Raw genomic sequence first — 144,179 nt, 5'->3', positions numbered from 1 at the left:
CTCCTTAGACAGGAGCACTATGCAGGAAACATTTTCGGATTCTTTTCTTCTATGAATTGTGCAGGGTAGGACAATTACTGGGACTATAACAAATAGAACACAAAGCAATATCATAGGAAGGTGCCATTGAAATATTATTTTACAAATTTTCTCCTTGTTGCCCCATCACAAAGCTTTGAAACTCCAAAAATAGCTCATTATCCCTTTTATGATGAAATTGTTCTTTGTCGATTTTGCAGATGTAATTATTCGAAATGGGATTTTTAAAACATGAATGACCTAACCTTATTGTGATCTTGAACTAGATCATATAGAACACCAAAAGCCTTAGAGATGGAGGAGAGATCAGGAATGACACTGAAAATATATGGAAGATGAGATCTGAGGCATGGATACAGACATCACCTCTTCATTGTTAAAATAGAACTTTGACCCCAGTTAAGGTATTCTCCCAATAACCAATTATTTTTAAATTTTTTTTTCAATGTTTATTTATTTTTGGGACAGAGAGAGACAGAGCATGAATGGGGGAGGGGCAGAGAGAGAGGGAGACACAGAATCGGAAACAGGCTCCAGGCTCTGAGCCATCAGCCCAGAGCCTGACGCGGGGCTCAAACTCACGGACCGCGAGATCGTGACCTGGCTGAAGTCGGACGCTTAACCGACTGCGCCACCCAGGCGCCCCATCCAATTATTAATATAAATAGCAAGTAGAACCAAAATTCTTTCTCTACAGGACAGAGATATGCAAAAAAAAAAAAAAAAAAAGACAAAAAAAATTAGTGTTCAGATTCCTAATAAAACACACTTATCTATCTTTTTAAATAATTTTTAATGTTTATTTATTTATTTTGAGAGAGAGAGATGTAGAGCATGAGCAGGTAAAGGGAAGAGAAAGAGGGAGACAGAGGATCCTAAGCAGGCTCCTTGCTGACAGCAGAGAGCCCAATGTGGGGCTTGAACTCACGAACTGTGAGATCATGACCTGAGCTGAAATTAGACACTTAATGAACTGAGCCACCCAGGTGCCCCAATATTATCTATCTAAAACAAGTATTTAGAAAGTTCAGTTTTAGCCAGTCATGTATTTTTTTTAATTTAAATAAAGAAAATCTGTCCATTCCTTGAAACCTATGTGACCTTGTGTGTTGGGGAGCTAAACAATCTTGGGTGGGACTAATGAAAGTCCCAAATGCAAAAGCAGAACACACGAAGGTAAGTCCCACAACCTGCAGATATGTTTCTTTCGTGCTGCTCAAAATCACTCAGGGCCATACCTTCATCAAGTCAAACTGTCCACAGAAATGACACACTCATTTAGAGAGAGATTTCTCTGACTTGTGACCGAAGAGTTGGTTGATGTCAGCACTGAGAGCATCCATCCTGAGCAGGAATATTTGCATCATCCTGACATATGGAAACAGAGAATCCCTGGGTGGCTTGGGTGGCTGGTATCTCCAAGACTGGTTTCGTCTCCTGAAAGAACAGTTACTTTATTCTCTTTGTGGTCCTGTGAACTTCTTCTAGCCTGATTTGGTTAACCTGACTTTTCACTTAATCAGAGTCCAATCCTTGAAACTCAGTTTCTCAAACATATGCAAACCTGACACACACTTGGTGACATATTTTATTATGGTCTCATGTAAATTCTTCTCTTCTTGCTACTTCTTGTTCCCTGTAGCTAAGACTAGTGTTTTCATGACAATATAATTCCCTCCGTCCGGCAAGTCTCCACAGTGCAATCCCCACGGCCAACGCCAGAAAAACCAACCCTGGGATGAATTAGGACACCTGAATCTTGCCTCCAGTTCATTCTCTGAGTGTCAAGGGTCTTTGAATAAGCCCTTAATTGCCTTACATCTTCATCTGTTACTAAAAAAGAAAATCATAATATTGTGAGAATCAAGCTCTCCAGAAATAATTGAGATAGGAGGATATAAGGCAATTGATAATATATCTTTTCTTGTCTGGAAATGTAATATATTAATATTACCACCACCTGCTAGTCACTATCAATACCTAACAAAAGACTCCATACTTGTGAGCTTCTTTCCTAAGTGTCTCTCTCTATGTCAGGACTAAGCTTTGGGATGGAGAAGCCTATTGTACAATTATACCCAAGGCTCATGTTCCTGCAAAGCACAGCTACTTTACCGCATTTGCTACAATACTTGAGAAGATTTCACCAGCCATGTTTCATGTCCCTGATCCAAGTTCCTAACAAGTCACTTCATTTCTGTCTCTGTCTCTGTCTCTGTCTCTGTCTCTGTCTCTGTCCCTGCTAAGGCCACACTCCCACAGGCTGCAGAAGCCTCTCAGATGGTAATCAGTGCTGACAAACGAGATGTGTCTGCTTTCCTCTAGGTTGAAGCTGCTCAAGAGCTCTCCCTCCAGCTAGGGATGGACCATAGTGAAGAGACATCCCAAATTCCTTGGGCCCCAGTACTCCTCAGTCTCCAGGGACCAGTTGCCATTGTGAGGGACACTACTGGGAGGACGTTGACAAGGGCTCAGCAACAGCTCACACACACAGACCTAATGAGCTTTGGCAGCAGCTGCATTGGCAGGGGAGGCTGACCCAACCCCCCAGGAGCTTCCTGCATGACAATGCTAATGGCTGCCACCACTCCCAATGCACAGGCCAGGACCTCCCTGCTGCCCTTCTCCCTGTGGAAGGCTGTCCTCCATCCCTCTGCCTCTCACATCTTCGTTACAGCCTTAGGCCAGAGAAGCCAGCTTGCTGAGCTTGGATGATGTGCTCCTGGAGCCCAAACCAGACCTTAGCCTTCAAGGCCCCAATCTAGGAAGCCGTGACTGGAGCTGCATGTAAATCTGGTGGAAGCACCAATTTTGCTCTTTTGGTTCCAGATGCCCCTACATCTCCTTCTGGAGACAGGGGAGATGTGCTTCACTCCCCTGGTGTACGTGCAGAGTCCAGCGGGCTTCTGTGAGCATTGCCAGTGTGATGGACATTCTAGTACATCCTCGTGGTATTATCTAAGCTCCAAAATTAACAGCCTCACATAAACAGATTTAAAGATCTAAATTTATAGGGGCTCCTGGGTGGCTCAGTAGGTTAAGCATCAGACTTCAGCTCAGGTCATGATCTCACGGTTTGTGAGTTGGAGCCTCGCATCAGGGTCTGTGCTGAAGATCAGAGCCTGGAGCCTGTTTCAGATTCTGTATCTCCGTCTCTCTCTGTCCCCTGCCCCTGTTCATGCTCTGTTTCTCTCTCTCTCAAAAATAAATAATCATTAAAAAAAAAACTAAATGTAGAAAAGTTGATGAAGGAAGTATTAGCAACAGAATGGAAAAGAATTAAGATCATCCAAGATCCTTAACACAAAAAGGTGAACTTTCTACCTTTCTTCAAACTTTTGTTTTAGTTTAATATTGTGCTTATAGAGATTGTGGACTTATATGCTGTTGAATGAAATAATACAAAAGTGACTCTTGTGCCCTTTCTTGAGGTTTCCCCAATGGTAACACCTTACAAAGCTATAGTGCAATATCATAAGATAACATGGTTTTTAATAGGCTATAATTACATAAAGAAATTATCATATGATATACTGTGATACTGTGATATTACAATATCACAAGATACTGGCATTGATATAGTCAAGATACCTAATGTTCTATCACCACAAGAATCCATCATCTTGTCCTTTCATAGCCACGCCCACTTCTATGCAGCCCCTACCCTCTCCTGGCCCTCTGGTAATCACTACCTGTTCTCCATAATTTTGGCGATTGAAGAGTTAGATGTTAATAGAATCGAACAGAATATTGCTTCTGGGACTGGGGCTTTTTCACTCAGTGTAATTCTCTAGAGATTCATGCAGGTTCTTGTATATATCAACAGTTCAATCCCTTTTATTGTTGATGACTATTCTATGGTATGTACATACTACCTTTTGCTTAACCATTCACAGGTTGAAAGACATCCAGATTGTTTCTGGTCTGGAACTATTATCAACAAGGCTGTTATAAACACTCATGTTTAGGTTTTCGGATGAGTGTAGTGTTCATTTGAATAGGAAAAATCCCCAGGAGTACAATGGCAGGGTTCCATGCTAGTTGTAAATTTAGGTGTTTGGGCTTTTTGTTTTATTTTGTTTTTTATGAAACTACCAATCCATTTTCCAAAGTGTCTGCATCATTTTACATTCCTATCATCAACGTATGGATGTCCAATTTGTCCTCATCCTCATCAACATTTGGTATTATCATGAGGAGGAGCCAAGATGGGGGAACAGCATGGAAGTTATTTGTGTGTCTTGCATCCATGAAATACAGCCAGACCAACACTAAACCATCCTACACACCTAGAAGACTGGAGGATTAACACAACAATCTGCACAATGTGAACCACAGAATTCAGCAGGTACGTGGCATGGAGAGGTGAACTTGGGGAGCGAGAAGGTGCAGGAAGGGAGGTGCTTTTGTGAGCAGAGAGAGGATGGACCCTGGGGCGGGGGTTGGGGGGATAATACAGGAAAAGCACCCCTCCCAAAAAGCAGCTGGAGAGAAAGTGGAAAATTGGAAACAGCCACAGGGACTAAACTAAAAAGGGAGAAAGGAGAAAGGAGAGGGTTTAAATTCCATTAAGACTGTAAACAAGGGGAGTGCAAAGGCTGCAACTCCGCAGCTCCATACCTGGTGGTGCTCTGGTGGGAAGGGCGAATCTTTGTCCGGGAGGTTCTCAGGCCACACGGGGGAAAAGCGGTTCCACTGCTGGAAGGACACTTGGTAGAGACTGTTGAAGCCACCCGGTCCCAGCAGACCCCAGAAAATGGCCACATTCGCTGGTGCTGGATCAAGGTCATTAAGGGTGAAGCCTGGTGCCAGAGGTGTGTTGTGATTTTCCATAATCCCTGAAAAGCTGCTGCTACACTATCTTGCGAACTTTTTCTGGAGTGGGCTGGCACCTGGTCACAGTCTCAGGGCACTGGCAGCAACAGGGTCCAGTGGGCGTTCCTGGGTGCAGCCAACATTCAGCCATTGCTCACTCGGCCATTGCTCGTGAGACCCTCCCACAGAGGGGTGGAACGGGTCAAAGCCGCAGTCCTTCGGAAGTTAGGGGCCGGGGAAAACAGCAGCATCTGAGACAAAAATCAGGAGAGAGGTGCTGCCTGGGGCCTGGTCACAGAGAGTGGAAAAGCAGGGAGTGGATGAGAGCTGAAGACAGAGGACCAGTGCGCGATTGCTGATCAGGGAGAACAGACTGGGTAGCTGGGTGGCACCATTTTCACCGCTCCCGCACATGCCCATATGCACCTATAAGTGCCACAACACTTCACCCCAGTAGGCTAGCAGTGCCATCTGGTGGAGAGCGGAGCCATTACACTGAGCCCCGCCCAACTGGGTCAACTTCACTCTTCAAGAATACAAGTCTTACCGCCGGCTTAGTTTATGGACTAAAAAGCACTACATAGACTGACTTCTAGGGGAAAGTGAAATAATTTCAGTCATATTTCAATCTGTTAGCAAGTCCATCTATTCATTTTCTTACTTTTTTTTCTTTTTTACACTTCTTTTCTTTTTCTTGAATACAGAAAGAAAGAATTTCATTTTTATTTTCAATTTTTGTTAAAAACATTTTTCTTTAATCTTTTTTACTATATTTTTTACTTTTGTGTAAATTTTTTCAAATTCTATTTTACTCCCATCATTTTATTTTAGTCTACTTCAGTGTATTCACCTTTTCAAATCTTCAAACGATTTCCTTTTTTTCCTTTTTCTTTTTTTCTCTTTTTCATTTAGTTTCTTTTTCTTGAATGCAGAAAGAGGAAAAATTCATTTTTACTTTCAATTTCCTTTAAAAATATTTTTCTTTGATTTTTTTTCTACTATATTCTTTACTTGTGTGTATATTTTTTCAAATTCTATTTTACTCCCATCATCTCATTTTAGTCTACTTCAGTGTATTCATTTTATCAAATTCTCAAAAGATTTCCTTTTCTTTCTCCCCTTCCCCTTTTTTTCTCTAATCTCAAACCACTTTCAACACCCAGACCAAAACACACCTAGGATCTAGCATCATTTATTCGACTTGTGTGTGTGTGTGTTTAATTTTTTAATTTTAATATTTTTTTAATTTTAATTTTTTAATTTTAATTTTTCTACCTCATTAATTCCTTTTCTCCCTTCCAAATGACAAAACTAAGGAATTCACCCCCAAAAGAAAGAGCACGAAGAAACAACAGCCAGTGACTTAACCAACACAATACAAGTAAGATGTCTGAACCAGAATTTAGAATCACGATAATAAGAATACTAGCTGAAGTTGAAAATAGATTAGAATCCTTTTCTGCAGAGATAAAAGAAGTAAAAAATAGGCTGAATGAAATTAAAAATGCTATAACTGAGCGGCAATCATGGATGGATGCAGCGGCGGCAAGAATGGATGCAGCAGAACAGAGAATCAGTGATATAGAGGACAAACTTATAGAGAATAATGAAGCAGTAAAAAAAGGGGGGAGATTAAGGCAAAAGAGCACAATTTAAGAATTAGAGAAATCAGTGACTCATTAAAAAGGAACAACATCAAAATCATAAGGGTCCCAGAAGAGGAAGAGAGAGAAATAGGGGTAGAAGGGTTATGTGAGCAAATCATAGCAGAAAACTTTCCTAACCTGGAGAAAGACAGAGACATCAAAATCCAGGAAGCACAGAGGACCCCCATTAGATTCAACAAAAACCAACCATCAACAAGGCATATCATAGTCAAATTCACAAAACACTCAGGCAAGGAGAGAATCATGAAAACAGAAAGGGAAAAAAGTCTCTAACCTATAAGGGAAGACAGATCAGGTTTGCAGCAGACCCATCCACAGAAACTTGGCAGGCCAGAAAGGAGTGGCAGGATATATTCAGTGTGCTGAATCAGAAAAATAAGTAGCCAAGAATTCTTTATCCAGGAAGACTGCCATTGAAAATAGAAGGAGAGATTAAAAGTTTCCCAGACAAACAAAAATAAAAGGAGTTTGTGACCACTAAACCAGCCCTGCAAGAAAAATTTTAAGGGGGACTCTCTGAGGGGAGAAAAGATGAATATATACATATAAATATATATATATATATATATATATATATATATATATATGTATACACACACACACACACACACATATATATATATATATATATATATATATATATATATATACCAAAAGCAACAAAGATTAGAAAGGACCAGAGAACACCAGAACCTCCAACTCTACAAGCATCATAATGGCAAAAAATTCACATCTTTCAGGATTCACTCTAAACGTCAGTGGATTCAACGCTCCAATCAAAAGACATAGGGTAGGGGCACCTGGGTGGCTCAGTCGGTTGAGCATCCAACTTCGGCTCAGGTCATGATCTCCCAGTTCATGGGTTCAAGCCCCGCATCAGGCTCTGTGCTGACCACTTTCTGAGAGCTGGAGCCTGCTTCAGATTCTGTGTCTCCTCCTCTCTCTGCCCCTCCCCCACTCATGCTTTGTCTCACTCTGTTTCTCAAAACTAAATAAACGTAAAAAAAAAGACATAGGGTAACAGAATGGATAAGAAAGCAAGATCCATCTATATACTGTTTACAAGAGACCCACTTTAGACCTAAAGACACCTTCAGATTGAAAATAAGGGGATGGAGAACCATCTATCATGCTAGTGGTCAACAAAAGCAAGCTGGAGTGGCCATACTTATATCAGACAATCTAGACTTTAAAATAAAGACTGTACCAAGAGATGCAGAAGGGCGTTATATTATAATCAAGGGGTCTGTCCACCAAGAAGACCTAACAACTGTAAACATTTAGGCGCCAAATGTAAGAGCACCCAAATATATAAATCAATTAATCACAAACATAAAGAAACTCATCGATAGTAATACCATAATAGTAGGAGGCTTCAACACCCCACTCACAGCAATGGACAGATCATCTAATCAAAAAGTCAACAAGGAAGCAATACCTTTGAATGACACACTGGACCAGATGGACTTAACAGATATATTCAGAACATTTCATTCTAAAGCAGCAGAATATACATTCTTCTCCAGTGCACATGAAATGTTCTCCAGAATAGACCATATACTGGGACACAAGTCAGCCCTAAGTAAGTACAAAAAGATCAAGATCATTCCGTGCATATTTTCAGACCACAATGCTATGAAACTCGAAATCAACCACAAGAAAAAATTTGGAAAGGTAACAATTACTTGGAGATGGAAGAACATCCTACTAAAGGATGAATGGGTCAACCAAGCAGTTAAAGAGGAAATTTAAAAGTATATGGAAGTCAATGAAAATGATAACACCACAACCCAAAACCTCTGGGATGCAGCAAAGGCGGTCATAAGAGGAAAGTATATAGCAATCCAGGCCTTCCTAAAGAAGGAAGAAAGATCTCAGATACACAACCTAACCTTACACCTTATGGAGCTAGAAAAAGCACAGCAAATAAAACCCAAAACCAAGAGAAGACAGGAAATAATAAAGAGCAGAGCAGAAATTAATGCTATCGAAACCAAGAAAAACAGTAGAACAGATCAATGAAACCAGAAGCTGGTTCTTTGAAAGAATTAACACAATGGATAAACCACTAGCCAGTTTGCTCAAAAAGAAAAAGGAAAGGACCCAAATAAATAAAATCAAGAATGAAAGAGGAGAGATCACAACCAACATAGCAGAAATAAAAACAATAATAAGAGAATATTATGAGCAATTATATGCCAACAAAATGGGCAATCTGGAAGAAATGGACAACTTCTTAGGAATGGACAACTTCCAAGTTCCCACCAAAACTGAAACAGGAAGAAATAGAAAATTTGAACAGACCCATAACCAGTAAGGAAATTGAATTAGTAATCAAAAACCTGCCAAAAAACAAGAGTCCAGGGCCAGATGGCTTTCCAGGGGAATTCTACCAAACATTTAAGGAAGAGTTAACACCTATTCTCATGAAATGTTCCAAAAAGTAGAAATGGAAGGAAAACTTCCAAACTCTTTCTATGAAACCAGCATTACCTTGATTCCAAACCCAGACAGAGACCCCACTAAAAAAGGAGAACTATAGACCAATTTCCCTGATGAACATGGATGCAAAATCCTCAACAAGATATTAGCCAACCAGATCCAACAATACATTAAAAAAATTATTCACCACAACCAAGTGGAATTTGTACCTGGGATGCAGGGCTGGTTCAATCCACAAAAACAATCAACGTGATTCATCACATCAATAAAAGAAAGGACAAGAACCATATGATCCTCTCAATAGATGTGGAGAACAGATACTCAGATCAATGGGACAGAATAGAGAACCCAGAAATGGACTCACAAACGTGTGGCCAACTAATCTTTGACAAAGCAGGAAAGAATATCCAATGCAATAAAGACAGTCTCTTCAGCAAGTGGTGCTGGGAAAACTGGACAATGACATGCAGAAGAATCAACCTGGACCACTTTCTTACATCATACACAAAAATAAACTCAAAATGGGTGAAAGACCTAAATTTAAGACACGAAGCCATCAAAATCCTCGAGGATAAAGCAGGCAAAACCCTCTTTGATCTTGGCCACAGCAACTTCTTACTCAACACGTCTCCAGAGGCAAGGGAAACAAAAGCAAAAATGAACTACTGGGATCTCATCAAAATAAAAAGCTTCTGCACAGCTTTTTATCCTCCAAAAGAGGATGTCTTTTGCATTGTTGGTGGGAATGCAAGCTGGTGCAGCCACTCTGGAAAACAGTATGGAGGTTCCTGAAAAAAACAAAAATAGAACTACCCTACGACCCAGAAATGGCACTACTAGGCATTTATCCACGGGATGCAGGTGTGCTGTTTTGAAGGGACACATGCACTCCCATGTTTATAGCAGCACTATCAGCAATAGCCAAAGTATGGAAAGAGCCCAAATGTCCATTGATGGATGAATGGATAAAGAAGATGTGGTGTGTGTGTGTGTGTGTGTGTATACATATATATATATACATATGTACATATATGTATATATGTGTATATATACACACACACACACACACACAGTGGAGGATTACTCGGCGATCAAAAAGAGTGAAATATTGCCATTTGCAACTACGTGGATGGAACTGGAGGCTATTATGCTAAGTGAAATTAGTCAGAGAAAGACAAAAATCATATGACTTCACTCATATGAGGACTTTAAGAGACAAAACAGATGAACATAAGGGAAGGGAAACAAAAAGAATATAAAAACAGGGAGGGGGACAAAACAGAAGAGACTCATAAATATGGAGAACAAACACAGGGTTACTGGAGGAGTTGTGGGAGGGGGATGGGCTAAATGGGTAAGGGGAATTAAGGAATCTACTCCTGAAATCATTGTTGCACTATATGGTAATTTGGATGTAAATCTTAAAAAAATAAAACAAACAAACAAAAAGAAAACATTTATCACTATTTTCATTTAGTTTGCATTTTCCTAATGTTTATAAATGTTGAACATCTTTCTATGTGCTTATTTACCATCTGTTTATCTACTTCAATAAAATGGATTTTTATGTCACTGGATTTTTTGTTTTTCTACTGTTAAACTTTGAGAATTCCTTGTGTATTCTAGATACTAGTCCACAGCTGAATATGTGGTTTGCAAATATTTTCTTCAGCCTGTACCTTAACCTTTTATCTTCTCAATAGAGTCTTTCTCAGGGTAGAATTTTATAAGCTTGGTGAAATTCAATTTATCATTTTTCACATTGTAACACAGGCTTATGTCACATCTAAGAAAACTTTTCCAATCCCTAGATCGCGTTATTCTCCTATGTTTTTAAAAAATTTATAGTCTTATATTTTATAGGTCTATAATGCTCTGGGGGGGTAACTGTTTCATAATGTGTGAGAAGAAGCTATTCTTGATATACAGATTTTATACATGTTTTGTTAACTTTGCACAAAGTTATCTTATTTTTGAGTTTTTGCATAAGTGCGTTCATGGAGACACTGACCCAGGATGTGATGGCTAACTTAGTACAGAGCCCTCTATGCATGATGACCAAGTATCACAGGGGGTCACACATAGCCACATAGCAGTCATAGGCCATCACTATCAGTAGAACAAACTCAAACCCACCCAAGCCCAAGGAGAAAAATACCTGGACTGCACAGCTCACAAATGGGATTGCTTTATGTTCTATTAGAAGATGCACCAACATCTGGGGGACGATGCTTGTGGCATAAGAGACATCAACAAGGGAGAGGTTGGTGAGAAAGAAGTACATGGGAGTGTGGAGTCAGCTGTCCAGTTTGATCAGAAGGACAATGAGGAAGTTCCCCAGCACTTCACCATGTACATGATCAAGAAGACAACAAAGAGGGAGAACCATGGGGCGCCTGGGTGGCTCAGTCAGTTGAGTGTCTGGCTTCGGCTCGGGTCATGATCTCAGTTTGTGAGTTCGAGCCCCACATCAGGCTCTGTACTGACAGCTCGGAGCCTGGAACCTGCTTCGAATTCTGTGTCTCCCTCTTTCTCTGCCCCTCCCCTGCTCATTCACGCACACTCTCTCTCTCTCTCCCTCTCTCTCAAAAATAAACATTTTTTAAAAAATTTATAAGAAGAAGACGCATATGTCCCAAGCACTGGACAGGCCAAGGAGAATAAACTCTATCACGTACTTCTGGTTTTCCATTCCATTAAAAATTGTGATAATTATTAATCTGTAGAGAAAGCCAGATATAACAGAAGCTGCTGAATGAAAGAACCATAAAAATAACTTCTTGTGAATACATGTTGTACACCTCTGACTAGGCTTATTCTGAGGTTTCATACCATTCATGATCCAAAATGGCAGGTGTGATCCTAACAGGCACTATATCCACTCTGCATCAGAGTCAGGACAGTACCTTCATTAAGAACATAGGGTGGTCTCAGGGAGACCCAGTGAAAGTCTGAAGATAATGCATTACAATTCCACGAGCTCACATCTTACAAACTTAACCTCAGATTCCAGGGCAAGGAGAGGATGGTAGGTGACAATCATAGGTACAATGATAAACGATGAAGAAAACTTGGTTGGAGAGTTTTTAAAAACTACCTGCATATATCAACTAGACCCATCTGGATAAAATGGGTGAACTTATTACAAAAGGAAACATTGGGAAAAGTCAGGTCCTTGGAGAAAGATCTGGAATCAGAGAACCTAGATTTAAATTTTGATTTTATTAGGGCACTTAAGGGGCTCAGTCAGTTAAGCATCCAACTTCGGCTCAGGTCATGATCTCATGGTTTGTGAGTTTGAGCCCCGCTTCGGGCTTGTGCTGACAGCTTAGAGCCTGAAGCCTGCTTCGGATTCTGTGTCTCCCCCTCTCTCTGCCCCTCCCATGCTCATGCTCCGTCTCTCTGTCTCTCAATAATAAATAAACATTATAAAAAAAATTAAATCTGATTTTATTCAGCAACTCTCTTGTTTGGTTCAGTGACAAATTTTATGTATGAAGCAGATAATATTACATGACTCACAAGCACATTTAAGCTGAAATGTAGGAAATGTATGAGGAATGTCCTTGTGAAATATTAGTGACAGTACTGGTATAATAGTATGGGTATGAGCACTAACATGACCTAATTTAAAGTTAATATTGGTCAACCTTTATAAACTACTTTTTTTTTTTAATTTTTAAAAAAAATTTTTTTTCAACGTTTATTTATTTTTGGGACAGAGAGAGACAGAGCATGAACGGGGGAGGGGCAGAGAGAGAGGGAGACACAGAATCGGAAACAGGCTCCAGGCTCTGAGCCATCAGCCCAGAGCCCGACGCGGGGCTCGAACTCACGGACCGCGAGATCGTGACCTGGCTGAAGTCGGACGCTTAACCGACTGCGCCACCCAGGTGCCCCTCCTCTGCCCATCTTAAAAAGAATCTCAGCAAAGTCAAGATCTTAAGTCAAGTTAAATAGATTTCTAATGATAAATTCTGAGGCAGTAATTTTTGGTAACATTTGTGAACACATGGTATTTTGGAGTCATGGAAATGAGGTGTCTCCAACTCATCTGTCAAAATTTACCTAAACTGGGGTGCCTGGGTGGCGCAGTCGGTTAAGCTTCCGACTTCAGCCAGGTCACGATCTCGCGGTCCGTGAGTTTGAGCCCCATGTCGGGCTCTGTGCTGATGGCTCAGAGCCTGGAGCCTGTTTCTGATTCTGTGTCTCCCTCTCTCTCTGCCCCTCCCCCGTTCATGCTCTGTCTCTCTCTGTCCCAGAAATAAATAAAAACGTTGAAAAAAAATTAAAAAAAAATTTACCTAAACTCTGACCAGTGGACCTCCCAGATGGGAGCTCCTTCCATGAGTTCCCTACAACTTTGCGGGATGCCTGAGAGGAAGGGGATGGCTCCCAAGTAACATGGCTTTGCAATGTGGTAAAGTGCCCTCTTGGCCTTTTGCCACATCCTCCCCATATTCCTGCTCTAATAGAACTAATAAGGTCTCAAAGAACTATGAGCAACTACTCATCAAGTAAGACCAGAAACCTGACCCACAGAAAATCAAACAAGCACTGACAGAATTTTCACTATATTGGTGCCACATAGAGAAGATTATTACTTAATGGTTCTCTGGAAATGTCTTCAGTTGCTGTCTTTCCCATTTTAAAGTCATTTTAAAAAATCTATTTTAAAAATGAGAAAGATGGCGGCTTAGGAGGACGCTGGGCTCACCGCACGTCCTGCTGATCACTTAGATTCCATCTACACCTGCCTAAATAACCCAGAAAACCGCCAGAGGATTAGCAGAACAGAGTCGCCGGAGCCAAACGCAGACGAGAGGCCCACGGAAGAGGGTAGGAAGGGCGGCGAGGCGGTGCGCGCTCCACGGACTGGCGGAGGGAGCCGGGGCGGAGGGGCGGCTCGCCGGCCAAGCAGAGCCCCCGAGTCGGGCTTGCAAAAGCGGAGGGGCCGGGCGGACTGTGTTCCGACAGCAAGCGCGACTTAGCGTCTGGGAGGTCAGAAATTAACAGCTCTGCTCGGAAAGCGGGAAGGCTGGAGGACAAAGGGAGGGAGAGCTGCTGAGCCCCCTGACAACAGAGCTCAGTTTGGTGGGGAACAAAGGCGCTCGCCAGCGCCATTTCCCCCGCCCATCCCCCAGCCGAAATCCCAAAGGGAACCGGTTCCTGCCAGGGAACTTGCTCGCTCCACGCAAACACCCAACTCTGCGCTTCTGCGGAGCCAAACCTCCGGCAGCGGATCTGACTCCCTCCCGCTGCCACAGGGCCCCTCCTGAAGTGGATCACCTAAGGAGAAGCGATCTAAGCCTGCCCCTCCTGCCCCCGAGCACCTTGCCTACCCACCCCAGCTAATACGCCAGATCCCCAGCATCACAAGCCTGGCAGGGTGCAAGTAGCCCAGACGAGCCACACCACCCCACAGTGAATCCCGCCCCTAGGAGAGGGGAAGAGAAGGCACACACCAGTCTGACTGTGGCCCCAGCGGTGGGCTGGGGGCAGACATCAGGTCTGACTGCGGCCCCGCCCACCAACTCCAGTTATACACCACAGCACAGGGGAAGTGCCCTGCAGGTCCTCACCACGCCAGGGACTATCCAAAATGACCAAGCGGAAGAACTCCCCTCAGAAGAATCTCCAGGAAATAACAACAGCTAATGAGCTGATCAAAAAGGATTTAAATAATATAACAGAAAGTGAATTTAGAATAATAGTCATAAAATTAATTGCTGGGCTTGAAAACAGTATACAGGACAGCAGAGAATCTCTTGCTACAGAGATCAAGGGACTAAGGAACAGTCACGAGGAGCTGAAAAACGCTTTAAACGAAATGCATAACAAAATGGAAACCACCACAGCTCGGCTTGAAGAGGCAGAGGAGAGAATAGGTGAACTAGAAGATAAAGTTATGGAAAAAGAGGAAGCTGAGAAAAAGAGAGATAAAAAAATCCAGGAGTATGAGGGGAAAATTAGAGAATTAAGTGATACACTAAAAAGAAATAATATACGCATAATTGGTATCCCAGAGGAGGAAGAGAGAGGGAAAGGTGCTGAAGGGGTACTTGAAGAAATCATAGCTGAGAACTTCCCTGAACTGGGGAAGGAAAAAGGCATTGAAATCCAAGAGGCACAGAGAACTCCCTTCAGACGTAACTTGAATCGATCTTCTGCACGACATATCATAGTGAAACTGGCAAAATACAAGGATAAAGAGAAAATTCTGAAAGCAGCAAGGGATAAACGTGCCCTCACATATAAAGGGAGACCTATTAGACTCGTGACTGATCTCTCTTTTGAAACTTGGCAGGCCAGAAAGAATTGGCACGAGATTTTCAGGGTGCTAGACAGAAAAAATATGCAGCCAAGAATCCTTTATCCAGCAAGTCTGTCATTTAGAATAGAAGGAGAGATAAAGGTCTTCCCAAACAAACAAAAACTGAAGGAATTTGTCACCACTAAACCAGCCCTACAAGAGATCCTAAGGGGGACCCTGTGAGACAAAGTCCCAGAGACATCACTATAAGCATAAAACATACAGACATCACAATGACTCTAAACCCGTATCTTTCTATAATAACACTGAATGTAAATGGATTAAATGCGCCAACCAAAAGACATAGGGTATCAGAATGGATAAAAAAACAAGACCCATCTATTTGCTGTCTACAAGAGACTCATTTTAGACCTGAGGACACCTTTAGATTGAGAGTGAGGGGATGGAGAACTATTTATCATGCGACTGGAAGCCAAAAGAAAGCTGGAGTAGCCATACTTATATCAGACAAACTAGACTTTAAATTAAAGGCTGTAACAAGAGATGAAGAAGGACATTATATAATAGTTACAGGGTCTATCCATCAGGAAGAGCTAACAATTATAAATGTCTATGCGCCAAATACCGGAGCCCCCAAATATATAAAACAATTACTCATAAACACAAGCAACCTTATTGATAAGAATGTGGTAATTGCAGGGGACTTTAATACACCACTTACAGAAATGGATAGATCATCTAGACACACGGTCAATAAAGAAACAAGGGCCCTGAATGAGACATTGGATGAGATGGACTTGACAGATATATTTAGAACTCTGCATCCCAAAGCAACAGAATATACTTTCTTCTCGAGTGCACATGGAACATTCTCCAAGATAGATCATATACTGGGTCACAAAACAGCCCTTCATAAGTTTACAAGAATTGAAATTATACCATGCTTACTTTCAGACCACAATGCCATGAAGCTTGAAATCAACCACAGGAAAAAGTCTGGAAAACCTCCAAAAGCATGGAGGTTAAAGAACACCCTACTAACGAATGAGTGGGTCAACCAGGCAATTAGAGAAGAAATTAAAAAATATATGGAAACAAACGAAAATGAAAATACAACAATCCAAACGCTTTGGGACGCAGCAAAGGCAGTCCTGAGAGGAAAATACATTGCAATCCAGGCCTATCTCAAGAAACAAGAAAAATCCCAAATACAAAATCTAACAGCACACCTAAAGGAACTAGAAGCAGAACAGCAAAGGCAGCCTAAGCCCAGCAGAAGAAGAGAAATCATAAAGATCAGAGCAGAAATAAACAATATAGAAACTAAAAAAACTGTAGAGCAGATCAACGAAACCAAGAGTTGGTTTTTTGAAAAAATAAACAAAATTGACAAACCTCTAGCCAGGCTTCTCAAAAAGAAAAGGGAGATGACCCAAATAGATAAAATCATGAATGAAAATGGAATTATTACAACCAATCCCTCAGAGATACAAACAATTATCAGGGAATACTATGAAAACTTATATGCCAACAAATTGGACAACCTGGAAGAAATGGACGAATTCCTGAACACCCACACGCTTCCAAAACTCAATCAGGAGGAAATAGAAAGCTTGAACAGACCCATAACCAGCGAAGAAATTGAATCGGTTATCAAAAATCTCCCAACAAATAAGAGTCCAGGACCAGATGGCTTCCCAGGGGAGTTCTACCAGACGTTTAAAGCAGAGATAATACCTATCCTTCTCAAGCTATTCCAAGAAATAGAAAGGGAAGGAAAACTTCCAGACTCATTCTATGAAGCCAGTATTACTTTGATTCCTAAACCAGACAGAGACCCAGTAAAAAAAGAGAACTACAGGCCAATATCCCTGATGAATATGGATGCAAAAATTCTCAATAAGATACTAGCAAATCGAATTCAACGGCATATAAAAAGAATTATTCACCATGATCAAGTGGGATTCATTCCTGGGATGCAGGGCTGGTTCAACATTCGCAAATCAATCAACGTGATACATCACATTAACAAAAAAAGAGAGAAGAACCATATGATCCTGTCAATCGATGCAGAAAAGGCCTTCGACAAAATCCAGCACCCTTTCTTAATAAAAACCCTTGAGAAAGTCGGGATAGAAGGAACATACTTAAAGATCATAAAAGCCATTTATGAAAAGCCCACAGCTAACATCATCCTCAACGGGGAAAAACTGAAAGCTTTTTCCCTGAGATCAGGAACACGACAAGGATGCCCACTCTCACCGCTGCTGTTTAACATAGTGCTGGAAGTTCTAGCATCAGCAATCAGACAACAAAAGGAAATCAAAGGCATCAAAATTGGCAAAGATGAAGTCAAGCTTTCGCTTTTTGCAGATGACATGATATTATACATGGAAAATCCGATAGACTCCACCAAAAGTCTGCTAGAACTGATACAGGAATTCAGCAAAGTTGCAGGATACAAAATCAATGTACAGAAATCAGTTGCATTCTTATACACTAACAATGAAGCAACAGAAAGACAAATAAAGAAACTGATCCCATTCACAATTGCACCAAGAAGCATAAAATACCTAGGAATAAATCTAACCAAAGATGTAAAGGATCTGTATGCTGAAAACTATAGAAAGCTTCTGAAGGAAATTGAAGAAGATTTAAAGAAATGGAAAGACATTCCCTGCTCATGGATTGGAAAAATAAATATTGTCAAAATGTCAATACTACCCAAAGCTATCTACACATTCAATGCAATCCCAATCAAAATTGCACCAGCATTCTTCTCGAAACTAGAACAAGCAATCCTAAAATTCATATGGAACCACAAAAGGCCCCGAATAGCCAAAGGAATTTTGAAGAAGAAGACCAAAGCAGGAGGCATCACAATCCCAGACTTTAGCCTCTACTACAAAGCTGTCATCATCAAGACAGCATGGTATTGGCACAAAAACAGACACATAGACCAATGGAATAGAATAGAAACCCCAGAACTAGACCCACAAACGTATGGCCAACTCATCTTTGACAAAGCAGGAAAGAACATCCAATGGAAAAAAGACAGCCTCTTTAACAAATGGTGCTGGGAGAACTGGACAGCAACATGCAGAAGGTTGAAACTAGACCACTTTCTCACACCATTCACAAAAATAAACTCAAAATGGATAAAGGACCTAAATGTGAGACAGGAAACCATCAAAACCTTAGAGGAGAAAGCAGGAAAAGACCTCTCTGACCTCAGCCGTAGCAATCTCTTACTTGACACATCCCCAAAGGCAAGGGAATTAAAAGCAAAAGTGAATTACTGGGACCTTATGAAGATAAAAAGCTTCTGCACAGCAAAGGAAACAACCAACAAAACTAAAAGGCAACCAACGGAATGGGAAAAGATATTCGCAAATGACATATCGGACAAAGGGCTAGTATCCAAAATCTATAAAGAGCTCACCAAACTCCACACCCGAAAAACAAATAACCCAGTGAAGAAATGGGCAGAAAACATGAATAGACACTTCTCTAAAGAAGACATCCGGATGGCCAACAGGCACATGAAAAGATGTTCAGCGTCGCTCCTTATCAGGGAAATACAAATCAAAACCACACTCAGGTATCACCTCACGCCAGTCAGAGTGGCCAAAATGAACAAATCAGGAGACTATAGATGCTGGAGAGGATGTGGAGAAACGGGAACCCTCTTGCACTGTTGGTGGGAATGCAAATTGGTGCAGCCGCTCTGGAAAGCAGTGTGGAGGTTCCTCAGAAAATTAAAAATAGACCTACCCTATGACCCAGCAATAGCACTGCTAGGAATTTATCCAAGGGATACAGGAGCACTGATGCATAGGGCCACTTGTACACCAATGTTCATAGCAGCACTCTCAACAATAGCCAAATTATGGAAAGAGCCTAAATGTCCATCAACTGATGAATGGATAAAGAAATTGTGGTTTATATACACAATGGAATATTACATGGCAATGAGAAAAAATGAAATATGGCCTTTTGTAGCAACGTGGATGGAACTGGAGAGTGTGATGCTAAGTGAAATAAGCCATACAGAGAAAGACAGATACCATATGGTCTCACTCTTATGTGGATCCTGAGAAACTTAACAGGAACCCATGGGGGAGGGGAAGGAAAAAAAAAAAAAAGAGGTTAGAATGGGAGAGAGCCAAAGCATAAGAGACTGTTAAAAACTGAGAACAAACTGAGGGTTGATGGGGGGTGGGAGGGAGGAGAGGGTGGGTGATGGGTATTGAGGAGGGCACCTTTTGGGATGAGCACTGGGTGTTGTATGGAAACCAATTTGTCAATAAATTTCAGAAAAATAAATAAATTAAAAAAAAAAGAAAAAAAAAATCTATTTTAATGCTTATTAATTTATGAGAGACAGACAGAGCATGAGAGGGGAGGGACAGAGAGAGAGAGAGAGAGAGGGAGACACAGAATCCAAAGCAGGCTTCAGGTTCTGAGCTGTCAGCACAGTCAGGCGTGGAGCTCTAACTCACTAACCACAAGATCATGACCTGAGCTGAAGTCAGATGCTTAACCCACTGAGCCAAGGCTCCCCTAGAATCTTTTTTTTAAATTTTTTAAATGTTATTTATTTTTGACAGAGAGACATAGCACAAGTGGGAGAGGAGCAGAGAAAGAGGGAGGCACAGAATCTGAAGCAGGCTCCAGGCTCTGAGTTGTCAGTACAGAGCCCCACATGGGGCTCGAACTCAGGGACCGTGAGATCATGACCTGGGCCAAATCAGACACTCAACCAACTGAGACACTCAGGTGCCCCTAAAATCATTTTTAATTGCTTTTAGTTTCCATTGCTACTCTATGGACAAACACTCCATATTCAAATAAACTTGCAAACATGAGAGTGTTCAGGGCTTAACACAAGGGTACTTTTTCTATTTGCAACATTCATTGCCACATCTTAGTTTCCTACCCCAGTGAGTGCTTTATTCATTTAAAACTATCTTTTTCCACTTCTTTTGGCTGGCTTCTTCAATAAATTGTCTTTTTTATCTCCATTAGGAAGGGAGAATTGTTAGTTCAAACAGACTCAAGAGATATGCACACTATAGAAGTTTTCCCCAGTATCTCACTTTCCAGAATTATATTTCAGAATAATAATTCTTTCCACTTTTCATGTGAATTCAAAGACTGCAGAGATGGACAAAACCTTGGACTGGCCCCCAAAATCCAATGTGAAATATAGTGAACCTTGAGGGTGAGCCCACTACCCATATTTCCCCCTACTCATTATAGAGACGATGCCCTGTACCTAAGGGATAAAAATGCTGAAAGCTTTTTCTCCTCTGAAAGTCTATGCATATCTTTGCAATCGTCCATCAAGTCTCAGTCATATTGGATTCCTATTTGGAGTCCTCTACAGTCTTAGCTCAGACGAATAAAGTCCTGAATACAAGAGCAGAAGACAGGAGGGTGAGTCCTACAACCTACAGATATGTTTTATCTATGACTAGGCCAAATACACAAGAACCATAAATTCACAAACTTGATTATCAATGGAGATGGCACTTTCATTTATAGGAGGATTCACCTGAGCTGTGGCTGAGTATTTAGCTGTTGTATATACTAAATGTACCCATCATGGGCAGGAATACTGGCACCAACCCAACGTTTTCTGTTAATGGTTTTATATCTGCAGAAGTCAACAAGTTATCTACTTCCCATCTGGATTTGGTGCCTGGCATTTCACATAATAAGCAATTATTGACCCTCAGTTTCTCCAATATGTGCGATACTGAAACCACCTTGATGACATATTTTATCATGATTTCACTGGGTAAATGCTCAGCTTCTTTGTAGGTCTTGTCCCCAGGGGGGAGTCTATGGCAGTACAATTTCCTCAGTCTGCTATGTCCCCACAGTGCAATCCCTACAGCCCAATCTAGAGGAACTAACCCCAAAAATGAGAGTCAGGAGACCTCAGTTCTAGTCCCAGTTCACATTCAGAGTGTTGTAGGACTTGGAACAATCCACTTAACTATCTTACATTTCCATTTCTAACACTGAAAGGAAAATAAAATTACTTAGTATACATATACTTTGGGAAGATTGAGAAAAGAGACTTTATATTATTAATAATTTATCTTTTTGGAAATGTAATAAACACCTACTACATTTTCATGAATGTAATACTTACCATTTTACAAATCTGGGCTTTTCCCTTAGGTTCTCCCCAAATATGATGCAGAACTCATCACTAGCCTCTTCAGTTTTAAATATGAATCATTCTCTTCTGCATCCCCACCATTACACTCTTTCTTGTTGTCACTACATCGTGCAGAAGAGAAAACCCTTGGAACAGAAATGTACCTGAGCCCAGCATCGGGAAGGCAGAAACATTTTACTACATTTGCCATCTTATTCATGGAGGGAAGATTGGAGTATCCATGGGTCACATCCCTGATCCAAAGACCCTAACAAGTCAGAACTGTTCTACTTCTGCCCCTCTAGACACCTCTGCACACACCCACCCTCTGCTGGTGCCTCCGTTAGCGCTCTCAAGTGTTGATTAGTGCCTAACACACAGGCGTGTCCACTTTCGTCCAAGTTTATGTTGGTTTCTACAGAATGCTTCCCTCCAACAAAGCCATGGGCCAGACCGATGAAGAGTCCCAGACTCCTCGGGCTCCTGGCTAAGGTCTCACCTGGGACTAGTTTCGATTGTGAGGGAAATAGCTACTAGAAATTCACAGGGGTCCCACAATCGGCTTCAATGCAAAGTTAATGAGGTGCAGCAGTGTTTGAACTAGCAACATGGGGCGGACAGACTCCCCTCAGGAGCTTCATTCATTAGAGTGTCCATGGCTGACAGCACTCCCACTTCTCAAGGTCAGGGCCTCCATGCTGCCCTTCTTGTCCCCATAAAGCCTGTTCTTCTCCATCCTCTTCAAACTCTAACAATCCCCTAAAGCCAAAGGTCATTGTAAAAAGCCAAAGATGACAGCTTACTGAGGGTTCAGAATATTCTCCTGTAGCCCCAACCTGACATTTAGCACTCATGCCACCTTTTTACTGGGCAGTGACTAGGTCTGCAACCACACCTGGTGAGGAAAAAATCGGTTATCCCCTTGGGCTCCAAGATACCCTCACTTCTCCTTCTGAACACAGGAGCATTGTCCTCACTCCCCTGACATGTGTGCGAAGAGCCCCCTTGGCCTGCGGCAAGCTTTGCAGGGAGGGACGCACACCCAAGTACATCTCTCATGGTACTATTCAAGTTCCAAAAATAATAGCGCTGTAGAAACAGATTTAATGCTCCAAATAGGATCTACAAACATTTAAATTTTTTTTAAATTTTTTTTAAATCTTATGGTCTCCAGGAAAAAAAAGGGGGGGGATCCAAAGTCATTAATAATCAATCTCCCTATCAGCAAATCCTGTGTCCCTTCCTCTCCCAGTCAAATACCCAGTCCCTCTCAGCACCACCATTTACATATCCACACACTTACCTGCTGTCCACAACCACCACCCCCCCATGCTCACTCAGCCATCTGCTTGTCAGCTCAGCCACCCACTTAGGCATCCCCTCAGCATCTACATGCCACCTCACCTACTTCCCTAACTTCCAGGAGTTATCTCCCAGGCATCCTTTCTTCTCATCCATGTGGGCGTCATCCTGCTTGTCCACTCATTCTGCCATGTTATCTAATGCCTGACACCACAGCACCCGTGACTTTGACAATGCTGCTGTGATCATCCAGGCAATAGAAAGGGAAAGGAGAGATGCTTCTCTTTCCTCACCTGAGTTTCTGCACTCCCACAGAACTGACAGAATTGGTGGGATACTTTGAGGAAAGCTGGAAACATTCCATGGTTGGGAGAGCTGTAGTCACCGAACCCAGACGTTCCACATCACTGCTGTTTTTCTCCACTCATCTGTAGACAACAAAGGAAACTCCCAAATTCCAAGCATTGGTAAGGACCCAACAGCACTCTCAGTCACTCCTGCTCCTAACCTGGGGGACCTTCCTAGTCATTCAACCTCTATCACTCAGCAAGTTATACCAACTTGGACTCCAAACATTTGTGGCGTGGAGGCACCTAGGTGGCTCAGTTGGTTAAGCATCTATCACTCAGCAAGTTATACCAACTTGGACTCCAAACATTTGTGGCGTGGAGGCACCTAGGTGGCTCAGTTGGTTAAGCATCCAACTCTTGGTTTCAGCTCAAGTGATGATCTCACAGTTTGTGAGTTCAAGACCTGAATTGGGCTCTGCCATGCTGGTGCAGACCCTGCTTGGGATTCTCCCTCTCTCTCTGCCCCTCCCCAGCTCGTACTCTCTCTCTCTCCCTTTCTCTCTCTCTCTCTCAAAATAAATAAAACTTAAAAAAAAAATTGTGGTATGGTGCCTTCCTTTCCATTCTTTTTTTTTAAATTTTTTTTAACGTTTATTTATTTTGAGACAGAGAAAGACAGAGCATGAATAGGGGAGGGGCAGAGAGAGAGGGAGACAGAATCTGAAGCAGGCTCTAGGCTGCTCTGAACTGTCAGCACGGAGCCCGACATGGGGCTCGAACTCACGGACCGCGAAATCATAACCTGAGCCGAAGTTGGACGCTTAACCGACTGAGCCACCCAGGCGCCCCTCTTTCCATTCTTAATGTTGCTGACTGCTATTGTCTTAGTATTTGTACCAAAGCCAAGTAATTCAGTGCATTTCAAAGTGATAGCCTTCATTCGACCCAGGCTCACTGAATCAGAAACTACACAGGAAGGTCAGCAAACTGTGGCTTAATGAGCCTTTCAGGTGTTTCTACTATAATAAGTTTGAAAATGCCTGGAACAATTTATTCTGTAAACCAGTGTCTTGTTAATTCTTCATTATAACACTTTATTTTACCATTACCCACTTCACAAATATTTGGTCTATAATCTCCAGTGACTTGAATGCCACATCTCAACCAACTGAGAGAGAAGAGGTTCAAAGTCAACCAGAATTTCAATTTTCCCCACTTCTCTCCCCTGTGAGCCCCCACTCATACTACAATTCCTGCTGTTCCCCAAACAGGAAATTCTCTCCTCTGCCCAGAAAGGTCATCTCTAGGGTCAGCTTAGGAATTGAAATAGTTCTTTCAAGAAGCATTTGTGACAGACATAATAATATATACTATCAATGTGTAGGCTTGGTTTGCAAGGTAAACATGAATATAACAAAGTATTTGCTCCAAACGCTATGCATATAATTTGGGTAAGCTGCTTTCAGAGGAGCAGTTTATTTGACTTAAATTCCTGGCCTTAAAAATCATTATTTGCCATTGAATATTTTGCTTACCTGTAACTTATTACTCCCATCTCCCACTTATACTTTGTCTTTTAAAACATGCCTTTAAAAGTAAGTGAAAATGACTTCAGCCTCATAACATAGTTTGAAATACAGAATTATGATGCTTCCAGCTTCACTGTTCTTTTTCAGGATTGTGTTAGCAATTCAGGGTTTTTTGTGGTTTCATACAAATTTCAGGATTGTTTGTTCTAGCTCTGTAAAAAAATGCTGGTGGTATTTTGACAGGGATTGCATTAAATGGGTAGGTTGCTTTGCACAGTGTAGACATTTTAACAATATTTATGCTTCTAATCCTTGAAGATGGAATGTTTTTCCATTATGTTGTGTCATCTCCAACTTCTTTCATAAGTGTTACTTTTCAGAATACAGTTCTTTTACCTCTTTGATTAGGTTTACTCCTAGGTATCTTATGATTTTTGACACAGTTGTAAATGGGATCAATTCCCTGATTTTTCTTTCTGCAGCTTCATTATGGTATACAGAAATGCAACAGATTTCTGTACATTGATTTTATATCCTACAACTTTGCTGAATTTGTGTTCCAGCAATTTTCTGGTGGAGTCTTTTGAGTTTTCTACATAGATTATCATGTCGTCTGCGAATAGTGAAAGGTTGACTTCTTCCTTGCCAATTTGGATGCCTTTTCTTTCTTTTTGTTGTCTGATTGCTGAGGCTAGGACTTCCAGTACTATGTTAAATGACAGTGGTAAGAATGGACATCCCTGTCTTATTCCTGACCTTAGAGGAAAGCTCTCAGTTTTTCTCCATTTAAGATGTTATTAGCTGTGGGTCTTTCATATATGACCATTATGATGTTGACATATGTTCCCTCTATCCCTACTTTGTTGAGGGTTTCTATCAAGAATGAATGCTGTATTTTGTCAAATGCTTTTTCTGCATCTATCGATGGGATCATGTGGTTCTTATCCTTTCTGTTATTAATGTGGTATATCATGTTGATTGATTTGTGAATACTGAACCAGCCCTACAGCCTCGGAGTAAATCCCACTGGATCGTGGTGAATAAATCTTTTGATGTACTGTTGGATTTGATTTGCTAGTATCTTTTTTTAATTTTTTATTTTTGTATTTGAGAGAGAGAGCACGAGCAGGGCAGAGGCAGAGAGACGGAGACAGAATCTGAAGCAGGCTCCAGGCTCTGAGCTGTCAGCACAGAGCCCAACGCAGGACTCGAACCCACCAACCCTGACATCATGACCTGAGCCGAAGTCAGACACTTAACTGACTGAGGCACCCAGGCGCCCCTTGATTTGCTAGTGTCTTATTGAGAATTTTTGCATCCATGTTCATCAGGGATAAGGCCTGTAATTCTCTTCTTCAGTGGGGTCTTCATTTGGTTTTTTTGAATTAAGGTAATGCTGACCTCATAGAACAAATTTGGAAGTTTTCCTTCCATTTCTATTTTTTGGAACAGTGTAAGAAGAATAGGTATTAACTCTGTTTTGTGTGTGTGTGTGTGTGTGTGTTTATTTTAGAGACAACAGGGGAGAGGGACAGAGGGAGAGAAAGAGAGAGAATCTCAAGCAGGCTCCACGGTCAGCATAGAGCCTGAGGCAAAGCCTGATCCCACGACCCTGGGATCACTACCTGAGACAAAATCAAGAGTTGGATGCTTACCCAACTCAGCCACCCACGTGACCCAACTATTCTTTAAATGTCTAGTAAAATTCCCCTGGGAAGTCATCTGGACCTGGACTTTTGTTTGTTGGGAGATTTTCGGTTACTGATTCAATTTCTTTACTGGTTATCAGTCTATTCAAATTTTGTATTTCTTCTTGTTTCAGTTTTGGTAGTTTGTATGTTTCTAGGAATATATCCATTTCTTCCAGATTGCCTAGTTCGTTGGCATATAATTTTTCATAACATTTTCTCATAATTGTTTGTATTTCCATGATGTTGGTTATGATCTCTGCTCTTTCATTTTTGATTTTATTTATTTGGGTTCTTTCTCTTTTCTTTTTGATAAGTCCGGCTAGGGAGTTATCAGTCTTATTATTCGTGGGGCACCTGGCTGGCTCAGTCAGTGAAGCATGCAGCTCTTGACCTCAGGGTTGTGATTATGAGCCCACATTGGGTGTGGAGATTACTTAGAAATAAAATATTTTTAGAAAAATTTTATTAATTCATTCAAAGAACCAGCTCTTAGTTTTACTGATGTTTTCTACTGTTTTTTGTTTGTTTGTTTTTTCTATATCATTTATTTCTGTTCTAATCTTTGTAATTTCCCTTCCTCTGCTGGTGTTAGATTTTATTTGATGTTCCTTTTCTAGCTCCTTTAAGTGTAAGGTTAGAGTGGGTATTTAAGACTTTTCTGGCTTCTTGAGTTAGGCTTGTGTTGCTATATACTTCCATCTTCTTACCGCCTTTGCCGCATCCCAAAGGTGTTGGACTGTTGTGTTTTCACTTTCACTTGCTTCCATATATTTTTTAATTTCTTCTTTAATTTCCTGGTTAACCCATTCATTCTTTAGTAGGATGTTCTTTAACCTCCACGTATTTGTGGCCTTTCCAAATTTTTTCTTATGATTGACTTCAAGTTTCATAACACTGTGGTCTGAAAATATGCATGGTATGATCTCAGTCTTTTTATACTTGTTGAGGCCTGATCTATGACCCAGTATGTGATCTATTGTGGAGAATGTTCCATGTGCACTCAAAAAGAATACGTATGCTGCTGCTTTAGGATGAAATGCTCTGAATATATTATATATATTATATTACATATATTTATATATATTTATATAAAGACCACTTATGAGCTGACTCAGCTGGGCTGAGGAACCACCATGAGTCTGGAAGCAGAAAGGCAGATTCAGAGAAGTCACCTGTGTGCTGCCCTTGAAGGTGGGGGCAGGGACAGCAAAGGCATGGAGGCAGGGGGAAGGCGCAGGGATCCTGCGGTGGACAGTGAAGCATCCCGAACATTTCAGCATCTGGATACAGCATCTCCACATACTTTCCTCCTTTGCGTGTCATGTGTATATTCATATTTTTGACTAATTTTCTTCTCCTTCAACTCTTTTCCTACTATTTTATATAGGGCTGCCCATGGTGGTAAATGTTACACTTTACTCCATGGTTTACATAATATTTAGACCAAGATAATGACATTTTAGAGGAGGTATGAGGTCCATGTAGGAATTGCAATCTGGGAGAAGATGTAATGTCTCTCTAAAATCTCTTTTAAATCATGTAACTTGGCTTGACTTTTCTCCTTCGTTCAGATTCCTCTAATGTCTCAATAGTACTGCTAGAGAGGTCAGCCAGCTGGTCCCCTGGCCTCTAAACTCTTCTTCTGCTGAATCATTGCCATGGCAATAATTCTAAAATGTAAATTTTATCAGGTCATATCCCTGCTTAAAAATATTTTCCAGCTCCACATTGCTATTGAGTAAATCTAAAATATAATATGGCATTCAATGCCCTCTGTGATCTGAACCTTCTTCACATGCCTGCTTCATCCTCACCATTTCCTCATCTTCTCTGTCCTGCAAGCACGGCTCCAGGGAATTTTTGAACTCTGTGCTCTTGTCAAGCTCTGTATTTTTCACTGGTTGCCCTCTGTTTGGGTTGTTATCATTTCAGTAACTTGTACTCACTTTCCTCATCTAAACAAGGAACATTTCTTGTCCTTTCATATAGGAAGACTTCTGGACTCACCCAAAGTCTTACTCTCCTTGACTATTCCACCTCATTAGTTTACGAAGACCAACTAGGGGTCCTGCCGTGTGGGGGAGGAGGAATGGGAGAAAGTGTTCAAAACAGAGACTAGAGGAAAACACTGCACAGGTATCCGGATTCAACAAATGCATATAAAGTTCTCTTATCTTTCATTGGCTTTGGCTGAGGAATCTGTCCTTTCTAAGATTGACTACATCTTTTATATTTATACATTATCTCAAATTTTGTGTGCTAATTCTATGGTTAAAGTCTAGGAAGAGAGTTAATACTTATTTCAGAAATGGGATGGTTTTAACATTTAAATGGCACCCTTGTATATGTAGTTAAACTCTTCTCTAACTGTATTAGGTGGTGCCCCAAATGTGGCGTATCCTTGGCCCGTAGTAGCCTCATCTAAACACCTTTAGTTATATTCCTATCACTGCAAAACAAGACCTTCAGTTGATGCTCCTCCACTGAGGTACCTTCATCAGGCAGACGAGATGCTGTGAGTACATGTAGCAGGTCCAGCACAACATCTGAACAGCCTTGAGAGCATCTCTCTCTTCAGAACAACAACTCACACAATTACTGAATGTAGATACAAATGCTGCTCAGTAATTTGAGTCTAAAATGTGAAAATGCTCTTGTTACCAATGAAAACACAATAACTTTATATAAAATTTGAATGAATAAGAACCAATGGTCCAAAGTAAGATTCATGAATAGGTCCACAATTACAAACAGTCTGACACATCAAAACAGCAAACTGTACTTTTTGTTCATTACTGCTAGGACATATGAATGGAGATTGAGTAAGGGTGGGAAGTTCCATTACCACAGTGCTTAACTCCACTGAACATGATGTTGTGACATAAACATACACCCACAGCCCACACCCCAACCCACCCTCCAGCCTCCTGCCCAGCATCACCAGTACATGTGTCAGCATCCCCTTCCTGGTTGCCAGGGCAATGCAGGTGATGCCTGCCATATCTAGTTAAGTGAAAGAATTCACAGGCAAAGCTCTTCTCTAGCTAATGCTCAGGATTCATCAAGTTGCCAGTTTTGACATTAATTCAGATAACTGCCCTAGTAGTTTCTGCCAGGCCCCCTTCACCTCCTTATTCCTTATGCTATAAATCATGGGATTCAGCACGGGCATCAAAATGGCATAGAAGACAGAAATCAACTTCTCCTGAAGGATAGAAGGACTGGAGCGGGGCTGGATGTAGGTGAAAATGGTCATGCCATAGCACAGTACGACCACTGTGAGGTGAGACGCACAGGTGTGGAAAGCTTTCTTTCTTCCCTCTGTGGACTGGATCTTCAGGATGGTGGAGATGATCTGAGTGTAGGACAAGAGGACCAGGCAGAAGGGTGTCATCAGCAAGACAATGCTAGAAACCATGATTGCGATCTCATTGGAGGAGGTGTCCACACAGGCCAGTCTGACCACAGCTAGGAGTTCACAGGATATGTGATCAATATACTTGTTTGCGCACATGGGCAGCTGAAAGGTGATGATGGTCTGCATGAGAGAGTTGAGAGAACCACTGACCCAGGATGTGATGGCCAACCTAGTACAGAGCCCTCCATGCATGATGACTGAGTATCGCAGGGGGTCGCACACAGCCACATAGCGGTCGTAGGCCATCACTGCCAGTAGGACAAACTCAATCCCACCCAAGCCCAAGGAGAAAAATAACTGGGCTGCACAGCTCACAAATGGGATTGCTTTATGTTCTGCAAGAAAATGTGCCAGCATCTGAGGAACAATACTTGTGGCATAAGAGACATCAACAAGGGAGAGGTTGGTGAGAAAGAAGTACATGGGAGTGTGGAGTCGGCTGTCCAGTCTGATCAGAAGGACAATGAGGAAGTTCCCCAGCACTGTCACCAAGTACATGATCAAGAAGAGGACAAAGAGGGAGACCCGTGTGTCCCAGTCACTGGACAGGCCGAGGAGAATAAACTCTCTCACCCATGTCTGGTTATTTGTTTCCATTAAAAAATGTGAAGATTATTAGTCTGCAGAGAATCAGAGAGAACAGAAACTGTTGAATGAAAGAACCATAAGAATAACTTATTCTTAAAAGAATGCAATCCTAATGATATGCCATAGCTAGATATGTTCAATCATATGGGCCAAGTTGATAGACTTGATCCCCTGTATCTACTCTACATAAGAGAGGAAACATAAGGATGTGATGTGGTCTCAGGGAGTCAAGTAAAGTCTGGAGAGAAAGCAGTGCAATTCTGGAAGTTCTATATCTCTCCAGTTTACCCAAGTTTCCAGGGCAGGGGAGAACTGTAGATGACCATGGGAAGTAAAATAAGCAATGATGGTAAGCATGGGTCAACATTCAAGCACAACCCTACATGTATCTGGTGCACAAAACATGATGAAATGTATAAATAAATTACCAAAGAAAAAAGATTTGGAAGAGGCAGATACAGTCTGCAAATAAGGCTGGCATCATGGAAAAATCTGGAATTAAAGAACTTGAATATGAAACCTGTTTTCATGACTTACCAGATATAAGATTGAGTTAGGCATTTAAACTCTTACATACAAATGGGCAATGTTGTGTAACTTACAAGTATGTTTAAGCATAAGTGTGGATAACTATGGGGAAAGTACTTCATAACCTCTCCCTGGGAGTAGTGCAATACTCTGTTTATCAGTATAAGTTGTAGCAGGAGCGCCATGCTGGAGAAACAGAGTAACAAGTGCTGTGCTCGCCTCTTCTGGCCTATCCACGATTTCAGACAAAAGAGGAAGCAACACCTTTAGTAGACTGAAATCTACCAGGTGGGAAAATATGGGTCTTTTGAGAATTTGATGTCTTTGGTCTTTGGAAGGAGAAGAGTGGTCATTGTATCTTATTCTTTACTTTTATTTTGCTACCCTTTGTTTCCCACTTGTTCTGACTTAGTCTTCCTATTTTTCTACAACTCTGGCCCTTGTGTATGGTCTCAGTAAAAAGGACAGTATGGAAATGGTTGCTTTAGCTTTCTAGTATAAAAAGAGGGAGAGAAAACAAATCTGTTAACTTTAGGTGACTCTTTAGCAGATCTGCATAGGAAGTAGACATTTGTTTTTGATTAATTTGGCAAATATCTCTAAGTGCCATCTTGGCCAGATGCTGGGAATTCAAGGGCAGTATTATACTTCCTTGTGCTCCGAATGCTCAAGGGGAAGAAACAGACACAGAACAGATTGTCATTTCCATCACTGTACCCCTGTTGCATGTGCGAGCTGCCTGGACATCAACCCAGCCCATGACTCACTCTGCTCCTCTCACCCACCCCACACAGCTCTCTACTACAGCCCTTGTCTTGTGACAAATGATTGACAGTGCTGGATCCTAGAGAAAGTGGGACCTGTAGAGCCCGGAAATTTTTGCCTTAAATCTGTTCTCTTCTGCTTCCTGAAGGCTAGAACAAGCTACTGACTTCTCTTAGCTTTACATTTCTTAATTTGTAAAATGTGGGGAAATTTTGGCCAACTGAAAGGATCATTGGTGAACTCAAATGTTTGGAAGATCTACGGTCAGTCCAATAGTGACTGGATAGGCAAGGGCCCAGCAGTCAATGAGGACAGTTGGTCGACCTTTCATTTCACATTGATCACATTTGGGCTCTAATTCCCCTTTCTACCAACCAGGGTTTCTCTTATTTCTGGTTAATTCCTTTTCCCTCATTATAAAAACCCAATTTTGGGGGAGCCTTGGTGGCTCAGTTGGGTGGGTGTCCGACTTCGGCTCAGGTCATGATCTCACAGCTCATGAGATCGAGCCCCGTGTCGGGCTCTGTGCTGACAGCTCAGAGCCTGGAGCCTGCTTCAGATTCTGTGTCTCCCTCCCTCTCTCTCTCTACCCTCCTCCACTCATGCTCTGTCTCTCTCTGTCTCAAAAATAAATAAACATTAAACAATTTAAAAAATTTTGGGGGAGAGACTCTGTGCTACATAATTACCATTCTGATTCTTCCTTTCACATCCAGAGTTCTGAAATGATTGGTGTCTAATTGCAGGGTTTATTTCCTCATAACATTCATCCTTTAAGCCATGGAAATCTGGCTTCCATCTTCACTAATCCATAGATATTGCCCTCTTGAAGGGCACTCATAGCTTTCTTTTTTTTTTTTTTTTAAATTTAATTTAGTTAACATGCAATGTAGTCTTGGTTTCAGGACTGGAACTCATGGCTTTCTAATCATCAGATTGATGGAATTTATTCTACGTTACTTCTTTATTGTTTAAATAATTGAACTATTTGTTCCTTCACACTCTCAACTCTGTGATGCTCTTCTGTCCTGATTTTCTCCCCATCTAACATTTTTGTCTGTAGTCTTGGATACCTATTTTAAATTCTCCTGCTGCATTACCGTGAGAATCTTCCAAGATTATGTGCACAGAATGTGTGCTTTTCTTTCTACAGCTCGTCCTTGGAGGACTCGTCTAAAACTATAATCATTGTTTTCAACTCAGGATCTTCCAACTCAAGCCCACGATGATCTCCTAGACATCTCTGCAAAGTCCAGATGCTTCTCCAACAGCTTAATGAATGATTCCTAAATATCCCACCAATGATTCAGCTCATCTCTCCACAAGCTGTACACCATCCAAACTCCTTTATCTCAAGCAATACACTACAATTCTCTCTCTCCCAGGACATCATGTTTAGTTTTTTCTTCTTCCTTACACCCCACAGAACAAATCCTCTTCTTTCATTCTGTATTTATGAATCCCTCACCTCTCCCTTGGACTTCATTCACACTGATAAAATACCACCACTCTGTTATCACCCTCCATCCGGTAAGCACAAAACTTCCTTTTGAATCTCACTGATCCAGCCTGCACCCAGTCCTGCTAATACTTAAATAATTTTCATGGCTACATCAGCTAATGACTTTTAACTCGTCAAACAGCATATATATTTCTCAAGTCTGTTGCCTTTGTTTTTAAGATTTTAAAATTTAATTAATTGATATCCAAATATGTTTGCTTTCTACAATGATAGAGTCCATTTTCAGACAGCTGATAGATTAAGAAAATAGAAATAGCATCTGTATTAATTCCTTTTGTGTGGAAATTATCCTTTTTGTGCCTATTTTGGATGTAATTGCTCTAAATGGAATTTTTAAAACATAAATTACTTGACCTTATTGTGAACTTCAAAATAGGTCACGTAACAAAAAACTGAGACTCCTACAGATGGAGGAAGGATCAGGAATGACACTGAAATTATAGGGAAGATCGTGTCTGAAGCATGGACGCAGATGTCAACTCCTCATTGTTAAAATAGGACTCTGATCTGGTTAAAGTACCTCCAGGTGCCTTCCCCCATTATCCAGTTATTAACATAAGCAGTGAATAGAAGCAAAATATTTTCTCTATATGACAAAGACATGCAAACAAAAAACAAATTTTCAGATTCCCAATACAACACATTTTATCTAACTTAGTATAACAAACTAGAAAGCTCAACTTTAACCACTTATGTAGGTTTTTTAACTTAAGTACAGGAAATTAGTCCATTTCCCTGAAATCTACATGACCTTGTGTGTTGGGGAGCTAAACAATCTTGGGTGGGACTAATGAAAGTCCCAAATGCAAAAGCAGAACACACGAAGGTAAGTCCCACAACCTGCAGATATGTTTCTTTCGTGCTGCTCAAAATCACTCAGGGCCATACCTTCATCAAGTCAAACTGTCCACAGAAATGACACACTCATTTAGAGAGAGATTTCTCTGACTTGTGACCGAAGAGTTGGTTGATGTCAGCACTGAGAGCATCCATCCTGAGCAGGAATATTTGCATCATCCTGACATATGGAAACAGAGAATCCCTGGGTGGCTTGGGTGGCTGGTATCTCCAAGACTGGTTTCGTCTCCTGAAAGAACAGTTACTTTATTCTCTTTGTGGTCCTGTGAACTTCTTCTAGCCTGATTTGGTTAACCTGACTTTTCACTTAATCAGAGTCCAATCCTTGAAACTCAGTTTCTCAAACATATGCAAACCTGACACACACTTGGTGACATATTTTATTATGGTCTCATGTAAATTCTTCTCTTCTTGCTACTTCTTGTTCCCTGTAGCTAAGACTAGTGTTTTCATGACAATATAATTCCCTCCGTCCGGCAAGTCTCCACAGTGCAATCCCCACGGCCAACGCCAGAAAAACCAACCCTGGGATGAATTAGGACACCTGAATCTTGCCTCCAGTTCATTCTCTGAGTGTCAAGGGTCTTTGAATAAGCCCTTAATTGCCTTACATCTTCATCTGTTACTAAAAAAGAAAATCATAATATTGTGAGAATCAAGCTCTCCAGAAATAATTGAGATAGGAGGATATAAGGCAATTGATAATATATCTTTTCTTGTCTGGAAATGTAATATATTAATATTACCACCACCTGCTAGTCACTATCAATACCTAACAAAAGACTCCATACTTGTGAGCTTCTTTCCTAAGTGTCTCTCTCTATGTCAGGACTAAGCTTTGGGATGGAGAAGCCTATTGTACAATTATACCCAAGGCTCATGTTCCTGCAAAGCACAGCTACTTTACCACATTTGCTACAATACTTGAGAAGATTTCACCAGCCATGTTTCATGTCCCTGATCCAAGTTCCTAACAAGTCACTTCATTTCTGTCTCTGTCTCTGTCTCTGTCTCTGTCTCTGTCTCTGTCCCTGCTAAGGCCACACTCCCACAGGCTGCAGAAGCCTCTCAGATGGTAATCAGTGCTGACAAACGAGATGTGTCTGTTTTCCTCTAGGTTGAAGCTGCTCAAGAGCTCTCCCTCCAGCTAGGGATGGACCATAGTGAAGAGACATCCCAAATTCCTCGGGCCCCAGTACTCCTCAGTCACCAGGGACCAGTTGCCATTGCGAGGGACACTACTGGGAGGACGTTGACAAGGGCTCAGCAACAGCTCACACACACAGACCTAATGAGCTTTGGCAGCAGCTGCATTGGCAGGGGAGGCTGACCCAACCCCCCAGGAGCTTCCTGCATGACAATGCTAATGGCTGCCACCACTCCCAATGCACAGGCCAGGACCTCCCTGCTGCCCTTCTCCCTGTGGAAGGCTCTCCTCCATCCCTCTGCCTCTCACATCTTCGTTACAGCCTTAGGCCAGAGAAGCCAGCTTGCTGAGCTTGGATGATGTGCTCCTGGAGCCCAAACCAGACCTTAGCCTTCAAGGCCCCAATCTAGGAAGCCGTGACTGGAGCTGCATGTAAATCTGGTGGAAGCACCAATTCTGCCCTTTTGGTTCCAGATGCCCCTACATCTCCTTCTGGAGACAGGAGAGATGTGCTTCCCTCCCCTGATGTATATGCAGAGTCCAGCGGGCTTCTGTGAGCATTGCCAGTGTGGTGGACATTCTAGCACATCCTCGTGGTATTATCTAAGCTCCAAAATTAACAGCCTCACATAGACAGATTTAAAATCTACATGTACAAACAAACTGATTAAGGAAGTATTAGCAACTACTGAAAAAAATAAAAAAGAATTAAGATCATCCAAGATCTTTAACACAGAAGGGTGAACCTTCTAACCCTCTTCAAACTTTTTTTCAGGTTTATAAACACATAATTGACAAACAAAATTGCAAAATATTTAAAGTGCACAACATGATGATTTCATATGTGTGTACATTGTGGAAGGATTGAAATTTTATTTTTAATTAGACATTGTAGTTTAAGATCATGTGGATATACATGCTGTTGTAACAAATAACACATAAATATCCTTTTGCCCAGTGTCCCCCATGGTAAGTAATACCCTGCAAAGTTATACTGCCTTGCCATCAGATAACATAATATGTAACAGGATGGAATTAAATAAATATTAAATTATAATCATATGATATATGAGGTGATATTATAATATCACAAGATATTGGCATTGATGCAGTCAAGGGACAGAATGTTCCATCAGCACAAGAATCCTCCATGTGGTCCTTTCATAGCCACACCCACTTCTGTGCAGCCCCTACATCTTCTTACCCTCTCCTGGACCTCTGGTAATCACTAGCTGTTCTCCATATCTATAATTTTGGCAGTTCAAGAATTACATATAAACGGAATCATATAGTATATCCTTTCTATGACTGGCTTTTCACTCAGCATAATTCTCTGGAGATTCACCCGGGTTTTATCTGTCAATTATTCATTCCTTTTCGGTGTCGATGGGCATTCTATTGTGTATGCGTACCACCTTTTACTTAATCACCCACATTCTGAAGGACATCCAGAATGTTTCTGGATGGTATTATTATAAATAAAGTTGTAAACACTCACGTGTAGGTTTTCATGTGAGAATGAGCGTTCGTTTCATTAGGATAGATGGCCAACAGTAAAATGACTACTCATAGGATGGTACAGATCAAACTAACATATACACGAATGGAATCCCAGAAGAATAGAAATAAAAGAAGAAAGAATAAATATCTGAAAAGATAATGACAGGAGACCTTTCCATAAGTAATGAAATCCACCAAAGCACAGATGAGTTCAGAGAACAGTAAGGAGGATAACTAGAAAAACAAGCAAACAAATAAAAACAACTAGAGATATCATATTCCAACTGCTTTAAAGAAAAAAGGTGAAAATCTTGGAAGTAATGAGAAAAACAGACGTGTGAAGAAAAACAAAGATATGAATTAAAAAACTTCTCTTTAGGGGCGCCTGGGTGGCGCAGTCGGTTAAGCGTCCGACTTCAGCCAGGTCACGATCTCGCGGTCCGTGAGTTCGAGCCCCGCGTCAGGCTCTGGGCTGATGGCCCGGAGCCTGGAGCCTGTTTCCGATTCTGTGTCTCCCTCTCTCTCTCTGTTCCTCCCCCGTTCATGCTCTGTCTCTCTCTGTCCCAAAAATAAAATAAACGTTGAAAAAAAAAAATTTAAAAAAAAAAAAAAACTTCTCTTTAAAACTATGGAGCCTGGGTGGCTCAGTCAGTTAAGTGTCCGACTTCAGCTCAGGTCATGATCTTGCGGTTCCTGAGTTTGAGCCCAGCATCGGGCTCGCTGCTGTCAGCCCCTATCCCACTTCAGATCCTCAGTCTCCTCCTCTCTCTGCCCCTCTATCCCCTCTCTCTCAAAAATGAATAAACATTTAAAATAAAAAAGAAATAAAGAAAAAAAATTGTTTTAAACGATGCACGCTGGGGGTGCCTGCGTGGTGCCTAGGTGGTGAAGCAAGTGGCTCTTGATGTAGGGGTTGTGAGTTGGAGCCCCCAGTTGGGTGCAGAGGCTACTTAAGATAAAATCTTAAAGGATACAAAAAACAAACAAAAAACAAAAACAAAAACAAAAACGATGCAGCCTGGAAGGCAATGGAGTGACAATTATAAAGTGCTGCTAAAAAAGAGAAATTGTCAAGTCAAATTTCTATGCCCAGAGAAAATATCTTCCAAAGATGAAGGAGAAAGAGGAGTTCACCAGACAAACAAGCAATGAAAAAAAAATAGAATTTATTGCCGGAAAATCCACACTCCAAAAAATGTTCATGGAGGTTTTTCAGGCAAAGGGAACATGACGCCAGGCAGAATCTGGATACACACAAAGATGTGAAAAGTGCTAGAAATGGTAAAATTGAAGATAAACATAAAACTTAATTTTTTAAAGATTTAATAGACTACAAGATAATAGTCTAAAGCATAGGCTACTTTTCGTCATCTCTTAAGAAGGACCCAGCATGTGGTCCAGAGCCTCAACAGACCAGACCACAGAATGTAATCCAGTCAGGGGATTCAATTGCTTCTAATTTGGTTTTCTTTCCATTTGGTTTGCTCTTGGATCCAGGAAATACGAAGTACAAAGAATATTTTTAAAAAATGTTTTAATGTTTTTTATTATTGAGAGAGAGAGACAGAGCATGAGCAGGGAAGGGGCAGAGAGAGGGGGAGACACAGAATCCAAAGCAGGCTCCAGGCTCTGAGCTGTCAGCACAGAGCCCAACGCGGGGCTCAAATTCACAAACCACGAGATCATGACCTGAGCTGAACTCGGATGCTCAACCAACTGAGCCACCCAGGCACCCCCTCCCCTTAAAAAAATTTTTTTTTAATGTTTCAAAGTACAAAGAATATTTTTAAAAATCAGGATGCAATTGAAAGAAAAGTAATAATTGGAACATTTAGCGGATAATTGATGATATTAAGGAATTAGTTTTAAATTGAATTAAATGTAATAGTATTCCGGTTATAAATTTAACAATTTCTATCTCTTAGAAGTGCACAGTGAAATAATCGTTTCAGGATAATTGAGGGAAGGGGAAATGGTGAGGCTATATATAAAACAAGACTGGCCATGATTTGATCATTTGGACGTTGAGCACTGGATGCATGAGATTTCCTCCTCTTCTGTAGGATTTTGTAATTTTATATGAGAAATGTTTTTTAATTCTACCAAAAGCTGATCGTTTTAATGTATAAAATAATGAGGCAGCTCCCTCCATGTTAACCACAACACGGTTTCCATGATATGTTGTACAGGAAAGAAAGCAAGACACAAAGTAGCTTGTCTGGAATAATTACCAGTTAGGTTTAAGGTCTAAACATACACAAATATGTTCTGTGTTTGCCTTTAGAGAAGACTGCACTCGTGTGAAGAGATTTACAGTTTGTAACACATGCTTTGGTACCGTTGGGAAAGTTTTGCCAGGCACAAAAGAAAGTAATATGTTTTAAAAATCAATTTTCAGAGCACCTGGGTGGCTCAGTCGGTTAAGCGTCTGACTCTCGATCTCAGCTCAGGTCTGGATCTCAGGGTTGTGAGTTCAAACCCCTCACTGGGCTCCACACTGGGCATGGAGCCTACTTTCAAAAAACACTAAAATTAAAATTAGAAAAATCAATTTTCAAAATCTTCTCTTTGTCCCCACCAGCACTATGGACTTAAGGATGTTTCTTAACCTCTCTGTGCTTCCAGTGCCTCTGCTATGGAAAGGGACTAATAAAAGTGCTTTCCCCCAAGGGTAACACTGAAAATAAATTAGTTAACTTGTGAAAAGTGCTTCCTGTCTTGCCTTGTAAGAACTCGATCTCACAATTTTACTTGTATTGTTGAGAAAAAGAAGTAAGGAAATGGTCTAATGCTTGAGGACTCACAAGTCTCAACATGTAACATATTACTCAGAATGATCTGTTCAAGAGTCCAGGTGTCTCCCACTGAGAAACAACAGCTTGTGTTTGTCATATATGCTCTAACCCAGGGGCTCTCAACCGAAGGGGAATTTTGTCTTCCAGGGGACGTTTAGTTTTCTAGTGGGTAGAGGCCAAGGATGCTACTGAAAACCCTACATTGGACAGTCTCCTATGACAAAGTACGGACATTGGACAGTCTCCTGTGGCAAAGTATGGACATTGGACAGTCTCCTATGGCAAAGTATAATACATCCCCAAACATCAACAGCATCACGACCAGGAAACTGCTCTAACCTATGACCAGCATCTGGTGCTGTTTCTTCCAGACAGCAGAGCAGTCACATCCAGGTTCCAAAAGGTTAAGTTTGAGAGGAGCTTTTTTCATGGTTGCCTGTCATATCAAAAATCACTTAAGTGCATCATTTTAAGATTAAGAATCTACCAAAATCCTTTATTTGCCTTTATATGCACAAATAGCTAAACCAAGATTTTTTTGATTAAAAGATATATGTGTTCATAGATGTTCTCAGATTACGCACATTAATTTAAGCGCCACTATTCACGGTGACCAATTATCCTAAAGGCCTACAGAGATGAAATGTTGGGGTCCACAAGAGAAACAAGGCAACCTTGGGTAAGCAAATGTTCCCAAAGGGCTTGTTTTACAGACAAACCTTAAGGATGTATTTGTGGTTACTCAATACTGAATCAGATTTTTATTCTCAAATATTTTTCAGTTCCCAACTTTTAAAATGAGTTTCCTCTTAATGGCTTTAGTGTAGCATTTCCTCTTCTGTTGCCCTGCATCTGACAGCTCTTTCCTCTCTCCTGTGGGTCCAGAATGTCCTTCGTAAGCATCTACTAAATTGGAATGCCTGCAGTCTCCAGGTGGCCCACTAGCATTTAATGGATTGGCGCTGGTTGAGAAAATGCCACCCTGAAAAAAATACAGTCTATGCAGTGAAGAGAAAACCGGAAATTTAACAGATAGACTCTGAGATACATCATATTATGTTCTCGCATACCTAAGGCCCACTCTCAACATTTCCGCTTTCTCAGAAGGAAGATTTGGATGACCCTTTGGGTGAAGGACAGAAACAAGTTCTGAAGCTGGCAGAACGGAGGGATCATGGGATGGGAGGTGCACAAAAGTCACACTGGGACCACACACCAGTCACACAAATGGGGCACAGCATCTTCACATATGCCCCTCCTTGCTGTTGCTGAGCGCATTTGTACTTTTCACCAATTTTCTTCTTCCACGTCCTTTCCCTTACCATTGTTTACAGGCTATGTTTATGGGGTCCTATTTTTTCACATTAGTACACAGGTAGCAGACTTTCCACGCAGGACTTTGACATTCTAGAGGAAGAATGGACTAAACATGGGAAGAAGGAAATACGTTGATTTGGGGCTGGGGCTGTCAAAGGTGTGAAACGTAAGCAATTATCTGTCATGATTTTTTTTAAACCAGCGTCTGAACCTTCCTTCTGTGTTTGGGGTATCCACCCTGAAAAGAGGCTAAAATGTTCCCAGCATCCCTTGCAGCAAGAACACCCAGGCTCTGTCACTCAGGTGCTTTCGTGCCAGATTTGGGACAAGGATTTGCAATCAAAAAAGGGAGGAATTGGGGCGCCAGGGTGGCGCAGTCGGTTAAGCGTCCGACTTCAGCCAGGTCACGATCTCGCCGTCCGGGAGTTCGAGCCCCGCGTCGGGCTCTGGGCTGATGGCTCAGAGCCTGGAGCCTGTTTCCGATTCTGTGTCTCCCTCTCTCTCTGCCCCTCGCCCGTTCATGCTCTGTCTCTCTCTGTCCCAAAAATAAATAAACGTTGAAAAAAAATTAAAAAAAAAAAAAAAGGGAGGAACTGCCCAGAATTAAATGTTCTGAGGCCGGCACTTGAGGCAAAGCAAATCCAGTTTCTAGAATCAGCCGTGATTAACAGCGCACTAGGGATATCTCTGTCTGGGTCCAGGAAAGATTGTGGGATGTCTGCAAAGGACCAGTCTGCAGAATGATTTTTTTTCATTTTTCATGATGCGGTCAACTCTCCGCCTGATTTCGGAGATTTGGTGAGCTATTTAGTGCCTGTGTTTTCTGCTTACATTAGCCCGGCTTCTCCTCTGCTGCTTGCAACCAATCACTGTATGATCGTATTCGGAAACTTGGTAAATGATAGGAATAGTACAGTGAGTGGAGTTTTTTCTTCTTTCCACTTTTCTATTTCACTATCACAACAGAAGAAGGGGAAAAAATGGGCTTTCTTTTTTGTCTGTTCATCTGCTTTTTCTTTTGAAAGCTTGGCTCTGACTCTAACTACAGGGAGGAGACCCCCGAAGAATGGTGGCAAACATTAACTCTGGAAACTTCAAGGCACCAACCTCAACTCACTCTCCTATGGCGACCTGTTTGGCACCTAGATGACAGGTTTGCCCTATAAAAGGATGACTCATCACAGAGAATCAGGAAAAGCACTTCAAACTGTCTGTCAGCAATTGCCTCTCTGGACAGCTTTCAAAGCCCGCCATCTGTCCCCACCAGGGTCAATTTTCCTAGCTTAAGCATTTAGAGCTAATTGAAAAGATGTATTTGGTTTGCTTTTCTAGCTACCTTTATTCTCAGGAAAAATCTTTCGTATTTCCTTCTCTCTCAATCCTCTCAGGATTTTTGACCTACCAGAAACCCAGAGGGAAGCCTGTTAGGTTTGTAGAGGCATATGCCCTTCCTCACATCATGAAAGGAGCCTGACTACTTCTGTCCAGTTGTAAAGCCTTTTGGTTTTCTATTTCCTTTTTGAAGAAATGAGATGCAACTCCCTTCCTTTTATCATATGGAGTTTTCTGACTATCCCTGATGTAAAGTTCATGGGCATCTAAGAATACTTCTCAAAACCTTTGGCATTAGTAACCAACAACTTCTTTTTTTAATTTTCTTTTAATCTTTATTTATTTTTGAGAGAGAGACAGAGTGTGAGCAGGGGAGAAGCAGAGAGAGGGAGACACAGAATCCGAAGCAGGCTCCAGGCCCTGAGCTGTCAGCACAGAGCCGACGCGGAGTTCGAACTCACGAACCATGAGATCATGACCTGAGCGGAAGTCAGACGCTCAACTGACTGAGCCACCCAGATGCCCCAGTAACCAACAACTTCTGCAAATTCTTTACGACAGTGCTTCCATGAGTGATCTGTCTAAAAGTCTGAATCCCTCCAAAAGCGAAACATTTTAGCATAACATTCTAATACTATTTAAAAATATTTTTTTAAATTTTATTTTAGAGAGATAGAGACAGAGACAGAGCGCGAGTTGGGGAGGGCAGGGGGGCGGTGGGAGACACAGAATCTAAAGCAGGCTCCAGGCTCTGAGCTGTCAGCACAGAGCCTGAGGTGGGGCTGGAATCCATGACCTGGGAGGTCATGACCTGAGCTGAAGTCAGACGCTTGACCTGCTGGGCCACCCGCGTGCCTCTCAAATACTATTTTTTAATGAGCAGATTCAGTTTTAGCTCCCCAAATCTTCTAAGAACAGAAACTCCCAGAAGTGCATCTATAAACCTTAAGTTGATGATCTAGCACAATTACAGTCAGCAAAATGACCATAATATGCAAAATGCACATACATGGCATGGGCAGCAGGTCAGTTTTTCCTGAAAAATGGACCTGTGAGCTGATAGAGAAAATACAGGCAGCAGTTAATATGATGTATGTGGGGAGGGTGCCCTGGAGAGTGGGGAAGTGAACAAGACCTTGATTTCTGGGAAAGAGAAGCATCTCTGTACAGCTCCGGTGATGGGAGGTATCACAGAGCTGTGTGCTGCCAGAGGAGCCTGGATAGGTGGGTAAAATCAAAACTTAGAGGCCATAAAAAATTTTAGTCTCTCATGACCAAAAGGGAGCTGATTTAGGTGCCTGGCTGCAGTGTGGGGAAAGGGTTGTTGAATACAGGAATAGACATGGGGCCAACCGGGTCAGAGGTGAGGCCGCCCTGGGGAGAACCGACAGCAGGCTGAAGGAGGGCAAGGCAGTGGGAATGGAGACGAGGAAAGGAATCTGAAATCCAGGAGGTGAAACTGACGTTGCTTAACTGTGCATTGACTTGAAGCCTACGGCAAATTCTTTGACTGAGTTCCTGGTTCTTCTCTTGGATGGTTGTCCACACACACTGCCACCCTCATGACTTGACCTCATCTCCCTCTCTCTCTCAGTTCCTGCTATTCCCTGACCATGCTCAGCACTTTTCTACCTCAGATCTTTGTCTGGGCTGCTCTCTGGAGCAAGACCCTCTTCTCCAAATACCCATATGGCTCATTTCACATCTCCTTCAAAGTTCTGCCCAAATACTGTATTCTCACTGGGACAACCGAGACCTTCCTTCCCTCCACACAACTGATCTTCCTATTTTATATTTTCCTATAGACTAATCATCTTCGAACACCCCTAAAATGAATATATCCTTTTCTTATTATTGTGTTTATTATGTATCTTCCCAGTAGGGTATAATCACCACGAGGAAAAAGATTTTAGTCTGTTTCGCTCACTGATCTATCACCAGCTCCTAGAAAATGCATAGGATGCGTAAATGCACACTGAGTAGTTGATGAAGGAATGAATAAATAAAGGAAGAAGGAATATCTTAATTATCACAGTTGTCCTGGTGAGGAGACCCACCAAATACCAAAGAAATCTTTCTTTACCTTCATGTCTCATCTGAACTTTGCTTGGTATGCTTGTTTCCATGTTGCTGATTTTTATACATATCAAAACCAGGTGCCTATGTTTTCTGAATGAAAATAAAATGAACTCAAATTCTGCAGCTTGTCAAATCCACAGCTTGAGAAACGTGGAAATAAAGAACATCCTATAAAGAGAATTAAGGTCAAAATGTAAGTCCATTCATCAGTTAAGTCATCCAAACTATCACTTTAAATATGCATATGCTGGGGCGCCTGGGTGGCTTGGTCGGTTAAGCCTCTGACTTCCACTTCGGCTCAGGTCATGATCTCACGGGCCCGGCCCATGAGTTCGAGCCCCGCGTCAGGCTCTGTGCTGACCGCTCAGAGCCTGCAGCCTGTTTCAGATTCTGTGTCTCCCTCTCTCTCTGCCCCTCCCCTGTTCATGCCTGCCTCTCTCTGTCTCTCGTCTGTCTCTCTCTGTCTCAAAAATAAATAAACGTTGAAAAAAAAATTAAAATAAATAAATAAATAAATATGCATATGCTTAGGTACTACATTGCAATAACTACATCATCTTGGTTTTCATGGTCAAAAAGAAGACACATTTGAAAGTTGCAGCCTCTGGAATCTAGAAGATAAATATTGACCAAACTACTCGTCGTTTGCCTTTAACTGACTGTCTTGAACATTTTAACTGAATATGCTCAGTGACTTGAGAATTAATATTAGCTAAATACTTTCTGTCACTGTATATTATTACTTTTTTGTTTTTTTTTTAAGTTCATTTATTTATTTTGAGAGAGAAAGTGAAAGTGGGGGAGGAGCAGAGCGAGAGAGTGAGTCCCAAGCAGGATCTACACTGTCAGAGCAGAGCCCCACAAGGGGCTCGAACCCACAAACTGTGAGATCATGACCTGAGCCAAAGTCAGACACTTAATGGACTGAGCCACCCAGAACCCCTACCTCACTTTTTTTTAATTGAGACATAACTCTTATACAATAAAATGTATAGAATTGAGTGTTCAGAGCTGTGAGTTTTGACATATATGCCCTATACTCTCCCTCCATTTGGGCCTCGTGCCCCATTGTAGCCAATACACGCCCACAACAACAGCCAATTTCTGATCTTTATCCCCATAGATATTAGTCTTCCTATTCCTGCAATTCATTAAAATGGAATCTTCAGTAACTATTCTTTTGGGTCTCACTTAACTGCACTCATCACCTAACACAGATGTTTATTTTTAAAAGATGTTTCTTTCCTGTCTCTTCTCAATACTGCAGGGACTTGTGTTTGTTCAATGATGTATTCCTGGTACCCAGAGCAGGGACTTGCACATAGAAAGTGTACAGAATTGGGGCACCTGGGTGGCTCAGTCGGTTAGGCGTCCGACTTCAGCTCAGGTCATGATCTCACAGCTCATGAGTTTGAGCCCCGCGTCAGGTTCTGTGCTGACAGCTCGGAGCCTGGGGCCGGCTTCGGATTCTGTGTCTCCCTCTCTCTCTGCCCCTCCCCCACTTGTGCTCTGTCTCTCAAAAACGGATAAATGTAAAAAAAAAATTTTTTTTTAAAGAAAGTGTACAGAATTATAAGGATATGCCGTTCAGTTAGGGTGCATGTGGCTATAAAGGGGTAGCCTCAGGGGGGCTTTGTGGTGGGAGAGCAATTCTGTATCTTGATTGGTGCTTACACAAATCTACACATGTGATACAACAGCATAGAACTACACACACACACACACACACACACACACACACACGAGTACATATAAAACTGATGAAATCTGAGCCAGCTCTGTGGCTTGTCCCAATGTCTGTTTCCTGTCTGTGACATTGCACTATAATTACGCAAGATGTCACCATTATGGAAAACTAGGTAAAGGGTGCACAAGAAACCCCTGTTCATTTTTTTTTTACATCTCCCTGTTAATCTATAACTACTTCAAACTAAATAGTTTTTCAAACTGTTGAATGATTTAATTAATTCATTAAGCACAATATTCAGGTATGTTTTTAAAAATAAGAACTTCAAAAGGAAGATAATATTTAATAGTGTTCAGAGTAGCTTTCTTTGGATCTCGTACTGATGGCAGATTTATTTTTGTCTATCTAGATGTTTAAATTCCTCATGGAAAAAAAATGTAACTTTAGATTTTCACTTTTGTTTTGGTTTGGGTTTCCTTTTGTTTTGTTTTTTGTTTTTTTGTTTGTTTGTTTTTTGGGGGGTTTTTTTGGTCCTTTAGATATTCTTTGAGTCTCTTGCCAAAGAAAGAGGCTTTCAAATAATCCTTGAAATGTAAAGATATCAACCCAGCCCCCTAAGCCGAGCCCCCAGTTTGCCCTAAGGTGAGAACATGTCCCCGGAACCTAGTAAACCACGTGGTTGCCCGGCGAAGCTGCTATGGGCTGTAGATACCAGTGGTCTGTCTCCAGCCAGCCTCTGAAAACTGCTTGATGTCTGCCTCCACTGGAGAGTTGATTTGTCTAGCCTGGCACTGGACAAGCTCATTGGAAAGAACAGATGTGGTTTGTGGGTTTTAGGTAGTTTGCCTAAAGGAAATATTTTCTCCCTCCCCCTCCCACCTGAAACAGAAAGAGAAGTTTCGTGGGCATATAAGGGCATTGTGCTCCTAATGCCATTGGAAAGCCATGCCCGTGACTCATTCTTTCCATTCCTAGAAGGCAGCTCAGCTTTACAAATTGAACCTATTTATTTATTTGGGGGGAGGGGGGGCTCAATTTTCCAGTTTTTTAAAATTTAAATCCAAGTTAGTTAACGTAGAGTGTAATAATAATTTCAGGAATAGAATTTAGTGATTCTTACATATAACCCTCAGACTCTTATTTATTTTAATGCAAAACAACCTCCTTCCTTCTCCTTTCTGCTCCTCTACCCGATAGGCCCTTGGCAATAATTTTCAGAAGGTTTTTGGAACTAGCAGCCTCCAATTGTGCAAAATGTCGCTGATAGCACTCCAGTGAGAAAGCTGTGTCAGAACCAAGAACTAAGAAAGAATTTGATCCTTTAAAAGGAGAAAAAAAGCACATTTATCAAGACTAAAAGATTTTTAAGTGGTTTTGTCATTTCTTTTCACCCAGCTCTGTGAATTGCCAAAGTGTGGGAGCCCCACAAGTTGCCATCTATGAATCTTATTGAATCAGGAACATCTCCACCACAAAGCTCCAGCCCCTCGGGCCTCCAGTGGGGCCCAGAAGGAAGGAAGGAGGCTTCTATGGACAATAATTCTCCTTTCACTCTCTTTTCCTACCTTACAAACTCCAGGATGTTTATCTGTCTCCTTATCACTTCTCTGAGATAACCTCCTTTTAAACGTGTTTTGAGCTGAAATAGTAGCACAGATGAGGGGGTTTTTACCTCTAAGAGTTTCTGGAATATACAAGTTCCAGATGAGAGGGCGGGAGGACCTTTTCTCGGGCAAGGTCGCAAGCAGTGTGAGCGGCTGGAATGGTGGATCTTCATGAACCTGTGAGGCATAGGAAGGTGCATCCAGGAGCTAAAGACTCTCTGTGAGCCCAGAGGGGGACAAAGCTTCCTTGAGGAGCATCTGTTTCCGTTTTACTCCACCTGTGTTAATGTTGTGCCTTCTTTCTCATCTCAAAATTTCACAGTCCTGACGTATTCCTTTTTTTCTTTAGCTATGTGGAAAGGGAACTCTCTTCATTGCCATGACCTGAAAACTGAGGTGCAGAGAAGAACAAGGGTTACTCAGCATCACACAAGGAATCAACCCCAGAGCACAGCCCCCCCCGCCACCCCCCCATCCCCGGTTCTCTACCTTCCATCTGTTCTTTCCGTTGCATGACCCCTGGAGCTGAGCACACTCACACCGGTTCCACATGTTTGGGGCACAGGCAAGGGCGATCCACCAGCCGGCACTCACACGCTCGGCACCCAGACTGGGGTGCAGCCTTGATTCATGATGGCAGAGGCAGACACAGCCCTTCCTCTCCCATCCCCTTTTGCCGTCTCCCTCTCCTGACCCTCCCATCAAAAACAGCTAAGAGAGGGGCGCCTGGGTGGCTCCGTCAGTTAAGCATCTGACTCTCGATTTCGGCTCAGGTCATGATCTCACGGTTCTTGAGTCAGAGCCCCACATCGGGCTGTGTGCTGACAGGGAGGAGCCTGCTTGAGATTCTTTCTCGCCCCTTCCCCTCTCATGCATGAGTGCTCTCTCTCTCTCTCTCTCTCTCTCTCTCTCAAAATAAATAAACATTTAAAAAAAAAAGGTAAGTAAAGCAGATATTTTTAACACTATTATTGTGACTACCACAGTTCTGGAACAATTTAATTTCCAAAATGGAAAATGACCAAATGCAATTTCAGTAAAAGAGTTGGGCTGTTATACAGCCATTAAAAAACTATGTTTAAATGTATGTATGTATGGTAAAACGTTCAAGATGTAAATCATGGGTAAAAGAATACAACATGGAATTGTATACAATATACAAAATAATCCCAATTTTATAAATACCTAAATATATGTACATATATAGACTCTATATAGATAGATACTTTATAGATACAGATGTATAATAATCGATTGGAATGTTAACTAGGGTTATTTCTAATATTGGGATTATATATAGGTGATATTTTTTTCTATTATTTTTGGTATTTCCTCATTTTCTCTTTTTTAATTTACTTATTTTTGAGAGAGAGAGAGAGAGCGAGCACAAGTGGGGGCAAAGAGAGAGGTAGAGAGAGAATCCCAAGCAGGCTCCTCACTGTCAGCACAGAGCCCAAACAGGGGCTCAGACTCATGAACAGTAAGATCATGATCTGAGCCGAAATCAAGAGTCAGGCACTTAACCTACTGAGCCACCCAGGAGCCCCTCCTCATTTTTTTAAATATTTACTTTAGAGAGACAGAACATGTTCGTGAGAGTGGGGGTGAAGGGCAGACAGAGAGAGAGAATCTTAAGCAGGCTCTGTGCTCAGTGCCTTAGCATGGAGCCTGACATGGGGCTTGATCCCACAACCCTGGGATCTTGACCTGAGCTGAGAACAAGAGTTGAACACTCAACTGACCAAGCCGCCCAGGTGCCTCTCTTCACTTTTTATAATAAAAATACAGTACTTTTATCATCATAAAAATGTTATTTTAATATAAATAAGTGAAAATATTGGCAAAAGTCTGTCCATGCCTAGATCTTATAAAGCTAATATAGCTATGGTACAAAACCTGGCAAAGTCAGTATAAGGAAAAAAAAAAAAAAAAAACCCACAGATCAATGTGTCCCAAAGTTGGTATTCTACAGAAGTCTGACCCATATATTTTAATAAATAGAAAAGGTTTCCTTTCATTTTTAAGTAAATATATAGAGTGTTGCATTAAATAAATTTAAGGAGTATTATTTACTACAGGATTGCTCAGAGCCTTCAATATGCTAACATGACTTTGAATTTGCAAAAACATAGGTAAACATGGCATTTCTTAAAGTTATTTAAGTAGTTCACTTACTAATATGTTCCTGACCACTGTTCCACAGAATAAAAATCTAAAACTGCTGATTAGATGAAGTTCATTGAAAAAAAAAATAGATCAAAACTCCTAAAAAAGGAAGGATTAGTAATTTTAACAACTTAATGAAAACATAATTTACCATAATTAAGTGCATATATTCTATGAATGTAAGAAGTTAAACCTGAAAATCTCCTGGATCAATAAAAAAAGGAAGAAATTTAGTAAGATGCTTTGTTCACTCCATATTTTATATATTTTGGCACACTAGAAATAAAAGTATATTTCATTAACATGATTAAGTATTATCTCTCCACTTTAAATCAATAGCTAACATCTTACTTAATAGGTTCTTTAAAACAAAATATCAGTAGCATTCCTTCAGAACAGCAATGGCCAGTTGGAAAATGTAGTGACAAAAAAATGATATTTTAGGTGAACAAAATAAACAGGCTATAAATAGGATTTACATCAGTGTCTAAAGTCAAAACCTCACAGAATCACAGTGGTTACATACCTGGCTTTTCGTTTGACTTCTTCAGCCCCTCTGCACTTGCCATTGAAAGTACATCAGTCCTATTGGGAGCCTGCACCATCTGTGAGGGATCTTTCTCGGCAATCCAATGGGTATCCAACCTAATGGGGATGTGTAGTTTTCTATCCACAGCAAATAAAACAGGGGTGGTGGGTTTTTGTTTCTTTTTGGCAGTAGCCGAGGGTGAGGACAGACCCCACCTATCTACCTTGTAGACAGAGAGAGATTGCTATGAGCATCGCCTGGCCATCGCTAGACCCCCCCCCCCCCCGGGGGCTTCCAGGTCAGATGGAGGTCCTAGTGGGTTAGGGGCAGAACTGGCAGTTAGCTCAAGGGGTGCGGTGGGTTGAGAAAAGGGACTTTCCTCACACCCAAGGGTCAGTTGGAGTCTCTTGCCTTTCAGAACGCATGAACCTTGGTCAGCTTCCAGCCTCTTCCAGGACTTCCAGCCTAGCAGCGAGACCCTGGAAGAAAAAAAAGGCGGGGGGGGGGGGGGGGGTTGGTGATGAGGGCACGACATCTGTCTGGGTCAGGAGGTGTGGGTGGGTTGGGAGGCTTCTACTGCCCCTGGGTCTGTTGGAGCCGCCCCCTAGTGTCTTCAGGAAATAGGAATTTCCTCCATGAATGGCCAACCTAAATCCAACTTGCCCAAGGGTTATACACCTGAAATCCAGGCCCTGGATCTGAGGGACTGGGGCCCTAGGAGGAGGCTAGCTGAAAGAAGCGAGTGGCCTCAGAGGCTCCCTTGCCCCCAGGCTCTGTTAGTGTCGTCGCTGAGGAACATCCGTAAACCAAGAAGTGTCCATGAGTGCCCCCTAAGAGTGTCCAGGGCCGCGTCAGATCTGTAAAGACTTGTTTCTGGATCCTTTCGAGTAGGTTATTTTTCTTCTTTTAGAAGGATGTTAGTGTATTTTGTTTTTCTTTCTCCAAACCACCCTATTTGAATTTCCTACATGGGATTTAAAGAGAGACAGACCGAGAGAGAAAGAGACCACAGATTTAGGGTGGGGAGGCTATCTATTTCAGTGACCAGGAGAAAAAAGGCCAAGGCATTTTTTCAAGTCAATGTAAAAACTGAACATTTGAGAAATCTATAAAGGGAAATAGGTAAAATCCTTCCAGGAACATGCTGGTTAGCCTAAATGCTTCTTCTGTTAGGAGGCAGAAACAGGAAATTCCGTGTAAAGATGGCAGGAGGCTAGGTCACAGAATCCCTTCCATCAATATCTGATGAAATTAAGGTAAAGAAAGGTGTACAAGCATAAAAAAATACATTTCTTAGTATAAAGCAAAGAAGGAATGGGGCACAACATCATTCCATGAAGCCTAAACGTGAATATAATTTAAAAAATGCATGACATTTACTGAGCCCTTCTATGTACGAGGCTCTCTTCAAAGATGTCTTATGTAAGAATGGATATTTGAGGCCAGGATGTTTGGCTCCAAATCCTCTGCAAAAACAAACAAAAAACACGATTCTGGTTCATCTTTGAATGATATTTAAACACTCTCCCCTACTCATTCTGCCAAGAGCTCCCCCAGAGCCTGAGAAATTATACTGAAGGTGAGTTGACAAAATGCTAGGAATTCTTGCTGTTATTGGCCAATCCTGAGATAGTGGACTGGTGAGGCGCGTAGCTCTGGCAAAAGACAGTAAAATCTTTCAAGGTAGAATCATCTCTCTACATCCAACATAGTCTTCACAGAGCCCAAAGAAACCTTTAGCACTCACAGTTTCCTAGGGTTCAAAAGTGCTGCACCCCAAGAAGACATATCCAGTCAAGCGCAGAAAACTTTGGTTCAGAACACTTTGCAGTATTTCAGACATCCTTGCTACAGAGACACATTTAGCTGAGCAATTCTTTGGCTTCTTAGTTGAATTCAAGTTCACTTAAAAGTGACACTGCTAGGTACCAGGGGGGCCCTGGGTGGCTTAGTTGGTTAAGGGTCTGACTCCTGATAATCGGATCAAGTTTGTGAGTTTGAGCCCTGCATCAGGCTCCATGCTGACAGTGCAGAGCCCATTTGGGACTCTCTCTCTCCTCTCTCTGCTCCCTCTATGCTCTCTCTGTCTCTCAAATTAAATAAATTAACAACAACAACAACAACAATGACCACAACAACGTGACACTCCAGCAAATTGTGAGAAAAGTATTTGTTTTCAAGCCATCCAGCTACGAAAGTTTCGTTATAGCAGCCCAAAGCGGCTGGGACTAGTTAAATATCTTTTAAATTAAAAATAGCAGGTGCAGTATAATCCTCTTTTTTCTTTTATTTCCATCTATTGATGAACTGTATTGCTTTCATAAAAATAAGGAATTTGTCATCCTAAAAACAGAAGATAGCACTTAACCATTCTTTAAAAAGAAAAATGGGGGTGCCTGAGTGGCTCCAGTTGGTTAAGCCTCGGACTCCTGATTTTAGCTCAGGTCATGATCTCACGCTTGTGAGATCGAGCCCACGTCAGGCTCTGCTGGGACTCTGCGCCCCCCACCCCCGCCCCGCCCCTCCCCAACTTGTGCTCCCACACACAGGCTCTCTCTCACAAAATAAGAAATAATAATAATAATAATAACAATAATTTTCCCACCAGTCTTCCCTCATTTCTCCCCCATCCTTCCACTGTTCCTAATTTTGATTATATTTATTGCTCAGTGAAGTTCCTAAGACTCTGAGCAAACTTGATTTCTAAATACAAAATGTTCCAAGATAAGCTTTACAAATGTTCTTCTCTGTACTTGTGTTTGTAATAATTCCATTTTACAAATCAATTTCAGTTCCTATTAAAACCCACAGGGAGGGACACAGGAGGAAGTGAGGGAAAAAAATGGGGAGAGAAGGAATCAACCAGAAGGGCCCTCCAGTAGCCAATTTCTCTTCCTGGAGGCCTTTATCACAGACTATACAGTGAAGAGTTACAATCGGTGTAGGTAAGTGTCCCCCTCTCACCCTACAAGACCCTTCGTTATGCAACATAGAGCTCTTAGGGGTATGGAGGAGGAAAAAAGGCTCAGGCAAACACTCAGGGAGTGAGGCCCACCCAGTGTTCACCCTCCATCTCTGTAGATAAAGAAAAGCCCCAGGGAGTTGTCAGTGGTGGCCATAGGCAAAGCCCCAGTGGAGACCGGAAGCAGCTGAAACAGCAGCAAATTCCAAATGAATAACCCTGGGGGGGCAGGGGTGTGGAAAGGGGCCTGCCACAGTCAGCGCTCTCCAGAGGAACAGACCCACCGGGACAGATACACTCGGTGTATCTGTGTGGATAGTACATCACACACGGATTTATATCGAGGAGTTGACTTGGGCGATCGATTGTGGAGGCCAACTCTACAGTCAGCACACTGAGGACTCACCGGTGAAACTCCAGTCCCAAGGCCAACGGGCTCAACATCCAGGGAGAAAGGACAGGAAGAATCCTCTTACTCAGGAGAGATCAGCCTTTCTGTTCACTGGTACAACCACCGTCTCCTGCTCTCTGGAAATCTGCAAGTCGCCTGTCCTCTCTCCTCGCCTCCCTGCCAAAGCCTCGTCTCCCTCAGAACGGCCCCACCAGGCCTGGCCACAGAGTGGAGGGCAGATATGGGGGTTCAGTTCTCAGGGGTTTCTAGAAATGAGCAACCAGCTTCCCAGACACAGAGGGGCCGTCTCTGACTAGAAAGTCCTCTGAGGGTGAAAGCAAAGCCAATGTCTGGGCATGTTTGTGCAGCTGAGAGGGGCGCTTGGGGAGCGGGTTTCTGTGGAGGCAGACAGAGTGTTCCTGAAAGACCTGGGCTTCTTTGGCATTGAGTTTTCTCTGTCTCTCACTCATTCTCTCTGCCAAGGCAGCTGCGTTTCTCTCTTGCCATATTCCTCCTCCCAGACACTGAGAGTCAGCAGGACACATGCCTGCCTGCCCCCACTCTCTCCCCTGACACACTCACAAAACCCACCATTTTCAGTTGTTTTTCCTGAGCATTTGGTCATAGACTTTGAGAGTGAAAACATCTCACCCAACCTCCTTTATGGAAAAAAAGAAATACTGAATGCAGACAGCAGAAAGAGTTAGCATAGGTAGCAAGAAAGCATGACCTTGACATTTCAATACTCACTGAGGCCAGTGCTTTCAGTACAAAATCCCCCTGGCAGAGATCCCTGGGCCAGCCCTCTAGGCTTTGCTCCTGGCTGGGGGGGGGGGGGGGGGGGGGGCGGCTGGCAAGAGACAGGGCAAGTGCAGCCTGCAAATCTCCTCCACCCAAGACAGCACGGACCTCAGCCAGCTAATCCCCTGCCAATGGGGGGCCCCGGCTGTTCCGCTCAGCTCCTCTCCTCCCACAGCAGCCTCCCCACACGCCAGCCCCCTAGGCCCTCCTCCTCTGAAATCACCGATATGCTCTTTGAGGACCCGCACTGGGCCTGGGAAGGAAAGTTCAGCCTGGGATGAGGGTCTGGAGAGGAGGGGAGAGACAGGGAACTAGTACAGACATCCATCAGTTAAGAATCTCATATCTCGAGGGACGCCTGGGTGGCTCAGCGGGTTAAGCCTCAGACTTCAGCTCAGCTCATGATCTCCTGGTTGGTGAGTTCGAGCCCCTCGTGGGGCTCTGTGCTGACAGCTCTATGCTTGACAGCTTGGAGCCTGGAGGCTGCTTGGGATTCTGTGTCTCCCTCTCTCTCTGCCCCTCCCCACCTCTCTCTCAAAAATGAATAAACATTAAAAAAACAAAAACGACGTGTCTCACACGTTATCGTATGTGTTTCAACAACCCTGGAAAGCACCAGCTTTAAGTGGCAGTAAGAGCACACAGCCAAGTGTCCTTTTGATAAGGATACACTTTCTACCTGTCAAGAGGGGAAGTTATCTGGGGGACAGAGGCAAACAAATGCAGGAAGAGAGCAGATGAAAAGAAAGAGAAATACTAGAAGCACAAAAAAGGAGGTGGGATTGAGAATTCACGGTGGACTGCTGGGTCCAGGATGGAAAGGGAACTTAACAGGTCAAACTCGCTCAGAAAGAAGTGAAACAGAAGCAGAGACATATGCAGACACAGGCAGAGATTCAGGCGGTGAGATGGTCGGCTTTGGAGATGGGGCCCAAAAGGCAACGAATTTGGGCAGCCTCCAGGAGCTGAAAAAGGCAAGGAAGTGGAGACTACCCCTAACAGAAAACACACCCCTGTTACACCTGGATCTTAGCCAGTGGGCTCCTGACCTACAGAAGTGTCAGATAATAAATGTACTGTTTCAAGTCCCCAGATTTGTGGTCGTTTCTTACTGAGGCCCCAGAAAGCAAATGCACTCCCCAGCTGGTAAGCTGGTAAGCGGCAGTCGATACAGAGTCTAGGTTTTTAGTAGCCACACCTTTCTTTCTCTCTCTCATGCCCAATATCTGTCACCTATTTGTTGGTTAGTAAAATTGTTGACACCTTCGTGTTTTATGTGACTTATAAAACAAAACATGGGCTACTTTAAAATAATTCAATGGTTATGAAGATATCAATTGCCAACTTCTTCACTCTTATCTCTGCCCTTCATATAAGCGATGCAAGATTTTCTTGTTATCGTATGCTCCATTCTAATGCAACTTGATGCTTTTAATTAAAAAATGTATCTAGGACCCATAGATTAAATTCGTCCTTAGAAATAAGTGTGCACTGTTTACAGAAAAATATATTATAATATGTCAACTGCTCACTTGTTCATGAATACTCTCAGATTTATTTTTCAACAAATTGCCCAGCCGCACTCTACGGGTGCTGGGGTCTCTGCCCCGGATTTGGGGCCGCATCTTCCTGCAGAAACTGATACAAAGCGAGGCCTCTGCGGTCCAGGAGCTGCGGGCCAGGCTCCGCCCCAGCGCTGCGGCCACCAATCAGCTCCCGGGACGCCCCCACTCCCCCCGCATCCCCCCTCCCACCCCGTCTGCCTGCGACTTTCCACGTCCCCAGCGTCGTCGGCCGCCCAGGCCCTTCTCACCTGAGAGGCGCCTTCCCTTAGGGAACTGACGCTGCCCCCTGCGAGCAGGTCTTCTCTGCCCCAACCCGCGCCGCAGGGAAGAGCGGGGCAAACGGTGAGTGGCCCAAAGAGGCCTGCTAGTGACACAGGCCACTGCTTGGAGTGCGGTGGCCCGGGAGGGGAGACCGGGGACAGAGGGATGCCCGGGGAGACTGTGCGTGGTGTGGGGTAGGGAAGGATGGGGACTGGTGTGGGCCTCTGCGGGGCCCCAAGGGGAGGGTGGCAGACGTGTCGAATAGATGACTTCTTGCTGTTTACCTCTCGGATCCTTCTCTGCAGTCTCTGCAGCTCCGTCTCTCTTTTCTTCTTGCCGCATTGTTTTTCACCCTTGCTTGTCAGGAGGCGATGGATGAACTTCCCCTTCCCCATTTTCTTGCGCTTTTGTGTGTGTGCTCTGCAAGGAACTACGGAGATTTGCGCTAAAAGGGAGCCCTGGAGGTGATGTTACCTCATCTCCTGCGGCCTTGCTTTTGAATTATTTGGGCGTTGCTTGCCTTTACAGGAACACTCCCACCCCACCCCCCCCACCCCTCGAAAGGTAATGTCCTCACCTACTCCGTTGTTCCAGGCACCCAAAGGCTCTGAGCGTGTCAGCTCTGTGGGAGGGAGGTGCAGGGTGCTGGAGGGGTGGCGGTGAGAGTAGGTGTGGAGAAGCAGGTTGAACGTTTAGTCTGGAATGCCTTTGGCCTTAGCAGTAAGTGCCGGATTATAAACAGTTCCCCAGGGAAACAGCCCAAGCTGGCCAATGAATGAGTTGGGTCAACCTGCAATGGACTGTGAATGCCTTACCTATAGAAAGGAAAGATTTATGAATCGCATAATCATGAAACTTCTTGGAACACGTGCAAGTCAAATTAGACATAAAGGACCAAATGTATCTGTCTAGCAGACCATCCATCCATCCATCCAACCATCCATCCATCCAACCATCCATCCATCCATCCATCCAATCATCCGTCCATCCATCCGTCCATCCATCCGTCCATCCATCCATCCAATCATCCGTCCAACCATCCGTCCATCCATCCGTCCATCCATCCATCCAACCGTCCATCCATCCGTCCATCCATCCGTCCATCCATCCGTCCATCCATCCATCCGACCATCCATCCATCCGACCATCCATCCATCCTTTCATATTCCAAACTATTTATTTGTCCATTGACTTCATTTCAATGCCTTGCTTTCTTTTTTGCTTTGGTTTGATTTTTTTTAATCATTAAGAGGCATTATAAAACATCTAAGAATGGTCTAGAGAATAATGAATAAAATGCCTGACCACCACCTAGATCGAAAAAATAAGATATTGCAGTACCTTAGAAGCCCCCTTCTCCCTCCCCCGAGAGGTGACATCTCTCCTGAAGTTTGTATTATTTCTTTGCTTTTCTTTATAGCTTTGTGATTTGTGTGTGCATTCCAGAAACATATATGTACATATTTGCTTTCCCTTTTTAAATTTTCATATTAATGGCAGTATACTGTACATACTCAAGTTTTTGAAATTCACCGTTGTTGATGGTTCCTTCGTTTTCACTGTTTATGGTATGAGTATACTATAGTTTATCCTTTCTCCATTTAGGCTGTTGCTAGTTTGGAAAAGGTATTAGCTATCTAGTGCTATGTAACAAATTACCTCAAGACTTGGCTTAACACAAAACAAAACAAAAACCTATTAGCTCAGTTTCTGTGGGTCAGGAATCTATCTGGGAATCTCTGACTCAGTATCTCTCATGGGCTGGGCTCTAAGCAAGGTGTCGAGACTACAATCATCTGAAGGCTGAGGGTAGAGGGGAACCCCTTTCAAACTCCCTCAGGTGACTCTTGGCAGGCCTCTTGGCCTCACTGGCTTGGGTTGGACACATCAGTTCCTTGCCAAATGGGCCTCTATTTAGGAGTTAGTCAAAACATGGAAACTTGCTCCCCCCAGGGTAAAGGCTCCCTGAGAGAAAGAGAGAGGGAAAGACGAAGGCCAGATTCTTTTTGTAACCTAATCTCAAAAGCGACATGTGATCTTCTATTAGAAGTGAGTCACTATTTGCAGCCCATACTCCAGGGAAAGGGCTTACACAAGACCATGAATATCAGGAGGCAGGAATCATTGGGGGCCATTATAAAGGCTGCCTACTACAGGGGATATTAACAAATAATGTTGTTCTCCAACACTCTTGTACATGTCTTCTGGTTCTCATGCACAGGCTCACTCTGGCTCCCTGGATTGTATACCTAGAATTACTGGGCTATAAGATTGGTGTATGTTCAACTTCATTAGGTTATTTCCAACCATTTCCAAAGTATTGAGCCAGTTTTTACTCCCTCCAGCAATGGATGAGCGTTTCTGTTCCTCCACATACTTGTTATAACTTGGTATTATCAAATTTCATTTTTAGCCAGTCTGGTGGGCATGAAATAGTGTTCCATTGTGATTTTAATTAGCATTTCTCTTCTAACTAATGAAGTCTCCATCTTTTCATATATCTGTGAACTCTTGTGCATCCTCTCTGAAATCTTGGTTCCTGTCTTTTCCTCATTTTCATAGTGGGTTGTTTGTCTTTTTCTTATTGACTCATTGGAATGCTTTCCTTATATAATGTGGAGGATAGTCACTCCTTTGTCAGCTGTATATGCCACAAATACTTGCTTTCAGTTTGGTGCTTAGCTTTTCTTTCTCTGTATGTCCATTTCTCTTAAAGAACTAAGTTTTGAATTTTAATTTCAAGTTACCAAGATTTTCTTTTATACTTTGTCTTGTTTGAGAAAATTGTTTTCTCAAGATAATACATTAATTTTACTACATTTACCTCTAAAAGCATTTATAGTTTTGCATTTGGCAATTAGTCTTAATCCACCTGGAAACTGATTGTTATATTGTTTATTGCACAGGGATAATCAATTGTCTCAACACTAGTGATCTGAATAAATTTGGTTTTTCATATATGCATGAATTTGTTATAAGCTCCCTAATCCTATAGTTATCTATTTTCCTCACTACTCTACTTTTAGAATAAGTCTTGAAATATGGTAATAAAGATCCTGCTATTTATTTTATTCTTCTTCAGAAGTGTTTTAACAATTCTTGGATCTTTGACCTTCCATATAAATATTTAAATAAACTTGTCAAGTTCTCCAAAACAAGAAACAAACAAGCAAACAAACATACCCACTAGAATTTTGATTGATATTGCATTAACTTTATATATCAATCTGTGGAGAAAAGGCCTCTTTAAGATTTGTACCTGGGGTGCCTGGGTGGCTCAGCTGGTTAAGCGTCTGACTCGATTTCAGCTCAGGTCATGATCTCACGGTTCGTGAGATTGAGCCCTGCGGGTGAGATCAAGGCCTGTGTGGGCTCTGTGCTGACAGCATGGAGCCTGCTTGGATTCTCTCTGTCTCTCTCTCTGTGTGTGTGTGTCTCCCAAAATAAATAAGCAATAAAAAAAAAAAAGATGTTTCACCTTTTCATCTATGAATTTGGTATATAATGCTATTTATTTAGTTCATCTTTAATGTTTTTCAATATTTTGTAATATTTTTATTGCTTTCCTTTTGCTTACTTTTATTAAATTTATTTCTAAGTACATTATATTTTTACCGCTATTGTAAATGTTTTCTTTTGTAAGTTTATATTGTGTAGCTTATTGCTGCTTCTGTATCATTCATTTGCCTTTTATATATTAACTGTATCAAGCTTGATAAACTCCATTAATAGTTCAAAAATTACCTATAGAGTCTTTCAGATTTGCTACATAGGCAATCATATCACCTGAAAATAATGACGGTTTTGTTTCTTCCTTTCCAATCCTTATACCTTTAATTTCTTTTTCCTGTCTTACTGCATTGCCAGTATAAAGAATAAAAGTAGAGAAGGGCATCTTGTTTTATCCTTAACATAATAAAGAGAAAAGATTTCATTAGGTCAACTTTAAATATTGCATTTGCAATGGTTATTTTGTAATTGCCTTGTCCCATAAGAAAGTTTGACTCTTCTTCTGGTAAGCACTTTTATTATGAGGAGATGTTTTATTGAATGCTTCTTCTGGAGCTATTGATTTTCTCATATTTTTTTTCCATTTAAATATGTTAATATGATGAAGTGTAGTATTCAATCTTTAATATTAATTCAACTTTGCATTCCTGGAACAAATGGCCGATGGTAAATATGCAATAACTTTTATGTAAAGATACAGATATAAAGATAAGCATTAGATATCTGCATTTGTATATGTGAATTGAGATTGACATGTAATTATACCGTTTGGTTCTAACTTTATCTGTTATTGATATCATCTCATAAAATAAGATGAGTAGTATTCTCACTATTTCTATTCTGTAGAAGAATTCTATGGAATTTGGAAGAATTTGGTCTAGGTTGTAATTATCTGGTCCTTGAGTATTTCCTTGAATCACCAGCAAAACCTTTAGGGAGTGAAGTTCACTTTATCAGAATGTATTAAACTTGTTGTTTCAGTTACTTTAAGGATTTTAGGATTATTTAGGTCTTCTTATGGAATCAATTTTCATTAAACTTGTTTTCTAAGATATTTTACCATTACATATGTGTATTATTCAAACAATAGAATAAAATGGTTTTATAATATTCTCTCATCTGTTTAAACAGTTTCATCACCTATTATTCTGACCCATTTTTTCATTATTAATGTGTGTATATATTTTCTCATTTTATTTTGACTAATTTTGTCAGAATTTGGACTACTTTATTAGCTCTTTCACATACTTACACACACACACACTCACACTCACACACACACACACACACACACACACACACACCCCTTAGGGGTTTTTTTCATTATTTTATTAGTACTTCTTGATTCTTTGAATTTTTATTTATTTTCTAAGCTTTTAAAAAATATATTTATTTATTTACTTTTGAGAGAGAGAGAGAGAATATGCATGTGATTGGGGGAGGGGCAGAGAGAGAATCCCAAGCAGGCTCCATGCTGTCAGCACAGAGACCTACACAGGGCGTGATCCCACGAAAAGTGAGATCATGACCAGAGCCAAAATCAAAAGTTGGTCACTTAACCAACTGAGTCATCCAGGCGCCCCTTATTTTCTAAGCTTTTAAGGTATATGCTTAGCTTGTTAAGCTCTTAAAACTATAAAATTTTGTCACTGCTTAGCTGTCTCTCACAAGTTTTGATATGAATATTTTGCTATCATGTAGCTTTAAGTATCTGTAATTTTGATTATGGTTTCTTATTTAAGCCATGCAATTTTTTGGACAGTGTACTTTAATTTTCAGTTATTCACATGAAGATTCTTTATTTTGCAGTAAATGTTGCCTAATTCATAATGTAGTCAGAGAATGTACAATATCAAGTGCTTTTGATTTCTTGAAGCTAGTTTCATAACCTACCACACAGTGAGTTTCATCTGTGTGCTTGAAAATAATGTGTAGTTTCTAATTATATAATGTCCTATATATACCTTTACAACAAGTGCATTAATTATGCAATCCAGATCTTCCATGCCGTTACCAATTTTTATCTGTTTGAATTATCAATTACAAAAATACGTATGTTAAAATCTCTCACTCCGATGGTAGATTTTGAAATTTATCATTATAGATCTGTATATTTTTACTTTATATATTTTGAGGCTATGTTACTAGTGAATTGGAGTAAATTGAAAATTTTATCATAATGTAGGGATTCAATATTGTGGCTACCTATTAATGCTTTTTGTTTTAAATTCTTAATTTGCTCAGGTATCAAATCAAGGTTTCTCTGTGGCACCTGGGTGGCTCAGTTGGTTGAGGTCCGACTTCGGCTCAGGTCACGATCTCACAGTTCGTGAGTTCGAGCCCCACATCGGACTCTGTGCTGACAGCTCAGAGCCTGGAGCCTGCTTCAGATTCTGTGTCTCCCTCTCTCTCTCTGCTCCTCCCCTGCTCACACGCTGTCTTTGTCTCAAAAATAAATAAAGATTTAAATCAATCAATCAAGGTTTCTCTGATTAGTGTTTACCCTGATTGGTGTTTACTTCCAAGGAAGATTTATCTTTCTTTCATCCTGTGGCTTTCAATATTTCTGAATCTATGTTTCAAAGATATATATCATGAACTTATTTGTATTTTTTAAATGCTGGGCTTTAAAATTATTGTTTGACAGGGCGTTTGGGTGGCTCAGTTGGTTGAGCTTCCAGCTTCAACTCAGGTCATGATTTCATGGTTCATGAGTTCAAGCCCTGCATCAGGCCCACTGCTGTCAGCACAGAGCCCGCTTCAGATCCTCTGCCCCCATCTCCCTCTGCTCCTCCCCTGCTCACGTTCTCGCTCTCAAAAATGAATAAACATTTAAAAAAATAAGTAAAATAAAATTATTGTTTGACAATTTATAACTTACCACTGAATAATTTATTCCAGTTATATTTATTGTGATTAGTAGTGCAAATAGATTTATTTCTGTAATTTTATTTGCTTATTATTTTTTATGCTCTGTCTGTCTCTTTTATGCCTCTCCCCTCTTTTACTCCTTTGTGTCCCCATTTTACTGCTCCTCTTATTTGGAAATTACATGTTGTAACATTTTAGTTTGAATGTTTTAGGAATACTCCAAAATTCCTAAATTTTATAACTTAGTTGTAGGATACATTTAATTCATAACATTTATTGAGGTAGAACTGAGAGATAAAATTTGCATGTATAAAAGATATACAATGTGATATGTCTAATTATTAAATGATTACCACACATGCTAATTAATTCACTGATCACCACACATAGTTTACCGTTTTTGTGTGTATGTATGAGAACAACTGAGATCTATTTTTTTAGCAAATTTCAAGTATATATACAATATTATTAACTATAGACACTGTACTATACATTAGATCTCCAGAACTTATTTATCTTACATATCTGAAACTTTGCAACCTTTGACCTATATATCTCCCCATTTCCCCCACCTCCCACATTCTAGTAACCACTATGCTACTTTCTGCTTCTGAGTTCAACTATTTTAGATTCCACATACGAGATCATACAGTATTTGCCTTATTTCAAAACTTAACATAATGCATTCAAGTTTCATCCGTGTTGCCACAAATGGCCAGATTTTCTTCTTTTTTATGGCTAAATAAATTCCACTGTATATTCATACAACAATTTATTTATCCATTCATTCATTTGCTAGACACTTAAGTTTTTTCCATACCTCGGTTACTGCGAATAATGCTGCAGTGAACATGGACGTGCAAATATCACTTCTAGATATTGATTTCATTTCCTTTGAATATATACCTAAAAGCTGGATTCCTGTATAATATGGTAGTTCTATTTTTTTTCATTTTTTTTTTATTTGAGAGAGAGAGAGAGAGAGAGAGAGAGAGAGAGAGGGCAGGGAAGTGGGACAAAGGGAGAGGGAGAGAGAAATAATTTTAAGCAGGCTCTATGCCCAGCTGAGAGCCTGATTGATGCAGGGCTCAATCTCACAACCATGAGATCATGGCCTGTGCCAAAATCAAGAGCTGGACGCTTAACTGACTGAGACATCCAAGCACACAGGTAGTTCTGCTTTTAATTTCAGAAGGAACATCCATGCTATTTCCCATAATGGCTATACCAATATGCATTCACACCAATGGCGCACAAGTCTTTCCTTTTCTCCATGTCCTCACCAACACTTTTTATCTTTTTGGTAGTAGCTCTTCTAACAGGTTATGAGGTGATATGTCATCGTTTAGATTTGTATTTCCCTGATGATTAGTGGACTTGTGTGCCTTTTCATATACCTATTGGCCATTTGTATGTCTTCCTTTGAGAAATGTCCGCTTACGTCCTGTGCTCATTTTTTAATTGGACCATTTACTATTTAGTTGCTTGAATTCCTTACGTATTTTGGATATTAACCCCTTGTTGGGGATGTATGGTTTACAAATATTTTCTCCGATTCCATAAGTTGTCCCTTCACTCTGCTGATTGTTTCCTTTGCCGTGGAGATGCTTTTCAGTTTGAAGTAGTCCCACTTGTTTATTTTTGCTCTTGTTGCCTGTTGCTCTGGATCCCTTTTGGGGTCATATAAACATTTATTGCCCAGATCAATGTCAAGAACCTTCTTCCCTATGTTTACTTCTAGTAGCTTTACAATTTTAAGTCTTTAATGCATTTTGAGTTGATTTTCGTATATGGTATGAGATAATAGCCTAATTTCATTTTTTTACATGTGGGTATACAGTTATTTCAATACCATTTATTGAAGAGTCTATTCTTTCCCCATTGTGTGTTCTTTGTACTTTTGTTGACAATGAGTTGGATACAAATGTATGGGCCTATTTCTGGGCTCTCTACTTTTTTCCATTGGCCTATATGTTTTTATGCAAGTACCACAGTATTTTGATTACTGTAGCTTTGTAGTATAGTTTGAAATCGGGCATTTTATGCCTCAAATTTTATTCTCCTTGCTGAAGATGGCTTTAGAAACTTGAGTTCTTTTATGGTTCATACGAATTTTGGAATTTTTTTCTACTTTTGTGAAAAAATGCCATTGGAATTTTGATAGGGATTATATTAAATTAATAGATAATTTTGGTTGGTATGGACATTTTAACCTTAATTCTTCCAATCTATGAACATGGAATATCATTTCATTTATTTGTGTCTTCAACTTTTTTCTTCAACGTTTTATAGTTATCAGTGTACAGATCTTTTTCCTCCTTGGTTAAATTGGTTAAGTATCTTATTGTTTTTAATGCTATTGTAAATGGGGTTGTTTTCTTACTTTCCTTTACAGATACTTCACTGTTAGTATAGAAAAACATAACTAATTTTTATATGTTGATTATGTTTCCTGAAACCATACTGAATATGCTGAATTCATTTATTAGTTCTAACAGTTTTTTGATGGAGCTTTTATAGTTTTCTATATATGAGTTTTAATTCTATACTGAAATCCTCCAACCTGGCTTCTGTAATTTTTTAACATACTGATCACAGTTATTTTATTTATTTATTTTTTAATATATGAAATTTATTGTCAAATTGGTTTCCATACAACATCCAGTGCTCATCCCAAAATATGCCCTCTTCAATGCCCAATCACCTACCCTCCCCTCCCTCCAACCCCCCATCAACCCTCAGTTTGTTCTCAGTTTTTAAGAGTCTCTTATGCTTTGGCTCTCTCCCACTCTAACCTCTTTTTTTTTTCCTTCCCCTCCCTCATGGGTTTCTGTTAAGTTTCTCAGGATCCACGTAAGAGTGAAAACATATGGTATCTGTCTTTCTCTGTATGGCTTATTTCACTTAGCATCACACTCTCCAGTTCCATCCACGTTGCTACAAAAGGCCATATTTCATTCTTTCTCATTGCCACGTAGTACTCCATTGGATCACAGTTATTTTAAAGTAAGTCCCTAAGAATGCAAATGTCCAAGCCACCTGTGAGTCTATTTCTATTATTTGTTGTTTCTTTTGAGTTCTTGGCCATGTCTTCTGATTTTTAGCCTCCCTCTAAATTTTTGATGGGGCGCAGGACATCATGAATGAAAAATTATAAAGTTATGGTTGATGTTATTGTTTGTCAAAGAGGACTTTTGGGGGGACGGGGAACAGATAAAGTACCAGAAGATTACTTTCATACTATCAAAGTTGAGTTTTAAGCTTTCTTAAAACTGGTACATTTGAAGTTTTTCCTTTACCCACCCTTAATGCTTACTCCTAACGTGTCATTCTTATTGATACGCCATGGATTTTCTCAACTGAAAGCAGAGTGTTGATAAGAATCACTTACTTTTGTGGGACTTGTCCTCTACTGCTTTGTTCCCAGAGCAGTACAATTACTGAATTGATAGCTCAACTATTTAGCATGTTAGCGTCTATTTTCAACAAGTTTTTTTTTGGGGGGAAGGTGGGGGGGTCTATCCCTGTGTGTGCAGAGCTTGAAAGTCAGTCAGCCAGGGACAAATAAAGGGGAACTTGTACATAGATTTTTACATTCACTTCTCAGGGACATCTTCTTGTCTGAAATGTTGCCCTTTGGGTTCAGTTGGTTTGAGAATCCTGAACCAGTAAGATTGACACTTTCAGCTCATGAAATGCATTGTGAACTGGAAACTGTCCTAAACCAAAAAGCCACAGCAGATGTGGAACTCATGTCCTGTGTTTTTCTTCCCTTGGGACTGTAGCTTCTCAAGTTCTCCCTGTGTTGTTTGCTCTTCAAAGTCTTCCATTGTTTCCTATATTTTGTCCAACATCTATTGCTGTGAATTTTCAGTGGAAGTATTATTCCAAATAAGGTATCCTCTCAACACCAGATTTAGAAGTCTCTTAGCATTTTGTCTTACATTTTAGATAATTTACTTAATATTATTTTATTTCTTCTTGAGATACATCCTTTAGAATTTCCTTTAAAGAGCTTTTGAAAATAAATTCTCAGTATTTGCTGGTCATTTTTAAGACACTTATAATAGAAGATAATGCCAGGACAGCACTAGGGGTCAGAAAGCAGGGAGGGTAGCATTTGACTAGGCGCCAGTTTTAGATTATTATGGATGGTGCTGCTTTGAATATTCTAGTGCATGTCTTTTGGTGACGTATATATACATCTTGGGTATATGTATATACCTAAGAGTGGTATTACTGAGTAGTCCTATTTTTTTTCAAAATTATTTTTGTAACATTTAAAAAATACAAAATATCTAAAGAAAAAAATTACTGGCCAACCCGCCCCACTTCTTGAGGTATCCAAATATGTCCTTATTTTTCCTGCTAGATAAACATAAATACACAAAAGGAGCATTACAAGATTTTCACTGAAAGTATATATTGGGAGCATTCAAGGTATAACTTGAGTTCATCCTTTTTAGAACTCCATAATATTTTACAGTATGGATTTTTAACAAGTTGTTTATTCATCCCAATGTAGCCGAGTATTTACAGAACGTAACATCTCCAAATTTATTTCAGTACTTTCAGGATTTCCTGGAAATTTCTGTTACTCGAGGTAGAAACTGGAAAGAAAAACAGAAACGCTAGAGAAAGTATAAATAAGGAAGGATATAGGATTTAAAACCGAGCTAGTAATATGCAGTCTGAAAGAGAGAGAGGCTAGAACTAGCTGAAGTTTTAGCAGATATAGAAAGAAAATGATAGGCTGACCTCACGTTCATGTATCTTGTCCATCCATCCGTCAAGTGGACATTACGAAGTACTGGTTTATGGCCACATGAAGTGGAGAATCTGGAGAAGAAGAAGAAGAAAACATAGGTCTAGACTTATGTTTCCTCTAGTGTGGTGAGTGGTAATGAAACGGTGAAGTAATACAGGATGTAGTAATCTATCCCCTTTACCACCGAGTCCGCATTCCTGTAGAAGGTCCAGCCTGGACACTGCTTTGCAGGAGGGGAGAAAGCTGTTTCATGGTCGCTTCCTGAGAAGTTTGGCCAGGGACACCTTCTCCTTAGGCACGCAGAGAACAGGGGCCAGTGCAGTGAGGGGTGAAGGCTGAGGAAACAGGCGAATGTGCAGAGGCCACACGAATCTTTCAGGTCTTTGGGACCGGCAGCCATAAAAGGGACAGGTGGTTTTCCCCCAGCTTCTCATGTTGAGCTCACCAAGCTAGATGAGCAGACATGGACTCAAGACAGGGCCATATAGTCCAGTCCCCGCTCAAAAGTCACCTGTTATATCCCACTCTTTCTTGACTGAAATGAGACAGGACGAAGAACAAAGTTCAAGAATCCCCCACACAGGGAGAAATCATATTTATAGAGGCGTCGCTACCAGCTACTTGAGCAAGGATCTTTTTATCTATTTTAGTTGATTAAATGTACTGTTTTTTTTTAATCACAAAATGACACATATCACCATTGAAATGTTAAAGAGGGGTGTGAAGTAAAGATACTTAAAAGTAATCCACTCTTAACTGTCTGAACTGATTCTAATATTTTCATGTGTGTTTTCCATATAATTCCTGTGTTTATATAAGCATATATATTTTAAAAGTTTTTCGTACAAAAATGCAAGCTCTCCATTCTTACTACCATGGTTAAATGTTCATTAAAAATATGAATATAGCTACAGCCCAACTCCTGGCACATACATGTAGATTTAACTCATCCTTGTCTTACATACAAATCTATATTTACCAACCCCTCCCTTGTTGGTAAATAGTCTCACGGATTTATTATTATTATTTTTTTAATCGCCCTGCCGCACTCCCGGAGCCCGGCCGGGACACCGTCCAGCATTCGTGCCTGCATCCTCTCCCAGAACCCGACACAAAGCAGGGCCTCTGAGGTCTGGGGGCGGCCGGCCAGGCTCCGCCCCACCCCCCCCACCGCCGCAGCCGCCAATCAGCTCCCGGGATGCACGCCCCCCCCCCTCAGCCCCTCTCCGCACTGCAGCCAGTCTCCCCCCACACGCCTCCCGCCCCCACCTCCACCAATTACCAAATCCGCAGGCTGATTGCCCTGTCTCCTTGTCACGTCTCTGCAGAGGAGTCCCTTCCCCCTCCGAAGTAGCCCGGTGTGCAAACTGCTGGATAACGGGTGAGTCTCTCCAAAGACGTTTCTAGAACCGGGGCAACCCCCCCCCCCTCGGCGCACCGATCAGGCCCACCGATCAAGCCCGCACGGCCCGGGGGGCGGGGGAGGGGGGAGAAGGACGGACCCGCCCGGGGTCCGGGGGAGCGCGGGGAAGGGGGCGCCTGCCGGGCTGCGAAGGTAGTCGGGCTTTGGGCCTGAGACCGCTTGGGCCTAAGGAGGCGGATGGCTTCCAAAGAGGATTCCCTGCGGTCTCTCCATCCCTGTGTCTGGTTCTGCTCCTTTTCTGCCACTCTGGCTCTTACTTCTTTCGTGCTTCATTCTTGTTCTCCAGGAATTTATGCCTTTTAAAAACACTTCTCATAATGAAATGTTCCAAAACTGCAGATGGGTACAGACAATAACGTAACAGAATTATCAGATGCGAACATTTTTTTATTACCTTCGCTTCAGCGCACTTGGTCTCCCCCACTCCGCCGTGTGTGTGTGTGTGTGTGTGTGTGTGTGTGTGTGTGTGTCCCCTCCTTCTAAGAAACAAAACCTGACAGTGAAAATCCTTACCCCACCAAATCTCGTGTCCATCCTCAGATGTTGTTATATTCTGTCCTTCTCACGTATGTTTTTGTACTTTTATTGTATTTATCTTTATGTAAGCAATATGTGCGTTTTTGTTTTGCCCCTTAACATTTTTCGTGAAACTCAGTATTTGGGGGTTGTGCCTTGCGGTGCTTCTAGTCGTGGCATTTCAGACTGGAAAGGGACTTAGCAAGTTTCCAGCCCCCCTCCTTCATCATCTGGGAGCCCTGAGCCCTGTGGGAGGTAAAGGATCTGCCTGCTCACTTTCACACAGGTGGTCCTTCACTGGGCAGGAGCCTGAATTGAGGTTCTCTTGGTTTCTGTTCCCTGCGTTCCATGTTTTATGCCACTGAGCTCACCTACCCACATCTACCCACATCCCCCTGTTGGCTCTTGCTGATATGATTCGGTTTGGGGAAGGATTTAAAGAAGAAAGGAAATTGGAAAGGGGGTTGAAGGGAGGTGCCGAAAGGAAATATGACTTGGATGCATTTTCCTGAAACACGAAGAATTGAATCTTAGCACAACTTGAATATTTATTTTACTTAAGAAGCACTGGTACAGTCTTACTGATCTAAGAACGTTGTAAGTATTCACTCACCTAATTTAAGCCTTGTAAGAGATCTGTAATATAGGTACTAATTTCAGCATCCCCCGTGTACAGGTAAAACTGAAGTGCAGAGTAACTCTGGGGAAGCCACTCAGCCTGTGAAGTGTAGCACCGCGATCTGAATCCAGGGCATCTGGTGACAGCCTTGAGTTTCTAACCGCTGCACCACCCAGCACTTCACATGCTGGAACTAGCTAGCACCTGAGGGAGGTGAAGGCTCCAGACGCAGTGAGGAGCAACAGTCAGCTGGTTACTGGAATCGAGTTCGAGGTAGAAATAGGCACGGAAATGGACCCAGATGCATAAACTCTGGCTGCCTATTGTCTGTCTGCAATATCCTCTCATTTTTCACTTACAGAAGTAACGTATGTAACAATGCATTGCTCTAGGAAAGTTGTCCTCTGCTGTTCCTCAGGGCAGACGGTATTAACAGGTAGAGACGCAGCGGGCCTTCTCCCACCGCAATACGAATACGTAAAGGGCTAGTTTTTACTATAAAAACGAAAGCATTGTCAACAGCTTCCTACAGTTTTTATTTTCCCCTTGGCAGTGCGTCAAGTACATTCCCCCCAACCAAATGGAGATCTAAGCTCCTCCTAAGAACTGATACCCTATCATTTATTCAGCCTTGCCCTGGGTAAACGAGTAGAGTTTATGTCCCTAATCCCGTCCACTCTGCCAGGGTGGGGGCCGTCGCAGCGCCGAGCCCACTGGGCCGGCGACACAAAGAAGCGCTGTCCCCTGCCAAGCGCCGCCCCTCGGGCTGGCGGTCGCGCCCGGGAGGAAGTGGGGAGGAGGAGACTCCTCGGGAACCCCTCCTCCCGGTGCCCGCTCGCCAGCCTGCCCGGCGCCGCCCGCAGGGAAGCCCCTTCCCCGCAGCACCGCGCGTCCCCTCTGCGCCCAGCCCTGCCCCCTCCGGCTGTCCCCGTGGAAGTCGCAGGGCGACCTGGTGAGTGGCCCTCTGCGAAAGCGCAGGAGGGGCGGCCGGCGGTGGCCTCGGCCCGGCTCTGGGGAGGGCGGTGCCGGAGGCCGAGGGGGCGCGATGGGGGCGCGGGCAGACCTGCGGCAGCAGCGCGCCGCGGGGCCGGGGGGCTCCCAGGCCGGGGACGGGCCTCTCGCTGACCGTGTCCGCGCCCCTGCTGGTGATGTTCTCTGGCCTGGGCGCCGCGTCGCCGCTGCCGCAGTGCTGCCCCTCTCCGGGCTCTGACATCTGATGTTTGTGTTTGCGTGCTTTGTGTCGTCGAGACGCGCAGGCCCGAGCGGGAGCACAGCATCTCGTCCGCAGCTGCGTCGGAGGAGAATGCCGCAGCCCAGGGAGGAGGCAGGGCTCGCGCGGGGTCACACAGGTGGCTGGTGACAGAGCATCACTTCTGTCTTACTGCCCTTTGATCTTTGCAAACACCGGCGCGGGGACTGAGCTCCCTTGCCCACTCTCACCGGCCCGCTGGAGGCTGGGGTGTGTGTGTGTGTGTGTGTGTGTGTGTACACGCGCGCGCGGGCGCGTGTAAGTGCAGGAAGGGCCAGTGGTCTGTCTGTGTACCCCTACCTCACCCCAACCGTGCCAGCGGGTCTGGAGCCATTCCCTGCCAGGCAGAGCTTTTCCGCTTCGCTCCCCTCCTCCCCATGCTGTCCTCCCCCGCCCCCCACCCGTGTACCTCCCCCGATCCCAGCCCCTCTCCCTTCCTCCCTTGACGTCACCGCCAAGCTCTTTGCCTACTGGTTCTGAGCCTGCGTAGGATAGTCTGGCTGGGGTGGGAGCCTGGAGGTTAACGGAGAAGATCCCACACCAGAAGAAGGTATCAACAACCCCTCGAGGTTGAGAATGACCTGTCTTGCACGTTGTCCCTTTGATAGAACGCTCTGCTCTCGGAGGCAGGCCGGTCACCCCTCCGGGGCTCCTCCGTGATGCCTTCTCCTGGGAGTTTCCTGGTGAGAGAACTGAGCAAATATGAGTGAGGGAAAGAGAGCCCCAGGGGAACTCAGGAATTAAGGGAATGTAGTGAGATAGGAACAGGAGAACAGAAAACAGCATTTTGAATTGTGCTTTTTAGGGAATGGGGGAGGGATGGGACAGGGCCACCAGGAGGCCTTCAAAAACATTGGTAATGGTCTGTTTTTTAAGTTGGGTAGTAGCTACGTAGGAATGTTTAATTTTTTAACTTGTTTTACCATCTGTGTCCTTCCACACACATTACATATTCCTTACCATTAAAAAAAATTTTTAATGTTTTTTTTTTTGAGAGAGAGTGTGTGGGGGGGAGGGGCAGCGAGAGAGGGAGACACAGAATCTGAAGCAGGCTCCAGGTGTGAGGCTTGAACTCATGAATCATGAGATCATGACCTGAGCCGAAGTCAAATGCTCAGCCTACTGAGCCACTCAGGTGCCCCAATGAAACCATTTTTAAGTGAAAAACAAGTAAGATTGATCTGTAAGTATGTAGGACAGAATGCAAAAGAAGGGGGAACCCACCCCAACTCTAGTTTAGCTGATGGACACTGGAAAGGATATTGGATGTATACAGGGAAAAAGAAACAGGGGCTCGTGGAAGAAAATGGCATGGAGAAGGGAGGACCTACAGGACTGGATGTCTGTGGTATTACTCATTCATCAAAGCCAAGGTAGCTATTTGCTGGAGAAGTGATCCTAGGCCTGCCCTTGATACCCACATCCATCTCCCAGTCACCCATCCATGGAGTACGTCTTCATTCTCCTAGGGAATCCAAAGAATCAAACATATCCACTGATTTCAGACACGTATCCTGCTTTGGGGATTTGAAATCAAACCATAATGCAGGATGTGGCACATTATCCAAGACCAGCCCACTACCCTCCTTCCCTTCCAAATACAGCTCTTACAGGAAAACACCATTTAGGTAGCATGAGGCCTCTTTGTGGTAGGGGGAGGGATTTGTAGAGTTACAAGTTGTGCTTGAGGTACTTTCTGCTTTATGGGTGCCTTGGGTTCCAGCAAGCTCAGAGGCCAGAGTTGGCCCAAAGGAGAGAAAGCAGGAGCCATGGAAGGAGAATGGAGGATGAAGAACTTAGAGAAATAAAAGGGATTCCCCCAGGCCGTGTCCATCTGCGTTCCCCAAGCTAGGAGAGCAAACAGGGATTTGGGCATAAACAGGAAGCATTTCGTTTAACAGTCAAGTGCTGCAGTCCTGGATATAACTGGTTAAAGTGGGAACAGAACCAGCTGCAAAGTTCAAGGAACCCCACAGAGGAGGAAACCAGATTTCTTGGTGGGTAAATGCTCAACCGATTGGGAGATGAACAAAGACATTTTAGAATGAGTGAGAGATGATCGGTTGAGCAGGCCAATGATGTGTATACTCATTCATTTAATGTTTGCTTGAAGTTCTATTATCTGTGTTATTTTTCACTGTGATACACACAGCAGTTCAAAGGATGCAGACTTGTGCGCTTCGTCCCTTCCTGATGCAGTGAATGTTCGCATGCTGAAATGTGGCCTCCGTAGATTTTTTTTTTTATCGTATATAAAATCCTCGTACTTAAGAGGCTTATCTATTTCCGGTATTTACAAGTGTGGACTTCAGTATAAGATTCCCCAGGTTTGAATCCTGGGTCCCACCGCTCACACCTGTGTGACTTGAGCAAGTAACACATTCTCTGACCATCACATTTTTTGTTTTTGCCCACCTATAAAATGGAGATAGTGATAATACATACCTTACAGGTGTATTGTTAGGATCAAGGAACTGATGTAAAGCGCTTCCAGTAACGTCTGGAGCCTGGGAAGCACTTACTACTACTAAAACGATTACTATTTTCATTCATACAAAAACGGGTGTGTGTCCTGTGTACAGTGATTTGAAAGTTTCATTTAAAACACACCTAGGGTGTTCTACGTACATGCAAAATTTAACGCATTCTTTGTAACAGTGATGGGATATTCTACAATATAGATGATCATACTTTATTCAGACATTCTCCCTCTCAAAAGCTGGCTTGCCACACACACAGTGTTGGTATAAAGCTGAGGCTGCACTCAAGTCCCCACTCGTGATGCAGGACGGAGAGGAGGCGAGCTTGAGTGTCCCCACCAAACCACTCACCTCGGGCCACTCACTAGTCCAGCCCAGGAGACAGGCAGAAGGAGGCAACTCCACAGGAAGAGCCCTCTTCATTCTGGTCCCCTCCTTTTCAGGTGTCGAGGCCATCTGCCTGTGTCTTTGTCACTTTTCCACAGATAGTTCTTCTCCCATGAACTAGCTGGAAAGACAGCTAGTGAGAGAAAAATGTGAGCTCCCTGCCCTGAGCATTTTTGGAGGATCCGCACTGGCAGCAACAAGGGCCCCCAGAGGAGGGATCTGACGGGAGGCTCTTTCCAGGTGGGGCGTGTATGGGTGGCTGCCTGGGGGCTGCGCCCTGGGGTCTTATGTTGCCATAATGGGCTGTGGGGTGCCACAGTTTGTGGAAGTGGGGTAGGTGTGCTTTAGGGTAGAGAGCTGCACCCACAGGAGTCACAGATGGTTCCAGAAAACATCCTTCGTCATTTATCTCCTAGGTTTGCATTTGTCCGTCTCCATTCATAGTTTCATATGGCAGCGAGCATCCTTGTACATATATCTGTAATGCTGCTCTTATTTCTGTAAGCAGGGTAATCAGAAGAGGGATTGCTGGTCCCTCTGTAAGCAGGGTAATCAGAAGAGGGACAGGCTCGGCCCTGAAACGGAGCTGCCACTCTGTTGACAAAGCAATCTGTCAGATCGCTCTCAGCTTCTCGGCCCGTCCGGCAAATTGCAGTAGTGTCCGCTTAGCCTTTTGGACATCGGGCATTATTGTCTGCCTTCACCTTCTCCGCCTTCTCCTCCTCCTCCCTCCCTCTCTCCCTCACCATCTCCCTTTTTTGACAATCTTGTGGGCAGCATCATGCATCCTATCGTGAATTGCCTGAAAGTGAGATTGAGCATATTTTCATAGACTAATTGGCCATTTAAATGTCCTCTTCTGTGAATATCTTCTCTTAAAAGGATAGGATTTCAGCAGATAGAAAGATGTGGGAGAGGGAACAGGAAGGAAAGAGAATCTAAAATGACAGCAGGGTATGTCCAGGGATGCCAAGTGTTCTGGAAACTGCAGAGTGGCCGGAGACATGGCTGGAAAATGGAAGGAGCAGCCCACCCCGGAGACCTTAAACCCCAGGATAAAGGTGTCCGATTTAACCCCATAGGAAAAGGCGAAGCTCCAGGCGGGGGTTCTCTTCTGGGAACTAATGTGATCTGTGGCTTTAGGAGAACAGAGGCCAGATCATCAAGACCCTGGTGACTTAGAAACTGGATCACTTCAGTCGAGGAATGAATTACCGAGCACCCGAACTAGGTTACTGGCAGTGTGGTTGGAAACCATGAACGATGACCTTGACAGGCCTGTGACCAGCTGGATACGGGACAGGAGAGAGAAGGGACACAACCGTGCCTGTGTGGTTTGCCGTCCTGGCTATTTGTGGACACCAGGAAGAACGGAGAAGGCACAAGCCCTTGGCAACCAATCACTTGCTGATTCTGTGGTCTCAAAGCTTCTCTGAGGTAGATGTCTCCTTAACAACTAGGGCCACTAAGCTCACATAGTTTGCCTAAGAGGAGCTAGTTTAAAGGGAAAAGAATAAATTTAGTACTTCTTTAGTTTTAGAGGCCTCTGCAAATGGTAGAACGTGCTCCTTCAGGAGGGATCTTGGGTTTATTCATTACCTCAGAACCAGGGCCTTTTTGTCTGTGCCTTGGACCTTTACAAAGGCCCATGGAAATATTTGAGAACTAAATGTAGTCATCGTTAGTTTTAGTGTCAGCATTGGCTCCAAAATGTGAAAACTATAAAATCAGAATCATTAGGGGCACCTGGGTGTCCCAGTTGGTTACGCATCCGACCCTTGGCATCGGCGCACGTCACAATCTCATGGTTCGTGAGACCCAGCCCCGCGTCGGACTCTGTGCTCTGGCAGCATGGAGCCTGCTTGGAATTGTCTCTCTCTCCCTCTGTCTCTGCTCCTCCCCCCATCATCTCTCTCTCAAAATAAATAAACTTAAAAAAAATCATTAAATGCTTAGTCCAGTATTTGTAAATTCTAACATTAGGTTTGCTTGTTGTTCACTTTGTAAGAATTCTCTATTATGCACGTTGGCAAGTTAAATAGCTTACCCTTAACTAAATAATTACAGGCAAACATACATGTGTATGTGTGTATATACACATATAAGTGTATATATGTGTATATATATATATATAGGTATATATGTATATATATAGGTATATATATATATGAGTGTGTATATATACAGGTATTTCATATATATACAGATGAATATATGTATGAAATAAGTAATTGAAAGGCACTTAACCTGTTACTTCCTTTAATCCTTGGGACAACCTGATGTGGTAGATACTCTTATCCCTTCTTAATGAATGAGGAAATGAGGACGGAAATGTGCTGCCCATCTCACAGTCAGTAAGCGAACAGCTGAGATTCAAGCCCTGGTAGCCTACCTCCAAAGTCCGGGCTTGGAGCCACTTTGCCATATTGCCTTCAGAGAGAATATTCTCTGACAAGGGAAACAGAAAGTAAAGAGGTTACAGGCCCAAGACTAAAAACCTGGGACTTTTCAGAAGGGGTAAGAGAAGGCTGGAAAGTAAATGGGTCAGCAGGTTGAAGATGTTGCGCTTGGCCCAGGCAGTAACGTTACTGGTGGTGACAGCCTCGGGGACCGGCCCTGTCCGGTGCCACCGGGTGGGCAGTGAGAACAGCAAGCCCTCGGTGTCCTGATGATGAAAACACATCTGCTCTTGAGGGGATCGCTCCAGTGCCGTGCCCACAGTGGAGGTCAGACTGTAGCGCATCCCGAGCAGGGAGCTCACGGGGAAGCAGCAGAGGATTTATGCGAGGCCACAGCCACAGACATACACACCCGTCTCCACGGTGTCTGGGCACAAGTGAGAATCGGCCATCGTTTCATAACGTGTTGCATACATTCCTCTTCTGGATTCAAGCCACAGAGGACTTCCGCTTTCCTCTTCTCCAGCTGTGACTGTGACCAAGGACACTTCTCAGAGGACGCAGGCTTTCCAGACTGAAACTCTGGGGTCCCCGAGCTGCACTTAGTGAGATCGGTGTGGGAGCTGAGTGGGGTGGGGACAGCATGCTGCACCAGTGTGTGTGTTTCCGGTGGCTGCTGTAAGACATTCCCACGAACTGGGGGACTTCAAACAGCAGAAATCTATTCTCTCCCGGTCCTGGGGGCACAGAAGTTTGAAGTCAAGGTACTGGCACGGTGGTTCGGTCTGCAGGTTCTGAAGGAAAATCTGCTCCTCGCCTCCCTCTCTTGGCTTCTAGTGCTCACCAGCAACCTTTGGCCACCCTTGGTGTAGATATATCACTCCCATCTCTTAGCATTCTCCCCTGTGTGTCTTGTCTGCATCCAGATTTCTTCTTAAAGGACGTGACTCATTGAATTAGGGCCCGCTCAAATCCAGTATGGCCTCATCTTAACTGGATTGTACCTGCAAAGACCCTATTTCCAAAGAAGGTCACATTCACAGGTACCGGGAGTTAGGACTTGAACGTATCTCTTTGGGGACACAATTCTGCCTTCATTTCTGTTTGTTTCCTTCTGCAGTAGAAAAGTGCCGGGCTCTTTTAGTTTAACCACAGGAGTTTAGGAGGACTGGTCAGGGTGTGATGCATTCTCCTGGATTGGATACCTTGACCCCCCTTGGTGAGTCCCTGAGTCATTTCGTAGAGTCAGTCTCATCTGCATAGACAGAAGAATTGCCCCAGCTGGGGGAGCAGTGAACTGTTTGGCTTGTTTATTTATTTGTTTATCTGTCCTTCCCCAAACTGAGTCTTTGATTTTCTCTCTACAGAAGCCGATCCAGCCATGGCGACTCCCTCTGCTGCCTTTGAGGCCCTTATGAATGGAGTGACCAGCTGGGATGTCCCCGAAGATGCCATCCCATGTGAACTGCTTCTCATTGGAGAGGCCTCCTTTCCGGTCATGGTGAATGACATGGGCCAGGTCCTCATTGCTGCCTCCTCCTATGGCCGAGGCCGCCTGGTGGTGGTGTCCCACGAGGACTACTTGGTAGAAGCCCAGCTCACTCCCTTTCTCCTCAATGCAGTGGGTTGGCTTTGTTCTTCCCCTGGGGCTCCCATTGGCATACACCCGTCCCTGGCACCCCTGGCCAAAATCCTTGAGGGTTCTGGGGTAGAGGCGAAGATTGAGCCCGAAGTGAAAGACTCCCTGGGGGTTTACTGCATTGATGCCTACAATGAAACCATGACAGAAAAGTTGGTCAAGTTTATGAAACGTGGAGGGGGCTTGCTCATTGGAGGCCAGGCCTGGGACTGGGCCAACCAGGGCGATGATGAAAGGGTGCTTTTCACGTTCCCTGGCAACCTCGTGACCAGTGTGGCCGGCGTGTACTTCACTGACAACAAAGGGGACACAAGTTTCTTTAAAGTCTCCAAGAAGATGCCCAAGATCCCAGTCTTAGTTAGGTAAGTGCATTTACCCCGGTGGGGATTTGGTTGCAGGTTCAAAAACAGACATGGTTCTTGTCTTTAGGTTGCTCCCAGGCTAACAGAAGAGAACTTGGCACTTAGGCATTGATTCACCCTAAATCAACCAGATTTTAAAAATACCCTGAGGCACAGGAGGGTTCCTGCCTTCTCAGACCAGGCACTCAGACCAGACCATTGCTGTTGCCTCCCAAGACCAGACCACTTGGCTCTTTGAGCAGAGAAACTTCTTAGTGACCATGATGTTCCCTGACGTCTAGCTTGAAATATGTTGTTTGTGCTAAGTCTAAGAGTTAGGGGAGGATTTTATGTCTGCAGGCAAAAGACCTGATGATGGAGAATGAGGGATGCCGATGATGGGTACAGAGACAGGCTACATGGAAGGTTCTTTAAGAGCACTAACCAGCCTGTTCTGTACACACTATGCTCCAGCATCTCATACAGTGCTGGACGTAAGCAGGTTTGTAGATGCTCAGTAAACATGTGTTGGCTGGTGACTGGATGGATAAATGAGGGAGAGTAGAGGCGGTGTAGTTCCAGGAGTAGAAGAAGTGTACCAGGCCACACCCTGTTGTACATTAAAACTCACAGCATCCTTGAAGCAAAGAGCACTGGTATTTCTGACTGGTGGGAGCATGGTAAAGTAGGGTTGGGTGAGGAAGGCACAGCAGGGTTAGAACAGACATACAGATCATGGGCTGTGGCCTCTCCTTGGCATGGAACATTTGAAACAAAACCCCATATGTGCAAGGAGGAAAGACACGGTTATTCTGGGGCGTAGTGATTGATCAAATTGATCAAATTTCAGTTTACCAATGACCTTCATCCTAAGGAATAGGGAGGGAAGGCTTGGCCATAATTCTCTTTCTTAACTACCTAACCCCCCTTACTTGCCTTCAAAGATGTTTTTCTCTATCAAAACCATACTTCTTTTTTCTTTGGCTCTACCTAAATCATTTCTCATCATCAGTGATTCTGAATTGCGGGTGGAGCTCGGTTGTGTGTGTGTGTGCACTCATGTATGTGTATGCACACGTGTAAAATCAACTGGAAGACTGATGCTTGAGGGAAAATCAGAGTTAATAAGGCAAGTATGCAGACTCTGTTGTGGAGATTTTGGGTTTTAGTTTTGGTTGTTAACTAGGTGAGACGGCATCACAATCATTGACTGTCTTTACTTCTACAGGTAGTTATAGCAAAGTGTTGCTCATATGTTATGTGGGTCATTTTAGACGTGTAGATGGATTGAAGATGGCAATACTGATTTTCCTGAGCTGAGTGTGTGCGTGTGTGTGTGTGAGGGAGAGAGAGAGAGGCGTGAAATACTGATTAAATGCATACATTGAGATTAGTATGGGAAAAGAGAAAACAAGAATCCTCTCCTCCTCTCCCCATAGTTTTAATATTCACTCTCTTGTAGCCAAGGCTGAAAAGTAGACGTTGAGGGATATTTCTCCCACCTGATGTTGTTGCAGTTGCTAAACTATATATTTATCCACATTCGTTAATTATAAACCTAAATCTGGGGCCCCTGGGTGGCTCAGTCAGTTGAGCATCCAACTTAGGCTCAGGTCATGATCTCGCAGTTCGTGAGTTCCATCCCCACATCAGGCTCTGTGCTGACAGCTCAGAGCCTGGAGTCTGCTTCAGATTCTGTCTCCCTCTGTCTCTGCCCCTCCCTTGCTCGTTCTCTCCCTCTCTGTCTCTCTCAAAAATAAACATTAAAAATTTTTTTTAATTATAAACCTAAATTGAGTAAATTTTACTTTATGTAAATTAGACCTTAATAAACCTTTAAAACTAGCATTTTTATTTTTATTTATTTTTATTTTTTAATTTAAATTCAAGTTAGTTAATGGGTGCCTGGGTGGCTCAGCCCATTGAACGTTTGACTATTGATTTCAGCTCTGGTCATGATCTCACAGTTTGTGGGTTCAAGCCCTGCACTGGGCTCTGCGCTGACAGTGTGGAGCCTGCTTGTGCTTATCTCTGTCTCTCTCTCTGCCCCCTGCTCCCCCGTTCATGATCTCTCTCTCTTTATCTCTCTCTCTCTCAAAACAAATAAACATTAAAAAATACAATAAAATAAATTTAAGTTAGTTAACATACAGTGTGGTATTGGTTTCAGGAGAAAAAATAGATTTTTTAATAGGACTTTAAAAAAAAAAATCAGAGACAATCAGATTCATGTCCAAGTATATGCAATGCAGCACTATTTGTAATAAGGAAGAGTAGTATAGCTAAATAAATTATAGAATTATTAACCAACCATTAAAACTATTTCCAAGAATATAGTTTTAGGCATGGGGAAAAGGGCATGGTAAAAACCTCTCAGGGGGTACTATGAAATGAAATAAAGTAGGATACTAACCTGTTATTCAGTATGTTCCCACTTCTGTTCAAAAAATATAGCTATGTGTAGAAAATATTATCAAAGGAGAAGGCCATAATATCACTTCACATACAAGAACATTAAAGACAAGAAAAATAATTTAGAAGTCCTGTTAAAGATCTTCCACATCTATCAATGCACCATTCTATGACATAAACAAAAAATATAAAACCAAATTTAGGTCTCTTAGTTCAATTTTTTTGACATCTCTGATATACATATAAATGTGTGTGTGTGTGTATGTGTGTGTGTGTGTGTGTGTGTGTGTATTGCCAATTGCCAATACTTTTGAATTATGTTTCTTCTTCATGGATGGTCTTTTAAACCACTTTTTCAATATTGTGGGATCTGTTATTTTTTTAATTTTCATTTTATTTAAAAAAATTTTTTTTAAGTTTATTTATTTGTTTTGAAAGAGAGACAGCACGTGCATGAGCAAGGGAGGGGAAGAGAGAGAGGGAGACAGAGAATCCCAAGCAAGCTCCCCGCTGTCATTGTGGAGCTCAGTGCAGGGCTTGATCTCACAAACCAGGAGATCATGACCTGAGCCAAAATTAAGAGTTAGATGCTTAACCAACTGAGCCACCCAGGCGCCCCTAATTTTCATTTTAAAAAGTAATGTCATAAACTCACAATACAACTCTTTTCATCTTCATATATTATTTTCCCCATTCATCCATAATTTTACATCATTGTCCTCTTAGTATACATGCTAGTTTGAATTCTACTCACGAATATTTTTCATTCTATATAATCTTTTAAGTTTTATTTGATTCACTTCATGAGAATGCAGTGCATACACCATATTTATTTAATCATTTGCCTGCTGTTGAGCATCTCTGGATCTTTCTCTACTCTTGTTCTTATAGGTAGTACTGCAGAGAATATCTCCCAAACATTTTAGAAGTATTAGACAATACAAGACACCAAGATGATTCTATTAGAATTCAAAGGAGATTATTTCCATCACTGGCTGAGTGAGGTTCAGATGGAAAGCCCCTATGGATTTAGTTACTCTGCCAAAGTATCTTATTTATTTTTAAACCCTCATTTAAACATAAGAGTGTGAATTAAGCTAACCTTAATCTTATTACTTGCATATTTCTTACTAAATTAAATTCTACATAACGATCCTGGGATCCTCTTAGCCTTCTAAAAGAGTAAACTGTCCACAGGTTGTTATCAAGATGAATCACATTTTTAGCAGAGGAAGAGTCTAATTTATGATCAGAAAAATAATATCCCTAAGTAATAAAACCAGATGATCTACTTTTAGCCGGGTGAGAATACCCACAGTTGTCAGGACATGAGCCTCCTAGTCACTGCCCTGGTTTCCTGCCTGGAAAGCAAAGCGTCATCATCTGCATTTAGAACACTAGCCTCCATGGGCCCCCTGGGTGGTTCAGTCGGTTAAGCTTCTGACTTCGGCTCAGGTCACCATCTCATGGTTTGTGAGTTCAAGCCCCACGTCGGGCTCTGTGCTGACAGCTCAGAGCCTGGAGTGTGCTTTGGATTCTGTGTCTCCATTCTGTCTCTGCTCCTCTCCCGTTTGTGTTCTCTCTCTCTCTCTCTCTCTCTCTCTCTCTCTCAGAAATGAATAAACATTAAAAAAAAATTTATTTGAAGGAAAACACTAGCCTCCACGTGCCCTGTAAGACCAAGCCACATGTAGGCTGTTCCCTGAGCGATTTCTACTCTCCTACCAGCTTCATTCAGTGCCTCGATTGCACCTTGGTTCTGAGGCCAGTGGCACTGCACTTTATGTGCAAAAGAAGCCTCACCTTCTATTAAGTATTTCATTTGAAAAACACTGGGTCCATTGTCATAAACTACCTGGTCCCATTGCAGGACTCAGTATTCATATAACCTGGAAAAGGCCCAGATTTTAGAGTAGGCAGACTTCAGTAAGTTCCCAAGCTCTGTCTGGTGCATGTGCTATAACCTCGTGTTGGAGCCACCCTCTCTAAGCCTCATCTTCAAAGTGGGATTAACAATGACTACCTTTCAGGGTGGTTGTGAGGATTAAATGAATGAAGAAAACATGATCAAATACCTAAGGCACTTTAATTATTCTGACATCCAGCCTCCACACTATGGTATGTAAGTTGTAGGATGCCATGAATATCATCCCCAACCACTGATGATTACCTAGCATCCATCATTATGCTGCTTTACCCCAGGTCATGTGTGTTCTCCGAGTTGTGTAAAGTATTGGCCTTTTAGGAAATTATTTATTTATTTTGAGAGAGAGAGAGAGAGAGAGAGAGAGAGAGCATGTGCATATGTTCGCATGCAAGAGGAGAGGGGCAGAGAGAGAGGGAGAGACAGAATCCCAAGCAGGCTCCAGGTGGTCAGCACAGAGCCTGACACGAGGCTCCATCCCACCAACCTTGAGACCGTGACCTGCGCTGAGATCAAGAGTTGGACGCTTAACCGACTGAGCTACCCAGGCACCGCAAATATTGGCATTTTTACTCATGTTTCCACCTACTTCCTCTACCAAACTGAAGCTGCATCATCATGATCAATTGCCATATTTTATCCTCTTTATACATTTAATAAAACAGGTACTAGGGACCGAATTGGCTCCACCAATAAGAGATGTGATGTAAATTAAACGCATCATTAGATGATCAACCTAGGGAGGTTTAGGAGAGGAGGAGGTTAGGGAGACAAACCAGAATAGTTTGTCTGGTCCCTCTTTTAAATTTTTTTTTTCAATGTTTATTTATTTTTGGGACAGAGAGAGACAGAGCATGAACGGGGGAGGGGCAGAGAGAGAGGGAGACACAGAATCAGAAACAGGCTCCAGGCTCCAAGCCATCAGCCCAGAGCCTGACGCGGGGCTCGAACTCACGGACCGCAAGATCGTGACCTGGCTGAAGTCGGACGCTTAACCGACTGCGCCACCCAGGCGCCCCTGGTCCCTCTTTTAGATAAGAAGTCCCTTATCTCACTTTTACCAAAATCTCAGGCTTCTATTACAGAGTTCTATTAAGGAATGTTGTTCGTTCATACATTTATATAGCCAGCAATTTATTGAATACATTCTATATCCCAGGCAGTATTTTGTATGTCAAGACAATGATTTCCAAAGATCTAGTAATTAAAAACACAGAAACCTTCAGTAACAAGACCTGGAAGAATTTACAAAAAACAAATAACTGTGTTAGGAAGAGGGCTGTGATACTGAGTTTCACTGGAACCTGGAAACCTGTGATCTTCCTGCCAGTATATGCAGCAAGACATGCTTGGCATGCAGTTTCACCTCTTCTTCCCTCTAAATGGAAAGTGCTGGAGTAGAAACATCCTTGTCCTCCTTTTAGCTATTACTCCATTGAGACTGGTTTTCTGTCTACGGTGATCCCCATATATATTCAGTCATCAGAGATGCATAGAAAAGAATGTTATACCAACGGTCGTGCTCTCCAATGTCTGCATGCTCCAAATTCCTTGGCCCTGTGAAACCTGAATTGACGAACCTTACGCAGATATTAATTAATAAGCTTACTTATAACAAGGATCCACAAATCGTTGGAGGTCATTGCTTGTTACATGTTAGGAATATTCAGGATGCTAACTATAGAATTTTATGTCAGGATCATGGCAGGGCGTGGTGGGGGTAAATATCCTCACCTAACTCCTACTCTGTCCTCACGGCATGCTTAGTTATGTAGGCTAAAATGGCATAAACTGGCCTTCAAAAAATAAACAAGACATTTCAGAGAGCGAATCCAAGTGGAAAGACAGGCCACGTTAGAAGAGTAATTGCTAGGGGCTCCTGGGGGCTCAGTTGGTTGAGCTTCTGACTTCTGCTCAGGTCATGATCTCGCGGTCCGTGAGTTTGAGCCCTGCGTCGGGCTCTGTGCTGACAGCTCAGAGCCTGGAGCCTGCTTTGCATTCTGTGTCTCCCTCTCTCTGTCCCTCCCCCACTCATACTCTGTCTCTCTCTCAAAACTAAATAAACATTTTAAAAATTTTTAAATAAAAAAAAAGAGGAATTGCTAAATCACAATTTAGATTGCTTTCCCTTTTTTTTTAACGTTTATTTATTTTTGAGACAGAGAGAGACAAAGCATGAATGGGGGAGGGTCAGAGAGAGGGAGACACAGAATCTGAAACAGGCTCCAGGCTCTGAGCTGTCAGCACAGAGCCCAACGCAGGGCTCAAACTCACAAACAGCGAGATCATGACCTGAGCCGAAGTCGGCCGCTCAACCGACTGACCCACCCAGGCACCCCTGCTTTCCCTTTTTATGAACATTTTCTTCCAGTTTCAAAATACATGCTTGCTGGAAAATAACAGAAATAATCCAGAAGTAGGCAAAGTAAAAAGGGAAAGATCTTCATCTCTGCCTGTCCCTCTGCCCCTGCTGATTTGTTCCTCCAGAGTTTGGACTCTTATCTTTTCTGACTTTTCCCCCATTTGTGTGGGAGGACGGTGTGGAAGAGCTGGGGGAACAGAGAGACAGAGACAGAGACAGAGAAACCTGCAACTTGGTTTTCCACTTAATTATTTTGAACATTTTCCACGTGCATCTTTCTGATAATGTGCATCATCCTTCAGAATGGCTGTATAGCGTTTTGCGTTGGATTGTTCCATAAGTCATTTAACTATACGCCTGTTAGCACACAGTAAAGTTACTTTCTAATTCTTCTGTAAATAAAGATATAATGAATATCCTTTCACTGAAACCCACACAGGCTGGATATATACTTATTCATTTTAAGTGCTTGGCAGTTTCCTTTTAGAAATTTCTTATTTTGGAAATCTTCAAACGTATATATTCTTAGAAATAGAAATAAGAGCAGTGAACACGTATCCGTCACCCAGCCAGTGCAATTCTCAACTACCAGCTAACTGTCTCCACTCACCACCTTCCTACCCCTTTCCTCCCTCTTCCAGTTTGTTTTGAGCAAGTCTCTGACATTGCATCATTCTGTCCATAAAATAGTGTATCTCTAAAAGACAAGGACTGATCTTTAAATATAACTACACTACTGTTATCACATATTTTAAATAGCATTACTTTTTCTGACCTAGCAAAATATCAGTAACAATATCGTTTTTTGAGAGCATTCTGTAAGTACTCTCTCTTATGTACATATGTCTAAATTTATCCCTTAGAGAAACTGGATTATTCATATTCTCCATAAATTACTTAATTTTTGCATACTTGTTCTAAAAGAGATCTCTAAGACAACTGTTCCAAACTCCCACTGAGATTTTAAAACTGAACTTGGCTTTTATTTCCCATGTTTTAAAGCTATATTTTGGTATCCTGAAAACTCCTGAGTTTTTTTCATGGTGTGTACATTTTGTCAGAACATACCCTTTCTAGCAACTGGTGTTTTTCACCTTGAATTCTATTTTGTCTAGTATGTAGTTACTATTCCCTATTTTTTTTGTTTTGCTTCTCTTTTTGTTTTGTTACTCTTTCTATGTTTTTTTTCTAAAAGGTTTGTCTCTTAGTGTAAATCTGATTTTTTAACCTAATCATAGTGCCTCTGCAGTTTACAAGGTAAATAATCCATTCATATAATCAAAAAATTGATGTTCTAGATACTATAATCTTGCTCAATATTTTGTTATACTTTCTCATTGCTTCTTTTAAAATTTTCCTTTACAGCCTTTTGCTCCATTGGTTGAGTTTCTTTTTCTCTTGTCACTATTTGGAAATTACACAGGATTTTTCTATTCTTCTTGTAGCTATCCTTGATTTTTTCCCACATCTTTATGTAAAAATTTTTCACACTTATGGGAACATTGCAAGAATAATGTAATGATAACCATACCCTTCACCTAGATACGTCAGTGACTAGATTTTGTCACATATACTGTATAAACACACAGAAACAGATTACTTTGCCTAACCATTCGAGAGAAGCCTACAGACGGAGTAACACATCACATCTAAATACTTCAGTATAGGGGCGCCTGGGTGGCGCAGTCGGTTAGGCGTCCGACTTCAGCCAGGTCACGATCTCGCGGTCCGTGAGTTCGAGCCCCACATCAGGCTCTGGGCTGATGGCTCAGAGCCTGGAGCCTGTTTCCGATTCTGTGTCTCCCTCTCTCTCTGCCCCTCCCCCGTTCATGCTCTGTCTCTCTCTGTCCCAAAAATAAATAAAAAAACGTTGAAAAAAAAATTTTAAATACTTCAGTATATATCTCCTAGAGACAAGGGCATTTTCCAGTATAACCATAATACAATGATCTAAAAAAAAAAAACCAAATGGTGCCATTGATACAACACTATTATTTAATGTCCATGTTCAAATGTCTGCAATTACCCCAACAACTTCTTTTTTAGATTTTTTTTTAATATAGGATCCAACCAAAACATTTGCCAGCTTTTCTTATCTTTCAGGACACTGGTGTTTTTGAAGCATCTAGCCCAGCCATTTTGTGGAATGCGCCTCAGTTTGGATTTGTCTAATTATTTTCTCATGATTATACTCAGTCCAAACATTTTTTGTCAAGAATACTACATAGGTGACATTGGGCTCGTTACAAGGTATCAAATTGGGAGGCATATGATATCAGTTTTATTGTTACTGGTGATGACAGAATTGGCTATTTAGTTAAATTGGAGTTTGCCAGATTTTCCTAGTGTAATAGTGCCTTTCCCCCCTTTTAACCAGTTTAACCTATGGTGTGACAATTTGAGAGTATTAATGTCCTGTTCACCAGCAACCTTCCACCCAGTGGTTTTAGCACTAGTTGATGATCTGTGCCCGGGTCAATATTTACAAAAGTGATTACTTCTACTGAACACGGGTACTTCCTGCCCCTTTCTTAAAGATTCATGTCAAACATCACCTCTTCCAGAAAACCTCTCCCACCCTCTCCCATTCTGACATGGATGTCTCTCTTCTGAGCATCTGTAGCAACCTGACCTTCTAGCTGAGTGTAGGTTTACTTGTAGATTTCTGCCAGAATTGGTTGGGATCCCTCCGCACCCCCACAACATTTGTTGTTGATTTTGTGGTGGTTTTAAAATTTTGCTTGAGTATCACTCTGTACTCATGGACCCTTTTATTTTTTTTTAAGTTTATTTATTTTGAGAGAGAGAGAGAGAGTGCAAGCAGGGGGGGGCAGAGAGAGGGAGAGAGAGAACCCCACGTAGGCTCTGTGCTGACAGTGCAGAGCCGGATGTGGGGCTGGAACTCATGAACCATGAGATCATGACCTCGGCGGAGACCAGAAGTCAGATGCTTAACCGACTGAGCCACCTAGGCGCCCCACACATGGACCCTTTAAAAAAAAATCAAATATAAATCATTTATAGTGCGCGTTTTTGGAAGGTCATACTGTCTCAAATTTGGCAAGTGCAAAGCCCTATTAAGCTGACTCCTAAATCATTTGACACGCCCCATCAGTTTTCTTGTATTTACTCAGTGTCTGGTACAACAAGACGTTGCAGGTTCATGTTGTCCTTTTCTACTCCAAAACCAGATTCAGCCATTTCTTCAAGAATTCTTAGTTCCTTTTGGTGGTGAATGGTATTTAGAAACTATGGTCATCACGGTGTACTCCCTGCTGTTGGACTGTCCTCATTCCTGGGCTCCTCAGAAGACAGCCAGGAAATATTGATCTCATAATCATAAGTTCATACTGATACCCCCAGTTTTAATCCAAAACCACAGGGAAGATTCCCTGTTTGTATCTTCCATCTCCCATAATGTGAATACTGGTTTCCACAACTTCAGTATTTACTCATTAGCTCAGTCCTACAGTGCGCACAAAATAATTTCATGATTACTATTCCCACAGTATAGCCAAGAGCATAAATAGTAAGTTTTAAAGATTTCTTTGTATTTATTTTTATCCTCAGAATATACTTCACTGAGCATAGAATGTCCGAGTACTGTGTTCAGAAGGTACTTGGATTGTTTGTTTTCATTTGGTCCTACTTTTATTTAATGTGGGTTTTTGCCTATATTTGCTTATTTAATTTTATTTTTTGAATGTATTAAGTACTGACATGGTTGTAACAGCAAAGTACACTTTATTTTTTTTTAAGTTTACTTATTTATTTTGAGAGAGAGAGAAAGAGAGCATGCACGAGTGGGGGAGGGGCAGAGAGAGACGACCTTAAGCAGGCTCTATGCCAGGTGTGGAGCCTGACAAATGTAGGGCTTGATTAACCTCCATGAGATCATGTCCTGAGCTGAAATCAAGTGTCGGACTCTTAACAGCCACCGGGAGCCCCTATACATAGTATGTTCTGATCACAGTGGTACTGCACTAGAAATCAGTGGGATAAACATATCTGGAATATCTAAATATTTGTAAGTTAAAAAATACATGAATACCCTACAAGTCAAAAAAGAAATTGCCAAGGAAATTAGGAAATGTTTTGAACTGAATAAAAATGAAAACACAACATGCCAAAATTTGTGTAATGTAGTTAAAGTAGTGCAGAGAAAGAAAGGTATACTTTTAAATGCTTTTATTAGAAAAAATGAAAGGCTTAAATTCAGTGGCCTGAATTTCCACATCAAGAAGCGAAAAGAAAAGAAAAGAAAAGAAAAGAAAAGAAAAGAAAAGAAAAGAAAAGAAAAACCTGACCCAAAATATGTGGAAGGAATAAGAAGATAATAAAGATGAGAGCAGAAATCAATGAAACAGGAAGTAGAAAAACAATAGGGAAAATCAGTAAAAACAGAAGTTGGTTAGTTAGAAAAAAATCAATAAAGTGATAAATCTCTAGATACATTGATCACAAAAACAAGAGAGGAATACAAATGATAAATTCCAGGGATGGAATACAGATGATTAATATAGATCCTACAGACATTAAGATATAAGGGAATATTACAACTGTATGCCAATGCATTTGACAGCTTTCCACAGAGAGACAAACTGCTAGAATTGACACAAGAAGAAACAGAAAATGTATGTTAAAGGAGTTGAATTCTAATTTAAAACATCCCAATACTAAATGCAATCTGGTATCCTGGATTGGATCCTAGAAAATATCAGTGGGAAAAGGTGAAATTTGTGTAAAGTCTGGAGTTAAGAGCATTTTACTAATTTTAACTTACTAGTTTTGGCAAATGTACCATAACTGTGTAACATGTTAACATTTGGAAAACTGAGTGAAGGGTATATTGGAACTTGGTACTATTTGCAACTTTTATGGTTTTTTATTTTAAAATAAACAACAATGCAAAAAAGACCAATAAGGAGATAGCTTCACTGATGAATTTTACCAAACATTCAAAGAACAAAAGATACTAACCCTACATAAACTCTTCAAGAAAGTAGAAGAGGAGGAAACTTTTTGCAACTTATTACACTAGTATTTCTCTGATACCAAAACTGGAGAAAGACATCACAAGAAAACTACAGAACAATGTCCCTCATGCAGATGCAAAGATTCTTAATAAAATATTGTAAAAAGAATAAAAGTAATATATAAAAAGGATACTACATCGTGACCAAGTATGGCTTATCCTGGGAATGCATGGCTGGTTTAACACTCTACCATGGAAGTAGTTCATCATACTTTTTTTTTAATGTTTACTTACTTTTGAAACAGAGAGAGACCAAGCATGAGCAGGGGAAGGGCAGAGAGAGAAAGAGAGAGACACAGAATCCGAAGCAGGCTGAGCTGTCAGCATGGAGCCGGACGTGGGCCTTGAACCCACGAACCGTGAGATCACGACCTGAAGTTGGACACGTAACCGACTGAGCCATCTGAGCACCCCAGTAATTCACCATATGAACAGAATGAATGAGAAAACCATATAATTCAGTACACGTGTGCACACACACACACACACACAAAAGCATTTGACAAAATTCAGTACCAAATCATGATAATATTTTAGCCAACTAGAAATAAAAAGGAACTTCTTCAATATTGTGAGAATCATCTTTGAAAAAGCTATAGCTAAGAATGTGCTTCATAGGGAAATATCCTAAAATTGAAAACAAAGCAAGGAAGGATATCTGCTGTCACTGCTTTTATTCAACACTGCACTAACGATCATAGCCAGTTCAGTAAGGCCGGTAAAAGAAGGCGCAGAGATGAAAAATTAAGAAGTAAATCTATGTTTATTAGCAGAAAACATGAGATCTATGTAAAAAAACACTCTTTAAAACTCTAGGGGCACCTGGGTGGCGCAGTCGGTTAAGCGTCCGACTTCAGCCAGGTCACGATCTCACGGTCCGTGAGTTCGAGCCCCGCGTCAGGGTCTGGGCTGATGGCTCAGAGCCTGAGCCTGTTTCTGATTCTGTGTCTCCCTCTCCCTCTGCCCCTCCCCCGTTCATGCTCTGTCTCTCTCTGTCCCAAAAATAAATAAACGTTGAAAAAAAAATTAAAAAAAAAACTATAAAAAAAGCACTATAATAATTGAAGTTAGTAAGGTTGCAAGATACAAGGTCAATAAAAATCAATTACATTCTTATATACTAGCAGCCAAAAATTGACAATTGAAATTAAAAATAATCCAATAAAGATAGGACCCCAAATCATGAAATACTAATGAATAAAGTTAACGAAATGTTATGAGACCTATATCCTGAAACTATAAAACATCACTGAAATTAAGTAAAGCCTAAAGAAATAGAGAAATACACCAGATTGATGAATCAGAACTCAGTAATTTTAAGATGTCAGTTTTCCCCCAAATGACATAAAGATTCAATGCAATCCCAACCAAAGTTCAAATGGACTCTAAAATTAATGCAAATGAAAGGAACTAATATAACCTAAATTCAAGACTTCCTAGAAAGCTAAAGTAATCAAGATACTGTGGCGCTGGCATAAGGACAGCCATACAGATCAGTGAAATGACTACACGTGGTTCAGAAATAGGCTCACAGATCCATGCTCAATCTTTTCAACATATGGTTCTGGAGTAAATGGATACCCTTATGGAGAAAAGGTGAATCCTGACACTTATCCTGCTCCATACAAAACAAATAACTGAAAAGATCTGGCCCTAAAAGCCGAGGCTAAGATTCAAAACCATCTTTTCTTTTCCTTTTTCTTTCTTTCTTTCTTTCTTTCTTTCTTTCTTTCTTTCTTTCTTTCTTTCTTTCTTTCTTTCTTTCTTTCCTTCCTTCCTTCCTTCCTTCCTTCCTTCCTTTTCCTTTCCTTTCCTTTCCTTTTTTTTTCTTTCTTTCTCTTTCTTTCTTTCGGTCTCTTACTTTCATCCTTCCTTCTTTTTTCTTTTTCCTTTTTTATGTCAAAAACTTCTAAATGAATGCACAGGAGAGTATCTGTAACCCTGGGTTAGGCAAAGATGGACTAGATAGGACACAAAAAGTACATGAGCCATAAGAGGAAATGATTGATAAATTGAGCTTCATAAAATTTTAATAACTTCTGAAGTTCAGTAGATAATATTAAGAAAACAAAAAGGAAAGAGAAAAGAAAGAAAGAAAGAAAGAAAGAAAGAAAGAAAGAAAGAAAGAAAGAAAGAAAGAAAAAGAAAAAAAAGGAGAAAGAAAACAAAAAGGCAGGCTATAGACTAGAAAAATTATTTGCTGTTTTTGTATCTGACAATGGATTTGCATTCAGGATACATAGAGAACTCTTACATCTCAATAAGAAGACAAACGATCCAATAAAAAAATAAAAGGACAAAATATTTCAACATACTTCATGGAAGATAAGCTATGAAAGGCCAATAAGCCCATGAAAAGATTCTCAATATTGTTAGTGATCAGAGAAATGCAAATTAATGTCACAATTAGATACCATACACCCCACTAGAACTGCTCCTAAAAAGACTGACAAGAAGTGTTGGTAATAATGTGGAGCGACTGGAGCTCTCATACATTACTGTTGGGAATGTACAGTTGGAAAACAGTTTGGCAATTTCTTATCAACTTAAACCTACTCTTCCCATACCACTCAGACATCTCATTCCTAAGTATTTATCCAGAAGAACAGAAAACACGTCCACACAAAAATTCTGCACATCATTGTTCATGGCAGCAAGCCCCAAAGTGGAAGCTACCCAAATGTTCATCAACAGATGAACAGATAAACAAAATGTGACATATCCACCCAGGGACATACTACTCAGCAGTTAAAAAAAAAGGGGGGGATAGATTACTGATAGGCTTAATAATATAGGTGGCTCTCAGAAATGTACTCTAAGTGGAAGAAGCCAAATGCAAGAGTATTTACTTTGTGATTCCATTTATATGAAGTTTCAGAAAAGGCAGACCTAATCTACACTGAAAGCCAGCATGTCAGTGGTTGCCCGGGGACTGAAGTGACCAAAATAGGGCAAAAGATAGCTTTATGTGGTGATGGAAATGTTATGTATTTTTATTGTGATTATACCAGTGTATAAATGTAACAAAATCTCATCAAGATGTACACTTTAAATGGATGGATTTTAACACGTCTGTGAGGTTGATTTTTTCAAAGTTGGCATATTCAACACAATATCAAAGGAGAACAAAGTGGGACTCACTATACTTGAGACTCACAGTAATCAAAAGAGAAAAGAGTGTGGTATTCGTGAAAGAACAGACAAACTGAATGGAATAGAGAGCCCAGAAAGAGACCCACATAAATCTGGTCATCTGATCTTTGATAGAGGAACAAAGGCCATACAATGGAGCAAAGAAAGTCTTCAAAAATGATGCTGGAACTGGACATACACAGGCAAAAAAATGAAACCTAGGCACAGACCTTATAGCTTTCATAAAATAACTCAAAATAGATCACAGACCTGAAGGTAAAACACAGAACTGTAAAACTCCTAGTAGATAACATAGGAAATAATCCTAGATGATCTTGACTATGGCTATGACTTTTTAGCTATAATACCAAGGAAACATGAACGTGATCATGGGTAGGCTGGGCTTCATTAAAATTGAAAACTTCTTCTCTGCAAAAGTCAATGTCAAGAGAATGAGAAGACAGGCCACAGACTGGGAACATATATCTGCAAAAGGCACATCATATAAAGCATTATCATCCAAAATATATAATGAACTCTTAAAATAACAATAAGAAAACAATATAATAAAATGGTCCAATGACCTTAATAGACACCTCACAATAAGATGTACAGATGTAAGATAATCCTATAAAGATACTTCATATCACATGTCATCGGGGAAATGCAAAGTAAAACAATGAGCTGTCACTACACTGAAAATCCAAGACATTGACACCACCAAATGCTGATGAGGATGTGGAGCAACAGGAACTCTCGTTCACTGCTGATGGGAATGCAACATGGTACAGCCACCTTCAAAGACAGTTTCACAGTTTCTTACAGACTAAACTACTCTTATCATATGATCTTGCAATCACACTCCTTGCTGTTTACCCAAAGGAGTTATATCCACACGAAAACATGCAGGTGGATATTAGTAGCAGCTGTGTTCATAATTGCCAAACGTAGAAGCAACCAAGATGTTCCTCAGGGGGTGAATGAGTAAGTAAATTGTGGTACATTCAGAAGTGGGGTATTATTCAGTGCTAAAAATAAATGAGCTAATAAGCCATGAACAGACATGGAGGAAATTTAAATGCATGATTAATGTATGATTGCGACTGGATGACATCTGGAAAAGGCAAAACTCTGGAGACAGTAAAAAGATCTGTGGATGCCAGGGGCAAGATGAGAGGATGAATAGGCAGGACACAGAGTATTTTGGGGGCAGTGAAAATACTTGATGATACCATAAATAGGGATACATGTCATTATACCTTTGTCCAAACCCACAGGATGTACAACAAGAGTGAACCCTAATGAGAACCATGGGCTTTGGGTGATAATAATGTACTAATGTAGGTTTGAGTGTAACAGATGTACTACCCTGATGGGGATGTTGGTAACGGGAAGCTATGCATGTGTGTGTGTGTGTGTGTGTGTGTGTGTGTGTGTGTGTGTGTGTGTTGGGGGGGGTAGTATATGGGACTTCTGTGTACTCTCCCCTCAATAGTGCTGTGAGCCTAAAAGTACTCTTAGGGGCCTTTGGCTGGCTCAGTCAGTACAGCTTGAGACTCTTGATGTCAGGGTCATAAGTTCAAGCCCATATTGAGCATGGAGCCTACTTAAAATAAGTAAAGCGTAGTTTTTTTTAATTGTCATGTTAAAGCCTGAAAAAAAAGAAAAAACCTTCTCATTCTCTTTCCCTCTGTTTGTAATCTGTTCTCACCCCTGTATGATAACCAATTTCATTAGTTTCTTGATTATTCCTTCCTGTTTCTTTTTACAACAGTGTGTGTGTGGATACATATTGTGCCCAGTATTTCATAAATTAAAGGAAGCATGCTATGAATACTCTTTTACACCCTGCTTTTTTCAGTTAATATATCTTGATAATTATGCTTTGACAATATTTAGAAATCTCCCTTATTTTTTTTTCCATAGTGGCGTTCTGTTTGTCTCTATGAGTATACCATAGTTGATTCAACCAACCTCTAATGTACAGGCATTTGTGTTGCTTTCATGTTTTTGCTATCATAAAGTTGCAATGGATAACTTTGTTTTAAGTGTTTTCATTTTATTGAAATTGTGCCTTTTGGCTAACTTTCTAGAGATAAAATTGCTAGGTCCAAGGATAAATGTATGTATACTTTTGTTAGAAATTGCCAAGTTCATCTCCATGTTGGGTTGTACCACTTAGCATTCTCACCAGCAGTGGAGAGACGATGCCTGTTTCCCCCACACAATTCTAACAGAATAGTTATCAGACTTCTGAAGCTTTGTTAGCCTGATAGCTGGGAAATGGTATTCCAATATAGTTGTAACTTGTATTCTTTTTTCTGTTTTAAGTTTATTTATTTTTAGAGAGAGGGAGAGAGAGCATGAGCAGGGGAGGGGCAGAGAGATGGAAAGAGAGAGAGAATCCCAAGTAGGCTCTGCACTGTCAGCACAGAGCCCGAAGAGGGGCTTGAACCCAGGGACCATGAGGTCATGATTTGAGCCAAATCTAAGAGTCGGACACTTAACTGACTGAGCCATCCAGGCGCCCCTTCATTCTTTTTTCTAGAAGTAAATCAGTGTGTGTTAAGAGTCATTTAGGTTTTTTTGGTTGCAAACTGTCCTTTTACATGTTTTGCCCATTTTCAGATATGTTTTTCGTGTTCTCATTTTAAGAGTTCTTTACAGACTAGAAATATTCATCTTTTATCTGTGATTACAGCATGTTTGTTTTTTGAATGTACCTAGTATTTCTGCCATTCAAAAATGCATATGTAGCTAATTTTATCAATCTTTTCTCTTAGCACATTTGATTTGGGGTCATAGTTAGGAAGCCTTTCCTCACACCTAGATTAGGAGATTTCACTCTTGGTTTCTTCCAGTACTTGGGTGGTTTCCCTTTTAAAATTTACCGCTCGGATGCATTTGGAATCTTGTCTTGTGTGTTGTGTGACAGAGGGTATCCATTTTATCTTTTCCCAAATGCCTATCCAGTCATCCCAACATTTATGAAATTATATTTATAATTTATAATATGATAATATATTTATTATTTACATTTTATTATATAACTATATATTATATAATATGCATTATATATTATTACATAAATATTTACTATAATAAGTTATTATAATATAATTTATAATATCGGTTATTTGAAATTATATTTATGAAAGTATCTTTTCCCAGTAATACAAGATGCCACCTTTATTATACACTAATAGCCATATTTACTGTGTTGCCCTTATTTAGTAAGCTTTATATTTTTAGATCTGAGTTGCGAATTAACTAGTTTTTATAATCTACATCTCCAAATTAAGAACGCCATTTGTCTCTTTCTCGCACTTTTGCATGCTCACCCTCTACCTCCCAAAACAGCGGCACCTTGGTTCCAGTTTGGTTTTGCCTCAGTTTAGTTTAACGTCATGGTCCTGCTAATTTGGGATTCTTTCTTAGCAACTGCAGCAAGTATCAGAAGACCTTTCTCAGCATTACTTATAAATTACACTGGTATTCGTGGCCGCCACTGTTTCGTGAAGCCAATCTGTTTGTCTGTTGTACTTGTTTTTCTTTTTCTAGACCTACAGGGTAACCTTAGGTACATTTTGGGGAAAACTTTCATGAGTGGTACATTTTCTAAACCCTTGATGTGGTATCAGTATTTCCACGTGCCAACGAAGAGTTTTAGGCAGCTGTGTGTGCCATACAGAGTGCCTTCACTGCCCTCAAATACTTTGTTTTTAGGGAATTTGTTTCACTTCTTTGTAGGTAATTTGTTCTCTTTGGCTTTGTTTTCTTTCTGGCGGCCTTCAAGGCTTTTTCTTCATGTTTGAAGTTCATTAGCTTGTCAGTAACCAGCTAGATCCTGCACTTCTCATTTACGCTGCTTTGCATTCGGGTAGTCCTGTCTTTCTGAGAACTGAAATCGGTTTTTCAGTGCAAGGAAATTGCATGTAATTGTAGGTTTCTTGCTCCTTTTTTTCTCTTTCTTTGCTTTCTTAACTCCCGCTTGCTAGATCTTCTCCTTTGTCCTTCATTCTCTTTTTTCTGCTACTGTTTAGCTTCGTGCCTTTCAGCACTGCCCTCTGGAACGATCACTTGACTCAGTTTCCCTGTTGACTTATTCATAGTGTTCATCCCCATCAAGATTTACTTTCTGCCATGTATTAAAATTGAGATTCTCTGGCAATTATACTTTTATTCTAATGAGTAACTTATTATAGCAGCCTGTTCTTTTTTTTTTTTTTTTTTTGGAGACAAAGTATGTCATCTCAAAACTCCAGTAATCTACAATATTTATGTAGGACTTTCTTCTTCATTTATCACTGTTACTAGAGTGTTGGTTTTCTCTGGTTAGTTTCATGCTTCTCTTTCACGGTGTTACTTTTCATCACATATTCAGTGATTCTTGTTTATTTAAATGTTAAGTGGCATTGAAATTCTAGATTGGTCATTACTGGTTACTGAGGTGTATTTTCTCAGGACAAATGATAATCCCTACTCTTCCTGTTTTCTTGGTCTTTTTCTTTCACATAGATGCAGTTACAGATTCTTCTGTTTTCAAGGGTTTCTGATCAGTCTGATTCCATTTGATTTCCATTTTCTATAAATTTCTCACTGGCCCAGTTTATTGATTGTGCCCTTCTCCAAACCCAGTGCTATCGTGGATTTATTCTGATTTTAAAACTTAATGTTTCATTTCAGAAGAGAATGGGAAAGAGAAGTAAAAATCCAGTTCAGATTTTTTTCAGTTTATGAAAGAAAAATTTTTCTCCCCCTGCATAGAAGTCATGGCTATTAGACATAAAAGACACTCTGAGGGTGCCCCCCAGCTTAGCATGAGCAGGACCTCACCCAGGGTCATCGTCTAGATGAGGTTCTAGTGACTCAGTGTCTGGACCTCAAGTTTGCACATTCAGTATCACCCCCCTTGTCATAATAGTGTATAAACCTTGATGCCAGTGTATTTATCTAAAACACAGGGGTGCCTGGGTGGCTCAGTCAGTTAAACATCTGACTCTTGGGTTTGGCTCAGGTCACGATCTCACAGTTTCTTGGGTTCAAGTCCCGCGTCGGGCTCTGTGCTGGCAATGGAGCCTGCTTGGGATTCTCTGTCTCCCTCTCTCTCTGCCCCTCCCCTACTTGTCTAGTTTTTGTCTTTCTCAAAATAAATAAATAAACTTAAAAAAAATAAAACAATAAATAAAACACAGTGACCTACCTCTTCACTGATTTCACCTGTAAAACAACTGCGTGAAATTTATACACAGAACTGCTTCTTATAAGAATGTAAACACATTTTGCATTTAATTTAATATGCAGGTATAAAGTCATAAAAATTTTTTTAAATTAATATTTTTAATTTTAGAATCACCAAATTAAAGACAGACTGTCCAAGATATTGCTTGAGAAATAGACATGTCACAAAACTAGAACATTCTGCGTGGCCTGGCCTGTTGGGGCAGGTGATCGTCAGAATCAGAAGCAAGATTATAATCACAAGGTGGTTGGGTAAACTGAGAATCAGAGCAGGAACAGCGAGCTGAATAGCTTCGGAGGTTACTACCTGAAGGAGCTGGAGAGTCACTAGGGTGATACCTTGTCTCCAGGAGAGGCTCGTACCCACTGAGAGCACCGCAGTCTCCCCGTCGGTTAACTGGAGTTCTCCCATCCAGAGGACACGACTCAGCTCTGCTGTCCGCCTGGCTCCTGTTTTCCATTGTATCCTGGCAGCTGCCTTCTGCAGTTACCACATCTTTACAAAAGTGGCACAGCCAGTTCTGGGATCTCAAACTTATGGAGGTCACTCCACCTCTTACCCCCTGAGGATCCCACTAGGTGGCCAGGGCTGCATCTCCTGTTTTGGGGTTACAGGTGTCCTGAGGTGATAGGGGTCCGTTACCCAGAGACGGGTACAGATGGTGCTGAGAAAGACCTTATAGTGTGGATGTCACTCCAGCGAGCCGGCAATGAGTGGGTGGAGTGCTGGGTGTCAGCAGTCAATCCTTTTAGGTTCAAGTTACCAGGAGGGTCTCACTAAAGTTGAAGCCACTCAGCTCCCCTGCCCCACCTTTTGAGATAATACTGGTGCCACCAACTCAGCTCTCCATTGACTTTATTTGCAGAAAATTGGCTGCACAGAACTTATAAATAAGGTTCTTTATGAGAATGAAAACATGATTCACCATTCAGTTATTTATATAATGTGCAAAAGGCTGAAATAAACACTTAAATCTGGAATATTTAAGTTATAATATTAGGTAAACACAGCAAGCCTTCCTTTGAGATTTCCTTTGGAGAATTTGGGGTTTTTTTTTTTAATAAATTTGTGTTGTGTTTTTTTAATGTTTATTTATTTTTATTTTTTTTTAACATTTATTCATCTTTGAGAGACAGAGAGAGACAGAACATGAGTGGGGGAGGAGCAGAGAGAGAGGGAGACACAGAACCTGAAGCAAGCCCCAGGCTCTGAGCTGGCAGCACAGAGCCTGATGCGGGACTCGAACTCACTGACTGCGAGATCGTGACCTGAGCCGAAGTTGGACACTTAACTGACTGAGCCACCCAGGAGCCCCTGTTTATTTATTTATTTTGAGAGAGAGAGAGAGAGAGAGAGAGAGAGAGAGAGAGAGAGAGAGACAGCACACACTTGCAAGTGGGGGGGGGGGGAAGTGCAGAGAGAGAGAGGTCAGAGAGAGAATCCCAAGCAAGCTCTGAGCTCTTAGTGCAGAGCCCAACATGGGGCTTGATCCCATCAACCGGGAGATCACGACCGGAGCTGAAATCAAGAGTAGGGCCCTTAACCGACAGAGCCACCCAGGCGCCCCTGCTTTGGAGAGTGTGTCTTCCAAGAATGAGTAGACCAGAATCAACGTCCCCCTGTCTTCCCTCTGACCAGCCTCCGTACCCAGGGAGGTCAGATATGCCCACCTTGTTCTCCCAGCTGCCCTGTGAGAGACAAAAGTGGTCATATTAGGAAAGCTGCTGCCTGCTGTATGCTGGGTGCTGTCCCCGGGGCTTTCTGTGGCTGCTCCTTGAATGGAGAACACTTGTGTGTCTTTGCAGCTGTGAGGATGACCTCTCCGAGGACAGAGACGAGCTCCTGCACGGGATTTCAGAGCTGGACATCAGCAACTCAGACTGCTTCCCATCCCAGCTGCTGGTGCACGGGGCTCTGGCCTTTCCCCTGGGGTTAGACTCCTACCATGGCTGTGTCATAGCGGCTGCCCGCTACGGCCGGGGCCGGGTGGTCGTGACCGGCCACAAGGTATTATTCACCGTTGGCAAACTGGGCCCCTTTCTGCTCAATGCCGTGCGCTGGCTGGACGGGGGCCGCAGAGGCAAGATCGTGGTGCAGACAGAACTGAGGACACTGAGCGGCCTGCTCGCAGTGGGGGGCATAGACACCAGCATCGAGCCCCATCTGACCAGCGACGCGAGTGTCTATTGCTTTGAACCCGTGAGCGATGTGGGGGTCAAAGAGCTGCAGGAGTTCGTAGCAGAGGGCGGGGGACTGTTCGTTGGAGCCCAAGCCTGGTGGTGGGCCTTCAAGAACCCTGGAGTGTCCCCTTTGGCGCGGTTCCCAGGAAACCTCCTCCTCAACCCCTTTGGCATCAGCATCACAAGCCAGAGCCTCAATCCGGGGCCCTTCCGTACTCCTAAAGCAGGGATCAGGACCTATCACTTCCGCTCCACTCTGGCTGAGTTCCAGGTCATAATGGGCCGGAAGAGAGGGAATGTGGAAAAGGGCTGGCTGGCAAAGCTGGGGCCGGACGGGGCTGCTTTCCTCCAGATCCCCGCAGAGGAGATCCCTGCCTATATGTCTGTGCACCGGCTCCTGAGGAAACTGCTGAGTCGCTATCGGCTCCCGGTAGCAACGCGAGAGAACCCTGTTATCAATGATTGCTGCAGGGGTGCTATGCTCTCCCTGGCCACTGGTCTGGCCCACTCGGGAAGCGACCTCTCTCTGTTAGTGCCAGAAATCGAAGACATGTACAGCAGCCCCTATCTGCGCCCCTCAGAATCTCCTATCACCGTTGACGTCAACTGCAACAATCCAGGTAAGAAATGGGGGCAGGGATAAGGAGAACTCAGCATGGGGGCCGTGGGGACGGGGCCTGATGGCCTCAGAAGGCCATCGCCACCCTTGGCCATGCACTTTCCAGGAGATGGGGGTTGGGGATTTAGGTGACATTTAAGCACCTGAATCAGGGTGGCATGAAGGGAGGGAGGCGGGCGGAGCTCCCCAAGGGGCTGTGGATGTGCTGGACAGAGATGGCGTCACGGAGGAGGGATAAAGTCTGCCCTTCTGTGCGTCGGCAGGCACCAGATACTGCTGGATGAGCACCGGGCTCTACATTCCTGGAAGGCAGATCATAGAGGTCTCGCTGCCTGAAGCTGCTGCCTCTGCTGATCTGAAGGTAAGGCCAGGCCCCATCTCCCATGTGACGCAGAAGCCAGAGGTTCTTGCTGTCCGGGTTGCCAGTTAAAAACCCTACTGGCCATGTGAGGCAAGGACTTACCCCATTTTAAGGGTAAGACACCTGAGGGGGGCAGGTGGATTGAAAATATCAATCTAGTACACCTGGAACTAATGTGACACTGTGTGTCAACTATACTTGGGTCGATCAGTAGATCTGATGCATTGCAGAGCCCAGGACTCAAAGCTCACCAACTGCTAGCTCTCAAGTTCTGTGCCTTTCACTCATGTCCTGCAGTGGGGAATAAGAAGGGCAGCAAACAGGAGTGCCTGGCTGGCTCACTCGGTACGCAAGCGACTCTCAATCTCAGAGTCGTGAGTTCAAGCCCCACGTTGGGCACAGAGCCTACTTAAAAATAATAATAATTTAAAAAATAAAATGCTTCCATTAAAGTAAAATAAAATAAGGCACCACATGGAGGGAGGGACCCCGGCATGCAGCAATGTTCAGTCAACCTCAGTTCCCTTTCCATGCCCATCTAACCTCCCACTGGAGCCCAAGGTCTTTCTGCCTCTTCCCTGTGACACCAAAGACTGTTCCTGCTTCCCTGTTCCACCTTCAGCTCTGTCGCTGTCACACACACATATCACAAATTAAGTAGCCATCCTGCTCAGCCCCCTTGAGAGTTGTGACAGGTAGGGTCTGTTCTGTGCCTGTACCTCTCCTGGAACTCTCTAGCATCAGCCTGGGAGAACCATCCCAGGACTCTGCGAAGTACAGGGCCTGCTCCACTGGCCCAGGAGGGGGGCCCTGGAGAACAGGAGGAACTGAGTCCATCCTCCAGGCCATCAGCCGGTCACCCTGCCCTTCACCGGGCCTCCTCTCTAGTCAACAAAACGCAGGAGTCCGCAAGATCCCCTCTGCCCTATTACCAATGCCAGAATGGCCACAGTGAAATAGGCAACCCAGTATCCTGTGGGTTTCAGAGACACCCAGGGGCCCGGGAGTCGGCCCTCCTCAGCATTAGCGTGTGGGTTCCACCCAGTGCCCCTCACTTCAGCGTCCCTGGGAGGACATTACACGTGGTTCAGTCCACGCGGCCCTGAGGAATGATGGAATTGCATGGGTTTGGCACACATGGTTCACAAATGGTGGAAAAACTGGGCTTGCGTGGGGTCATGGCCCAGTGATCCTGACTGCCCCCACCTCCTGGGAGCCTTCCCTTTCCACCTGCACACTCCCCGAAGTGACTCTGGGCGGGGGGGATCTTCTGCTCCAGATACAGATTGGCTGCCACACGGATGACCTGACCAGAGCCAGCAAGCTGTTCCGAGGCCCGCTGGTGATCAACCGGTGCTGCTTGGACAAGCCCACAAAGTCCATCACCTGCCTCTGGGGCGGCCTCCTCTACATCATCGTGCCTCAGAGCAGCAAACTGGGCTCCGTGCCCATCACTGTGAAGGGGGCTGTGCATGCCCCATACTACAAGCTAGGTGAGTGGAAGCCGTGGGGTGCATGCCTGCAGGAATGGGTCATCTGGGGCTATTCGGTGTAGGAAGAGAGACACGTGGGTTGGTAGAGGGAAGGAGAGAAGGACCAAACCACATTCATGGGGAGGGACTTCACAGAAGGAAAGAGAGGGGATGTGGTTGTTCATGACCTTGCTGTTCTCCGCCTGGGCTCAGGTTGTATCTTTTCACGTTAAGGGATTTGGGAAAGTGAGTTTCAAGCCCCACGGCCTCTCTTCCCAGGGGAGACCTCGCAGGAGGAGTGGAAGAGGCGTATCCAAGAGAATCCAGGTCCCTGGGGAGAGCTGGCTACGGACAACATCATCCTGACCGTGCCAACCGCCAATCTGCGTACCCTGGAGAACCCTGAGCCATTGCTTCGCCTCTGGGATGAGGTGATGCAGGCTGTGGCGCGGCTGGGGGCCGAGCCCTTCCCTTTGCGTCTGCCCCAGAGGATCGTCGCCGACGTGCAGATCTCAGTTGGTGGGTGCCCTGGGCGAACCAGCCGTCTGTGCACGCTCCCCTCGGGCCCTCTCCTTTTTTTTTTTCCAACAGCCATCCAGTGGGCGGCCAGCAGGTTAAAAATGTTTTTCTAGTAAGACATATAAGATGTAAGTCTTGCCATCTAGATGAAAAGGGGGAAAATGGATCTAAGAAAAATAGACACAGCCATATCCCCCAACAAAAAATGGGAAACTACCTAAATGTCCAAAAGTATGGAATGGTTAAGTGATATATGGTGTGTACCTTCAATAGTCATTGAGGAAGATATTTAAAGTGATATTTTGATGGCAGAAAGAAATATGATGGGATTATGTGACACAAGAAAAGCAGGCTACAGAACTATATGAGCAGCACATTAAAATATCTAACAGTTGACAGGCGCTTGGGTGGCTCTGTTGGTTAAGCGTCAGACTTCAGCTCAGGTCATGATCTCACAGTTCGTGAGTTCGAGCCCCCATGAGGCTTTTCACTCTCAGCCCGGAGCCCACTTGGGATTCTCTCTCTCTCTCTGCCCCACTCCCACTCTCCCACTCTCTCTCTTCCTCTCTCAAAAATAAAAATAAAGTAAAACATAAAAGTATGTAACAGTCGAAGTCAGCATGTCAAGAGAGGTCTTCAACAGCAGGAACCATTCAGAGAATAGTGCCGGGCTTTCACAGCAGCCCCAGCAGGGAATGTCAAGGAGAAACTAAAAGTGGCAGAGGGTCTGGACCTAGGTCACAGTTGTTGGGAGAAGGAACTTAACAACTTTGAGAAGACACTGAATGAAGAGATCTGTGCCAGGGGGTCAAGAAGCCTAGAAAACCGGGGGGGGGGGGGTGTGTGGACATTAAAGAACGATGGAAATTTCTCTGGACCCCAGTTTTCTTGCCCCTCCGGAGATGATCCCTATAAAGTAGTGTCAATGTGGGCAACTCCACATCTAAATATTGAGAAGGGGAAACCACCGTCAGGAGTTTTTCAGTTTTGAGAGAAGGGTATAATGAGACAGGTTCACATGGACAGGACACTCTCACAAAAATAGAAATTGAAGAGGAACACGAAGGGCTGTCTGTAATGTGCATCAGTCCTGCAGCCACACCCTCTCGGGTGGGAGTGGGGTGGGGGCACCCATCCACCATGAGAGGAGGGGGGAAGCCCAGGTGGGTCTTGTGTGGATCGTCCTTCTGAGCATTACGGTTTCTGGGAGTCCTGGTACAGATGCGTGGGGAGCATCCTAACCCCTCTTCCTCCCTCCTGCGGCCCAGGCTGGATGCACGCAGGGTACCCCATCATGTGCCATCTGGAGTCTGTGCAGGAGCTCATCAATGAGAAGCTCATCAGAACCAAGGGGCTGTGGGGCCCCGTCCACGAGCTCGGCCGTAACCAGCAACGGCAGGAGTGGGAGTTCCCCCCGCACACCACGGAGGCCACCTGCAACCTGTGGTGTGTTTATGTGCACGAGACAGTCCTGGGCATCCCTCGAGGCCGCGCCAATATTGCTCTGTGGCCTCCGGTTCGGGAGAAGAGGGTCCGAATCTACCTGGGCAAGGGTCCCAATGTGAAAAACTGGAATGCGTGGACCGCCCTGGAAACATATCTCCAGGTACTGGGCAGCCGTGGAGGGGGATGGGAACCTCCCACTCAGGGGACCGGCAGCGCAACCTTGTTAGGTGACGTTCTAGTGACCCAGGAGACCTGATGGAGCCCAAGTGTGACAGTGCTAGCTGATGAAGCCTCCCAGTGGACATGACTGCCTCAGCCCCACCCTCACACCATGATTCTGAGGAGGTTCAGTAGAGTGGATAGAAAGCACCACGAAAGCTTAAACTTGGTAGAGGCGAAAAGAGTACTTAAATACAGTTATCATCTCTGGCTTTAAACCCAGACATACCTGAGACTGAAGCCAAGCCGTGCCACAAAATAGCCCTCTAAAACCAAACACCCCCCGGCCCTGCTCCCCACACACAAGATATGGGATGGGACCTGTTGTTTCCTTACAGGAGGCGGATCTTCTCCCTGCCTCAGTTTCTCCCTCTTAGGCAGTCCCAGATTCCTCATTGGCCTGGACACGAGGTTGCCCCTGCCTTTGAACTACTGTTCAACACGCCAGTTCCCTCCCTGTGGTCGCTGGGGCAGCGTCTCACCACCTGGGATTCTGGAACTCAGTCTCCAGCCAGGCACACTCTATTCTGGTTCTTGCTCTGTTCGAATCCGCTGCCCTGAGAACAACAGTGAAAGTGCCTGCAGACCTTAACCTTGTCGTTGGGCCGCTTTCACCCCAGGGACAAAAGGTGCTCACGTGTGAAATCCAGCTGACGCTGTTCCAGAGAATGGCTAATGTCCGTCCCAACTGTAAAGCGCCATAACCCAGCCTCACGTGGGCTGTTGCCAATGGCCTCAGGACAGCTGCCTTTTCCTAAAACTATGTCTTACGTAACTTAATTCTAGCCACCTAGACTGTACATAATCTTGTGTCTATAGGACTCACCTTCTTTTCCCTAAAGGCCATGTTCCTAGCCTTGCAGATTGACATAGGCCTATGGCCGATGCAGGCTAATGTCAGGGTAAGGATGGAGGTTCCCCAACTATTGGGGTTTAACTTTGCAACTGTTGAAGATACAAGGATTTTTTCACGTCAGCCTGTTTTGAATCCTTGTGTGATATCCTGTGGTCGCTTTCACGATCTAGTGAGCTTCATGAATAACGATACTGGTGGTAAATACTGATAATAACCTTTACAGTTATTACCACAGCCATCATTTATTGAGTGTCTGCTCAGGGCTGAGCACCGTGCTAGCTCAGAGGCCCTTCCAAAGATAAGATCAGGATGGCCCATGAGGCCAGCAGCCACAACGGGAGACAGGGTCAGTGACAGAGATGAAACTTGTGTTTCAGAGGTTAAATACATTAATTTACTGTAGTGTCTGCTGGGCCTTCTTTCTGTGGATTAAATGTCTCATCTTGCTGCTGCTTTCTCTTCCCAGCTACAGGAGGCCTTTGGGTGGGAGCCGTTCATCCGTCTCTTCACTGAGTACAGGAACCAGACCAACTTGCCCACAGACAATGTTGACAAAATGAATCTGTGGGTGAAGATGTTCTCCCACCAAGTGCAGAAGAATCTGGCTCCGTTCTTTGAGGCCTGGGCCTGGCCTATCCAGAAGGAAGTGGCTACCAGCCTGGCCTATCTGCCTGAATGGAAGGAAAATATTATGAAATTATACCTCCTCACACAGATGTAAGGAGTGCCCAGCGAGGTGGCAGGTAGAGAGGTTTGGGGAGGTAGGCAGAGATGGGGATTCAGTCCTCGACCTCTGTCTCTTAGGGTCCTAGCCTTGCCCTCTCAGCTCCCTGCCCCTGTACCTGACTGCCTGGCTCCATCCCTAGAAAGTGGGTTAAGAACACAGCAAAAAGGGGAATCCTAATTTCTCAGGAGCAAGGCCTTCTGTTTGTGAGTCTCGTTCCTCTGCTCTCAGCTGTCAGATTCCCTCCTGGCCCTATACTGGCCTGGTTCTGAGAGCTTTGACACCTGCCTTCATGCCAGCCCTTGGCTCACCATTGGGGGCCATGGCCCTTAGGGGGTGGTCCTCATTCTAACATCCTGAGGACTCTCTGGTCTTGTATGTTTTGACCAGCTGCTCCAAAAACCTGACCCTAGAATCTACTGCAGCACAAATTTACCAGGATAACCAGACAGTTCCTTGATATTCTGTGTCAGGTCATTTTCCAAGAGCGTGAGACACAATCTAGTGTACCAGAAAGAGCCCATAGCTGGGGTTAGCTCTTGGGAAAGTCACTGTAGCTCTATGAGTATGAGGTGAGGACAAAAATCCCTGCCTCACAGGGTGGTCGTGAAGACTCAGACCAATAGCTCTGAAGAGGCCTGCGAATACAGTACTTGCACGTCTCAGAGACTGCTCCGCGTTCTGCTGGCCCACGGAGTAGTGAGCTTAGTACATCCTCTTTTCTCGCCACAGCCTGGAGGTTAAGACCATCATCTCTCACAGCAGACTCCTTGCATCCAAAGCCTGGTTCTTCCACCTGTTAGTCATGTGACTCTGGGCAAACTGCTTATAAAATGGGATCTATTTCATAGAATTATTGTGAGGATTAAGTTTTAGCACCTCTAAAAGGAATTGGGACAGTACCAGGCAGTTGGCAGGTACTGAGAAAGTGTCAGTTTCTGTTGTTACTGTCTAATGAATTCGGTATCATTGTAGAGCTAGACTGCCCTTTTAGATGGCATTTACAGATGGCAGTGTGATCTATCCCATCCCATCCTACACTTTATACACCAGCCTCTGAAAGCATTGTGGAATCTTGCTTTAGCATCTACAGGATCCACAGGCTCTAAATCCACAGTGGGGTTTTAATAGCTACTTGGGGTTTGGTCTCTTCATTCAGTTCCACCTTTCAGGTAAAAGCCCTTCCTTGATTAGATCAAGAGTGGAAGTCACTTGAAAAACTGGAACAAATCCATGAGGGTGTTTGTCTAGCAAACAATGGGCACCCAGCTTAGTGATGGTGTCTATATTTCCAGAGTGGCACAGATTCCTATCGCTGCCCAGAGTTCCTTACCAGTTTGGCAGATGAAGTCTACACACACAGAGAAATCTTTACTTCAGAACCAGCTAACTGGATATGACTGACCCAAATTTCATTTAATTACAATGCAAAGACTTTCTTAAGTTTTCTTCTGATCTTATTCACAACTTCCCATTTTCTGTGTAATTTTAACTAGAGTTGAGGCTCTGGGATTAATTCGTACACCCAGCCAGTTTCCTTTAGATCACTTCTATTCATTTAGTTGTTTTAATACACTATTTTATTCGCTTTGTTAGGAACTGGGTGGAGGCATAGGCAACAAGATTGGACCCACAGAGTATTCTTCTGTGGATTCCTTTATTATGTCATTTCTCAGTCCTAGAATTATTTTCCTCTATTTCATGAATGTCTTCCTCTAGATGCTTTAAACGTAGATGTTGGACGTTCATTCAACGTTTGAAAAAATCCTGCCAATTAGAGGGTTTTTGAGTGTGTGCCAAATAACATACTTGTTTTTTGTTTTTAATATAGATTAATTTAATCGTCACAATAATCTGATGAAGTGGAAATGTATCGCTCCCATTTCAGGAATAAGTGAGCTGAATTTTATGGAGATCAAGTAAAGTGCCTGAGGCTACATTGCTAACAGGTGGTAGACCTGGGATTCGAACCAGGGCCCTCTGATTACCGAATGGGTGTTAGTAACGAAAGTGCTTTGAATAAGCAAATCAGTGAGTAAATGAAACCAGCCAGCAAACAAAAGGACCTTTATGTCCTTCTTGCCAGCTTTTTGGCTGCTTGTGCTCACCCCCCATCCAATTTTATCAGAACAGAAAGTCCCTTTGTTTACCCCAAATGCCAGTTCAAAGGAAGAATCTACGGTAGGCTCCTAAAGTGTTTTCCAAAGACAGTATGGGTCTTTCAGGTTCAGTTTATTCAGGTTTCACGCATTATCTCTAGGGCACCATGAACGCATTCTAGTAGCTTACTGGGTTTTGAATGATGGGTTATTTTGGTAAAGTGCCTGACTCCCAGAAGTCTCAGACATTGCATGTTCTCAGTGAGGAAATCAGATTCTTAGTCCTCTAGAATAATATTTGTATGCATTCTGGCCCTCTTTAGTTCATTTTTAGCATTGCGGCCCCGGGGATCTCTTAAATATATAAAGTTATTCATGTCACTCTTGTGTCTAAAAGCTTCCAGTGGGACTTTGAATTTAAGATGATGAACTAAGCATATAAGTTTACTTCCCCTCCCTCCCCAGGCCCCACTGAAATTGAAGTCAAGAAATGCAAAAGAGAATTGACACATCTCAGCAAAGAAAACAGAACAGATTTGATTATAACTGAAGAAGATCTCAACACATTTCTGGAAGAGAGAAGGTGGATGAAGCATAATAATGAATGAAAGAGTGAAGGTGTCTTTCAGACAGAATAGAAGCTGATCTGAACAACCTAATCCCAAAGAAACATGAGCACCTGAAGAGTCTATAGAGTTATACCTTATACCCGTTGTAAATCTGAACCCCGTCCTATCCTACCCCAACCATTGTGCAGAACACAGGCAGTATTGCAATTGGTACCCATTAAAAATCTGTTGTTCTTGTTGTTGTTGTTGTTTGTACAGAAGTTGATTAAGCTGCCTGAGGAGAGGTAGAAGTTGGTGCCCCAGAATAAGATTTCTCTTTTTTGGAAATAAGTGACCTCTCCCAGCCTATCAGCTAATTCTCTGTCAAAATCCCTCTGCAAATGCCCAAGGGCTTCTAGTTCCAGAAGAGGCTTAACTAGAGAAACAGACCCAGCCATACAATGGCAGAGGATACCCACGCCAATTCCTATAGAAGTTAACAGTTATATTGATTCTTAAATGCAAACGGTCAGCCCAGTAGTTTGGGCATTAGGAGGTGGAGGGGGAGGACCAGGGGAGAAGCATGTAAGAAAAATAACCAGTTAGAATTGGGAGACTTGAAAAATACAACCAACTCTAGAGGAAACAAAGTGAACATGGTGAACAAAGTGAACATGAAAACAGAAGGCTACAAAGGAAAGAAAAACTGAATAAAAAGAGCCCTTTGAAAATGAAATAAAACTACCCAAAATATTCAGTAGACAGGCTGGAAAATAAAGTTGAGGGCAACTCCCTAGATACACAACAAAAAGAAGCAGTAGAAAAAAATGAAGGAAAGAGATCTAGTCAATCAGTATCTAAGCATTAGGACTTTTTGGAAAAGAGAACATACAAAATCTAGGTGAAGAAATTTTTTAAAAATTGAAGAACAGAAAGAACTAAGTCTCCAGATGGAGGGACCCTGATATCACCTATATCTAGACACGATCTTGTGAAATTTTGGAATATTAAAGAAAGAGAGAAGATATTACAAGTGCCCAAAGAGAAAATAAAGTCATCATAATTAGCTCAACTAAAAAGGGATGAGAAATAGACTGGCAGCAGATTTTTCATCAGCAACACTGAGTGCTGGAAGCCAATGGAGCAGTTTCTTCCCTTATGGAAAATATTTGGATCCCGGATAACCTAGCAAGCCAAACTGTCAAGAGTGACATCAAAATAAAGACATTTTCTGACAGGCAAGTTTTCAGAAAGTCTACCTACTTTGCACCCTTACTAAGAAAGTACCTTGAGGAAGTTCTCCAAGAAAATGAGGAAGAAGACCAGGAAAGAAGAAGAAATGGAATCCAGGAAACAATGGACCTCACCTAGGATGTCTCACTCTAGAGTGACAGTTGTCCAGCAGGATGTCTCACTCTAGAGTGACAGTCCAGCAAGATGTGTCACTCTAGAGTGACAGCTGTCCCAGCAGGATGCCTCACTCTAGCAGACCCATTTCAGATGAGAGCACACAGTCTCAGGCTCTTTGGGAAGAATATACATTCTGTTCCACAGATCGTATCACTGAGAAGCTGGAATGTTTGAAAATATGGAAGACATACATGCTTCAGTCGGCAAAAAGAAAACGGAAGTATGTCGAGACATTCACGTCCAACTGTGAAACAAAAACTCATGGAATGTACGAAGAGATGCAATTTGACATTGGCGGTAGGTACCTTTCCTTACAAGTGGCATAGGAATCATGAACACTGGGTTTTGAATGGCAAAAAAATGCCCTCGCATCTACTCGGCTCTCAGTAAACACTATTTACCTAGACAAAATAATGTAGATGCTGTCTGTTGGTATTCAGTGTTCTGATCAGCCTAGAGACAAAACATGAGAAGCTTAATTTTTTATTCAGAACTGAAATGGAATATAACGAATCCTGACAAGCTAAGAAACAAGAGAACAGAAAGAGGTTGAGAATTGGTTGGGGGAGGAGGGGTGGAAGGAAGAGATGGGCCACTTCTGCATTCACAGCGAGAATGAGAAGATGAAGTCTGCAGTTAATGGAACAAGAACTAGAGGGCAGTATACTGTCCAAAGTTATAAATGAAATCAACAGAAGTCTTAAAAATGGCATTATCTATCGAAAGCTTGGGAAAGGACAGGCAAAGGAAAGGTGGGGATAGTGTAAGTTAAATCCTTATCTTTTGTAATGGGGAATTATTAAAGATTGTCTAAAGTTAATAAGTCAAGAATTATTGTTCAGACATATTATTTAATGTTAGCAAGTTAGTTAACAGAAGATCTAAAAATAGAAAATGTTAAATGCATTGCCTCTAGGGAACGGGGCTAGGGTTAAAGAGGGTGGGGTGGGAAACCGTGTTTTTCATTTTAAGTCCTTCTGTACTATTTAATTTTTTACCTTGTGCATGTATTACTTTGAAAAAATTTTTAATAAACTCAAATAAAAATTCTCCAGTGACTTCATATTGACTAAGATATGCTCCAAACCAAACCCTTACAATGGCTTATGAGGCCCTCAGATATTTGGATCCACCCAGTGTGTCCAGGTTCACTGTTCTTCCCATTACTCTCTAGGTCCGGCCACACTAAATCTCTTCCAATTATTCACACTTCACCTTCCCTTGTTTCTGCAGGTGTTCCACAAAAAACAAAGCTTGTCCCTGATCTCACCATGTAACTGAGATTAAGCTTACTCTCTAGCAGATTTTTAATATTCATTGAGTGAAGGAACACTCAACAGGTGTTGCATGAAGATTGCCAACCAGTGTTATTTCCCAAGAAGGCATGATATTTGTCCCTATTCTATTCCAGGGAATATTTCAAGATCATAATGGGGCTGTAAGTCTTCCTGCATTCCTATTTATTTGACGATTTGGGTAAGTTTTAGTCTTAGATGAGACCAGGTCATGTCAGAAGATTTCTATCCATCTGTCAGTCTCCTTGTTATGTTCTTTGCCACTTTGCTTGAACATCATAATCTGTTTTCTCCAATTCTCCCTCTGCCTCCCACCCCCGTATTTTGGAGAGGCAGTCAACTATGTAGGAGAAATCTTCAGGCTCCCAAATTTCTTGTGTTTTGCTATTCCTCATCTCTTGGTGGCTCTTCCTTCCCCACTAGTTTACTTTCTTCTGTTGTCCAACTCCCAAGACCAGGTGGAGCTCTCTAAGGAACATTGGCCTTACAGCCATATATATTGGCCTTACACATTAGGCTGCTATATTTAGTCCCTAAACCAATGTCCTCACATTGGTGAATCGCAACCTCACCTAAGGTATATGCTAGCAAGCCACTAGGTAAGTAGATATGGCATTAGATGTTGACTGGTTTTGCTGACAAAAGTAACACATTCTATGCCTTCTTTCAATATGACATCACTTCTAGGTTCTTTATTCCTTCAATGCTTTTGGACCCCTACTTAGCTTCCATTTTGAAAAGGATTTCTTTCTTTGACCCTCATCATTAGAGTCAGAAGTGTGGTAGAGAAGGTGGGAGGGGGGGGCGGTGATCCTCTACTTTTCAAGCATCTTCTAACTACACACACACACACACACACACACTCCACATCTAATTCAAGAGAGCTATAGAAATGCTACTGATTCATTTGGATTCTTACACATTTGAATGCTATAAAGAAGCATTTCTTTGAGAGGAAAGGTTGTGTACATTGTTATTGGCAATGTTCTCATGCTGGGTGCTTAGTTTTATAGGTGTTCATTATATTAGGAAAAAAATAGAATAAATAAGTAAATTAGAAACAAAACAAGCATTGATCAGTGATGACAGTTATCAGGAGCCAAGGACTATGTTAACACAAGTATGTGTACATGAAGGTCATTAAAATGTTACTTCTGTTCATCTGAACTATAAAGGAACTCAAATATACATAATTAAGAAATATGTACGTGTGGGTACTAAAAATTTCTTTGCATGAACTGCCTTAAATTTGGCATAAAATTCACTGTCACAGACTGCCAAAATTATTTAGTATAATTTGAGTTCAGAGATAGTACAGGTGGGTGGGTGGGAGAATGTTGAGGGTGGGAGCCAGGAGGGCAAAATGATCAAATGTAAAACATAAAGACAACCAAATCAAGGAGTCCAGGAGAGGCCCCACAGACCGAGACATCCCCCCCATTCCCCAACACAACCTGTAATTCTGGGCCCAAGTATATATAACTGGCTATACCTATGCCAAGCCCTGTTATCTGTGAAGTGTTTGCTTTAAGTAAGAGCCAAGTACCTGGAAGAGGTCATGAGCTCTCCCTGTAGCCTCCATCAAGGTAATGAGTGGGAGAGGCCTACTCCAATTTTTTGTTTTATTTTTTAACAGTTTCTCCTGTGGTTCTTACTGTCAGAGCAGCTTGGGGGCCACACAAAGGAAGCAATAGTAAGTTGTAATCAAGGTTTCTAATACTTATTCACAAGACATTTGGCACTGTGAGCTGGTCTGTTGGTAACAGTCAAAATCTAGAGCAGACAAATCTCGAATCCTCATAGGAAATGGAGATTAAACTATAAAAAGGCAAACAGTGACTCACATCAGTAGTGTCAGAGTGACCTCTGGATAACACCTACAGAGTCTCTGGTACTGGATGAAGAAGAGAATTTAATGGGATGGATGGGATGGGGAGGGGTGAATATCCTCAGGTCTAACAGATGATGGTATTGACGCCCTCCAGCCAAAGACCACCAGGAGCACCCCTCTAGCTGAACAAGCGGCTAGGGAAAAGCACACACTGCAGGGAACTGGGCATCTCAGTAAAAGGTGTTTAAAAGAAACGACTAAGAATTTGGCTTTGGGCGAATCATTTTGGGGAGGGTCTAAGGAAGCAAGGCTTCGTTCTGGATTGGATGCTGTCAAGACGCAGGGGCAATTCTATGATTGTCTCAGGAAATCTCATCTATTGGTAAAGGGATGCCTAAAGTGGCCATAGAGCCAGAACTGGTCTCTGAAAAAGTAGCAGGTCCTCATTTTAGGTAAGAGAGACGGATATTTGGTATTTTGTGGTTGCCCAGAGATCTTGCTCTTGTTGCCTTATCATGGTCTCAGAGTGATCTTGTTTGATGTGGATGTTCCATGGAATGGTTTATGTACAAAGGGGAAAAACAGCGCCTAGCTGTATCAGACAGGTTCCTGAGGTCAGGAGCTGCTTTTTTTTTTCTTTCTCAGTGCTAGAGGATGAAATGAAGAGCCTCTGTTCCTCTTACACAAGATTAAAATATGCATTTCTCTTCATGTGCCTGTTGGCCATCCGGATGTCTTCTTTAGAGAAGTGTCTATTCATGTTTTCTGCCCATTTCTTCAGGGAAATACAAATCAAAACCACACTCAGATATCACCTCACGCCAGTCAGAGTGGCCAAAATGAACAAATCAGGAGACTATAGGTGCTGGAGAGGATGTGGAGAAACGGGAACCCTCTTGCACTGTTGGTGGGAATGCAAATTGGTGCAGCCACTCTGGAAAGCAGTGTGGAGGTTCCTCAGAAAATTAAAAATAGACCTACCCTATGACCCAGCAATAGCACTGCTAGGAATTTACCCAAGGGATACAGGAGTACTGATGCATAGGGGCACTTGTACCCCAATGTTTATAGCAGCACTCTCAACAATAGCCAAATTATGGAAAGAGCCTAAATGTCCATCAACTGATGAATGGATAAAGAAATTGTGGTTTATATACACAATGGAGTACTAACTGGAAATGAGAAAGAACGAAATATGGCCCTTTGTAGCAACGTGGATGGAATTGGAGAGTGTGATGCTAAGTGAAATAAGCCATACAGAGAAAGACAGATACCATATGGTTTCATTCTTATGTGGATCCTGAGAAACTTAACAGAAACCCATGGGGGAGGGGAAGGAAAAAAAAAAAAGAGGTTAGAGTGGGAGAGAGCCAAAGCATAAGAGACTCTTAAAAACTGAGAACTAAGGGTTGATGGGGGGTGGGAGGGTGGGGAGGGTGGGTGATGGGTATTGAGGAGGGCACCTTTTGGGATGAGCACTGGGTGTTGTATGGAAGCCAATTTGACAATAAATTTCATATATTGAAAAAAAAATATGCATTTCTCTTGACTGAGCATAGGGATGAGTTGGGGGAAAAAATAATATCACAAGGTGCCCAAGAGCAACCCCTGGAAAGGGTGGTTCCCTAATGATTCCCTAGACTTGGAGCAAGTCTTGGTTGTAATTCAAAATGAGGCTGGGACCACAAGTTAATACTAACAGGCCACTTACTTACTCTCCGAAACGTTCCCACTTCTGAAATGTAGGTTCCCTGAGCCATTCCTGAGAAGAATATAAAGTAGGCATTAGGGAAGCAGTTTGCTTTTACCTAACAGGAAGAACATAACAGTAAGATACCATTACAGTCCATCTAAATGCACTTGCTAGTTGAGCCACACAGGAAAAATTGGAATTTAAAACAGAAACTGAAAGGTGCCTTTATGTTAGTTAGATATAGAATGCTTTCGGGGCACCTGGCTGGCTCAGTCAGTTAAGCGTCTGACTCTTGACTTGGGCTCAAGTCATGATCTTATTATGGTTCATGAAATTGAGCCCCTCATCAGGCTCTGTGCTGACAGCACAGAGCCTGCTTGGGATTCTCTCCCTCTCTGCCCCTCCCCTGCTTGCTGTGTACACACTCTCTCTCTCTCTCAAAAATAAGTCAACTTTTAAAGAAATGTATATTTAAAAAAGATCTATAGTGCTTTGATAAAAGGAGTAGCAGGAACCATTTTCTCCAGGGCTCAAACTTCCCTTATGGAGCTCATAGTCTCTGGGAGATAGGAGAGTAAAGCAGTAAAGATCTGTGGCCTCACTGAGATTTTAAATATTTTTTAGCATAAAACTAAATGAAACCACTGGAAAAATGCTTTACCAAGTTAAATTAAAATTCTTCGTGTTTGATCTGCCCTCTTTTAAGAAATGTTCAAAGAGGGTCACCTGGGTGGCTCAGTCGGTTAAGCATCCAACTTCAGCTCAGGTCGTGATCTCACAGTTGGTGAGTCCAAGCCCCTCATCGGGCTCTGTGCTAACAGCTTAGAGCCTGGAGCATGCTTCAGATTCTGTGTCTCCTTCTCTCTCTGCCCCTCCCCCATTTGCACTCTGTCTCTCTCTCTCAAAATAAACAAACATTTAAAAAAGTTTTAAAAAAAGAAATGTTCAAAGAAATGTTCCCTAAACATTCATAAAATCATTATAAAATTTTGGCTTCTGTAAGATGCATGTTCCACATTTGGGCATCTCCTTCCAATCTGGCCATTGGGTCACCTATAAATTCACTCAATAAACATTTATTGAACACCTACTACAATGCTAGTTAGAGGGTCTGGAAAAACACAATAAACATAATAAACCACCTGTCTTCATAGTGCTTATGTTCCAGTTTGAACATTAAAATGAACAAATAAACATATATCGAGTATGTTGAAGTATAAAACAAAGTTAAGACTGAGAAGTGAGTGTTCTGGGGAGGAGGGCACTGGACAAGGGGTGTGTTTGCTGTTTTATGCAGTGAGGTCCAGGAAAGCCTCTCTGATAAAGGGGACATGTGGCAGATTCTTGAAGGAAATGAGGGAGCAAAGCATGCAGATAATTCAAGGCAAAGAGAGGTAAAATTATACTTGGCATACTGAGAGCAGCAAGACAGACAAGAATTTCATCCCCGTAAGAGTCAATAGCTACTTCTTGGATATAAGCTTTAATTTCTGACCTTAGCTTTATGATAGAATCCACTGACTTAATGGAAAGTCACAACTTTTGAGTTATCTCTCCTCAAACTTCAAAGTCAAAGCATGCTTCTCACTCTGAAATATCCCTGTGACTGAGGAGCATGAGGGGCTCAACTTAGTGGCTGCTGTGACCTCTACCAAAGGTACTGAATGAAGACATGCCTTTAACTTTTATAGATTAAGTTCTGGGTCCCTGTTGATGGCCTGATGGATCCAGTAACAAGTGGACTTTGGAACCACATTCACGGGAGAAAACTGATTTGGAAGCAAATGACTAAATTTGCACAGCAGTGCAAGTTTTAGACTTCCATGCTGATGTCCTTCAGGACAAATGTGTCATGGGAAACAGCCTCAGTTATCCTTGGCCTCCTAGTCCATATCCCTCTTCCCCTGCTAAGCTGTAAAATATCCATTTGACCTTGGTTAAAATTAAAAGACACATGGGGGCACCTGGGTGGCTCAGTAGGTTGAGCATCTGACTCTTGGTTTCGGCTCAGGTCACGAGCTCGCGGTTCATGAGATGGAGGTCCACACCAGGCTCTGCACTGACAGCACGGAGCCTGCTTGGGATTCTCTCTCTCCTTCTCTTTCTGATCCTCCCCCACTCTCACACACACACACACACACACACACACACACACACTCTCTCTCTCTCTCTCTCTCTCTCTCTCTCTCTCTAAGTAAATATATAAACAAAAAAATTAAAAGATACTTGGATCATAAGTATCGATATAAAATGAAAAACCTTGAGAAGGAAAACCTTGATATTACAGTAATTCTCAGAATAAATCAATTTGGAAATAATTGTTTATACTTGCAGAAAAATCTAAAAAATAATGTTATTGATCCCATAGGACTGGGAGCTTTGATATTCCTTCTCTACATGGATTTTATTATAGAGATATTGGCCTTCAGTGATTCCCAATTCCCATACAGCAGCCCCTCTGGCATCTTGACATCTGCGACCCTTGTGGGTTTGTGCATGAAGACAGATAAACCACACTGGTGTGGGTACAATTATAGAAACTGGGTCTGTTGTATACCTACCTAATGGGTCTGATATTTCAGAGCCAGAGGAAAAACATCCACACTCAGCCTTGGGCTAAGTCAGCTCCACTGGCTCCGGGACAACTGAAATCTTCAGTACAAAACCAACCGTTATGGAGATGGGACAAGTTTGGAAATGTATGAAGACTCCTCTCTTGTTGCTGATGCGAAGAAGACATCTTTAGAATGGGTATCTGTGGAGTGGTAGTGGTATGTTCCAAGACACCCCCTGTGACTGCAATATTACTGCTCCTGCCACATACATCCCACATCCTAATGATCCAAAAAGAAAATATAGGCCCAGGTTGGGGAACCTGGCTGACTCAGTCGGTAAAGCATGCGACTCCTGATCTCGGGGTTGTGAGTGTGTTGGGTGTAGAGATTACTTAAAATAAATAAATTTTAAAAAATAGGCCTAGGTTAATTTCACAAAGACGCCAAAGGAGAAAATGAAAGCTCTTCTAACTGCGATTAAGTGCTGGCCATCTGTCAAGAGTAGCAGCAAATTCCAGCCTCACTGCTTTAAATAAATAGGCAGGCAGGAACTTGCCCTAGAGATAGACCATGCTATAATCTGAATGAGGGTTATCATACATGTACTAAAGAATGAAAAAATGTAGTCGGTGAGGCTTTCCTACATGCTCTCAAGTTAACGGCTTTGCTCTTTACTCCCACTAAGGCACAATTTTGATAAGTGCACTTGAGCATTTTAACTTTAGGAGATATCCTTGTAACAGTACGTGTGTTAGCCTGGATCATCCAAGCAGTAGAAGCCAAGATGAGGTCAGATGCGCAAGAGATTTATCTCAAGGGAAACATCTGTGAGAGAATATGGAGAGGGACCAGAAGAGGCTGGGAGAGCCATGGGACTGTGAGGGAGGTTTCATCCTCTGAAGGAAGAGAGTAAACGCAGGAAAGGCTTCTGTGGGGCAGGTCTCAGAGAAAGTCCTGTCAAGGCCAACAGGAGTCCTTGAGCCAAAGTCACCCATCAGAAGAGTCCCATGCCCCAGGAATGGGCCTGCCTCAATAGCCTGAGTACACTTAATCACCAGCCAGGAGAATCCATTGCCCAGCACCCAGGATTGCAGGGTGCACCAGCTGTGGCCGCCTGTCACTTACATACCCGCTCCTTGCAGTTGGAGATCGGAGTGGAGCCTTTTCATGGCCCAGTACTTATTCTTCAAACAGCTGCGGACACCTGTTCTGGATCATCTTAAATAGTGACTTAGTAACCCTCCCCAGCGACTCATACCAATAAATGTGCATAGGTGCATTCAACCATCTCTATTCCTAAATTAGACCATGGCTAATCCTTCCCAGATTCTTGAGGCCCTTCAGGGAAAGAATATATGGGACCACATTAAGTTTAACTCAGAGCTAAAAATAATTGAAGAAGGAAGTCAGTGACTATTAATGCTAGCCCATAATTAGAAAGCTTAGGTATTAAGTAACCCCTGCATTTGGCTTTGTGAAAAAATGGAATTACTGCAAGAATTTTCCTCTGTTTGACAAAAACGGGCTGGTGTACCAGTGGTTAACAGTAAAAGTTCTGATCCCTATGCCCCTTGCATGTGCTAGACAATTAAGTATCATATTGCTCGTGTATACTTATTAGGTATAACCCAGAAGGAGTCAGTCATTGTAGCACAAAGGACAGGGGTTGGCATGCTTGGCCTGAGCTAGGACAGACCCACACTTGGACCTGGAAATGGCTCCATTTCCCCCTGAATCTTAAGCGAGAGGGAGAAGGAGATTATCTAACAAAAATGGGATCTGCTGAGAAAGGGCAGTAGAGGTGGGGTAGGGAATAGATGTGGAGGAGGGAGTCTCCATGTTTACGACACAGCATTTCTGAAAAACCTTCCTCCAGACTGCAGACTACAATCCAAACTCCTGGGTTGCCATCCAAATTCACTCCCACAAGCGCGGTTCACAAATTTCGGTCACAATGAACATTTTGTCTTTCTCAGATCAAGCTTTCACAAGGACATCTCCATGCTGTGGACTACGATGTGGCCTCATGTTATAATGCTCTTGACTCTTGTCTGCTCACAAATAACATTTATGTTTTTCAAAGCTAAGTTTTAGTGGCTCCGTCCCTGTAAGTTCATCTCTGATGACTAAAAATAATGGCCTCTTCCTTTCTCTTTCCTGGCACTGATTTTTCAGCTGATTATGACACCTACATAAATCCTTATGGTATTACAGCTCTTTCGTGTCCACTGTCTTCTTAGATTTACTGACTACAGTATCATCTCCATCTCCCAGAGCACCCCACAGAATATGTGCCCGGTGAGAATATGCTGATTTTCATGGAGGAGTCTCTGTTTTCCCCTAGGCTGGAGGAAGGGTCTGGAGGTCTGCACATGAGCAATGACCCTTTAGTCTGACCCGTGTTGGCCACCATCTTTCATTTGCTAGGTTTTAAATGGACCTTTGTGCTGTTTCTTATGTTGTTTTGTTTCCATTCTTCAGCCAACTTCTGTTCCCAAATGGAGGTACCCTAATGACCACAGGTACCATTTGCTCGCTCGTCCTGAAAAATTCACCTTTATTTGAAGCCCTTTCTTCTATCAGATCAACACCAAAAATACTCACAGGTGTCTTACTAGAATCGTGGCACTTGACCATAAAGTGTGACACTGATGTAGGCAGAGACTGGTTAAAACCTTAGAGCGCAAACACAAAAGGGCCCCTAGACTCCGCATTTGACATGGAACTTTCCTGACACACTCCCTCAGTGGCTGGCTCCCACCTTACTTCTCCAAGGTTTGTTTCCTGGTATGAAACCTATGAATTCAACTAACCCCAGCTCACATTGGGCTTCCACCCTGAAGTATTCTCAAATTCCAATAGGTCTTAGCCAAATCGCGTGCCTTGTATAGGTTTCTCCTTGCCTCTTCTATCTGAAACCTGACTGCATTTGGTCCTCTGACAAATTTCTGCTAGTCCTCCAAAGACTCGGTTATTTACTAGTTCAGTACACATTTCTTGAACATTCACTATATGCTTATTCACTTATTCAATCACACACTTTCATGCAATTATTAAGAAACGGAAGCCTGCTACATGACAAATGAAACTCGGCAGTGAGGATGCAATGACGGACACGACGGAGACAGATGGCACACTCAGCAAGAGAGCCTATGGGAGAAACCAACGGTAATCGGTGGTCATACAAGCAAGTGTGGAGTGGCAACCTGGGAAAGAAGAAGAAACAGAGGTGTCTGGTGTGGTCGGGAGCAGGATTTGGTATAATCTGGAGGTTAGGAAATTCTTTTCGAGGCAAGTGACTGCTGCGCTAAGGTAAGAAAAAGCGTCGCTTTCTAAGAGAAGAAAATTTCACTTTCCTAGGAAGGAGTGTTGCACACTGAATACACTTAAAGAAAACCCCTGAAACAAGAATATCTTTGGCACCGGTGTCTCTTCTACTCCCAGACGCAGTACTAGCTTGAGTGTCCTGCACAGCCTGGAAACCCCACGAGCACGGGCTGCGCGGGCGGGTGCTGACCACCAGGAGGCAGCCTTTCAACGCAGGAAACTATTCTCTGGCGCTGCACCCCACCACTGGAGGGGAGGGAGGCGCTTCCACGCCAAAACCCCTAGGCGCTGGGTTACGCTGTGGTCGGGCGTTGCTAGCCCCGAATCTGGTTTACTAGAGACCTGGCGTTTGCTTTCCGGCAAAGCTCCCCTCTCGTACCCCAGAACTCTTGGAGGGCCTGAGAGAGCCGCTTTCCGCCCGAACCCCGCAGATCGAGGAACTCCACCTCCTGGGAGCATGAGTCAGGCACCCTGATGGAGCTCCGCAAACTGCGACACCACCTCAAGCGCAGCGGGCCGGGAGGGGCCTCTCGGAAGCGAGCTGCCCCTCGCCCCGCCCCCTCTCCTGCCTGTCCCGCCCACGAACCGCCCCAACCGCGCCGCGCCCCGCCCACCCCCGGGCCGCCCCGCCCCCGGGCCGCCTCTACCGGGTGGCGCCCCACCACGCCTGCCGCGCCTCGCCGGCTCCGCCCCACAGACCGCCCACTGAGCCGCGTCCCTGAACCACCCCAACCCCGCCCCGCACGCCCGCCCCTGGGTCGCCAGCGGCGCCCCCTCCACAAGGCGCCCAGACCGACCGCCGCGCCCTGCCCCCGGGCCGTCCCCCCAGCACCTCGCCGCATCCTCGCCGCCTCTGGGTCCCATTCCGCGCCCTCTCCACGCGGCCCCGAGACCGCCCACCGCGCCGCGGACCGCCCCAGCCGCGCCCCACCCCGCCTGCCTCCTCCATCGGGCCCCATCCCAGACCGCTTGCTGTGCCACCTCACAAGTTCCCGGTGCCCGGAGCTAGCGCCACGGACCCGGCAACCGATCGTGAGTTTAACCATCCGAGAGCGTTGCGGGTGGGGCGGGGGCCGAGAACCTGGGCTCGCTGGGGCGCCGCTTGGTGCCGGAAGCATGCCCAGGAATGTTCCCTCATTCAGGGTGTTTCTCTCTGTCTGGGTCCCGGGTTTCCTTTCGTGTACCCAGTCTGGTGCTGTTTGCTATTCTTCTGAAAACACTTTTCTCTCGCCTCTCTGAAGCTGTGAATCAAAAATCTTACCAAGATGTATGCATGTACGTGCGCATCTCTGCGCACACGCGCGCACCTACTTCTTGAGAGTTGAGGTCAGGGTTCGGAGGAACTATTACTCATCTCTTGGGTTTTTTGTCTGTTTTTCCTGTTAGGCCCAGGGTACTGAAAGACTTCCCTTTCCAAGGTAGTTAACATGACCTTGATCTCAGGCTGCCTGACTTCTTTTGCTGCTTTTTCCCTAGTCCTAAACCAGAAAGCTGAGATCACTCCCCCTCATGGCCCACGACGCTCGATGTGGGTACCGGTTCTCTTTTGTGAATTCACTTTCCTGGGAGCTACTGAGAAAGAGATGGTTAGATGGGCCGGGAAGTTAGAGGGTGATCAGGAGCTGGACTTCTATAGGAAATACAGGACACGTTCAGGGATGCTAAGCCTGCTAGAGGTTTGCAGAGAATGTATGTAGCAGGGAAAAAAAGTCTGGAACACAAGGGAGAGCCCAGACCATGGAGGTCTTAGAATCCAGGGCAAGGCACTCAGCTTTTACCTTATGGAGAGTGGATGAAATCAGAGGGTTTTTATTACGAAGTGAAGTGGGTAGGATGGTTTGAGAAGATTGTAGATGAGAATCCATCCTGGGACTAAAGCCAGATGGGTTTAGTCTGGATGTGAATACAAGCGGAAAGCACTCACTCATGTTGGAGAGATCAGGTGCGAGAAGAACAAAGTGAGGTAGCCGACTGTCTATGGAAACAGGAGAGAGGAAAGAAGGAGGCAAAGGTAGAGGAAAACTTTGGTGTCTTAGTTTCGATGCTTCCCCAAAGCGAGGCCTGCTACAAGGACTGGAGCCGGGTAGCCTATTTGGGAAGTGAGCCCCGAATGCAGGTGAGGAAGTGGAGAGGGGGAGACCAGGAAGGAGGGAAAGGCAGCGAAGGGCTGAGCTGCTCACCACTGGGGCAGCTGGAGCTGAGCCCCTCAGGTGCTTGCTGAGGGACTCCTGGACACACGTAGGACAGCCACTGTGGCACGTAGTCCGCATGCCCTCCACTTCCCCGGGCTCAGGGCCACTGGAGGGCTGCCCCTGTGTACCTGCGGAAGTGAGGAGGCGTTCGAGTGCCCAGGAAGTTCCTCCATGGCAGTTGCTGAAGTCAGGGGTAGGCCGAGGGGAGCAGACAGGCACCCAGAACATGGCCCTTGTCATTTGGGGAAGTTAGAAAGGTCAGCATAGGGACAGACCCTCATGTTTTCTCAGCACTCACTGTGTACCCAGAACAAGGTGTTTTCATGTGCATTCTCTTAATCTCCAAAAACGATCCTCCAAGGGATGTATTATTCTTTTTATAAGTGGGAAAACTGAGGCTTAAGTAATTTATCCAAGAGAAGCTGCTTTAAGGGAAAAAAATAGCTGAATTTTAGGCACACTGACTTTTTTTAAAAATGTTATTTATATTTGAGAGAGAGAGAGAATGCATAAGCGGGGGGGGGGGGGGGGGAGGGGGAGGGGGAGAGAGAAAGGGAGACACAGAAACTGAAGCAGGCTCCAGGCTCCAAGTTGTCAGCACAGAGTCCAAAAGAGGGCTTGAACCCTTGAACCGCGAGATCATGACCTGAGCCTAAGTCTGACGCTTCAAAGACTGAGCCACCCAGGCTCCCCAGGCACAATGAATTTTAAAAGACCCCTGGACGGGGCGCCTGGGTGGCGCAGTCGGTTAAGCGTCCGACTTCAGCCAGGTCACGATCTCGCGGTCTGTGAGTTCGAGCCCCGCGTCGGGCTCTGGGCTGATGGCTCAGAGCCTGGAGCCTGTTTCCGATTCTGTGTCTCCCTCTCTCTCTGCCCCTCCCCCATTCATGCTCTCTCTCTGTCCCAAAAATAAATAAAAAACGTTGAAAAAAAAATTTTTTTAAAAGACCCCTGGAAAAAGAAAGCTACCCACACAGAGGTAGGGAACTCCTAGTTAGGGCAGCCATGATAAGTTGGGAAGCATTTCAATTCATTTAGTCAAAACTGTCCCCCAAAATGCAGTTTTCTGAAAGGTCACTTGACCGTTTTGTCCATAGAGATGCAGCACGATACTAAGTCAGCTCACGTACATGGCTGTCACCTTGTACCAAGGTGTGCAGGACCCAGCCCCACCCCCCTCAGCCACTCAGGTTGTGTTCTGCCCTGCCCAGGGCTACTTTGGGCTCCTATACATGCCATGTCTCGGCTGAAACGTCAGGTTACAGCTTGAAGGTCACTTCCTCATCTAGGCCTTTCCTGTCACACAATCTCAATGGACTCTCCAGTTACTTGATATCACATCACTTTCTTATTTTCATCCTAATGGTTAGGAATTGCTGTGTTTATGTTTGTCTACCGATTTATTTATTGTCCTTCCCCTGCTAAAATATCAGATTCATGAAAGTGAGGGCCTTGTCCGTGTGTGCCTTGCTGGGCTCCCTAGTGGTTGGCACACAGTGGGGAACCCAGTGAATGGTTTAGTTTGAATGCGTTTAGTTGTGTTTTCACTTGAAGCTTCATCAGTTCTGACCAAGCGCAGCCTTTCATCTCCTCTGCAGCAGCTGGTTGAACCATGGCGACAACTCCTGCCAGTGCTTTCGAGGCCCTCATGGATGGAGTGACAAGCTGGAATGTCCCCAAAGACCCCATCCCTAGTGAACTTCTTCTTATTGGAGAGGCCGCCTTCCCGGTGATGGTGAATGACAAGGGCCAGGTCCTCATTGCTGCCTCCTTCTACGGCCGAGGCCGCCTGGTGGTGGTGTCCCATGAAAGCTACCTGCTGGATGGTGGCTTGGTTCCATTTCTTCTTAATGCAGTGGGTTGGCTCTGTCCCTCACCTGGGGCTCCCACTGGAGTGCACCCATCCCTGGGATCACTAGTAAGTATCCTGCAGGGCTGTGGGGTTCAGGCACAGATTCAGCCGGAACTGGGGGCCCCCTTGGGGGTTTACTGCATCAGTGCCTACCATGATAAGATGACTGCAGAGCTGATCCAGTATGTGAAACGTGGAGGCGGCTTGCTCATCGGAGGCCAAGCCTGGTATTGGGCCAGTCAGCATGGTCGTGACAATGTGCTGTCCAGGTTCCCCGGGAACCAGGTGACAAGTGTGGCTGGAGTGTACTTCACCGACATCTATGGGGACAGAGGACGGTTCAAGGTCTCTAAGAAGGTACCCAAGATCCCACTCCATGTCAGGTGAGTGGTGTTTCCCTACGGGGAGTCGGACGCATGGTAACAATAGATTTGATCTCCCTCTTGGATGAGCTTCCATTTTCACACACGTGATTCTCCACTCTGTTTTGGAAGCACCACAAGGCAAACACAGGGAGGGAGGCTGGGTTCTCACCGCCACCCTGTCCTGTGTCCAGATAGAAGGGTTTGCTTTATTCATCTCTCCGTCTCCCATGTCTAGTGCCCAGGATGGGGAGAGTGCTTATCAAGATCTCTTAAACAAATCAAAGAACACTGGTTTATTTGTGTGAGCTCAGCCCACTGCCAGCCCCATACAGCACACCAAGTCCTACTACCTGCTCATTTATATGCTGGTGGAGAGTTAGGCAATTAAGAAAACAAATAAATATAAACTCTAGCAGGTGTTGATAAGAGCTACAGGGAAAGTAATGCAGGATAAGTGGACAGTGACAGGGAGGGGAGTGGAGGGCACTGAGGGTCATCAGGGAAGGCTTATCGGTCAGGCCCCGTCAGGACTAGTTGGTGTTTGAAACAGAAGGACTTAATATAAGAACTTGACTATGCAGGTGAGGGAGGAACTGGAAAGCCACACAAGAGACAGCACAGTAATGGAGGGCTTAGTGACAGCATGACCAACAGAGGGAGGTGGTCTTGTCACTGGAGCCCAGGTTCTGAGTCACCTGGTAGGAGACTGTGTAGCAGGAGCTGGGACCCCAGATGGAGGGGTGTCTGTGGGACCTGGCATCTCAGAGTAGACACCGTGAGTGCCAGAGACACAGCCTGAAGAGAGAGACACAGACCTCATCTCCTTCTTGTTGCCTGCCTGCCTTCAGTCTTCTTTCTGCCTCTGCCTCCCGTGGGCGTACCCACCAGAAGCCCAAGGGCAAGGAAGCCAGGGAAACACAATTCCCTAAAATGGAGAGCATGACAGAGGAGCGTGGGGAGTGGATCGAGTGCAAACAAGAAAACGGCCACCTTGGAAGGCTTCTCTGGTCTGGTCAGGTGACAGCTAAGAGATCTGAAAGAATTTCAGGAATGAGCCATATGGACATCCGTGAAAAGAGAACTGAGGGGGCGCCTGGGTGGCTCAGTCAGTTGAGTGTCCTACTCTTGATTTTGGCTCAGGTTAAGATCTCATGGTTCGTGGGATCAAGGCCCACATCGGGCTGTGCTGATAGCATGGAGCCTGCTTGGGATTCCCTCTCTCCTTCTCTCTCTGCCCCTCCCCAACCTGCATGTGCTCCCTTTCTCTCTCTCTCTCTCTCTCTCTCTCTCTCTCTCTCTCTCTCTCTCAAAATAAATAAATACACTTTTAAAAAGAAAAGAGAACTCAGGCGGAGGGGGGAGCAAAGGTGAAAGCCCGAAGCAGAAGCCCGCCTGATTTGTTGCAGGAACACTGAGGAAGCTGGTGTGACCGGAGCTGGGTGAATGAGGGCTGGTGTAAAAGGACGTGAGGTAGTCCTTGGCAGCGCTCTGGGTCTTACTGAAGTGAGAGAATTTGGGTCAGAGGACTGACAGGAAGTACCTGCATTTCAAAAGGGGCCTTCTGATTGATGGAAAATAGGCTGTAGGAGGCAGGACTGAAGCAGGACACCAGTCAGGAGGCTCCTGAAACAGGCCACCTAAGAGGTACCGTGGCTCACACCAGGGTGACGGCAGTGGAGCTGGAGGTGAGACTGGAGACCCAACAGGCATGGGTGATGGATGAAAATGGAGTGAGAAGAGAAAAAGCGACAGGAGTTTGGATCTGAATGCCTTAAAGACCAAAGTTGCTATTTATGAAGTGGAGGAAGACTGAGAAGGGAGTTCAGAGGAGACCAGGAAGCTTAATTTTGGATACTTGGGGGTTGGGGTAACAGTTAAATCAGTGACTGTGTTCGGTGACACGTCACAGAAGCCTTACCGCAGTGGATTAACCATGCAGGATTAAGTTTTCTCGTGTAGCACAAAGTTCAGGTAGATAAGCCTGTGGCAGACTCCGTGACGTGCCAGGTTCATTCATTCTCTCTCTGTCTCTGCACCGTCATCTCCACCCCTCCCTTCATGGCGTATCACCTTATTCTTTATGGTCACAAGGCTGCCCCTACTACTTCGGGCACTGTAAGTATACCTAGGATAAGCTAGGATATCCACACCTGCTGAGGAGATCCCTTTCAGTTCAGAAAATATAATATTTTTGGAAGCCGCGACCATTAGACTTGCTGTTCACCTGGCCAGCTCTGCTGCCAGAGGCTCTGAGGGGCTGAGTGTTTTTAAAATTTTTCTTTTTAACGTTGATTTATTTTTGAGACAGAGAGAGACAGAGCATGAACGGGGGATGGGCAGAGAGAGGGAGACACAGAATCTGAAACAGGCTCCAGGCTCTGAGCTGTCAGCACAGAGCCCGACGCGGGGCTCGAACTCACGGACCGCGAAATCATGACCTGAGCCGAAGTCGGCCGCTTAACCGACTGAGCCACTCAGGCGCCCCTGCTGAGTATTTTTAAAGGCGCACTAGCAACTCTGAAGAAATCAAGTTGCTGATGCCAGGAAGAGCATACACTTGTTGGGTGAGCAGCTAGCAGCACCCTGGGCCGTCAGCCCCAAGCCCTGGTGCCCTGGGACCTCCTTCCCTCCGAGAGGGGCGGGAGGGGATGGGTCACTCAGAAACCTCAGAGTGGATCTGATCCACTCCAGCTTGTCTTTGATTCTAATTCTATGGGACAAACAGAAAATCCCATGAGCCCGATTCTACTTAATTGTTCCAGAGGCTCTTGTCCGGCAAACTAAAGCTATTTTTCTTCATCTACACGTACATTTTTTTCATCTCTGTTGCTGAACCCGAGTTATGTTTTGTGTTGGTTTCAACTTTTAATTACGGAAAACTTCAAACATGCAAAAGACCAGTCCCAGGAGCCCCATGCAGCCCTGACCTGACCTTCAGAAGAGCCAACTCATAGTCAGTTTTACCCACAGCCCTACCATTACTTGGAAGTAAATTGCAAACATATCATATTTCTTTTTCTTTTTTTTTTTTTTTTTAAGAGAGAGAGCACAGGCCGGGGAGGTGAATAGAGAGGGGAACAGAGGACCCGAAGCAGGCTCCGCTGTGACAGCAGTGAGCCTGATGTGAGGCTTGAACTCACAAACCATGAGATAATGATCCGAGCCAAAGCCAGCCACTCAACCAACTGAGCCACCCAGGTGCTCCCATCATGTTTCAATATGTATGTCTAAACATATAAACTCTTTCAAAAACAACCACAAGGCACCACTGTCATTCCTTAATGGCATCATTTATTTCCATGATTATCTTTTTTTTTTTCAAAGTTTATTGGAACTGGTATTTATTAAAACCCAAATATTTTGACTGATACGACTTTTATGTCTCCTGTAAGATATGAGTTTCCTTCCCAATTCTTTTTTATCTCTTGCTTTTTTTTTGTTCTGTTTTGTTGTTGTTGTTGTTGTTGAAGAAACTAGGCACTTTGTCCTGCCTGAACAGTTTCCTTCAGTCTGAAGTTTTAGATTGCATTCTTACGGTGTCATGTAATATATTTTTTTGTTCCCTGTATTTTCTGTACACTGGAAGTCAGATGTAGATTCTATGGCAGGGATTAGCAAACCATGGCCTGTTTCTGTAAATAAAGCTTCAGTGCAACACAGTATGCCCCTCTGTGTACATGTGGTCTGTGGCTGCTTTCGAGCTACAATGGCGGAGTTGAGTAGGATCAACAGAGACCATGTGGCCCACAAGCCTAATGTCTATTATCTACCCTGCTGGAAAAGTTTCCCAACCCCCAATTTAGAAGCTTGTTGAGCCTCATGTTTGAATTTTTGGCCTGACCACTTTAAACGTGGTAATGTGTGTATGTCCACAGAATGGAACATAATGTCTGTTTCTCTCACTGTGATATTAAAAGTCATTAATAATCATTGCCTAGTCCTAGATCCATTAATTCATCCGTGACTATAAAATGGTAGATTTAGGGGCGCCTGGGCGGCTCAGCCAGTTAAGTGTCTGACTCTTGATTTTGACTCAGGTCGTGATCTCACCATTCGTGAGTTCAAGCCCCACTTCGGGCTCTGCACTGATACAGCTGAGCCTGCCTGAAATTCTCCTCTTTTATTTATTTTATTTAGCTCTCTCTCTGCCCCTCTCTCACCTGTTGTGTCTCTCTCTCTCTCAAAATAAATAAAAATAAACTTAAAATGGTATATTTAAAATTCTAGCATTCCTTTTATCCAGTATTTAGAATACTTCTATAAAAACATAATTCCCTTCATCTACTATTTGCATACCCTGGCATAGTCTGCTTAGGGAAGGCAGGATAAATGCTGGATTTTCCAAAGCACTGAGTTGGACTCCCTGGAGTTGAAATTATAGACCTGATAATGTTGAGCCCAGGCCCTCAGCTCAGATTCCTGCCTCCTTTACCTGGCGTCCCCTTAGAGGTTTTTAGGGAACTTTCCTGCTGGCAAATCTTGGTCAAAGGCGCCTGGACTGACCCAGCAGGTTCGATGACTTCAAAGTCCTGCTGGAGGCCCTGGAGCGTCTTAAGGGAAATGCTCTGCCAAGGGGAGGGGCATTCTCCAAAAACCAAAACAGAAGATACTCTCAATGTCTTGTCCCCAAGGGCAAGCGCTGACTGTACACCCATACTTATATAACTGAGAGAGACACTGAAGTTATTTTAATATGCAAAGTCAGGGGGTGCCTGGGTGGCTCAGTCTGTTAGGGGTCTGACTCTTGATCTCAGCTCAGGTCATGATCTCATGGTTTATGAGTTGGAGCCCTGCATTGGCTCTCTGCTGTCAGCAGAGAGCCCACTTTGGATTCTCTGTCCCCCTCTGTGCCCCTCCCGCACTCGCTCTCAAAAAAAAAAAAAAGAACAAAGTCAGATCCAAAGGCACTTGCTAGGGAAAACAACTCCCAGAACAGTAACTTGTGACATTTATACGTGGTGTAACCTAGAAGGTCTAGAATATATTAGGAATTGCTCACGTGAAAGTAAACACATGCCAGCAGCTTATGCATCTTCTGAAGGTGTTGTGTTCTCTCATTTGATCCTCACCACGGTCCAAAGAGCTTCCAGGTAAAGACTGTATGCAATGGGGCTAGATCCCAGAACTGCCCTCTCCACCAAATCTGACCAAATGAATGAGCAATGCCAAGTAGAGAGCTGAACGGGAGGCTTCGAGGCTGGCAGGTGACTGATGTGTGGCACGGTATTTCCATCTCCTGACCCCACCCCCAACCCAGACGCAAGAAGAAAGCTACCACCACAAACCCAAGAATTATCATTAATGCCTTCTCATATTCTAGAACGAACACACTGGGGAGTATATAAAAGCACCAGAGCCACTGCAGGACTTGGTGGAGGCAGAAAGGGAAGCCGGAGCTGCCATCTTCCATGCACAGTGGTGGGTGGAACCCCTCAGGCGTGTTCCACACCTGCTCGGGTGGGGTAGGCATAGCCTTAGGTCCCCAAAAGTGCAGGGACTAGTCCCCAGCAAGAACGGCAGTAGGCCCAGGTGATTACTTTGCCGTTTGATTCATGCCACACACCTCAGGCAACAAGAAAGTGGAAAGCAGCCATATCCCAACCTCCGTAGAATCAGGAAGGGGGATAGATGTGGGGGGTGTGTATAGGCAAACGGGTCCCGGAGCATATGAAGGAGAACTGAACCAAACTATTTCAGAACATGCAAGAGATCTGCAGCAGCTAATTGGGGGAACAAATCTGTACAGTAACTCTATAAAAACACCGTAATACATTGGAAAGGGAAATACAGAAAAGACAGAAATTTAGTATGGAAAGACGACAGAATCAATCAGGCGTGGGAGAAAAATGCGACCCAGTGAACAGAAGCAGATTCCCTGAGAATGTTTCAGGCTATTAAAGTTCTATTTAGAACTTTCCAAAAATATATGTTAAACAAGTAACTGAAGTGAAAAGGAGGATGTCAGAGCAAAGAAAACAAATTAAGAACCAAACAACTCAGGAAAAAAGTCAATTAGGCATCATAAGGAATAGGATAGGGAAGGCCAATGTATGGTTAAGGGGACAGTGGCTCACTTCGCACTAAGCCCTCTCTTCATAGTTGTCATTATTGTGAGGTTCTTTAAGCTGCATTCAGAAAACCATTACATGGGATGCCTGGGTGGCTCAGTTGAGCGAGCATCTGACTGTTGACCTCAACTTAGGTCTCGATCTCAGGGTAAGTTCAAGCCCTGCGTTGGGCTCCACACTGAGTGTGAAGTCTACATAAAAAAAATTAAAAAAAAAGCCACTGCACGTATCACCTGTCTGCTTAGGTGTGACCTAGTGTATTACCTGAACACTATCACCTCTTGCTTCCCTTCACTGTCAGCTCCGAAGGAACACACATATTTCATTTTTCATAAACGCAGTATTAGTTGCACCTTCACATCTTTTTAAAGTCTCCTTTGCACAAACTATATGCATTGACTGCCATGTACCCACCTGTGGGCTTAATCCAAAGACTCAAGCAATTGAAGGAGAGTTTTCACTGTGTGGACAACATTGGCTAGAGGCAAACCACCCTGGATTTGCTTCCTGTCCCTGCCAGTTATTAGCTAAGAACCATGGAGAAAACTGCTTAACTTTTAAGCCTCATTTGTGAAGCGAGAGTAATGTATTTCAGTTTTATCATAATGATTAAAAGAGAGAATCCATGTGTGTGGATACCTAGTATATATTAAGCCTCGTTAAGCAATAGCTACGTTCATTATTTTCCAGACTCCAATACCATTGATAGTATGCAAGATTTGAATATTGGTAAATCGATATCTGAGATCATTAATATTGCCCTCATAACACTGTCAAGCATTCTGTTGAGAATTACTTGGTATCCCATCTACGTTTGCTCTTCCTTCCATCTTTCCTTTGTCTTTTGAGAAACATCCCATCTTTTTACAAAACTCTTTCAAAAGGAATTCAAGCTTATTGTCAAGAACATACAGCCCACAGAGAAATACATACAGAATAGTAGATCGTCTTTTATCCCACACTGCCAGGCCCTATGCCCAGAGGACGCCTCTGGACTGAGGTTGCTACTGCTCTTAAAAGCTTGATGCAGATAATCTAATTTGCTCATCTGTGCATGTGCTTGTGTGCTGAAAATTGGTATGTTATTTAATGCATCATGTTTAAGAAAGTCTACTTTCTTCCTTATATTCTTGCCTCAAATTGGTGGAATGCAGCATCCTAGGCTCTCTCCCCATCATCCTCAGCGTCTGGGAGATATTGCACCAGTGTTCTCTGATCAAGCGTGTTTTTTTTTCTGCTCAAATCATCTCTCTCCTCTTTTTTCTTTTTTTTTAATGTAATTGACCCACTGGATGCTGACAGATCCATTACCATCCCAAATGCAATTATGAGTTCATCAAATTTTAATTTGTTTTGTGCCAAGTTTTTGCTCTCAGCATTTTGTTTTTAGGACCCTAAAAATTGATGAAAATTGTATCTTTGGTAAAGTGTAACTTTTACCCATGGAAAATATTCACTTGGTGTATTTTAACTCTTTCCTCTTTGAATTTAGTTGCATCTCATATTAATACCGGCACTTCTGCTTTCTTTCTGTTGTGGTTTTTTCCGATACAGCTTTGTTGATACACAGATTTCCTCATTTTCAGTCCTTCTGTGTCAGTTTTGAGTATGTCTTTTACAAGCAGCTTATACCTAGATATTTTTAACCTGAGCTAAGAGGCTCAGTCATTTCATATAGAAATTTAACCCATTTATATAAAATAATAATTTCAGTGTATCTCTTCCTCTTGCCTTATTTTCTGCTTTTATGCTTTCTTTGTTTCTTTCTGCATTCTTTTTTTTTTGACTAAGTTTTATCTATTCCTTAAAGTCCCGAACACGTTTGTAGATTATACATTTTATTTCTATTTTTCCAGCAGTTACCTTAGCATTTTAAATTTAATTTTTAATTGCCAGAGAAATTACACTCATACATTCTCCCTATTTGAAAACTACCAATGAGGAAAAACCCCTGTGACCATCCCTTTCGGTATCAGCCCTTTCTCTCCATCCCACGATCCAAAAGTTTATTGTGGTTTTATCCTGACTTTTTTGACATATGTATGGACATATATTAACATTGTTTTATTTTTGTCTTAACATAAATTGCATCCCCAAGTTCTGCTATTTTGCAGATTGTTTTGCTCAGCACAATGTTCTGGACATCTGCCCATGTTAATTCACATGGATTTACCTGTTGTTTTTAACTGATAAATAGCAAGCCATGGTATGATTAATGCCATTTTTTTATTTGTTCCTCCTTTACGCTGAAGAGAAATTAAGGAGAAGCTGTGCAAGAGGTACTTTTTTCAATAATGTTTTGCAACTTAAATGGACAAACTATTTTTTAACAACACTTGATTTTTATGATGAGACAATAAAGTTTTGTAAAGATAATTAAAATTGCCTATAATCCCACTAGCCAAGATGGTCACTGAAGATGTTGTGATAAATAGACTTTAGATTCTGCCTCTGGTTTCATGTTTTCTATTTGCTTTTTCATTTTTGGTGGTTTGTTCCAAAAATTTGGCTCATTTAGGGCACAGTATCTTGGAATCTGATTTTTAAATATTTTCCATGAAGCATTTTCTAATATTATCTTATAGTTATTTTAATTATCATATGGTATGCCATCTACAGTTAACCATAACTTATTTAACCAATGTCCCGTTGTTTGACATTCACAAATCTATCTACAAATTGGTTTAAAAAAATCTTGACATACAAAAGTTCTTTTGAATTTATTATGTTTAGACCATTTCTCGATAAAAAGTGACAAATACTCTCATCAGATTTGAGAATTTTTACAGTCTGTGTGTGTGTGTATGAATCTTTAAGTGTAGTATTAAACAATTTACTTGTGTTTCTAGCTCAGAGCTAGCAATCTGATGTTTTTACAGTTTTTCTGGCAGAAAATTAGCTCTGAGAAATACAGTAGGACTACTTTCTCTAGGAATAGACTATTTTTTTACTAACTTATGTATATGTTTAATTACTTAAAAAGATATGAAATTCAAGCCAGAATATTCAACAACCAGTTGACTAACATGGGAAGAATTCCTGGCAGTGTTAATTTGGAGAAGGTGGACTTTAAGATGTACAGATAAGGCCACTACGTCACTCCTCAGTATTTCATCAAATCCACTACAATGTCAGCTATAAGATAAGCACCATATTTGTGTCACGAAGTAAGAGTCAACACTGCCAATTAAACAGCGATATGCCATCAGTTAGTCGTTCAAAGGTGAAAAAATCTGCCTCAGATCTGATAAGGTAAATGGTATTCCATACTTGAACCCTAGCAATTATCAGTCAGAACCAGGAGGCTGGCACGAACTGTCCCCTCTGCACCCACACCCAGAACTCCCTATCTAGGAGCTTGTTTTCGGTGCTTCTGACCCTCTGTCCCCGTGTCACCCTCCAGGTGCGGGGAGGATCTCAGGCAGGATCAGCAGCAGCTCCTGGAAGGGATCTCAGAGCTGGACATCAAGACGGGGGGAGTCCCCTCGCAGCTGCTGGTGCACGGGGCCCTGGCCTTCCCGCTGGGGTTAGACGCCTCACTCGGCTGCTTCCTGGCAGCCGCCCGCTATGGCCGGGGCCGGGTGGTTCTCGCCGCCCACGAGGGCATGCTCTGGGCTCCCAAGATGGGGCCCTTTTTGCTCAATGCTGTGCGCTGGCTGGCCAGAGGCCAGACAGGCAAATGTGGGGTGAACACAGGGCTGAAAAACCTGTGCACCCTCCTGTCGGAGCATGGCCTGGAGTGCAGTCTGCAGCCCCATCTGACGCACGACTTGAGTGTCTACTGCTGCGAGGCCTACGGTGACAAGGAGGCCAAGCAGCTACAGGAGTTCGTGGCCGAGGGTGGGGGCTTGCTGATTGGGGGCCAGGCCTGGTGGTGGGCCTCCCAGAACCCAGGCCGCTCCACTTTGGCCGGTTTCCCTGGTAACGTCATCCTCAACCGCTTTGGCCTCAGCATCCTGGCTCAGACCCTCGATCCGGGCTGCTTCCCTGTCCCCACCCCAAAGATGCGGAGCTACCACATCCGCACGGCGCTGTGCGAATTCCAGGCCACGCTGAACCGTGGGGCTGGGAACCTGGAAAAGCACTGGCTGGCAAAGCTAGGAGCAGACGGTGCGGCCTTCCTACAGATTCCCGCGGAGGGGGTCCCGGCTTACGCGTCCTTGCACCGGCTCCTGAGGAAGATGCTGCATCTGTCAGGCCTCCCAGCCGTGAGCCGGGAGCACCCAGTGGCTGGCGATTCCTGTGAGGCCGCGGTGCTCTGCCTGGCCACGGAGCTGGCACGCTCTGGGACTGACTGCTCCCAGCTGGTGCGGGAGCTTGGGATGGGGACCTGCGGCTCCCTTCCGGCCCCCTCAGATCAGCCCATCACTGTGGAGATCGATGGCAGCAACCCAGGTACAGAGCGAGATGCCCAGAGCAGCAGGCCCCGGGGGCGGGGGGAGGGGGTTCCTCCGTGTCACAGGACATTGCAGGTACTGAGCTCCAGTGGGCCAGCGTCATTCCCTATCACGTACTTCAGGGAAGATAGGGTCAGGGTTCCACTGAGGGTTTGGGGGGCATGCATCCTGGAAGCATGGGTGAGCTGAGGTCTGCAGGGCAGGGGCTGTGCCTCTGGGAGGGGCCGGGAGGCTCCAGGGTGCCCCAGAGTCAGCTGGGTGAAGAACTCAGCCCTTCCTGTGGCTTTTGTCAGGCAACGGGGACTGCTGGGTGAGTACCGGGCTCTACCTCCCGCACGGACAAAGTGCAGAAGTCTCGCTGTCCGAAGCTGCGGCCTGCGCCGGTCTGAAGGTAAGACCAGAGTAGCCACTGCCAATGCCCCAACCCCCAGAGCCGCTTGGCTTTCCTCGGCTCTCGGCAGCGCTCCCAGGAGGCCAGGAGGGACCATTCTGCCCATTTCACAGGTTGCATAGATGAAGCAGATCTATTTCAGGGGGCCTGAAGGAGCAACTGGGATGCGAGAGCTACTGTCACCATGGAACTCACACCTAAGCCCTTGCACTTCCACGTGTGGTGACTTTACGTCCCCACAGGGATGTGAGGGGCCCCAGGAGCCCCATCACATCCTCAGAACCTCACCCACTTCGCCAACAGCACACGGCCTTTCCGTGTTTTACATCATTACCCTGACCCCTGAGGCTGTGCTTCATCTGGTCACTCACACAAGCAGGCCCTACAGGCAGGATTAACACTGTCCTGCCTCAACCTGAGGGTCACTTCCTACCACACTCAGGGGCTCTTCTGTGTCTGCCTTTCGGGAGCTCGCTTACGTTCCACCTAAAAGAAGAAACCCCAGGACTCCAGACAAAACAAACCTCAACCCATGTGACCAGAAAGGGGGGGGGGGGGCCCTGGACAAGGGCGGGGGGGAGTGAGAACTAGCCCTTCCGCCTCGGGCCACATCTCACCGCCTCTGGACGGCTGGCCCCCTCTGTGCACAAAAGGCGGCCCAGGACCCCGTCTGGCTCATCCTGGCGTTGGAATCACCACACGGCGCAGGCCCTGACACGAGAGCCCGGGTCCCACCTGGTACAGAGACGTCGCAGGGCCCTGGTCCGTTATCTGCCTCAGGGCTGTCGTGCCTGGTCTGTCTGGTGACACTCCATCGTTGGGCTGTTTAAACCCCCAGAAGAATGATCCCACATACCGTTCATTCCCTATGACTGCTGAAGGACAACCTCATAGGTTTCACGGGTAGCTCACAGAAGGGGGAAGCTGGTGTTTGTCGGGTACCCGCCATCCAGCCAGCACACACAGGGCCCCCCACACTCACCACAGAGACGTAGCTCCTGCTACACATGATGGACTCACCTCCCCAGATACAGGTTGGCTGCCACACTGATAACCTGACCAAGGCCAGAAAGCTGTCCCGAGCCCCTGTGGTGACTCACCAGTGCTGCATGGACAGGACCACGCGGTCGGTCTCCTGCCTCTGGGGCGGCCTCCTCTATGTCATCGTGCCGAAGGGCAGCAAACTGGGCCCCATATCTGTCACCATCAAGAGGGCCGTGCCCGCCCCATACTACAAGCTGGGTGAGGAGACCATGCCGGGGATGCTACCAGAGTCGCAGGCCGGTTGCTAAGGGGGGCTGGGGCGGGGACTGGCACACAGAAGGGGGAAGAAGTGTTCAAGATGTAAGTAGAGGTGGGGTGGGGCTATGAAACACCCTGTGGCTGTGGAGACTTCCGGGCAGAACTAAGGGGAGGGTCTAGAGGCCCGTCCTTCACTTCATGGCACATAGACCCACATGTCTAGTTCATTGTTTCAGTGACCTCCTCCTGGAGTTCAAGGTAAGCTGGAGAAGTGGGGAGACATGCCCATGATATTTGTTCCCAGGTAAGACATCGGTGCAGGAGTGGAAGAACTGTGTCCAGGAGAGCCTGGCTCCCTGGGGAGAGCTGGCCACAGATAATATCATCCTGACAGTGCCAACGGCAGACCTCCGTACCCTGGAGGACCCCGAGCCTGCACTCCACCTCTGGGACGAGATGATGCAGGCGATAGCCCGGCTGGCAGCCCAGCCTTTCCCTCTCTGCCGTCCCGAGAGGATTGTTGCCGACGTGCAGATCTCAACCGGTGGGTACTCCAGGGCTGTGCTCCTCCTAGTCAGCGCACACCATTTATTCCGTGTGTTGCCTTTTTTCATGTCCAGTATGTGAAAGGTATAATCTCACCAGTAAAGGAAAAAAGACCTTGATGGGGATGCAGAGATGTTCACGTGTGAAAAGGTGAACATCTACACGGTGTGATTTCACAGGATGGCAGGACAATCTCAGAAAAAAAATTGCTCCTGGGGGTTCACAGGTAGTGACGAGCCATCTCTTTGTTATTTCAAGGAGAGGTTAAAATAGAAATATTGCTCCAAACAGAAGTGAGTTGGCAATGGAAAGGAGCAGTTTATGTTCAGTATTGAGTGGTTTACATGAAAGAAAAATGAGGAGATCTGGTTCTGACATATTGACATTTCCTTTGGACCTCGGTTTTCTTCTCTTTAAAAAAGGAGAAGATGAACTCTGCTGACGAGTGTAAGTCTGTGCGACAGTGGTTTACGTGGCAGAAGAAATGACACTGTTCTCCAACCCAGACACAGGACATGGTGTCACAGACTCACAGGATAGGAAAATCACACAAAGTGAAGCACTGAATTGTAGCAAGAATGGCTGTGTAAAGTGTATTCATATCCTTCAGGGCCACAGTGAGATGGAGGGCATAACTCTGGCGTGAGAGGCTGGGCAGGGGGCCAGGGACCGTTCAGTTTCTGACCGGGTAAAGGAAGCCATCTACTTTCCGATCAACATGGAGATTTCGGTGTTGCGGAAGGCAACCCGGATGGTGAGGGAAAGTTACCCGGCAGAGAGGAATGAAGGGAGATGGGTTTGGGTACCCCCTGCCCCTCATCTCTTGCTTCTGCGTTCCCAGGCTGGATGCACTCAGGATACCCCATCATGTGCCACGTGGAGTCAGTGCAGGAGCTCATCAATGAGGCAGGCATGAGGAGTGGGGGTCTGTGGGGACCCATCCATGAGCTGGGTCACAACCAGCAGCGACAAGAGTGGGAGTTCCCCCCACACACCACTGAAGCCACCTGCAACCTCTGGTCAGTCTATGTGCATGAGACGGTCCTGGGCATCCCCAGGGCTCGGGCCCATCCTGCGCTGAGCCCTCCAGAACGAGAGAAGAGAATTAAAACACACGTAAGAAAGGGAGCCCCACTGCACGACTGGAATGTGTGGACAGCTCTGGAAACATACCTACAGGTACGGAGAAGGTCAGGGAGTTGAGAGCCACCAGAACCCTCCACCATGTAGCATCCTGGATCCCCTTCACTGCCCCCTCCAGACTGGGCACAGGTAGGGGGGGACCAGACCACATGGTGGGGCTTCCCAGGTTATATATCTCTAAGATCGAGATGATGACACCTGTCCCACTCGCCTTCTGTACTTTGTGATGTTAAGTAAGAGGAAATGAAAAGTATTATGAAAAACAAAGTAAGTGGACAAAATACAGCCTACTGGTTTACTGGTCATGAGCAGAAGTTCTGAGGCATTCCTGAGACTGGAGCCAAGCACTTCCACTTACTGGTTCTGACCATGGTTGCCTAATGAGTGCTCCAGAAATGGGTGTCATTCTGTTTTTCTTGGTTTTTCCTAACCTTAGTTCTGTGAATTAAGAGAATGTTACATCCCTTCATCCATCCGTTTGTAATAACAGTGGTATGAGTCCGGGACAACTGCATTACGAGAGCTTTCTAGGAGATAACTGTTATCAAGGCTCTCTGACTTCAGTCACACCACTTGAACCTGAAATGTCTTTAGAACGAATAAAGGAATAACCAACCAACCCCACTTCCCAAGAATACCAAAGTCATGAAGCAGGTAGACTTCCTGTGAAATAAGCACAAAGCCCTGTCCCCTCCCCAACCTGCTCTGAATATTAATGTTTCAGAGTTCTCAAGGCTGTTCCCCAGATCAGATCTCTTATGCTGCCTACCACAGCCCTATATGGCAGTGGTATGGCCTGCTTTTCACAGAGGAAAATACCAGATTAAAGAAGTTCAGCAGCCTCTCCCATATCACTCGTTTAAATGATGGACCCGGAACCTAAAATCAGAAGTTAATGACACAACTCAAGCTTTGGCACTGCCTCTCAATCACTTCCCTTCCTCTTATTTTTTAAAAAAATATTTATTTATTTTGGGGAGAGTGCAAGCGGGGGAGGGGCAGAGAGACGGGGACAGAGGATCCGAAGTGGGCTCTGCACTGACAGTCTGACAGCCGTGAGTCTGATGTGAGGCACGAACTCACAAACGCGAGATCATGACTTGAGCTAATGTCGGACACTGACTGAGCTACCCAGGCGCCCCTCTTCCCCTTATTTTCTAAGAGTGAATGGAGACAGCGCCACTCAATGAGATGACTTTGCACTGCCTCAGTTCTGTATTCTTACACGGCCGGTCTGAGGGTCTACATGGATACAGACCTTAAATAGTAGCTTGCCACCGAAGTGGAAGTTAAAGCCATAATTTCACCCTACCCGCCTACCCACTCACCATGGAGCCTTGAAGATCATTTTGCAGAAGTTATGGAAAGACCCATCATCTTGGGGTCTGGGACTCAGTCTCAGGATGGGCAGGCACCTTCTGATTCCTCTACCTGCTCTCCACCCTTCCTCCCACTGTTGCCCTGGTACAGGTGCTCACTGCTCGTCTCTGCTCTGTGACAACAGCCTCCTTGCCTCAACCCCCTACTGTCCCTCATCCACTTTACTTCCAAAATAATACTCCATGATTAAAACTCTTAAAGTAATCTCCTCTACATACAAAGTCAAAGCCGCCTAGCAGGGTGTACAAGACCCTGCCAGCTTCAGATTTTTACCAGCTTCATCACCCAGCTCCCGTGCCCCTCGAGTTACCCTCCAGTACTCCAAACTCCTTCCCACTATGAACACATCTTGCTGCTTCAGCTTCTCGTCCCCCAGTCCCCAGGTTTCCTTCCTTCCTGTGGCTGAAATGTGCTTGAACATCTTATGTACCCATCAAGTCAGGTCCCCTGTCAACATTCAGTTCTATTGCCCTCCTCTCCTGACATTATCTCCTTGATAAGCCTCCCTTTTTTTTTTTTTTTACATTTATTTACACGTCTGTCTCTCCCACTGACCCATGACCTCTGGAAGACAGGAGCTCTTAATCACCATTGTTTAGTGCAATGCCTGGCACGCTATAGGTATTTAATAAATGCTGTATGTGTAATAAGTGTCTGTTGATGCATTAATTAATAGTGATGAGCAGGACTGTCAGAGGCCAGGGCAGTAAGATCAGAGGGAGGTCTGACTTCAGGATGTTATCCGTTTTGGCTTTTATACCCCAGGGTCAGAATTCTCCTCCACAAAAGAGGGGTGGTCTGGGACACCCCAGGATCCCTGCACATTCTATACCTCTGTAGTCTTAGCCAAGACTACATGAGGGAGGCTCATGAATGGTCAAGGGGAAGAAATCGCTGTAACTGAAATATACTTCTGAACATGCATGTTGCCGGTGCTTTCACAACTTGGTACCTGATTCTGCCCCTTCCTTCTCTTCTCAGCTCCAGGAAGCCTTTGGGTGGGAGCCATTCACCCAGTTATTTGCTGAGTACCAGACACTCTCTGGCACCCCCACAGACAAGGCTGGCAAGATGAATCTGTGGGTGAAGAAGTTCTCAGAAAAGGTGCAGAAGAATCTGGCTCCATTCTTTGAGGCCTGGGGCTGGCCTGTCCAGAAGGAAGTGGCCGCCAGCCTGTCCTGTCTGCCTGAGTGGCAAGAAAACCCCATGGGGGTGTACGTGCATCCTCAGGTATAAAGGATGTGCAGCAAGGCAGTGGGGGGGGGGGTGGTGGTGGGGAGGAACGATCACTCGCCAAGGCCACCACCCATGTTTCCAGCTTAGCTTATTGAGCCCCACATCCATCCCTGAGCTGTCTTCAGGAAGGCAGCTAAGGTCATAAGACAAAATGACCCCAACTTTCTCAGGAAAATGCCCTTGTTACTATTTCCCTGGTCAACCGACTTGCTTCATCACCCTCCTTCTCCAGCAGAGGACCTTTCATCTGCACATCTTGAGGTCCCGCAGGCTCGTGAGCTTTCTAATAATGCATTCCAGCCCATCCCAAGTCTTTGGCTAGGTGGAGTTCTAAATGGAGCTACATCTCCAGGATTAATGGGGTGTGGCCATTTTTCTCTGGCTTACTTTTAAACCACATTTTGTGGTTTGATTATCATTCCATGAACTGTCCATGAAAGATTTATAATTTAAACAAAAATCTACCTAGAAAATGGAAGTTCAACAAACTTCTGACTTACTTCATGTTAACTACTGAATTTTTACTAAATATCAAATTTAACCTCCAAAAAGTATTGGTACCTGATTTTCTGGTTGTCTCAGCATGTGACTAGTCAGCTTCCATATAGGTAGAGAAAGGAGGTGAACCCAGGAAATTCAACTCCAGAACTGGTGTTCTTATCCATGACGTTAAGGAAGACTGCATGGATGGATAATACCGGCTTTAAGAGGCTGCCATAGAACACCAACAATGAAGCAACAGAAAGAGAAATCAAGGAATCTATCCCATTTACAATTGCACCAAAACCCATAAAATACCTAGGAATAAATCTAACCAAAGAGGTGGAAAATCTATACACTGAAAACTACAGAAAGCTTATGAAAGAAATTGAAGAAGACACAAAAAAATGGAAAAAGATTCCATGCTCCTGGATAGAAAGAACACATATTGTTAAAATGTTGATACTATCCAAAGCAATCTACATATTCAATGCAATCCCTATCAAAGTAACACCAGCATTCTTCACAGAGCTAGAAGAAATAATCCTAAAATTCGTATGGAACCAGAAAAGACACCGAATAGCCAAAGCAGTCTTAAAAAAGAAAACCAAAGCAGGAGGCATCACAATCCTGGACTTCAACCTATACTACAAAGCTGTAATCATCAAGACAGTATGGTACTGTCACAAGAACAGACACTCAGATCAATGGAACAGAATAGAGAACCCAAAAATGGACCCACAAACATATGGCTAATCTTTGACAAAGCAGGAAAGAATATCCAATGGAACAAAGACAGTCTCTTCAGCAAGTGGTGCTGGGAAAACTGGACAACGACATGCAGAAGAATGAACCTGGGTCACTTTCTTACACCACACACAAAAATAAACTCAAAATGGATGAAAGACCTCAATGTAAGACAGGAAGCCATCAAAATCCTCAAGGAGAAAACAGGCAACAACCTCTTTGACCTCAGCCACAGCAACTTCCTACTCAACATGTCTCCGGGGGCAAGGGAAGCAAAAGCAAAAATGAACTGCTGGGACCTCATCAAAATAAAAAGCAAAGGAAACAACCAGCAAAACTAAAAGGCAACCAACGGAATGGGAGAAGATATTCGCAAATGACGTATCAGATAAAGGGTTAGTATCCAAAATCTATAAAGAACTTACCAACTCAACACCCAAAAAACAAATAATCCAGTAAAGAAATGGGCAAAAGACATGAATACCTTTCCAAAGAAGACATCCAGGTGGCTAACAGACACATGAAAAAATGCTCAACATCCCTCATCATCAGGGAAATACAAACCAAAACCACAATGAGATACCACCTCACACCTGTCAGAATAGCTAACATTAACAACTCAGGCAACAACAGGTGTTGGC

General features: G+C 43.5%; 3 protein-coding genes across 6 annotated transcripts; 2 read left to right on the top strand and 1 right to left on the bottom strand.

The window, feature by feature from the left end:
- Positions 1-29,144: 29,144 nt before the first annotated feature.
- Positions 29,145-31,866, bottom strand: LOC122488462 (olfactory receptor-like protein OLF3). Its single transcript, XM_043589797.1, has one exon. The coding sequence runs from the start codon at positions 30,234-30,236 to the stop codon at positions 29,283-29,285; it is 954 nt and encodes a 317-aa protein (XP_043445732.1). The 5' UTR covers positions 30,237-31,866; the 3' UTR covers positions 29,145-29,282.
- Positions 31,867-55,958: 24,092 nt separating this feature from the next.
- Positions 55,959-109,811, top strand: TCAF1 (TRPM8 channel associated factor 1). 4 transcript variants are annotated; one of them, XM_043589795.1, is made up of 9 exons: positions 55,959-56,117; positions 77,626-78,259; positions 100,151-101,145; positions 101,408-101,505; positions 102,785-102,998; positions 103,257-103,496; positions 104,765-105,102; positions 106,484-106,734; positions 109,306-109,811. In XM_043589795.1, the coding sequence occupies exons 2-9, from the start codon at positions 77,640-77,642 to the stop codon at positions 109,313-109,315; spliced, it is 2,766 nt and encodes a 921-aa protein (XP_043445730.1). In that variant the 5' UTR covers positions 55,959-56,117; positions 77,626-77,639; the 3' UTR covers positions 109,316-109,811. The 4 variants fall into 4 exon arrangements, with proteins under 4 accessions (XP_043445730.1, XP_043445731.1, XP_043445728.1 ...); XM_043589796.1 differs by lacking the exon at positions 55,959-56,117 and adding an exon at positions 68,413-68,566; XM_043589793.1 differs by lacking the exon at positions 55,959-56,117 and adding an exon at positions 70,526-70,695.
- A 12,451-nt stretch (positions 109,812-122,262) lies between these two features.
- On the top strand, positions 122,263-142,736 carry LOC122488460 (TRPM8 channel-associated factor 2-like). Its single transcript, XM_043589792.1, has 8 exons — positions 122,263-122,531; positions 125,290-125,926; positions 135,380-136,371; positions 136,667-136,764; positions 137,793-138,006; positions 138,311-138,550; positions 139,394-139,731; positions 142,057-142,736. The coding sequence occupies exons 2-8, from the start codon at positions 125,304-125,306 to the stop codon at positions 142,309-142,311; spliced, it is 2,760 nt and encodes a 919-aa protein (XP_043445727.1). The 5' UTR covers positions 122,263-122,531; positions 125,290-125,303; the 3' UTR covers positions 142,312-142,736.
- Positions 142,737-144,179: the final 1,443 nt, after the last annotated feature.

This window comes from Prionailurus bengalensis, chromosome A2 (assembly GCF_016509475.1).
Source record: "Prionailurus bengalensis isolate Pbe53 chromosome A2, Fcat_Pben_1.1_paternal_pri, whole genome shotgun sequence".
NCBI lineage: Eukaryota > Metazoa > Chordata > Mammalia > Carnivora > Felidae > Prionailurus > Prionailurus bengalensis.
This window is presented reverse-complemented; position numbering and strand designations above follow the sequence as displayed.

Bases quoted from the DNA above. Each gene is read 5' to 3' on its own strand.
- LOC122488460 (XM_043589792.1), top strand. From the start codon at position 125,304: ATGGCGACAACTCCTGCCAGTGCTTTCGAGGCCCTCATGGATGGAGTG. The intron at 136,372-136,666 runs GTACAGAGCGAG...GGCTTTTGTCAG, and splicing joins GATCGATGGCAGCAACCCAG to GCAACGGGGACTGCTGGGTG. The intron at 136,765-137,792 runs GTAAGACCAGAG...TCACCTCCCCAG, and splicing joins CGGCCTGCGCCGGTCTGAAG to ATACAGGTTGGCTGCCACAC.
- TCAF1 (XM_043589795.1), top strand. From the start codon at position 77,640: ATGGCGACTCCCTCTGCTGCCTTTGAGGCCCTTATGAATGGAGTGACC. The intron at 101,506-102,784 runs GTAAGGCCAGGC...CTTCTGCTCCAG, and splicing joins CTGCCTCTGCTGATCTGAAG to ATACAGATTGGCTGCCACAC. The intron at 105,103-106,483 runs GTACTGGGCAGC...TTCTCTTCCCAG, and splicing joins CCCTGGAAACATATCTCCAG to CTACAGGAGGCCTTTGGGTG.
- LOC122488462 (XM_043589797.1), bottom strand. From the start codon at position 30,236: ATGGAAACAAATAACCAGACATGGGTGAGAGAGTTTATTCTCCTCGGC.